This window comes from Astyanax mexicanus, chromosome 13 (assembly GCF_023375975.1).
Source record: "Astyanax mexicanus isolate ESR-SI-001 chromosome 13, AstMex3_surface, whole genome shotgun sequence".
Lineage (NCBI taxonomy): Eukaryota > Metazoa > Chordata > Actinopteri > Characiformes > Acestrorhamphidae > Astyanax > Astyanax mexicanus.
In genome coordinates, this window is record NC_064420.1 from 30,599,417 (window position 1) to 30,743,595 (window position 144,179).

At 38.0% G+C, this 144,179-nt stretch overlaps 1 protein-coding gene across 1 annotated transcript; it reads left to right on the forward strand.

Annotated features, from left to right (window-relative positions):
- The first annotated feature begins 19,982 nt into the window (after positions 1–19,982).
- Positions 19,983–91,734, forward strand: oprl1 (opiate receptor-like 1). The gene is made up of 4 exons (XM_015606206.3): positions 19,983–20,456; positions 20,905–21,116; positions 74,478–74,830; positions 88,343–91,734. Exons 2-4 carry the CDS (start codon positions 20,914–20,916, stop codon positions 88,864–88,866), a joined length of 1,080 nt encoding a protein of 359 aa, XP_015461692.2. The 5' UTR covers positions 19,983–20,456; positions 20,905–20,913; the 3' UTR covers positions 88,867–91,734.
- Positions 91,735–144,179: the final 52,445 nt, after the last annotated feature.

Below are 144,179 nucleotides of genomic sequence, written 5' to 3' on the forward strand. Positions count from 1 at the left end.
GATTTAACGGTACCACTTTAAAATAAGACTAGCTTTAAAAAGGGTTTTTAAATGGTTTACAATTAGTTTATTAATGGCTACTAATTAGGTTGAAAATGCCTTAAAATCATTAATAATCACTTATAACACATACATAGAAAGGACAACAATATAGATGGATGTGGGTTCACTATTTGACAAACAACAGGTCATTGTTGCCCTTTCTACGTATGAGTTATAACTTATTATTAATGATTTTTAAGGCATTTACAACCTAATTAGTAGCCATTAATAAACTAATTGTAAACCATTTATAAACCCTTTTTAAAGCTAGTTTTATTTTAAAGTGGTACAGATTTAACAAAACTAAGAAAACAAGAAACAGAAGAACCAGAGAGAACAGACTAGGAGCACACAAAGAATACAAAATTACCAAAGACACAAAAAAATATTTACAAATACACCAAAGACTCGACAAGAAACGCTGAAACAAAGGGGCTTATATACACAATGAGGACAAGGAACACCTGCGACCAGGTAATAAGGGGGCTGGCTGGGCGGAGACAGTATAATAGCAAACCAGGGCCACATGCTAGTGGAGCACATGGGAAGGAAAACAAGACAGGACAACAGGGGATAGGAGCAGAAAGGACCAAAAAAGCAAAAACACAAGAAAGACAAAAAACAAAGGGCTTCGGTGTTACAAATACGCCAGAAATTTACCTGAACACACCACGCCCATCGGAATATATATTTTCATAAGCACTATTGCTATTTGAAAGATGCAGGCATAGAACAATTTTGATAGACAACAGTGCTTTTCTGGCAGCATGGAAACCAAAAAAAATTGCCACTTTTTTACTTTTGTTTTTTCCTGGCATCCCTGCTGTCAGAAAACTACTGTTTCCAGCCAAGAAACATTCCTTGCACACGGGCATTTTCTTTAGCAGATGGTTCTTCGAAGAACTATTTGTGGTAAATGAGATGTAGGGATTTAGGAACCTTTTTTAAATTGCAGCCCAGGAAAATAACAGCTTATTCCAAAAAAAATTTCCTCCATGCCCTCCTTCTTCTGTCTTCCAACAACAGAGACAGAGGACCTGATTGGAACTCAGGCACTCCAGCGTCTGCCAATGTATTCCTTCTACCCTTCTTGCTTTTCTTCATAGGATGAATAAAAAAAAAAATCTCTGAAGAAGACATGGTGAGCGCTTGATCTCAGCGAGCTCAAACACCTCTCTCACACTTTTCTTTTCTTCATCTCTTCTTTTTAACCCTCTTATCTTTCCTTTGCCCTTACTGCCTCCCTGCACCTCCTTCCTATAGCGTTTCTATTTTTCAAAGCCTCGTTAGCTCTTGACCTCCGCCACTTTCCCATGAAACCAGTGCCATTTGTTCTCTCATACGCTATCCATCTACCCGGCTCTCATTGCTACAGTTTATAGACATAACTCTGTCACCTCTCCATTCTTTCTTTCTATCCTCCCTTTTCTCTCACTCTGAGTCTTTTCCCATTATGTTCTTCGCACTTGCTTACTGGCTTGATTGCTCAATAGCCAGTGGCGGCTTCTTCATTAGGGCGATTGGGCGACGCAGCATCAAAGGGTGAGAAGGAGGGAAATGTTTCCATCACATTCAACCAGTGATAAACTATATTAGCAGTGACTGTTCTGGACAGCCAGTCCTGCCTCTATGTATATAGACCATAGACCAATCAGCACTGATGTGCTTTCCCCACATCACTGCCTCTTTTTTTGGGTGATTTTAGGTGATATAAAATTCGCCTTGGATCGCTTTCATTGGTTCCCATGTTATATATATATTTTTTTGTTGTCAGATTATTTTACATTGACAGTGCGGACAGCTTTAGCTATACCTCAGCTGGAGGCATAGAGAAAATATGAGAAATAAAAAGTGAAACTGTCTTTAGTCACTTAAAAAGAAAGGAAGGTTGTCATGTCTCTGATGTCAAAGATTACTTTTGTAAAACTGTGGGGTTATCCCAAGATCACATGGTAGTAAATGTATTAGTTACCACGCTGTACCAATCTGTACCATACCTCAGCGGAGTGGAGTGGCCCATTACACAGCTTACGATTTCTTTTCTACTTAAATCAGAACCAGTTTTTGAGCTGAGTGGTGATTGCACTTACTGTATCTCCCCAACTGTTTAATTGTACATGTATTATTTATTGCGCATTAGCCCTGATGCTAACATTTTTTATGTATCTGCTGCACCTAAAGTAAAACACTGTCTGATGTAGAGGGAATTAAAGGGTTAGTGTGAAGGTTTTATTTATTTATTTTATGTTATGATTAATGGTTAAGTTAGTTTCTTCTTGTTAAGGGTTACACTGCAAAAAATCCATTGGCAAAAACGCGACAAAATATATGCAAATTAAGACAAATATAGGTATATTAAGCAAAAAAAAAAAATCTGCCAATGGGGTAATCAAAAATTCTTTAGTAAGATTTCTTACAAAAAGCAATGGCAAAATCTCAAAATGAGTGAAGTAACACCTAAATCAAGCAAAGAAGTCACTGTTTTTGGACACAAGAATCAGAATAACTTGATTGCTGCTTGATTGTGCTTATTTTGAGTTCAGATTACTTAAAATAAGGTACAAATTCTAAGTAAGAATGATTAATATAATTATCCCTAAAATAAGCATAGTAATAGTAATAATGCTTAGTAAGACAAAAGGTCTTATCAGAGAAGAAAATAAGATTTATTGCCTTAAATTTAGAAAATTTCACTTGCTAAGATTTTGTTTTTTGCAGTGTATTTGTGAGGGTAAACTGACAGATCACTTTTTTAAAGGACCACATTTGATTGTTGAGTACGCCTCATCTTAAATATATATATATATATATATATATATATATATATATATATATATATATATATATATATATATATATATATATATATCTTATATTTATAAACCTCTCTACAATGACTTTAACTGGATTATTAGTTGTGTTACAATGGCCTTATGTTATAATGGTGTTATATTTAATAAACCAACGTTCTTATTATATGGTTTAAATGATAAATTCATCGGGATCCACTTAAATCAGGACGAGGATGTGTCTCATAATAATTATGAGACAACTGCTGTTATTAGAAGTGTCCGGTATCACGGTCTTGTTCTGGTTTTAAAGCATTGCTCAGCTAAACTGGGCACCGGCCTGATCCCCGTCCCTACAGCGGCCTAAACATGCAGGCTACCAACCTATTGCAACCAAGGAAATATATTTATTTTATTTTATTATTTAACTTTAAGATATACTTATTTATTGCAATTTGTACATTCATATTATGTAATTGTTTCATTGCTTCATTGTTTTAAATTAAATGTAAATGTCTTATTATAACTGTATTATAACTTTTTAAAAAGCTTGTATTTAATGCCGAAAAAATACACTTTTTATTTTTATTTATTATTTACAGGGGTTGGACAATGAAACTGAAACACCTGGTTTCAGACCACAATGATTTATTGTCCCGAAGGACAGTTCTGGTGGAAACAGGAGAGTTGAGGTGCACATTGAATTCTGCCGTGATTTGGGCAGCCGTGGGTTTTATGTTTTTTGGATACAATCCGGGTTAGCGACCAAACATCCCTTTCAGACAGCTTCCTCTTACAGCGTCCACAGTTAATCCTGTTGGATGTGTTTCGTCCTTCTTGGTGTTTTTGCTGACATTACCCTGGATACCGTGGCTCTTGATACATCACAAAGACTTGCTGTCTTGGTCACAGATGCGCCAGCAAGACGTGCACCAACACTTTGTCCTCTTTTGAACTCTGGTATGTCACCCATAATGTTGTGTGCATTGCAATATTTTGAGCAGAACTGTGCTCTTACCCTGCTAATTGAACCTTCACACTCTGCTCTTACTACAATGTGGCAATGCCAATAATGCCAATAATAAAATACATGCATCAGAATATGTTTTGTCAGGTGACAGATAGTAGATATGCAGAAGATACAGGAGGAGAGTGTGGAAAAAGTTTACTTTTGCACACTTGTGTCTGTGAAATTTCTGTCTATGGGAACTTTGTATTTAAAAACCTATATGCTGTAGTTGATTGTTCATTCACTGTAAAATCACAATCATTTCATTCAAGGCATTTACACTGAATTACTGGATGTATTAGCCCACAAATACTGTACATTACGTACCAACAAGATAAATACTGATAGTGCTGTGTTGTGATTACTGGAGGTGATGCTACATGAGATGCACAGTGCAGTTTGACTATTGTCTAGTTATTGTCTAAGTATTCTCTTGGAAGCTCTGTTTCTCCAAGATTAGCGAGGCAAATCCCAGCCTATCCACATGCTTTTCCTCGATTTCCTTCCCAACTGCTGATGTGGAACGCCCAATGTTTACACAGCGTTCCCATTATTGCGCCCTTTCACTGAGTTTTATACGTGCAATTATTCTCCTTATAGCATTATATTCCCTGCAGTAGGTCCTGCATGAGTGCTCAACATATCTGAAATAGTCCCTGGCCTCTTAGAGGTGGCTGCTGCCTAATGGTATTTACATGATAAATGTTGGCATTAAAGTGGAATTCCAGTGATTTATTTCAACATTTCTCTATAATTCAGTCATGGAAAGGAAAACAGATTGCCTCAGGGTGAACTCATATGAAATTATGCAGATTTCTTTTATTATGCAGTGGTGGTGATTAAAAAAAAAGCATAACTTTTTTATTTATAATCCAAAACGGGACGGGACGGGTGAGACCTGTGGAACTCTTCCACCAACAACGGGTGGAATGTCGGCTGCAGTAACCCAGCTTCTCTATTCAGGTGCGTAACCTTCCCAATCCACCAGGTACTCTAGGGCACCCCTTCTCCTTCTGGAGTCTAACAGGCGCTCTACCGCGTAGACAGGTCCCCCATCCATGAGCACTGGCGGAGGAGGCAGCATCCCATGCGAGGTTTCATCCAGCGGACCAGGAATACGTCTGTGAGTTTCCTCCCACACTTCCTCACGGCGCATCCACTGATCCACAGCAGGGATGTCAGATGGTTCAGCTGACCATGGCATGAGAGGAGGTTGATAGCCTAGAAAGCACTGGAAGGGAGTTAGTTTGGTAGAAGAACTGACTAGTGAGTTTTGTGCTAATTCTGCCCAGGGGAGATATTGAGCCCAGTCATGGATGTTATTAGAACAATAAATACGTAAAAATGTTCCTAGTTCCTGATTCATTCTTTCGCACTGACCATTACTCTGGGGGTGATAACCAGAAGTCAAACTAACAGAAATGCCCAACCTATTCATAAAAGCTGACCAAACTTGTGATATGAACTGAGGACCACGATCGGAAACTATATCTTCGGGGATACCAAAAGCTCGAAAAACGTTATTAAAAAGAGTTTCTGCAGCTTCAAATGCTGTGGGTAATTTAGCAGAGGGGATGAACTTAACTCCACGTGAAAAACAATCTACAACCGTCATTATTACAGTGTTACCCAAAGATACGGGGAGATCAGTGACAAAATCGACCGGCAGATGGGACCAAGGTCGAGCTGGAACAGTTAGGGGTACTAGTTTACCAGCGGTAAAGTTTGAGCGCACACGGTGCATGATGAAACAAATTCATGAATATCAGCGCGCATAGTTTCCCACCAAAAACGACTCTCTAATAATTGATGGGTGCGAGTCTCACCAGGATGCCCAGAAGTTAAAGAAGTATGGGCCCATGTTATTAATTTACCCCTGCATTGATTAGGTACATACGTCTTGTCTGGAGGACATTCAGCAGGAGGGGGTGTGACTTCATTAATCTGACCGATCTCTTCTGAGATCTCCCACCTGATTGGGGCCAAGACTACCTCAGGTTTCAGAATTGTAGAGGGTTCAGAAGTAATAGAATTATTCTCATCATACATACGAGAAAGAGCGTCAGCTTTGGTATTTCTGGAACCTGGACGGTAGGTCACAGTAAAATTGAACCGGGAGAAAAACAGGGACCACCTAGCCTGACGGGAGTTCATGCATTTCATTGACTTCAAGAATTCTAAATTTCTATGATCAGTAATAACTACAAACGGATGCAAGGCCCCCTCCAACCAATGACGCCATTCATCTAGGGCTAATTTTATGGCCAGGAGTTCACGATCACCAATTCCGTAATTTTGTTCAGCTGGTGTGAGTTTGTGAGAGTAGTAGGCTACAGGATGCATTTTACACGGTGAGCCGAATCTTTGGGACAGAACGGCACCTACCCCAACACTAGAAGCGTCTACCTCTACTACAAAAGGTTCCTTAGGATCTGGATGTTTTAGCAGGGGAGCGGAGGTGAATTTCCCTTTAAGGGTAGCAAAAGCATCAGTAGCTTGCTCAGACCAAACCAGAGTTTTAGTTTTATGTCGCAGCAGATTGGTGAGTGGAGCTGCAACAGAACTATAATTACGAATGAAACGTCTATAAAAGTTTGCAAAACCCAAAAATCTCTGTAATTCCTTCACAGACTTTGGACGTGGCCAATCTACTACAGCCTGGACCTTGGTAGTGTCCATAGCAACCCCCTTAGAACTTATAACATAACCCAGAAAAGAGACAGTGGGGAGATGAAAAGCACATTTCTCTGCCTTGATAAAAAGCTGATTTTCGAGCAGACGGGATAGTACAGCACGTACCTGGAGAACATGTGTGGGCAAATCAGATGAGTATATGAGAATGTCATCCATGAATGCAATAACAAACTTCCCTAACATGTCACGTAAAACGTCATTGATAAAAGATTGGAACACAGAGGGGGCATTTTTAAGGCCAAACGGCATAACTAAGTACTCGTAGTGCCCCCTAGTGGTGAAAAAGGTGGTTTTCCACTCATCTCCTTCTTTGATTCTTACAAGATTATAGGCACTACAGAGATCAAGTTTGGTGAAGACAGAGGCCCCTCGTAATTGTTCTAAAGCTACGGGTACAAGAGGGAGAGGATACGGGTAGGTTTTAGTAACTGCGTTTAGTTGTCTATAGTCGATACATGGTCGGAGACCACCGTCTTTCTTTTTTACAAAAAAGAATGAAGCAGCAACCAGAGAAGTAGAGTGACGGATAAAACCCTGAGCCAGAGACTCCTGCACATACTCTTCCATGGCAAGTTCCTCAGTCTGAGTCTGAGAGGATAGATGTGAGATCTAGGAGGTATTTGATTACTGAAAACTTCACCAAGATCAGAGTATTCTTGAGGGATATGTGCAAGAGACTCAGGCTCAGGACTTTCTACTGTTGTAGATTGGACCTTCAATTTAGGAGTAGTGATACAATTTTCATGACAATAGGGAGACCAAGACATTATTTCATTATTTAACCAGGAAATCAAAGGGTTGTGTTTTCTCAACCATGGGAGACTCAAAATAACAAAATAGTCAGTGTCTGTTAGCACAAAGAACCTGATTTCCTCAGAGTGTAGGGCACTGACGTTCATCTTGACTGGAACGGTGGTGTGGGAGATGGTTCCCTGTCCAATTGGTGTCCCATCCACCGCAGACATTTTCACAGGCTTATCCAGGGGTTCTACTGGAATCTGGAGTTGTTGAACCAGCTGCTCATTAATAAAGTTGCCCTCGGCACCGGAGTCTATTAGTGCTGGAAACAGGGGTGTAGCAACAAATTCAGGGCCCGCTACACTCTCAAAGTCAGTGGGCCTCTATCCATGCCAGTACACAAGGAACGTGAGCGAAAAAATAAAAATCTGGATTTTCATGGGCCCCTCTCCCTACTCGGGCCCTGGGTAGTCAGGTCCACTTTTCCCCCCACTACCACGCCCATGGCTGGAAACACAGAAGGAGAAACTGACTGGCAGAGCAGAACAACAGAAATAAAAATAGATTTGGAAATCATGTCAGAGCAGTGACCGCTTACCCCTTTACCCCGAGTATTCAGCAGGTGGCTCGTATGGACGGTCCGGGTTGCCATGGAAACCATGGGATAGCCCACCGCTGGACAAGCCAGAAGTGTTATTGTTATTATTCAATACTCAATAATCTTACAATTTCGGAGCATATGTCCAGTTCCACCACAATATAAACATAAACCAGCCTGAATGCGTCGTTGTCGTTCCTCTCTTGACAATCGAGTAGTGTCGACTTGCATGGGTTCCTCACGGGTCGATGAAGTGGCAGCTGGGTGAAGTGAGGTGGAGAACCGAGGAGTAAATCCAGCAGAGCGAGGAGTAGCCAGGTGAGCAGCTGTAGCAGTATTCTTATGATCTTCTGACAAATTTCGTTTAAGCTGATCCAGTCTTATAGCCAGAGAAATCAAGTCATTTAGGGGAAGACCATCATCCTTGCAGGCTAACTCAGCTAAAATGTCCGACCGTAAACCCTTACGGAACATGACACGCAGAGCTGGCTCATTCCATCCGCTACCCGCCGCTAGGGTACGGAAATCCAGCGCGTAATCTGCTACAGAGCGATTCCCCTGGTGTAAACGGACCAATAACTCCCCCTGAGATTGTCCTTGATGGGGATGATCGAAAAAAACAAGCTGAAATTCGCCCGAAAACCGTTCATAGGTGCCGTTCTCCACCATAGGCCAGATAGCAGTAGCCCAGTCCAAAGCTTTACCGGTCAAACGTGAAACAAAAAACGAAATGCGAGCTCTATCAGTGGTAGATGGCATGTTGGCAAAGTATAACGACATCTGGAGCAAAAAACCTCTACACAGATCCGGAGAACCGTCATATTTATCCGGTTTACTCACAGAAAAAACAGTCGCTGCCGGAGATGTATGAGCTAAGCTAACCGGGGCCTGGCTAGCGGGAGCTAAGCTAGCTGGGGTGGCTACGCTCAGCTGGGCTAACTGAGCTGAGATACCCTGGAGACTAGCGGTTATCTGGGCTAGCTGGGAGTGTTGCTCGGTTTGCTGGGCGGTGAGAGAGCTAACAGAGTGAGTTAGACCCTCGAACAGCTGGCTATGCTGCCCGAGCATTCTCCTCTGGTTATCAACAGCCTGCTGTAAATCCTTAAATTCGGCCATCACAGCTTTCGGTGAGGTATTATGAAACACCAGACAGATAGGGGTGACGCTTGCCGAATAAAAGGTAAAGACTGGTTTACAGAGCCATAAACAGGATAACACAACCAGATAACAGATTGAACAGAACTCACAGTATAAACAGAAGACGTAGTACAGGAAACAGTCCAAGAATCGAAGCCAGAGAGACAGTCCGATAATACAAAAAATCCGATAAGGGCAAAGACAAAAGGCAAAATCCGTAATACAGGAAAAAGGGTCATAACAAAAGGGCAGTCAGAAAAGGGTTTGGAAAAACGCTCAGTACGCAACATGAGTCGGCAATACCTCGCAAGGAACCTATGCTAACAGAACCCTATATATACAAAACATAGAATTACTGTGAACCGGAACAACTTAGAACACAGGTGAGTCTGAACGAGGGAGCGTGACGCGATTGGATGAAGGTGAGCGGCTGACAGTGACGTCATCACCAGTGGGTTCATGGGAAATGGAGTTCGGGAGTGTGAAAGGAGAGACTGGAGACGTAACACATATACAGTAGAATGCTATGAAAAGCTATGAAGAAGTATCTCCCCCCTACAGATGTTGTCTTTTTGCTTTTTTATCATACTTTTTCAGATAAAAAAAAAACTATATACAGATAAAGATAACCTAGTAAATATAAAAAGTATTTTTTTAAATAACTTAATTTATTAAGGATGGAAAAAATCCATTCAATCCAACTGGGTGGCCCTTGGTAAAAACTATTTGCCCCTTAACCTAAAAACTTGGTTGTTAAAGCGTTGGCAATAACTGGCAACGATTCTTTCACGTCTTTGTGGAGGAGGTTTTATCCACTTTTCTCTACAGAATTGTTTTAATTCAGCCACATTGGAGAGTTTTTCAAGCATAAATGACCTGTTTAAGCTCATCCACAGCATCTTAAACCATTTTTGACTAAGCCAATCCTTTATTTTTTGGGCCATTCAGAGATTGACCTGCTGGTGTGCTTTGGATCATTGTCCTGTTGCAGAACCCAAGTACACCTTAGCTTAAGGTCAAAAACTGGGCAATGTGAAGTTCCCGACACTGTATATTCCTCTCTACAATGACGTTAATTTGATTATTAGTTGTGTTACAATGGCCTAATGTTATAATGATGTTTCTCACTGACAAAAAATAAAATAAAATAAACAAATAGTCTTCTAGGTCATAGTAATATTTTATATACCAATATTTTCATTGTATGTTTTAAGTTATAATTAATATTACGACAGATAAAGAGAAATAAGTGTGTCTTAAAATGTTGCAGTTATACAAACATCCAAGCCCTTTGTTCCTCAAAACTAACTAAAAAAACGATGTATACAGCACCAGTCAAAAGTTTGGACACACCTTCTATTATTTTTATTTAATTTATTTTTTTTACATTGTAAATAAATATTAAAAACATCAAAACAGTTTAAGGGACACATATGGAATTAAATATTTAACTAAAAAAAAGTGTTTGTTCTCCACAATCCCCTGACCTTGGTTGATTTGGGATGACCATATACAGCTCTGGAAAAAATAAGAGATGACTTAAAAATTATGAGTTTCTTTGATTTTATCAAATTGTAAATCTCTGGAATATAATCGGAAAAGATAGATGATCACAAGCCATCAAACCAAGCTGAGCTGCTTGAATGTTTGCACCAGGAGTGACATAAAGTTAATCAAAAGCAGTGTGTAAGACTGGTGGAGGAGAACATGCCCAGATGAATGAAAACTGTGATTAAAAAACAGGGTTATTCTGAAAGCTCTGCATCTTTTTTTTTATTTCAGCCATTTCTCATTTTCTGCAAATAAATTCTCTAAATGACAATATTTTTATTTGGAATTGAGTTTTCCGTAGTTTATAGAATAAAACAACAATGTTCATTTTACTCAAACATATACCTATAAATAGCAAAATCAAAGAAACAGATTATTTTGAAGTGGTCTTTTTATTTTTTTCCAGAGTTGTATTTTTATAGACATTTTTAAGTACATAGAAATGCAAAAGAAAATGTTGACTAAATACGGCCCAACCCTTTCTTGTGTTAAAGTAATGTGCAGATGAATTTAATCAAATTCTCAAATTCTTAGATTTTCTAACTCAAAGGTAAATGAGGTAGTTGCACAATGGTAGTAGGAATAAACACAAGTGATGTTCTGCATTTTATTTATTTTATTTATTTTTTGAGCATATTCTAATGGCTGTTATACATATATAGACTTTTTAAGAATGTAATCACCTTTATATCAGACTTAATTAAGATTCTCTAGAGAGAGAGTGATTGAGACTCATTACAGTGAGATGAGAATAATTAATCAAGCACAGCTTTCTTAATTAATTAGCTTGACGAAATCTGGCATTTCTTTAACACGATGTATTTTACATTTGAATGAAAAGATCCGGAAATCTTGTAATAGATCTCGTCAACTATTAAGTGGTGCTGACATCTTCACTGCTGCGTACAAAAAGCATTATGTCCTAAGGGCTGTCAATTAAATTAACAATTTCCCTGTGTTCAAGATTGATAACTAATGGGTAGTTCATGTCATTGTTGGATATAATATATAATTATATAATGCATTATCATTGATGTAACAGAGCATTAAATCTTTATTACTGTTATCAGATTTGGTCATATTTTATAAAAAGTGTGTATAATAACTGTGTAGTTGCACATTATTGCAGATTTATTACAGTTGTACAGGTTATGGAGTTGCTCATGTGTCTGCATCAATTTTGACCTGCTTTTATAGGGCATAGTATATGTACCGTTTCACATGTAATACTGTATTGTGTAAAATAAGTTTATATTTATATTTCTACAACAGCTTTTGTCTGATATGTAATTGGGGCTGTGAGTTTGCAGTTAAATCTATTTGTGTTTGTACTTTGCCTTTGTCTTGGTGAATTTTCTGTGATTTTTTTGTATTTTGATCCTAAAGTCTATTAATTGCAGATTTTTTATTTGTGTAAAACTTTTCTCACAAAAAATAAAATAAAAGTCTCCCTCCCAATTTTATTTGCATTTTTACTGTACATAGACAAAATACTCTTAAACACAAACAGAATGTGAGAAAATACAACATTTTATTATTTTTAAAACATTTTAAAACCTGTGGCCCCGCTAGGAGTGGGCATATCAGTTTTGATACCGATACCAAAACAATACTTTTTCAATACTTTTTTCCTAATTTCGAAAAAAAAAAAAAAAAAAAAAAATATATATATATATATATATATATATATATATATATATATATATAAATTATGTACATATACATATGTCACCATGAGAGGCTCCATCTTTTTTTAAGATCATGTGTGTGGCTCTTTATTAAGAACAAAAACAAAAGCCTTAATTAAAGTAGATAGTAAAAACATATATATATTTAGAAAAACGAGTAAATCAGGAAAAGCACTGTGTCTATGCCAACCTGTGAATTAGCATTCATGGCCTTGTCCACCTCGCGACCGCCCACAGACAGAACTAACAGTACTAGGAACAGCATGGCAGGTTTGTTCCTGTGTTATTTGTGCAAATATCACATCAGTATTATATGCTTTACCCAGTAATTCAGAGCTGAGGAACAAATGGTTAAAATGTGTCTATGGAACACCAGCAATTAAGTACAATTGAGATAGTAAGGTGTATTTTTAAAACAGTTCTGTTTACACTTGTTAAAAGTAAAAATCCACCCCAGGGTTTTTGTTCCAACTGCCTGGGTGGCTCTGCTCAACAAAACTCCAGGGTGAATTTCTTTAAGTTTCTGGACCTGGACTACCCACCACTGTGTGTAAGTAACTGTAGGTTTACAAAGGATCTCCGGTGAATTTTGCATTTTACAAAAACTCTAAGACTATGTCAGTGGCTGAACTGCACTTAGCAGGGAATTACACATGTTGTAAAGTAACATATGACATTGTAAAGATATATATATATTAGTGTAAAAATGTCTTTAGTTTAAGGCATTTCTAACTTGCTGTTGTTTGTCTCACTGCCTCACAGTGCTGTTAGCCAATCAGAGGCGAAATGTTTGCATGTATGAATATTCATGAGCAAGAGCCGAAATCCTATCGTTTTCTTTTCCCGCCCACTCCTCCACCAGACTAAAGCAGTGTTATCACCGGAGCACTATTTTTTTTTTTTTCACAAAAAACAGCTCACATGGCATTCATTCATTCACAAGACTTTTAAAAATGAATGAAAATACTATGGAATGAGACTTTTAAACTAAATTAAAAGGCACATGTCTCAAATACTACAGTGTAAAAATTTACTTACTAATGTAGCAATACAGACCCAAATCAGGTGTTTGCGGTAAAAAGTAGATGAGGCTTTAATTCTAGCGGCAAAAAAGAGTACAATACAAGAGATGGTCAAAACCAGATGTATGTTATATATATATATATATATATATATATATTTAGAGAGAAGGCAGCCTGTGGTGAATGACTACACACTGATGGCAAGTGAGAGGTAGAAGGACACACCCAATATGCAAATAGCATGTCCCACATGAGGTGAAAACCCCTGCAGAATTGCTCAGTAGACCCTGTTTTAACAAAAGGGTCACAATGAGCATGTGCAGTAGTGCAGTGTAGTTGGCTTTTGGCTTTAACTTGGGTTCAACTACAATTTGTCAATTTTTTGCCAGTACATATTACTTTTAACAAGAAGCTTTATAAAGTTAGTTAAGGCAATTAGTAGTTTGCTATAGTTTAAGGTGCAATTCAATATTTTTTGTTCAGCTGACTTAAAATTATTATTCTTAATGTGATTTTTAAGTTTTTTTTTTTTTTTTACACTGTATGCATTAAAAGAGATCTAAAGAAATAGTGACATAGTGGCCAAAAGAGGATGAAAAATAAAAAATAAATAAAAAGCTTGTTTATCTCTGAACATGAAGCATTTGTCTTTTGTGCATATTTATCCATTTAGGAGCTAAAATGTGTGGACCATTTTTTGGGAAAAAAATGGATTTGAGCCACTATACCTGCTGTGTGAACGTACAGCCTTTATACTGTATAATGTTAATGTGATTTCAGGACCATGGACAGCGGCCAGCCCAATCTCACCATTAATGGTGCAGTTAGCAATGCTAACGCTGCGGAAATGAATGAAAGGAAATAGCTGCCAAACTGCAAATTGCACACACACACACACACACACACAGTTGTACTAGTTATTCAGTGTTTCTTAGGGTTGATCCTGGAGCACACCTGCTCTGCTTGCACACACACCATACGCATAAACACACACACGTTTCAGCTTAAATCCAGTGCACTACTGTAAAATGATGCTTGCTGGGAGATGCAGATCAAGCTTCTTGAACATAAAAAAAGAAAACAATGCCAGATTTTACAGTAATTAGCTGTTATTGTAATTGGCTGCATCCCAGCATCCCTTGTGGTTTAGCTCATTTTTCTTAATTAGCTTTGACTTTTTTTTCCATGTTATTCCTACCCCAGTGATCCAGGTATTGTTCTTGCAATTATTTTGGTCATGATGGTGTTTTATGTTTTAATACCTGTTAATTTCGACATCTGCACAATCACCAAGATCAATATTTAGAATGTTTTTTTAATTCTATAAACTACAGACAACAGTTCTTCCAAATTCCATATAGAAATATTGTCATTTAGTGCGTTTGTTTGCAGAAAATAAGAAATGGCTGAAATAAAAAAAATGATGCAGATCTTTCAGACCTCAAATAATGCAAAGAAAACAAGTTCATATTCATAAAGTCTTACGAGTTCAGAAATCAATATTTGGTGGAATAACCCTGGTTTTTAATCACAGTTTTCATGCAACTTGGTGTGTTATCCTCCACCAGTCTTACACACTGCTTTTGGATAACTTTATGCCTGCACTCCTGGTGCAAAAATTCAAGCAGTTCCGCTTGGTTTGGTGGCTTGTGATCATCCATCTTCCTCTTGATTATATTCAAGGTTTTCAATTTGGTAAAATCAAAGGAACTCATCATTTTGAAGTGGTCTATATAATAAATTTATATACATATAAGTCATGGGACAGCAGTAAGTACATTGATTCGGATGTTTTACCTCAGAAACACCCATAGCTGCCTACTTTGTGAAGGTTGAACACTGGCCAATGTGCTCATGGCAAGCTAATGTAAATCAGGTCCATTGTATATATACAATGCCAGTCATAATTAGGAACACACCTCCTCATTCAATGTTTTTTTCTTTATTTTGATATTTTATATTTTGATCTTTATGTTATTTCTTAATTTTATCGATTTTCTACATTTTCTACAAGTATAAAACATATTCTGGTTTGTTTAACACTTTTTATTTACAAAATAATTCCGCATATGTTGCTGTACAGCTTTAATATAGTCTTCAATATTAAATTCAATGTAGAAAAAATCATAAAAAGAAAAAAAAAACACATTAAAATGAACTAGAAGAAGTGTGACAAAACGTATGGCATTGAGGGCCCTATAATATATTAGAATGTGTAGCCATATTATCAGCCCCTTTGAAACAAATTGCAGGTAGTTAGTTAACATAAATAATACCCATATGTTTCTTTTCTTCCTATTTATTACTCTTCTTTATTTTTTTCTTCTTTCTTTTGAGTCTTCCTGATGGATAACTCCACTTCATGATTTCTGAAGTTTCATATTTTGCCGACTGCAGGAATAATGAACCTGGTTGTCTTGCTACTGTCAGCACCAAGTGGGAGGGGCCTCTTTGAAAGGGGTTTTGATAACAGTGTTGTTGTACTTTCATGCATTGACCATCACAGAATTTAAAGCAAGCTCACAGAGTTTGTCATTGCATTCAGTTCATAGTCAGTCGATTTCTGGGAAGCACAGGTCAGCTCAGAGCCCTAGACGATTGGTTGGTTTGCTTGCCTTGTTGCAGCGGGCCTGTGCAAACAAATCTGTTGACTGGTACTGTATATGGCAGGGATCGGCAATTAGGTTTGGCTGCGGGGCAGATATTTTCTAAGCCATTATTTTTTGGAAAATTAAGTGTAATTGGATAAAGTGCTACAGACTAGTAACTCTCCAGCCCAGAGGGTTGTTGAACCCAATTGCAGAACAGTTGATCTCAAAGCAGATAAACCCAAAAATAAAATAAATAAAATAAAATAAAAACACAGCTTCTCATGTGGGATCAAACTCGTGTCATCAGGGTCGCAGTCCAATACACTACTGCTGCCCCGGTGAATTAGGACATGGCCAGGAAAAAAGCCCTTATAAGGAGATAGGGAGCCTAAGAACAGGCGGTAAAACGAGAATGGGCGGAAACTAAGGTCACGATAGACAGGGAAGGATTAAAAACAGAAGCTCACCAGAGAAGCATTTAATTTTTTTATTTTCTTCATTAGATTTCATTATAGTTCAAACAACCTCACAGGCCAGATGTTTCATGCTTGTGGCTGCCTACTGCTGACCCCTTGGTAAATGGACTACTATATGGAGCATTTGAAAACCTACTTATTCAAGTCAAGGTTGTTATACTTAGTCTTATTGGAGTAACCTAGAAGTAAAGATTTCTACAAAAAAAAAATTGAGAGCATTGCCTTCAGCTAGAAGAGCATAACTAAGGTCTGGATTTTACAAGATCACCAGCTGAAGTGACCCCACTTAATCCCAAAGTCCCATAAACTCATTGGAAAAGTATTGGCGCTCCATTATTCCAGAGAACACAGTTCCAATGCTTCACAGCAGAGGGGCTACTATACCTTGATTGTTCTTGTGGATGTCTGCTCCAAAAAGTCAAATTCTATTGACAATCCTACACTATAGCATGTTTCTGCAGGGAAGGGGGTGATGCTGCTTAACAAGGACTAGACAAGCTGTGTATATGTTTGCATTTAGCGGTTATTTTTTTTAACTAACTGAGGCTGACGGTTTTACAATTTCGGTTTACCCCTACTTTAATATGAAGGAGCTCTGGTTTCTCAGTTTGAGTAGGATTGTAAATATTGAAGGAATCACTGGAAGGTTGAATAAATCTATGAATAAAACTTTGAAGAGTGAAATAACTTTTTATATTAAAAATGGTTAAGTTTTACTTTCCACTCACTGCTTTTTCTTCCCTCAAAAAAAAAGGTTAGTTACCTCGACCTTGTTGTTTATATATACAGCTCTAAGAAAAAAACACTTAAAAAAAGATGAGTTTGTTTGATTTTACCAAATTAAAAACCTCTGGAATATAATCAAGAGGAAGATGGATGATCACAAGCCATCAAACCAAACTGAAGTGTGCAACTTGAAGTAAAAGCTGTATCCCTTCATTAGATTCAGAATTTTAGCTGTTATTTTTTGTAGATGGGCTCTTTAACCAACTAAGGCTGACTGTAAGAGTGAATACATTAATATGTATAAAGCAGGGTTACTCCAGGACCAAGACTGGGAACACTGCACTGGTCTGGTGGTGAAAAAAAAGGTGATGACCTTAGATGTAACCACGTGACTCTTGGAATCCTTCGTGTATTCCATACTAAAGAATCCCAGTGCAACACTCCAGCCCTGAGCATGAGCACCCCCTGTAGCTTACACTATTACCACTCTGAGGGAAGAAACATCTCACAACTCTTAAATAAAGGACTACAAAGTTTACAAACTGTACTAGTCAAAAACGTGGACCTTCTTTTTAAATGTTTTGCTTTATTTCTTGATTTGATGTGTTTTCTAAATTTTACATTTATATTAAAGACATCAAAACAATTAAGGGACAGGTTTAAGTAGTAAACAAATAAAAAAAAGTATTTCAAAACCATTACCTCATGAAGTGTCTGAGAAAATACCAAAAGTGTTTCCAGATCTGTCATCAAAGCTAAATGTAGCTACTTAGAAGAGTCTAAAGTATAAAACATATTCTGCTTTCTTTATTTTTTTTTATAATTCTTTTTTTTATAATCTGTTCCTGTAAAAAAATACTGTCTTCAATATTAAAACTTACAATATAAAAAATGAAACATAAAATGGAAGAAAACATATTGAGTAAGAAGACTAGAGAAAAAATGGTAACACTTTCTATGAATTCTGTGTCATCTCTATTAGACTCTATAACCACATTCACAACATATTATAATGCATTCATAAGGCATTATAAACATGGCTATAAATATGTATAAAAATGCATAACCCATTATAGCCATGTTTACTAAGCATCATAACTTGTGATCATAATACATTATAAGCTGTTTATAATATATATGTTAAAATAGTATATAGCTATCGTTAATAATATAGTCCCACAATGAAAGTCTGGCACTTTACTTAAAGCTCACAAAGACATAATAATAATACATTATAATTGGCTATAACATATATAACATATTATATTCAAGACAAGAATAATTAATATGTATATAAAAATATATTTATATGACTATTTAGGGTGTGTTTATTAGTTGAAAGCTTTTTTAGTCATAATACAATCTGTAAGCTGCGACTAAGATTCTTGGTATTGATACACAATGTGTTTTAAACACAGCTATTAATGATTTATAATCACAGTTCATGATGGATAATAAACATGGCTATGATGAGTTATGCATTTTATAAATATGTATAGCCATGTTTATAATGCTCTATGAATGCATTATAATGTATTATGAGTATGTTGTTGTAGAGTCTTATAGAGATGACATTCTTAGAAAGTGTTACCGAAAAATGTTTTGACTAATACTGTAGGTGTAACATATACAAATACACATATAACACATATAACATATAAGTGTTTCTATTTGGGAAAAATGACTGGCAGTTACATATAGCATTTTATTAATTAAGCCATTACCAACCATGTGTTTACAGTTTGGCTAGAATCTAACAAAACAAAAAAAAAACTGTAAAAAAAAAATACATTATCTGAAAGACTAAAACAGAATTTAGCATAATATTTCTTTGTAAAGTGCATTCAAGTTGAGTTTCCATATGTTTTGGAAGTTTGTAAAAACTAATATGATGAAAATATTCAATTAAAATAATGAACCGAACCCTTCTATTTGTTATATAATGACGGTAAAGCCTCAACACAGGTACAATGCAGCAAATAAATAAATAAATAAATAAATAAATAAATAAATGAATGAAAATGTTTTTACAGTTTCGGTTTACCCCGACTTTAATATGAAGGAGTAGAATCTCAGTAGGATTGTGAATATAGAAGCAATCATTGGAAGGTTGAACAAATCTTAACCCAAACCAGTATAACTATTAAGAGTGAAATAACTTCTTCTATTTTAAAAATTGTTAATTGATTTCGCCGCCCACGCAAGTTTGTATTTATGTTTTCTGTGTTTTTTTTTTTTTACTTTCCACCCACTGCTTTTTCTTCTCTCTCAAAAAAAGCTAGTTACCTCGACCTTGTTGTTTATATATACTGCTCTGGAAAAAATAAGAGACCACTTAAAAATTATGAGTTTCTCTGATTTCACCAAATTGAAAAACCTCTTGAACTGCTTGAATTTTTGCACCAGGAGTGGCATAAAGTTGTCCGAAAGCAGTGTGTAAGACTGGTGGAGGAGAACATGCCAAGATTCACGAAAACTGAATAAAAAACAGGGTTATTACACCAAATATTGATTTCTGAATTCTTAACACCTTATGAATATGAACTGGCTTTATTTGCATTTTGAGGTCTAATCGCTCTGCATCTTTTTTTGTGAGTTTCGTTTGTTTGCTGGATTTAGGCTGTGGAATAACTGTGGAACAAAGTCTTTACACAACACACACAGAGAGAAGGACACCCAGTCAGGAATTGATCAAAAGTCAGGGCTGATCAAAGGTAACAAGTGTGTTTATGCAATCGAAATGTAATATATAAAACAGAATGTAATGACCCTTTTTTCATCGCCATAAGCCCTTATGACTGTAATACGCTTAATCAGAGAGTGAGAGAGACAGAGAGAGAGAGAGAGAGAGAGAGAGAGAAAGAGAGGGTAAAGAGAGAGAGAAAGAGAGAGAGAATGTCGGCTGGAGATCTAAGCGGCGACTGACTGACTGAAGGAAGATTCGCAAGAAGAAGCGAAAGCCTCCTCGCTCGCGCGCACCTCCCCCTCCTCCCTCCCTCCCACCTCGCGCGCGCGCGCTCCTTCCTTACCTCCCTTGCGCGAGAAAGAGAGCGAGAGAGAGAGAGAGAGAGAGAGAGAGAGAGAGAGAGAGAGAGAAACAATAACAAAACAAGCTTCAAGCTTCTGCCGGGCTCGAGACGCATCGCTACAATCATTTAAGTCGCTTAATTCTGCACTATTAAAAAAAATGAAAAAATGGCAAAATAGTGCGAGCGCGATAGATGGATAGATAGACAGATAGATAGAGCATGATATCCGGCAGTTAACCCCTGTAGCTTTGGTAGTGGTGTTCTTTATTCTTCTTCTTCCATCGGCATCACTCTACTCCACACACCTTCTTCTTCATCATCATCATCCTCCTCATCCCGAGGAAGAGGAGCGAGCGTACGGACTGGGTAGGTACGCAGCATCGGTACGCGTTTTTTTCCCCTTATTAGGCTATTATTCTTTCTTGATTTTTTGTTGCACGTGCACTGCGAGGTTATTATTATTATTGTAACACGCGATACTCAAGAATGGTAAGAAGTGGTGCAGTCAGTCAAGGGGGTCGCGAGCTTGCCTTGGCATGCATGCGCGTGCGGTATGCTAATTCGTGTCTAGGTTCTTTTTATTTTTATTTGTAATGTATTTGTGTCGGGTTATTGTAATAGCCTACTGAGCGCTCGCGCGCGCTGCTCTGCGCGGGATAAAAAGAAGAAAAAAAAGTCACCGCTTTTTTAGGGACCTCCAGCTTCACTGAGAAGGTTCGCACGTTCTCAAGGGTCTCCAGCAGCAAGAGCTTGACGAGTGTGTGTATGTGTGTGTATGTGTGTGTACGTGTGTGTGTGTTTTACGGCGCTACAGGCAGCGCTCATGGAGTTCCCCAACGATTCCCTGAGCTTCGTCGACCAGCGGCGCTTCTACAACGACTCGCTCTTCGCCGACAACCAGAGCGACCCGAGCGACGCCGACGACCTGTTCCCCCGCAGCGTCCGGATCACCATCGCGGTGGTCTACATGTTCGTGTGCGTGGTGGGACTGGTGGGCAACTGCCTGGTCATGTATGTCATCATCAGGTAAGCCTATGAAGAACCTGCCACGTTGCACGTGAACATTGCCCTCAGAGGTATTAAGACTCTCTATTCCATGAAACATTGCAAGAAAATTGCAGACAATGCACGTGAGAGCTGTTAAAAGTAAAATTTGTGGTGGTGGTGGTGGTGGTGGTGGTGTTGGGTGTGAGTTTCCAACAAGTGTGTTTAAGTAAATGCTCTTGGCTGTTTGGTGGGCACCTGTAAATATTCTAAGCAACTAAGACAGGCCTTGTGTTGTTGTGAGTTTGTCCACATAGTTTACACATAGTTATGCATACAGTAAGTAGCCTGTAATATTTGATTATGGTTTATGAACTTTTTTCAGACTAAAAAAAAGCAAAAAAGGAAAATAGAAAAAGTTGGATCAGTTTTCCATTATTCCTTATTTTTCTTATTTTAGGTTTCATTATCCTTGTTTACTCACACATTGTTTTTTATCTAACAGAAAGTTTGGCTCAATTCTCCTTCAATTGAGCTTTTTAAACAGATCTTTTCCATCAACCTTTAATCTGCTCATATCTGATCACAGTATACAACTTTTCTTAGTTTGTATTCTAATAGAGAACCTCACACTTTAAACCTCACTTTTTGCCATTTTCTAATGGATCAAAACATGTGGAGTGTTTCTGTTTTCTGTTTTCCATTATTCCTTATTTTTTGTTTACATACAAAAAAAAAGTTTGGCTCAACCCACATTTAGTTGAGCTTTCTTAACAGAACTTTTCCATCCATTAACCCTCAATCTGGCCATATCTGATTACAGTATATACATTTTCTTGTTTTTTTTTTTTTCTAATATAAATCCTCTGTCATTTTGTAATCAATCAGAACATGTGGAGTGTTTCTTTTTTCAGTTTTCCTTTATTCCTTATTTTTCTAATTTGAGGTTTCTTTATCCTTGTTTACTCACAAACTTTTTTTTTATCTAACAGAAAGTTTGGCTCAATCCTCACTCAGTTGAGATTTCTTAACAGATCTTTTCCATCAACCCTCAATCTGCTCATATCTGATTACAGTTTATCGCCACTGTCCAACGAAATACAAGTATCTCCCATTTTTGGGGATTTTTGGTTTACTATGTAATTTGAACAGACAATCTGTCCTTTACACTGTGCCAGACTTTCTTGGTGAACAGACCAATAGAAACACTTAAAAAATAGAGAACCACTTTAAACATCACTTTTTGTAATTTTGTAGTGGATCAAAACATGTGGAGTGTTTCTGTTTTTTTATCTAACAGAAAGTTTGGCTAAGTCCCTATTTAGTTGAACTTTCTTAACAGAACTTTCCATTAACCCTTAATCTGCTCATATCTGATTACAGTACATAAGTTTTCTTTGTTGTTTTTTTTTTCTAATAGGGAACCTCACACTTTAAACCTTTAAACTTTTTGTAATTTTGTAGTAGATCAAAACATATTTCCATTATTTCTTATTTTCCTTATTTAAAGTTTGTTTATCATTGTTTACTCACACATTGTTTTTTTATCTAACAGAAAGTTTGTTTCAAGACTCATTCAGTTAAGCATTCTAAACAGATCTTTTCCATTAACCCATAATCTGCTCATATCTGATTAGAGTATACAAGTTTAACTTTAAACCTCACTTTTTGTCATTTTGTAAAGGATCAAAACATGTGGAGTGTTTCTTCTTTCAGTTTTTCATTACTCCTTATTTTTCTTACTCAAGGATTGTTTACTCACACATTTGTTTTTATCTAACAGAAAGTTAGATAAAACCACCTTGACCCTCACTTTGACATTGATAATAGATCAAAATATGTGGAGTGTTTCTAGTTTCTGTTTTCTAGTTTCTGTTTTCTGTTTCTGTTTCTTGCTTATTTTTCTTATTTGAGGCTCGTTTACTCTAGACAGTTTGGTTCAACACTCATTTCAGTTTTGCTAACGCTTTGTTTACTTACAAACTCGCCATTTTGGCTCAGCTTTCGTTCAGTTCATATTTCTGAACAATAAACTCTTGGCAAACAATGTGCAAAACTGGAATGTATTTTTTCAAAATGTTTCGACTGTTTCATATATTTCATTTTAGCTTTATTTACTTTTTGTTTGCTCACATAGATTGTTTGGCTCAGCTCTCATTCAGTGCATGAATTTTTTGCAAACAATTTTTTTCTTTAGTGAACCACTTTGAACTGTTTTTTGATTGAACCAATAAAAGAGCAGAACTGATGTTCTGCTCATCAACATGATGTTTCAGTTTGTACTGGTTGTTATGCTAAAAATCCTAGGATATGAGCTTTTGTAAAAATATTATGGCACCACAGATCAGTTTTGTTTTCACATTCTGATGGATGATGGCTGATAAATATTACTAAAGCTTCGCTTGTGGCCTGTTTATAGCATATCGTCACTGTCCAATGAAAAACACTTATCTCCAAAACAGCAACTTTACAGTAGGGATAAAAACCTTGTAAACGTTCAATGGAAGTCAATGTAAAAAGAGTTTATTTCAGATCATTTTAAAGAGTTTCTATTGGTCCGTTCATCAAGACATTTGGGCACAGAGTAAGGGACAGTTTGTCTGTTCAAATTATGTAGGTAACTAAAAATGGACAAAAATGGAGATAAGTGTTTTTCATTGGACGGTGATGATATGCAATAAGTGTATGCTTTGCACTATAGCCATATAGATGATTAGATAGGTGTATGGGACATGAATTGAGCTCTAGTATTGTATCCTGTCACTTTTGACTGTCCAATGGAAGCTGAAGAAAGCTGCACTCACCTGTGTAATGTAAGGCCTTCTGCTTTAGATAGATAGATAGATAGATAGATAGATAGATAGATAGATAGATAGATAGATAGATAGATAGATAGATAGATAGATAGATAGATAGATAGATAGATAGATAGACAGACATATAGATAGATAGATAGATAGATAGATAGATAGATAGATAGATAGATAGATAGATAGATAGATAGATAGATTTTTCAGAAATTTCAGAAACAGAACGTTCCATCCATCTGGCTCATACTATCATCTACTTGCCTTAGATATACTGGCCAATGTTCAACCTCACTCCTTCAGCCAAAGGTACAGGGTTCTAGTACTAAAAAAGTTTGTTGACTCAATTTTGGGCCCTTCTTTGGTGCAAAATTGAACTATGTACAGGTTGTACATCATAGACAGTCAAAGAACCATATTTCTTTAAAGTTTGGTAGTTATGAAAGCAAAACAACTCAAATGGTTCCACAATTGAGTCAAAGAACATCTTTTTTTTTAAGTACTTGAACCCATTTTGCTAAGAATACACCCAGTTTACCCTCTTACTCTTTCTCCTTCCATGTCCTTTCCTCAGTCTATCTCTCTAGCTATCCATTCCATCTTTCTCTATTAGCTTCTGTAGCATTTTGTTAGCATTTATCAGCTGCTTTTTTTTTTAGACTGGAATTGAGCAAACGGTGGTGTGTTTGCATTTGTTTAACTTGTTTAACCTTTTCTTTTAAGCCTTGTTTACTCTCTTTCTCTCGATCTATCCATCACTTTATCTCCCCCCCCCCCAACAATTATTTTGTCAGCGGTGCACAGGCAGAACTTTATGCCTCCACGCCGCTTCATTTATTCCTACCCACTCGAGTCAGTTTCAGGATCTGTTCTGCAACTCCTGCTGTCAGCGTTTCATGAAACAACTGGGCCAGTGTGGATGACAGTGTGTATGATTGTGTTTGTGTGTGTGTGTTAATGATATAACGTTCGTGTGATCTTAAATAGCTGTGCTACTCTCTGTTCACAGAGACTCCAGCTGCTGCGTTTTCTTTTTGGTTGAGAGCTCATCATTCCCAATGCAAGCGGAGAAAACTGAGTGTATCAGACTCATTGTGTTTATATCTTTTTGATGCTCTCCTTCTTCTCTTCTTCTTCAGCTCCGTTAGTTCATTTCTACACTGTTTCTCTCTTTCTCTGTGGTTTATCTTTCACGGCTGCATCCCAGTATCCAGTATCTGTTATTTCAAGGCCTGATGGTCCTTCATAATATTGCAGAAGACCATCTGGATGGCTGTGTTTATTCTGTGTCATGCTTAATTTACTTAGAGTAATTGATTAGATTCAATTACAGTAGGTTTCTACTCAAGGTCATTTTGTTGTGAGCTACAAAACGAAAACATATCGGGGCTACATATCGTCAATAGGCCTCATCCACCAAAATCTTCCCAAGAACTGGCTCAAATTCGTTCTTTCTGAAAAAAAAAAAATCTTAACAAAAAGCTTATGTCTGATGTGTGATTATGTCTGTGATGTGTTTTAAACAGAGCAATTGTTCAGCTCTGCTTTCATAGTGTTAAATCTCTTTGGCTTCTTAAACTAAACAAACCCCAAACACGAAAATACTGGTGAATGCCAGAATCTTAGTAACAAGTGCGTAAGTGGGTTTCAAGAGCAATCTCAAACAAAGTTCTGATTAAGAATGCTTGGTGAGTAAAACAAAATTGTTAACATATGAAGGGTTCTATTACTTCCAAATGTCCAAAATGAGTTTAAATAAGGTCTTGTTCCAGTAACAAACATAAAGTAATGTAGTTTCCCATACAGGGATTAAGCCAAATCTTGGACTATGCAGGAATTTAAATGGAGATTTTCCATTGAAAGGAAGATTTCGTCTAGGCCTAGGCTTGATCTCTGTCTGGGTATGTCACGGTATAAACCATGACAGGGTAACCAGCCGAACATGTATTAGACAGTATTGTTTCCTTCTTCTTCTGTGCAATTATGGTCCTGACAGCATTGAAACATTCTTAAAAATAAAGGTAATAAACAATCCCACCCAAACCATTTTCCTAAAAAACCCTATACTTTCAACTGAATTCACTAAGTACTTAACTAAGATACTACAATATTATTTGAGGAAAACAAGGAACTAAACCTTTGGATTTAATAACTGGTCTATCCTCCTTTGGCAGCAAAAACCTCAACCAAACGTTTCCTGTAGTTGTAGATCAGAGGAATTTTGGACCATTTCTCTTCACAAAACTGTTTGAGTTCAGCATTATTCTTGGGATATCTGGTGTGAATCGCTCTCTTGAGGTCATGAGGCCACAGCACCTCAATTGAATTTAGGTCAGGCCTCTTGAGAAAGCACATTTTCTTCTGTTGAAGCCATTCGGTTGTTGAATTACTTCTATGTTTTGGGTCGTTGCCCTGTTGCATCATCCATCCTCTGTTGAGCTTCAGCTGGCAGACAGACAATCTTAAGTTTTCCTGCAAAATGTCTTCATTAACTTGGGAATTCATTTTTTAGTTGAGGATGGCAATCTGTCCAGGCCATGAGGCAGCAAAGCAGCCCCAAACCATGATGCCCCCTCCACCAAGTTTCACAGTTGGGATGAGGTTTTGATGATGGTGCGCTGTGCCTTTTTTCTCCACACATATCGTTGTGTGTTCCTTTCAAACAACTCAATTTTGGTTTCATCTATCCACAGTATATTTTTCCAGTACTGCTGTGAAACATCCAGTTATTCAGTGGTTAAAATGTGATAAATTTAATGAAAACACATGAACACATTTTGCTGCATTCCTAGAAATCACTCCAATTTTTTTCTTCAGTGGACATGTATTTTTATGAACACAGAGCACTGCTAGTTCATATGAAGTGAAGCATTCATGACAAGGTCATGTAGTCTATGTCTGGCATTATTCATGTGGTCGGTACCAGTGATGATTAGCTGAGTCATTTGCAGAGTTAATAGTCAGTTATCAGTGATTAATCAGTCGACAGGCCCTGCTAACTGTTCAGTCTTAGTCCTTTGGTCTCCCTCCCACCGAGGCCCACTCTCCATCTGTCCGCCTGGTTGGGGGCTGCTGACTCTTACACACTTCTTGTTCGCCGTGTCTGTGATTGTGCTTACACAAGGATTGTCTCATCGACCGAATTATGTTTATGAGCATTCATTAATCTGGCCATTTAAAAAAGCAGCATAATCTAATAATTATTGGAAAAGTCTCTCAAATCGCCAGATAAAATAGAAAAATAATATAAAAATTTCAAGATTTTGAGAAAGCATCTCTAAATATTATAAATAATGGGAAAAAAGATCACAAATAATAAGAAACAGATCTTTAAAATTTACTAATTTATTGGGACTACATTCTACTTACAATTTCTTTTATGCTTGAAATTCATATTGAAAAAGAAAAAATCATAATTTACACCAGTTCAAAAGAGACTAATCTTTGCTGGCTTAACAGCAGCTAAAAGACTATAGTATTTAATTGATTTAATCCTAAAACAAGACTCTCAAAACAATGGCTGTTATTCTATTATACTATTGTCTCTCTTAAACAGACTACTGCAATGATAAATAAAGCTAAAGCAGCTACAGCCAATATTAGACATTAATCATTTTGTACATTTTTATTTTCTCCTTTATATCTGTATCTGCTTATGTTGTATTTTCTCTTTTTTGTGCTGAATTGTAAATTATATGCTTTTAAAAAGTTGATTACAAAAGTACTTCTTTTAAACAACAAACAGCATTGCAATCCAGTGCAGATCAGTCTGTGCAATACCACCGAATGTGCAACTGTTTTATGTTTATTAATAAATATTACTTAGATACACAGTAATATATTTAGTTGATTACAGACTATAGAGCATGGTGTGGTTTGGGTGATACTAAAAAAAATCAATTCTTCAACATTTTGATTTATAGAGGCAATTTTGCAATTTATTTGAAGCATATTGAGATACTTCTGAGTTATTTAGGTTGATTTTACACCTTTAAGTCTGGACTACAGTTTGTGTCTTTGTTACATTGTGTACATTTGATCCGTTTAGTTTCGGTTTCACTCTGGAGTTTAGTAAGCGGGCTAAAGAACTTCCTGTCTTCATCATAAGCTACGTGGGTGGAGTCTCTCTATACATCATATAGGTTCCATACACAGCATGGTGTGTTGTAAGTTATACAAAAAACATTTTTTAAATAATTTATTTTGTAGAGGCAATTTCGCCATTTATTTGAAGCATATTGAGGTGCTTATGAGTTAATTAGGGTGTTTCTTCCACTTCTGCATCTGGACCGGAGTCTGCACCAAGGTTTATATCTTTACATATCATTACATTGTGTTCATTGGTCCGTTTAGTTTCGGTTTCACACTGCAGTTATGTGGGCTGCGTCTCTCTATACATCATATTAGTTACAGGGGTTGGACAATGAAACGGAAACACTTTCATTTTAGTGTGGGAGGTTTCATGGCTAAATTGGAGCAGCCTGGTGGTCAGTCTTCATTAATTGCACATTATTGCACCAGTAAGAGCAGAGTGTGAAGGTTAAATTAGCAGGGTAAGAGCACAGTTTTGTTCAAAATATTGCAATGCACACAACATTATGGGCGACAGATTTCAAAAGAGGAGAAATTGTCGGTGCACGTCTTGCTGGCGCATCTGTGACCAAGACAGCAAGTCTTTGTGATGTATCAAGAGCTACGTTATCCAGGGTAATGTCAGCATACCACCAAGAAGGACCAACCACATCCAACAGGATTAACTGTGGACGCTGTAAGAGGAAGCTGTCTGAAAGGGATGTTCGGGTGCTAACCCGGATTGTATCCAAAAAATATAAAACCATGGCTGCTCAAATCACGGCAGAATTCAATGTGCACCTCAACTCTCCTGTTTCCACCAGAACTGTCTGTCAGGACAATCAATTATTGTGGTCTAAAACCAGGTGTTTCAGTTTCATTGTCCAACCCCTGTACATACAGTATACAGCATGGGTGCTTTTTTTAATGCAAAAACAAATACATTAACATTTTACATTTTAAGCATACTGTCTAAGCATTTGTGTCCATACTGTACCTTGGCGCCAAGGATTTCAATTGGATTTCAGCACAACATAGTATATTGTTACTGTCCGATGAAAAACAAGTATCTCCAAAACAGCCAATTTACAGGAGAGAGAAAAAAAACCTTCTCAACTTTCAATGGAAGTCAATGTAAAAAGAGTTTATTTCAGGTCATTTTGAATTCATATTCTATTGGTCTGTTCATTAATAGGGACAGTTAAGCATTCCTAAATATGATATGCTTTGAGAAATATAGCATGTAGACATCCGTCTTTGTGATTCTGTGTATTGGCAAATGTCACGGCATCAAAACAGACCTAACCTATTTTTGCCTTGAGGCTTGAGGGGAGTGGCCTATATGTTTCATATGCCCCAGTTTTTCCGTGGGCTCATCTGTTTAGTCTACAGTTCAACTCAAACTCCCTTAGCATTAGCATTAGCATCCGCAGACAGCAGATAACAGGGCTCAGGCTCAGGTCTAGACACAGGTAGGGCTGTGTTTAAGCTGTGTTCTTTCAGTGTGGGTAACAGGTGCAATAGCATTTCTGGTGATTGCGTGATTGTGAGGGTTGAAGGATCAAAGCGCTGTATTCACTAACGGCCTATTGCAGCTTCCCTGCAGCTTCTATTCCTGCCTCCATTTCCTCACACAAGCAATCCTCCTTCCAGCAAGCAGAGCCAGCAAGTTGTAAGTGGTAAGAGGGAATTGTGGGTAGTGGTTGGGAGCAGGCTGCTGTACCGATCCGCTCAGCCGAGGCCCGTCAGATCAATACGAAAGTCTGTAACAAATTCATCTTCTCCCGCTATCTCTGCAGCGATTCCACCGCGTTACGCAGAGCGCTGGAATATCAGGCAGCTTGTCAGTGTTAGTTCCGCTCCGCCGACGTGAGTGTGACTGCTGTTTTCCCCGACGCGAGAATGTGTAACTTTTGTAGGAGCAACCTGTTTGCGTCAGCTTGTGTTTTTTTATTTGTCTCGTTTGAAACTGAGGCAATATTTCCACTATTTCAAATAGGAAACATACAGTACTGAACAAACCTTTTTCAAAATCTTTTACTCTTTTCCTCCCAGACCTTTTTTTTGTAATTGTGTAAAATTTCATGGCAACATTTGCTCTCACTGTTAAAACACATTATGTGTGCGAAGGTTAACAGTCTTTAACTCTTTCATTTTAACCCTATCGCCACAAATATTAATTGGAGGTGCAGTTCCTGCTAACGACTTACAAAAAAACCCCCAAAAAAACATAAATAAATAATTTTTAAAGATATAAATTGTTCTATTTTTTACTTATTTTTAACTTTATAAAAAAACAATGTGGTACATATATATTTTTAAAGGTTTGTGTGTTCCAGTTATTAACATTAACAACAAAAATAAATATTCCTTGTCAGAGTCATGTTTTAAAAAATATTTTGTTTTTTAGTTTTTTTATATATATTTTTTTAAACCAAGAATCAAATATGTAAATATATATAAAAAACTTTATGTTTACTTTTTAAACAATATTTTTTACTAATTAAAGAAAAAAAAAAACAACTATCCAAAACAAAACCTTATAACTTGGATTTAACACCCCTGGTGGCAACAACTACAATCAAGCTTTTACCAATAACTGGCAACAAGTCTTTCACATCTCTACATAGGAATTTTGGCCCACTTTAATTCAGCCACATTGAAAGGTTTTCCAGCATGAACCACCTGTTTAAGATCATCCACAGCATCTCAATCGTTGACTTTGACTAGGCCACTCCAGAACCTTCATTTTGTTTTGTTTTTAACCAATCAGAGGTGGACTTTTTGGCTGTTTGTGTGCTTTGGATCATTGTCCAGCTGCAGAACCCAAAGTACTCCTGAGCTTGAGGTCAAGAACAGATGGACGGATATTCTCCTTTAGGATTGTCTGGTAAATAGGAGAATTGTTGCAAGTTGTCCAGACCCTGAAGCAGCAAAGCAGCCCCAGATCATCAAACTACCACCACCATGTTTTACATTCAGTATAATGTGCTTTTTCTGGAATGACGTGTTAATTGTATGCCACACTCTTGGAAAAATTCAACAGTTTTCCATGTATTCTCCATTTGTGAATAATAGCTCCCAAAGCTTTAGAAATGACTTTGTAACATTTTCCAGGCTGAGAGATGATCAGTGACTTTTATCGTTTTCTAATCTGTTTTTTAATTTCTTAATAATGTGTTGCTTTTTGGGATCTTTTAGCTGCTTCATGTTGTCAGTCAGGTACTATTTGAGTGATTTTTTTTTATTCTACAGGTCTAGCAGTAATCAGGCCTGCTTGTGGTTAGTAGTGAAATTGAGCTCATTTGATATTAAAGTTAGTTTGATAATCTGAAAAATGTAAAGTATGACAAAATGCCAAAACAAAACAAATCTGGAGCAAATAATAATAATAAAAAAAATCACACCACTGTAACTAGAATTTCTAGAAAATCTGATACATATCCGATTTGTGGCAACTCTGCGATTCTGAATATCCAGATAGGAATGAATGTAAATTTTACGTAAATGTCTATATTTCAATTATATTAGCACTTGTGTCTGTGTTCCTAATGAATTGGCTGAGCATTGCTCCACATAAAAAAAAAAAATAACACATGTTTGATGGCTGTTGTTCCAATCAATAACTGGAACACACAAACCTTTAAAAACATAACGCATATCTATAATATAGAATGTTATATCACCGTTTTTAACACGTTAAAATAAGCTGTAAGAAATAAATAGCTTTTTTAAAATGATTTATTCATGTTTGTTTACACAGCAAGCTTTGCCATCTTGCTGCTAGCATAAACACAATGTGACATTTGATAGGACTTTGCATGAATATGTATACATTTATCATAATGGGAGCGCACAATTACATAAGCTGGCACCTAATTAGGAGTGCTGGAGATTTCAGTAGATGACAGCGGATACTTGCAGACGCATTAATGCCTGAAACAGGGATGAGAGGCGATCTGTAGGAGCACTGCTAATGATCAGAAGTTATTGCGAGTTCATGTGGCTGTGGTGAAAATGATTCCATAGGGAGTGTGAATAACAGAACGCGTGTCTTCACACTCGGAGGAGCTGGAAGAAAACGGCTCCAGTGGAGGTGATAAATCAGGAACTCCTCTGGAAGATGCTGAAATCACTTCTCACCTCTTATCTACCAGGTCTACTGCTTCAGTTACCGTGTGGAGTGTGTGTGTGTGTGTGTGTGTGTGTGCATGCTCGGTTCGTTCGAGAGCAATATGAAATTTCTGATTAAAATTTTCCTTTGTTGAGTTGAGCAAGGTGTGGATTTCAATAGAGATCCACGGAATATTTGGCAACCAAAAATACTTGTTTGGAAAAAATAGCTTGTTATTTTAAGCCATATTGTTTTTTTTAAAGCAAAATCAAAAGACTTACCATTTTTGATAATACCTCAAAACATATACAGATGTGGGCATTCACAACCATTCTATTAGGTAACACTTATATAATAAATAATTTACCCACCCTCGTCCTTCCTCATGTCTTTGGCTATTATACAGCTCTGGAAAAAAATGAAGAGACCCCTTTAGTTTCTGGATCAGTTTCTCTGATTTTGCTATTTATAGGTATATGTTGGAGTAAGATGAACATTGCTGTTTTATTCTATAAACTACAGACTGGCAGTTTTTTGCAAATTTTTTGGGGCATGTTTTTTCCAGTTTTTTTTTTTATTTTTCGGGGTGTTTTTCTGATTTTCTATTTGTTTTGGGGTGTGTTTTTTATTTTCTATTTGTTTCGGGGTGTGTTTTTCTGTTTTTAATTTTTTGGGGTGTTTTTTTATTTTCTAGGTTTGTTGGGTGTGTTTTTTTCTGTTTTTTTATTTTTGGGGGTGTTTTTTCAGTTTTTCTTTTCATTTTTGGGTTGTTTTTCCAATTTTGTAGTTTTTTTTGTGTGTGTTTTTGAGTTTTTTGAGGTTTTTGAGTGATTTTCTAGTTTTTTGGGGGAGGGGGGTGTTCTTTTTTAGGTTTGTTGGGTGTGTTTTTCTGTTTTTTTTTATTGTTTTTGGGGGTGTTTTTTCTATTTTTTCATTTTTGGGATGTTTTTCTGATTTAGTAGTTTTTTTGGGGTGTTTTTTCTGATTTTCTATTTTTTGGGGGGTAGGGGGTGGTTTTTTCTGTTTTTTATTTTTATGGGTTGTTTTTTTTTGTAGAGGTTTTTTTTCTGATTTTCTAGTTTTTTGGGGGTTGTTTTTTCGTTTGTTTTATTTTTGGGGTGCGTTTTTTTTCTGTTTTTACATTTTTTGGGGGGGTGTTTTTTCCTGTCTATTCTTCTAAATTCCAAATAAAAATATTGTCATTAAGATCATTTATTTGCAGAAAATGAGAAATGTCTGAAATAACAAAAAAAGATGCAGAGCTTTCAGACCTCGAATAATGCAAAGAAAACAAGTTCATATTCAGAACATTTTAAGAGTTCAGAAATCAGTATTTAGTGGAAATATATTGTATTCTTTATACTTGTTTATCACAATTATTAACAATTATTATTAATGTGAATGTTTTTACATTAAACAATATCATATTATCATGCAGCCAACATGTACCAGCTTGCACCTTCATTTAGAGCTTGGAATTAAAATCAGATTGTAAATGTTAACGGAAGCACAGCTGTATAAAGCCATCTGGTGCTACATGACGTTCGCTTGCACTCAATTTACTTTCCCAATACCTGTTCATATCTGTTCATGCTGTGACATTTCACACTTACGTGCATGCTATTCCAGTCAGACCCTGCTCTTTACATCCATAAGCAAGGACACGTGTAGCTCGGGTTTCCACACGTGGGAAATTCTTGAAGGGTGAAGGACAGTTTTGGTTATTAAAGAGGATCTTCTTCGTTCTGTGAACAGTTTGTGAACAATTATTGATTCATTCATGGATTGAATAGGCAGTTCTGAGGAATGACAATAAAGCATGTACACTACAAATTACACTTTGTCGTATTGTGCTGTACAATATTCCGCTCTTTACACAGCGTGCTCTCTACTAGCGGCCTCGCAAACGGCTCTGCATGAACAGCAGTCAATACAGACGATTATTTTAACTGGAGGTCCGGAGCGTGCCGTTTCTAAAGTACCGTCAGACTCTGATCAATCAATACAGCTTTCAGTGCTTTCATGAATTACTTTGTTCTTGACATGTTGTGCAAAACGACATTCGGCAATAAACCTTTGGCGCACATGATTGTTCACAGGGTGAATGTGCAGAGTCAGTACTGGAGAAGATGAAAAAAGGAAGATTAAGCGATAAATGGAATAGCTATTTTGAAATTACAGGGTGTGCTGTGTACCTTGTATTTTGATATGAGATCTCATTGTGGTAGATGTGCAGTACAGGTCAAAAATCCAGTGTTTTTTCCATTATTTTAACATTTTCTGAATTGTAGATTAATACTAAGATCATCCTAGCTATGAAGAAAAGCATTTAACATAGAATTATTTAGCAAATAAATCAGAATATGTTTTATATTGAATTGTAGATTCTTCAAAATAAGCATTTCCTGCCTAGATGACAGATTTTCTAAGTCAGCTTTATGCCCTCTTACTGTTAATGTTTGAGAGCGTCAGTTGTAAAGTTGTGAAGAGGTAGAGTTGGTATAGTACAGCGAATAGCACTATTTGAGTAATGTTCTAATGCTCAACTAAGTAAAGATATATATATATATATATATATATATATATATATATATATATATATATATATATATATATATATATATATATAATAAATACTTTAAACAATGAATTTAATAACTTTGAAAGTATCCTTAAGTGCATTTGCAAGGACAATAATAAACATTATGATGAAACTGGCACTCAACAGGACTGCCCCATGAATGGAAGACCAAGAGTTACCACAGTTGCACAGGATAAGTACACCAGATATAGTCCACCTAAATGAGTTAGAGTAACATGTAGTAAGTTTACTACATGATTTCTGTATGTGCTTCTTCATAGTCTGGATGACTTCAGTATTCATTTATAATGTAGGGTAACAAAAGTTAGACTTCTGAATCAGTTTCTCTGATTTTGCTATTTGTAGGTACATGTTTGAGTAAAATGAACATTGTTATTTTATTCTATAAACAACAGACACCATTTCTCCCAAATTCCAAATAAAAATATTGTCATTTAGAGCATTTATTAGCAAAAAATGAGAAATGTCTAAAATAACATAAAAGATGCAGAGCTTTCAGACCTCAAATAATGCAAAGAAAACAAGTTCATATTCATAAAGTTTTAAGAGTTCAGAAATCAATATTTGGTGGAATAACTCTGTTTTTCACAGTTTTTTCATGCATCTTGGCATGTTCTCCTCCACCAGTCTTAGACACTGCTTTTGGATAACTTTATGCCTTTTACTCCTGGTGCAAAAAATTCAAGCAGTTCAGCTTGGTTTGATGGCTTGTGATCATCCATCTTCCTCTTGATTATATTCCGGAGGTTTTTAATTTGGTAAAATCAGGGAAAAACATCATCATTAAGTGGTCTCCTATTTTGTTCCAGAGCTGTATGTATGATGAAAGCAAAAGTTAAAGCAGTAAATATGTATGCTTATTGGCCATTCTTCTTAATTTGGTCTGAAAGCTCAAAAAAGCTCAAAAAAGGATTTATTAGTCATGTGGTTTTCACAGATTTTGTTGTTTTTGTAGTTAATTGCTATTGGGATGTAAATAGTACTTTACAAAACATCCATCCATCCATCCATGCATCTACATAGGCACCCACTATTAGGCCTCGTTGAACTCATTCATGTAATAATACACATTGCCTTGCCATGAGCACACTTTCCAGTGTTCAGCCTCACTCACCGGCACCAGATAATACCTCACAGCTTATACAGGCGTAGGCATTTTCCATCCATTCTCTCTGAGGTAACACTTTGTGATGATTAATTTACTTCCTGCTTTGCCACACTGTCCATTTGGCAGTATATGTCAGTGTAAATACAAATTGTCTAGTTTTTTATTATTTCTGTAGTTTTGGAGAAAAGGCTATATGACCCTTCCTGACAAGCCTTCTGCAGCAATTAGTGAAATCAAATTAAAAGTGCACCCGTTTCTGACATGTTTAATAGTGCACACAAGGCTTGGTATTTAATAGTGCACATACAGCTTGTGTAATCGCTATAAAAGGCATTGGCAATAAAATAGGACGCTCTGGATGAGCCACACATGAGTCTAATGTCACGATGGCCAAGGCCAAATGTCAACTAGTGGGGTACAAAGCCCCCCAAGCGCTGAACTGCAGAGCTGCGGAACTGCATAGTCTGGACTGAGGAGCTCCATTCTATATCTTTTAGGATGAGTGGGATACTGTAGATGTTTAGACCTCATTAATCAACTTGTGGTTGAATGAAATCAGGTCTTTACAGTAACGCTAGTAATGCTATGATAAGATTTTTTTGTGGACGATATATATTGTCCCAGAAATTGCAATACACAATATTTTTGTCATTTTAAATGCCACCGCCATAATAAGCAACATAAAAGCAGAGAAAAGGTATTATACACTTTTTAAAGACAACACAATTTGAATGAATCATTTAATATAATTAGTTTGTTAACTATATACTTATTTCTTATATATATACTTTAGTCCACGCTGTGTGTATGGAGTCACAGTTATTGAAGCATGACTGGCTAAAATACTGTTCACTCTTATATACAGGGGTTGGACAATGAAACTAAAACACCTGGTTTCAGACCACAATAATTTATTGTCCCAACAGACAGTTCTGGCGGAAACAGGAGAGTTGAGGGGCACATTGAATTCTGCCGTGATTTGGGCAGCCGTGATTTTATGTTTTTTAGATACAATCCGGGTTAACACCCGAACATCCCTTACAGATGCTTCCTCTTACATCCGCAGTTAATCCTGTTGGATGTGGTTGGTCCTTCTTGGTGGTATGCTGACATTACCCTGGATACCGTGGCTCTTGATGCATCACAAAGACTCGCTGTCTTGGTCACAGATGCACCAGCAAGACGTGCACCAACAATTTGTCCTCTTTTGAACTCTGGTATGTCGCCCATAATGTTGAGTGCAATGCAATATTTTGAGCAAAACTGTGCTCTTACCCTGCTAATTGAACCTTCACTCTCTTACTGCTCTTACTGGTGAAATGTGCAATTAATGGAGATTGGACACCAGGCTGATTCAATTTAGCCATGAAACCTCCCACACTAAAATGTTTCAGTTTCATTGTCCAACCCCTGTAGATGTATAATATGTCCCCCTTAAGCTGTCCACCCTGACATGGTGAAATAGAACAAGGTCACCGCGAACACTCTGAAATGTTCAAACCTTTAGATTAGTTCAGAAATCAATATTTGGTGGAATAACCCTGGTTTTTAATCACAGTTTTCATGCATCTTGGCATGTTCTTCTCCACCAGTCTTACACACTGATTTTGAATAACTTTAAGCCACTCCTGGTGCAAACAAATTCAAGCAGTTCAGTTTGGTTTGATGGCTTGTGATCATCCATCTTCCTCTTGATTATATTCCAGACGTTTTAAATTTGGTAAAATCAAAGAAAATGATTTTGTGCAAAGAACTTCATGTATATATTTTGAATATATAGCCCATAGACTTATTCCAACTTATGTAAAAATGTATAAAAGATGTATAATATGTCCCTCTTAGGCTATCCACCCTGACATGGTGAAATATCTACAAAATGTAGAAAATGTTCAAACCTTTAGATTAACCACATTTCAGTGCCAGTTGTCATTAAATATGATTTCTGTGTAGTTTGAAGTCGTATAGATATGATGAATAGTCAAAAGAGTTTTTGACAAGTTTTGAAGGCCATAAAGCCCAGTATTTAAATAATGACACTTTAAAATAGTTATAAATCCACCTAGTCTGACAGATCAGTTTTCATCCATTCAGATTTGATGCCTGAAGTCTTTTGTACCTCATAGCTCATTAATCCTGGCCGCAGTCTTATTTGTCATGCTGCTGGTCTGGAATTGGCTCTGGTTAGATCAGAGAGCCTCTACCCAATACCCAATAATGTTGTTTTTTTTTTGTTTTTTTGGTACTTGTGACTAAGCGGCAGTGAGCAGCCCCCTTCCCCGGCTATTGATACCAGATAAAAAGAAATCATTTCTGATGTAGTGTGGGCGGTTCTGCAGCCACTTGTTATGCTGCATGGCTTTGATTATAGCCCTGGCCCCTGTATAGGTCGCTGATCTGCTATTCTCCTCGTCCGTTTGTTCCCTCCTTTGTCCGAGCATCTGCTGTCTGGCTGCCAGTGACGTGGTGTGGTGGAAGAGGACCAATGAAGGACAAATGCGTGGGCTCTGTAGGAGAAGACCACTCTGTTCAGGACACTGGTTACTCTTTACTACAACGTAAAACCTAATGAGATTGCCTTAAGCCATTTACGTTTCAATAACTTGAATCGTTTGAGCTTAAATAACATACTGGACTGAGTACAAACGATGCACCTGTTAAGTTAGTTGAGTTAAGTAGTACCTGACTGTTCCCAGGAACAACTAAATCTTTAAGTAGGCCTGTCACAATAACTACATTATTGACTTACTGTCCAGTAAACCAGTAGTTGCGAAAGTACAGAGAGACACAGACACAGGGAGTGAAAGAACTCGAAATGTACCTTTATTAGAAAAAATGCCCTCCACCTACACCAAAACAAACTTAAAGAAATACAGTAATTGCCCAGTGTGGCTCTAGTCGCTTAACTTTAATGTTTCTTAGGTTCGTGTTGCCTCAGCCTTCCTCTCACTGTCAGAATATCTCTTAAGTAAAGGCTGAGGCAGGGTCTTTATGCTGGTCCAACGCGGGCCAGCTGGGGCAGACCGGGGCTGCATATGTCATGGTGTGGGGCAGACCCACCCTTCCCATGCCTCCACACTTTTCAATATGTATAGTCTTTAAAAGGGTGTAATTCCTTTGTAATGACGTTGTGTTATCATTACATTAGTGCCATTTAATCCGTTTCTCTGAATTTTCAGACCTCAAACAAGTTTTTATTCATAAAGTTTTAAGTGTTCAGAAATCAATATTTGGTGAAATAATCCCGTTTTTTAATCACAGTTTTCATGCATCTTGGCGTGTTCTCCTCCACCAGTCTTACACACTGCTTTTGGATAACTTTACGCCACTCCTGGTGCAAAAATTCAAGCAGTTCAGTTTGGTTTGATGGCTTGTGATCATCCATCTTCCTCTTGATTATATTCCAGAGGATTTCAATTTCGTGAAATCAAAGAAACTCATCATTTTTGAGTTGTCTTTTATTTTTTTTCTCCAGAGCTGTACATGCAGTACAATGAACCGGGTAAGGTGGCCTGGGGGTGACTACACACTGAGGTGAGCAGGGTGGGCAGCTCTGTGACATACCGTATGCAGAACTTTCAGAAAAAAAAAACTAAAAACAAGCCAAAAAAAGTTGATTATACAAAAAAAAGTGTCTCCTTATCTCAAATATTAATTTTTTGAAGGTAGGTTGACTTAATTCGATAAAATGCTCTCGGATTTCTGTAGTATTTAAGTTATTTTAAACTTAATAAAAAAATATATATGTTTGTGGGAGTGCACTTTGATTATCTTGTGCAACAGAAGTAACTCTTGATCTTCCTTTCCTGGAACGGTCCTGATGAGAGCCAGTTTCATCATAGCGTTTTTGATAGGTAGATTTCTGGTTCTAGCCTCTATAGCTTTTTCCAAGAAAGAGAAATCCTTTCAGCTTTTGCTTTGGGCATTTGGCAGAGCATCCAGATGCACCCAATTCTAACTGCTAACTCAGCAGAGCTGTCAGCATGTGCATGGATCCAGTAGCTGGGGGGTGGATGGGGGTTAGGAGGTGCCAGTCATAAAGCATAAATATTGGATGGTGGCCTTTAGGAAATGGCTTTGCAATGGGAACAATCGCTAATGCTTCAGAATACCTTCCGTCCGCCACTCCATCGGTAGCCTCTATTAGATCTGGTTCACAGTGCTGTTTTTTTTTTTTTTTTTTTTAATAGCAGTGCTAGTATGTGATACTGTAGTCAGCAATCACTGAGCTCGTTCTGTTCTTCCACAGGAAATCTTCATCTCTTTATTATAAACACAAACTTTTCCAAAGCCACAGAAAATGGGAAGCCATACTTATTATATATACTTGTTAATCCATAGCATAATCATCATAAAAAAAAAATAGTTGCACCAAGGAAAATGTGACGGATTGCTATTCGAGAGATAGATAAAGGTCACTGGGAATAGTAAATGGTTCATAAATGAAAGATCAGACTGAAACAATCAATGTTTCTAAAGCTATGCATACAGAAGTAGGGTGTAACAGGTTTCGCAAGTTGTAGAGGTTCCTAATGCCGTTCTGTGCAATTTTACCCCATGCAGTTCATATATGTAAGGCTCTATTTTAGCGATCTATAGTGCACTGGTCAGTGCGCACGGTGGTCCTGTGTGGCTAACGGTACGTGTCCACTGGAACTTTTCTTTAGTGTATGTCGCCATGCCGGATCTCTCGGCTCGCTGTAATCTATAGCTCTATAAATCCAAATTTCGCCATTTTTTTAACTTTTCTTCTGTGGTTAAAAGGAGTCTGTTCTGTGTGTGTAGGCTCTTGTGTCTGTGAAGTCGCAGTCTGCTCTTCCATGATTGGGTGGACGCAGCACGGCCGGCGGATTTATTTGAATAAAGTTGAGTATGGGGCTGCATTCAGCGCAATGCAACCCAGCATGCACCGTGGCACAAGTCGGATTGGGCGGCTGACTATTGACTGTTGTCAGGGTTTTAATCAGTCAGTGACGCACCTGTATTTGCCCCGACAAGAAAGAAACACGCCAGATATTTACCTAAACACACCTCACTTCCAGGCCACCATGGCCAATGGTGAAGATATATTTGTAAACTCCAATGTTATTTTAATGACGCGGACGCAAGACATAAAAAAAAGAATGTTGAAAGGGTGTAAGCAAATACAAAATAGAAGAGTGCTTTACATAAAAGGAACAAAATACATAAAAGACATAAAAAACAAAATTGAAAGGTACAAACCCATAAAAACAGTAAAATTAAGAAAAAAAAACAAGAAAATTTACCATTAAACATATTTTAAAGTTTTGTTGACAGTGGTATCTAACATAATTCGAGAAAATGCATATTACAAATGAATGTGTCCAACACTGGTTGACCAGAATCATGGTTCCACGATTGCCTGGTACCAAATTCTAATAGAATACTATACTGTATGTCATGGAGTATACGAAAATGCTGACTTCATGAAGACTAAACATGGCCATCACTTACCCTGTAATACACAGGACTTTGTTCAGAATAGACACTCGAGAGATAAAGGAAAATAAGCGACTCAAATAAAATATAAAAGAGCCTACCTGAATCTCAGAGTGCTTTCCTTCTACTTCCACTTCAAAACAACAAAATTTCTGGAGCCCTTCATGTCTTCATGTGTCATCGCTGTGCTAATTGCCGTTTGTCCCCAAGGTTCCGGAGAATGCAATTAGCCAAATTTTCACTGAGAGCACGTCTGGTTTCATATCCCCCTGCCATGATTGCACACAACAAGTAACTGGCTGGTGGGATATGTGCCAAGAGAAGGAAGGAGAAGAAGAGAGAAGGAGGAGTGAGAGTGAGGGATGGCCACCATTTCTTATTCACTAGCTGAAAGGATTCACCAGTGACAGTGGTGGTGGGACCATCTTCAGAAAAACACTAAGCTAAAGACAGATAACTACTTAGTTCATACTGGTTTTTAGTCTATTTAGTCATATTTAGCTTATGGTTCCATTGTTTTGAAGCGACGCAGATTCAAAAACAGTGGCAATGTGTTTATATAGGGTATTGTATTTTTTAACAGCAGTATTGAGCACTACATCATCATCACTGTCCTGAAAAAAAAAAAAAAGATTCTTAATTTGAGAAACCATCCTTTATTCTTTTAATTAGGGTTCAAGCACCGAAGGTGCGTAGAACCCTATTGTTTTTGCTAAGATTTTTCTTCTTCTTCTTCTTCTTATTATTATTATTATTATTATTATTATTTTTCTCCTGAAAAAACAGTTGTGCAGCCTAAACCGTAAGTCATAGAGAAATGAAACTTGGTAGGTAGATGTAGGATCAGTGCATCTCGGTGGACAACAAAAATGGCACCGATTTGTCACGTGGTGGCGCTATAAACAAGGAAATTCATTTTTCACAATTTTCTCAATAACTCAAAAACCATAAGACCTACATTAAAATTTTTTTTGATGGATTCCTTGGGTCAATACCAACAACTTTCCAATTTGGACCATGCACTTCCGTCTATATAGATTTTGTGCTAATTTGCATAATATGCAAAACCTACTTTTGCAAACTAGTCCTAGGAATTTTCACCAATCCTGGCATGTTTGGTATCAAAACACTCGTGAGAGCATGCGCTTCAATATTCATTAAGAAAAAGTTGAAACATGTAAACAATATGGCCGCCATATGCAAATTAGTCCTTCCGGATATATGCCCCATTCACTTCAAGAGGTAAATTTGGAGCACTGTTTCTCAGCAACCGTGCAACCTAGCAAGTTGAAACTTTGCATGCAGAATCTATCATACAGCCTCTAAAGGATGTTCAAAGGGCAACTTAATCAATCAACATGGCTGAACACCATCAGCCAATCAGCATTCAGCAGACATTTTGGCAGGCTGAATGTTGCCCAATCTGGATGATATTTGGCAGTTATGTTCAGGTGGAGACACTGTAGTGACCTGCAAAGTGCTGAAACAATCCGCCCACTGGGGGGCGCTGTTCCAAAAAAACGAGTATATGTCAATCATGCTGTACTATTTTGACATCTAATTGTTTTTGCCATATTTAGTACAGTGGCTCTGACAAATTTCTCAATACAACTATGTTTAAAAAGTGCTTTGTTCATTCATAATTGCTAATTGTTTGAAAATAGCTATATTGAAACTACTCTCTGGATATTTGGCCTATCACCTCCATTTCAGTCTTGCTGCACACTGTAGAGTCTCTAGGTAAATGTTCATTAAAAACATTTGTGAAAATTTCACATACAATACTCTCCAGGCATCAAGCAATCTGTGCGTCCTTGGAATTTCTAACCTAAATTGCTGTAACTCTGCAGTATTTGCTGTAATCTCACAATGTTAAAGACCTCTGTACAATATCACTCTGATGAAGCGCCATTTAATACAGAACTAGATTAAGAATAACTTGACATTACATGTCATATCAGAACATTCACTCCTTTGTGCCTCTTCTCAACATTAATAACAGGTGAAAGACTTTTGATCATTTTAAATGTGACAGAATGTCTCCAATTGTGTTAGACCTTCTTACACATCACCATCCTATGCTCTAGTAGGCACCATTGTGCTAGTTGGTGCTTGATGAAGCGCCATTTAATTCAGAACTAGATTTATAATAACTTCGTAATTACATGTCATATCAGAACATTCACTCCTTTGTGTTAATTTAAACTTGTTTGGTCAAACATTTCAGCTTGTTCTGCAAAGGTTCAAAGGTCAATCTGAATACCACTTTGTGAACATTCTGGTTGAAGCCACCTGATCAATACCAATAACATGTAGACACCTTTTGACTAGTTCTAACTCACTTAATGAATATCCTACAAAGTTCACTAGATTTACATGTGAATTTAAGCACTGATCAGGTTGAAAGGCCTCTGCTCAACATTAATAACAGGTGAAAAACTTGATAATTTCTAAATGTGACAGGGCATCTCCAATCATATTAGACCTTCTTACACATCACCATTCAATGCTCCAGTAGGCACCATTGTGCAAGTTGGTGCTTGAACCCGATGATTGCCGCTTGCGGCTATATTTTCTTTTATTGTTGGTGATTATGGCTTAGAGCTAATACAAAAAAAACTAAAACAAAAATCATTGTCTCAGAAAGTTAGAATATTATATAATATAAGACCAATTGGTACTTTTTTTTTTTTTTTTTTGCAGTGTGGGCAGTGTGCCAAGTCCTGCTGGACAATGAAATCCGCATCTCTATAAAAGTTGTCAGCAGAGGGAAGGAAGCATAAAGTGATTTTTTTGGGAAAACACTGCACTGACTTTAGACTTTAGACTAAAAGAAAGGATTGACTGAAGTTCAGTTCACTTATTTACTCTACGTAACATTTAAGTCTTAAAACCGAGTAGAAGTTAGTTTTTTAAGTTAAATTTATCTGAAATTAAATGTACTTAAAAAAAATGCAAATGCGGAAAGTTGCGAAACTTTTTTTTAAAGCTCACCTTCCGTCGTTTTTTCTTTCATTTTAAAATGTCTAGTTGTGGTCTCTAGTATGAATGAATGACATGTGAGCCGTTTTTGTAAAAAAAAAGTGCTCAGGTGTCTCTGTATAGCTCTTTTTTAATGGACTGTTTTAGGCGTGTGTCCAAAATGACCGGATTCCAGCTTTGCTCATGAATATTCATACATGCAAACAGCATGCAAAAATCTCTCCTCTGATTGGCTAGGAGCACTGCGACGCCCCTCCGCCGCTCACTGCCTCCCACCTCCTAACTGATGAGCGGTGATGTTGCGTCGCTTCAGCTCCGCCTCTGGGAGTTTCTCGAGCCAAGGTGGGCTGGTCTGTGAGTTTCTGCCTACGTAGGCAGAAAGATAATTCAAAATTCACCCGTTTTTCGGAGGGGGGGAGGGGGGATTTCTTTGCTTAGCTCCTGCAGACAATGGGGGCTGCAAAACAGTTTAATGTGCAGGTGTACACATTCAACTCGGAGAGACCTACTGTATTCCACAAAAAACAAGAAAAATCGGATTTTTGCGGAAGGTGAGCTTTAAGTAAATTTTACTCATCATTTTTTTCAGTGTATTTGGGCCAATAGCCTGTTAGGGTTATTTTTTAATGTATAGGGTTTGATTATGACAGTTAAAGGATATAATTTGTGAACTTTTAGCTAAATATGAGCGTGGTGCTCATCTGTTTCAGCTGTAAACGACATCCACTCTGAGAGTTCACAATTCTGCTGCTGCTGCTGCTGCTCTCTCCAGCACATCTCCAGCCATTTGCACTAATGAAGCCTCAGATGGCAGTTTATAGGGATTGCAGATTTATTTCTGCAAGGGTAATTTCCCCGTGCCATTTGCACACACAGTCCTGCGCTGCCTAATTCTTGCTCTGACAAACGTGTGGTCATGCATGTGTTCCTGGGTCTGTACACCTTGTCTGCCAACGGACCTCGTTGGCCAAAATGTGGAGGCAACCTGATGCAGCGGCTTTAATTCTCTCGGGAGACGGTGAGTCACGCAGCCTTCCTGCCAACAGATAAAGGCGGAGAGTAACAAGAGAAGTGTAGAATTATGCAAACATCCTCTCGCTCCGTTCGTTTTTGTAAATCAGCCGTTCATCGCGGCCGGGCTGAGGCTAATTCAATTTCCTGCTTTTTTTCGCTGTTGTTGTGCATTCATATGATTCATATGTTAGAAGTGTATTGTTGTTTTTTTGGCGACGCCCTGCTGATGTACGCTCTGCCGCTCTGTAAGTGCTGCAGGTGGGCTGTATTTGTGTGCAGGCAGATGCTGCCTCGGCTCCTGCGGACCGGCTTAACTGTCATTTTGTTCTCCAAAACCTGAAACAAAGCTCTGCATAGCTGAAGCCAAAAATACATTCACTCTAGGAAAAAAAAATAAAAAATCTGTACCAAACAGTACCAGTCAGATATATAACTCTAGAACCTTACCATTAAAGTTAGTTACACCATCATTTACCCTACTATTATGTTCATTTGTCAGGAACAGCAATGGTGTTCTGGGGTTAATTTGACCCGGTGCATGTTTAATCATCCAAAGGATGTTTGAAACCCAATGTCACGTCTGGTGCTGAAAGTGCTTCTGTTCCTCCCACACTCAGCTCTAACCAGTGCCAGATTAACACTTTTTGAGGCCCGGGGCTAATTACCAGGATGAGGCCCTTCATATCATGTTCTGATGCATGACCTCACACAAACACACGGACACATCAGCGACAGCGTACACAGTACCAATCTATGACCGACTACCGTTTAAAGTGAACTGGTAACATGATTTCAATTCAATTTAGGGTTGGGCGATGTCTCTTTAATTGGCAGATGATGATGTTTACAGGGAAACATCGCGATGGACGATGATATCGTGGGGGGTGGGGGTTGGTTAGAAATAACTAAAAACTGACTTACAATATTTTACTTATATTTACTATACATTTACTATAGACGAATAAAATATATACGCAAAAAAGAAAAAATAGGACACTTTAAAAAGATCATTGAAATGGATACATAAAAAATAAAGAATGTATATCTTCTGAAGAAAAAAATAATTTAATCAATAAAATAATAAAAATAGTTCAGATGAATAAAACAATAATTAATATGAAATAAAAAACTCATTTAAAACACAATCAAATGCTTTCTGATAGTGTGCAGAATATTAAAAGTTTCAGTTTCAGTTAGTTTCAGTTTCAAGTCATTGAAACAGCTCATCAAAACCTCAACCTTTCCTTTATATTTGACAATATTCGATTAACTTTACAGGTCCTCACTCATCTTCATTTATTTATTTAACTAAACTGAGTTTTATATTATTGTATTATATTATTTATATTATTATTATTGTAGCCTCGCACTGAATTTAGCTCCGCGCTGCGGAAGAGCGCGAGAGCGAGAGAGAGAGACAGAGAGACAGAGAGAGCGCAGCGCATCTTTGCTGGTGGTAGCTGCTACAGCAGGCTGACTACTCCACGCTGGTTAATTTGGGTGTTTTCTGTAATAATTCTGTCGCTCTTTCCTTTTTTATTGCTTGTAATTTTCGTTTTTTTAATTAATTTTCGTCATTTGACATTCAGCGACCGGAGGCCCCCCTAGTGGCGAGGCCCGGGGCTGCAGCCCTTTCAGCCCATTCTTTTAATCCGGCCCTGCCTCTAACTGAGGTTCTCAGCCTAACAATTACACTACCCAGAACGCACTACCCGCTGACATCACACACACACACACACCCGATCACGTGACACGTCACCTGCTTTCTCCAGGAAGTCCCGAATACTGATTACCTGCAGTATAAAAGAGCACACCACGCACACGCCTGTACCGAGTATTGTTTGGTTTATCCTCATTACAAAGCGTTCTATCTCTAGTCTCTGTTATTTCATGTATGACCTTGCTTTCTGTTTTTTCGACGCCGATTTCTGCCTGTTCCTCTGATATTGGATTTACCGTGTTTGACCTGGACTGTTTAGCTTTTCTGCCTATTGGATTATTTCTGCTGCTGGATTCCCTGTATATGATTCTCTGGACTGTCCCTGTTTATGGTATGCTTATGTTTGCGTGGTTCCTGTTTGCTGTGATTACACTGTTTCCGATTTTATTTTATTTTTACATCCCCTGTACCATTGTTTATTTTAATAAACACTAAAATCTGCATCTGCACTTGTCTGAGTCCTGTCCCGAATATGACACCCAAAAAAATCCTTATAAGCAGTGTAAATATTTCATAAATAATAATAATACCTGGTGTATAATAGTGATACAGTTGTAATACTCATGACTTCTGAAGGCAATTGACTGCACTGGATTTTATTAAGGGGGTTTTATTTAGTGAATACTTTTGCACATCACACTTGTTTTTTAGATTTTAATTTGATAAAAAATGGAAAACAATGTATAATTGTCATTTCACTTCACAATTATGTGCTACTTTTGTGTTGGTTTATCACTTAAAATCTCTATAAAATACATTTAAGTTAATGGTTGTAAGGAGACAAAATGTGAAAAAGTGTATTTATCACTGTATTTACACAGTTTACAGGGCAGCTAAAGGAGTAATGCTGAAAATATGAATATGAAATATGTACGGTAGCAATATCTGAAAGCCCCAGTAGTGTAAACAGTAACAGCGTTGTATATTGATGCCCCTAAAGGTTTATTACGCATTATCAGAAACATAACACTGATTTTTGCAATTTTCAAAGCTATGATCTCGAATCAGAACCACGTCTCTCAGATACCAACCACACAACCACCTACATACCCCCACACACCACCCACCCATTCAGAGGCCAGAGCCGTGTTATTATCCTCTCAGGCAATGGATTACATCTGGTAGATCCAATATCCCTATTAGTCTCCCAGACCTTGCTTTCCCAGCGCAAGGGCAAAGCATTCTTTAATTCTACAGCGTCAGAAGCGCGGCCGCTCACGTCCCCGCGGCCCACGGTCTCAGGGCTGCGTCCGCAGAGGCATCTGTGGTATGAATATTTATGCAGATGCAATAGAGATGGTCTTTTGTGATGCGTCTGACACTGCATGCCTTTAACAGAATTGTTGTTCAGGCTCTGTCTGGCTCCTTTGTAATACACAGGAAGTAATCTTCTCAAGACCTGTGCGGGTTGAATTGGACCTCTGCCTGGACTCGCGCCATTGTGTTTGTCTGTTTGTTTGTTTGTTTGTGTGTGTGTGTGTGTGTGTGTGTGTGTGTGAGGGATTTTCTGTGTGTGTGTGTGTGTGGGAGTGTGTGCACACGCAAGTAATTCGAAGCAAAACAGCAACACATTAATACAGAGTGAATAGACATTAATAGATGTATGGATAGATTGATGTAGGGAAGGGTGGGTGGATGTATAGATGGAAGGGTGGGGGCAGATGGATTGATAGATGGAAGGATTGGTGGATGCATGGGTGGAAGGGTGGGGGTGGATAGATGGAAGAGTGGGTAGATGGGTGTATAAACAGATGGATGGATGAACTGAAGGATTGGTGGATGCATTAATGGAAGGTTGGGTAAATAGGGGGATGGATGGGAGGATTGATGGATGCATAGATGAAAGGTTGGGTGGGTGGGCTTATAAACAGATAGATAGATGGATGGATGGATAAAAGGATAGGTGGATATGTAGATGAAAGTTTGGTAGGTTGGGAGATAGATGGTAGGTAGGGAGAGAGGTAGGGAGGTTTGGGTAGGTAGGTGTAATAACAGATGGATTGATGGATGGAAGAATTGGTGGATGCACGGATGGAAGGTTGGGTAAGTAGGTGGATGGATGGAAGGGTGGGTGTATGAATAAATGAGTGAAAGTGTTGGTCTATTCATGGATGGAGGGGTGGGGGGTGGGTGAATGGAAGGGTGGGTAGGTGGGTGTATAAATAAATGGATAGATGAATGGAAGGTTTGGTGGATGCATTAATGGTAGGTGGAGGGATGAATGGTAGGATTGGTGAATGCATTAATGGATTGTTGATAAATAGGTGAATGGATGGAAGGGTTGGTGGATGCATAGACGCATGGTTGACTGTTGGCATTTAAATGGATAGATAGATGGATGAAAAGGTTGGGTGGGTGGGTGCATGAATGAATGGATGAAAGGATTGGTGGACGGATGGATGGATGTAAGATTGGGTGGGTAGGCAGGTGCATGAATGAATGTATGGAATGGTGGGGACAGATGGATGGATGGAAGAGTGGGGCAGATGGAAGAGTGGGTAGGTGGGTATATAAATGTATGGAAGGATTGGTGGATGCATGGATGGAAGTTTGGGTGGGTAGGCAGGTCAATTAATTAATTGATTGGATGGAAAGGTTGGTGGACCAATGTATGAAAGGGTGGGTGTGTGGATAGATGCAATATTGAGTGGATAGTGGTGGAAGGTGACGTGGTGGGTGGGTGGATGTATCAATGGATGGAAGAATTAATAGAAGTGTGGATAGATGAATGAATGGATGGATGATTGGGTGGAATTAGGCTTCAGTTTGATACAGTGAAAAATACTCAAGTGTATCCATATTTTTTCACTGTGTATATGAGTATGAGTGTATGGTTATGAGTGCATAGAACAGAAGTGTGAAATAATGGTTTAATTTGAAGGCAACTGACCTCCATTCAATATATTCTCAAGCTAAGTGCAAGTATTAAACTTGAGTTTCCTTAAATTATCAGGTAATGGCTTTTTATTGTAATGTCTTTTGTTCTCTGATTGCATTTCTCACTCTTTCCTATTGTTTCTCTACCCTGTGAGCTCCATTCTTAGAAGAAATAGAACAAAATCTCTTTAAAATCTTAATAAAAAGCATATCCTGCAAAGTTTATCCACATATTAACTCAACCATTCCCTCTTTCAATAAGGAATGGATTGAGATGATGAAGTGGGGCCCTTAGGGAACACCCCTCATATCGCCTTGAGCTACAGCTAACGCACTTGATCACAATTTTATTATCGTTGAGATTACTTTGCATGATCCTGTCTAATTATACCAGGATGATGGTTGGAACTGATCAATGGTCTGTGCAATGAGTTTGATTCTTCAGAGAGCTGCTGCAGTCTGAGTAAAACTGATAATTGGGACATAAAACTAGACTAGACTAAAACAGGAGTGCTTTCTTTTATTTTGAAGGGAATCTTGTGTTATAAACCTAAAACAGCACAGACATTTAATACAGTACTGGAAAATTATTTGTCTTTTTAAAAATAATTGTTCAAATTCCATTTAGACATTTAAAAAATTTCCTCTGGTCAGCTTGGTGGTACCACTTTAAAATAAGACTACCTTTATAAAGGGTTTATAAATGGTTTACAATTAGTTTATTAATGGTTACTAATTAGGTTGTAAATGCCTTAAAATCATTAATAATCAGTTATAACACATACGTAGAAAGGGCAACAATGATCTGTTGTTTGCCAAATAGTGAACCCACAGCCATCTATACTTTTGCCCTTTCTATGTATGTGTTATAACTGATTATTACCTAATTAGTAACCATTAATAAACTAATTGTAAACCAAACCATCTATAAAGTCGTTATAAAGGTAGTCTTATTTTAAAGTGATACCAATGTTTCATTATTGTTTTTTTTTTTCATATTGTTTGACAAACGAAAATGTCCAGAGAAACCAGTATCTAAAAAAAAAAAAGGAATTTTACCGGAGAGATATAATAACCTTCTAAATTTTAAATGGAAGTCAATGTAAAAAGAGTTAATTTTAGGTAATTTTAAAGTACTTCTGTTTGTCTGTTCATCAAGAAATTTTGGCACAGTGTAAGTGACAGTTTGTCTGTTCAAAACATGTAGTAAACTAAAAATCGACAGAAAAAGGTGATACTTGTTTTTCATTGGACAGCAATGATATACAGTACCAGTCATCCAGACTATGAAGGAACACATAAGAAATCATGTAGTAAAATTAAAATGGTTAAACAAACCAAATTATTTTGTGAAGCATTTAGCTGGCTCTTATCTGGGCTGCTGTTTGTTAACTTGTGCTTTCTGAGGCTGGTACCTCTGATGAACTTATCCTGTACAACAACTCTTGCTCTTCCTTCTCTTGGGCGGCCCTGATGAGAGCCAGTTTCATCTTAACAGTTTTGATGGTCTTTGCAACTGAACTTTTAGATACTTTCAAAGTTCTTGAAATTTTTTAAAGTCAAGTTAAGTAGACCTTGTAAAATGTCTATTCACCTTTCTCCCGAAACTGGGATGTCTTTAGGGTTGCAGAGGTGACATTAAACGCCTGTGTTGATAATGCACTGAGGCTAGAGCAGTATTAGAATTAGCTGCTAACCACGACAAGCGCTAGCACTTTCACCACTCGGAGGTGAGTATATTGCACTGTAGTCTTCATGTTTACTGTGTTTAAAACAAGCTACGTGGGAAGAATCGCTAGCTAATAGCACCCTGGATTACCAGAACAGGAGTCCTCAGTGTAGCTCTGTTGGGCAGTGTTTTTACTAGCACGGCTGCTAACTGCAGCTAGCGCTGGTGCTAACAGCACTGTTGAAAATACTGGAAATCTATGTTTACTGTCTTAATAAACAAGAGGCACTTTACTCACCCAAATAAGCAGTTTTCAGGAGAGAAATGTGTGTAGATTAACATCCAGCACTCATTTAACTTTGAATTTTCTTTTTTTTTTTTTTTTTAAGAATTACAGTTTTGTTTACTTAGGCGCTTCCACCAGCATAACCCCAGAAAGAAAACATGGCAATGCCCTTGTTCCTTACTATGGTCACATAAAATGTGCCTCATAATCTGTTGCACATTATAATCTGTAAATTAAGGTACTTTAAATTTTACAGGGGTTGGACAATGAAACTGAAACACCTGTCATTTTAGTGTGGGAGGTTTCATGGCTAAATTGGAGCAGCCTGGTGGTTAATCTTCATTAATTGCACATTATTGCACCAGTAAGAGCAGAGTGTGAAGGATCAATTAGCAGGGTAAGAGCACAGTTTTTCTCAAAATATTGCAATGCACACAACATTATGGGTGACATACCAGAGTTCAAAAGAGGACAAATTGTTGGTGCACGTCTTGCTGGCACATCTGTGACCAAGACAGCAAGTCTATGTGATGCATCAAGAGCCACGGTATCCAGGGTAATGTCAGCATACCACTAAGAAGGACCAACCACATTCAACAGGATTAACTGTGGATGCAAGAGGAAGCTGTCTGAAAGGGATGTTTCCAAAAAACATAAAACCACAGCTGATCAAATCACGCCAGAATTCAATGTGCACCTCAACTCTCCTGTTTCCACCAGAACTGTTGTGACGATAAATTTGTTTCAGTTTCATTGTCCAAACCCGGTACAAATAAACATGCTGTTCTAGTATCTCTTCTATTACTGCCGTTTTAACCCAAAGGTATTACATTTGAGATGCAGGCACACACACACCGTTTTTAAAGCCCATTGCATGCTCTACAGCACAGCAGTTTGGCAAACATAACTAAAGTAGAATCAAACACCGCAGGAGGAAATTGCTCTTTCTGGCCAAAAGATAATAGCATATTTATTTATTCATTTGCTCAGACATACAAGTGGATTGGGAATTTGCGGTTGCCAGAAATTGTTAGCACCAACAAAACAGAATGACTGACTGACTTGGGTTTAGCAATAAACATCCTTATTCACAACATGCTTAGACATTTCATGCACTCCTCAGTAATACTATTTAGCTATGTCGAGATTCACCCACCGCTAAAACCAAATGTTCATTTAGTCTGCACACTGATTTATAATCTCCATAAAAATGCGATGAGTCCAGGGTCACCATTCCCCATACCGAGCATCAGCTCGAGGGTCTTAAAACCCTCAGACGTGTAGAACAGAGCATTGCTGAAGACCTTTGGGATGAGTTGGCGTGAATGAGTTTGTGAAGCAGACCTAATCTTTCATTGTTAGTTTCTTATCTCACCTTTTCTCTGGTGACTGAATTTAATCAGATCAAATCAAACCAGGTTTGTTTGTGTACCGCTTTTTTACAGCTGACTTTGTCACAAAGCAGCTTTACAGGATTCCAGTAATAGGACGAGAGGGATGCATAAACGTAAAGCAAAGTGATAAAGCCGAAGCAACAGTGGCAAGAAAAAAAAAAAAAAACTCCCTCCAAACTGCAGGAAGAAACTTTGAGAGAGAAAATAGATCACCAGTGGGGACCCATCCTCCTTTGGTCAGACTATTTAAGAATTGTTGATTAAAAAAGTTGCTGTTCCACCATATTTCCAAGTCTGTTGTACACTCAGGTGTAGCAGTATAATCACAGTAGTGATGGTAAAAGTAGGGTTGTCATGATACCAACATTTTCATTTTAATACCAATACCAATTGTAGTATCCTGATTCTCTTCAGTGCCTTGAAAAATATATTCATACCCGATTTTTCACGCACAGTAGAATGGTTAAACCAAAGACCCAGGACCTAAATCCCATTGAGAATCTGTAAAAAAAAAAAAAAAAAAAAAAACATGAACATTGCTGTTTACCGATGCTCTCAAATTTGACTGAGCTTCAAATTTGACTATTCTGCAAAGAGAAATGAAGCAATTTTCAGCCTCTAGATGTACAAAGTCTTGTTATCATCTTTTTAGTCAGTTTTTACTCTGATTAGGAATTATGTTTGATTTGTCACATGCTGTAAACTAGAGGACCAAGGTACAAAAGGTTTTTAGCGCTAAGAAGATTCTTAAATGGTCGAGCGAGCTTTACTCTTAACACTCTCTCTCCATCTTTATCTTTAGATGTTCTTAATGCTAAGATGCTTTTGGGAAACTGGACCCAGAACAGTACTCAAGTAGCTGTTTTTTTTCCAAAAACTCAACAACTTCTTTCCTGTATGATCTCACATGAGTCCCTTTAGACCTTAGAACAATTGTCTAGAATCCCCCAGTAAGGGTTCTGTATTCAACTGGCTGAGGGTTCTATACAGACCCGGCAACCAATGACAGAATCTCAAACATATGTGCATAACAAGCGGGGGTATACCTGTGTTGGGCATTCACCTTTGTTGACAGTTCACTGCCAAGATAGCAATGAACGTCTCACTGTTGCTCTCTGTCCAGGTTGTTTTCAGTCAGTGGCGCACCTGTGCACCATCACACCAATCTAACTGGCTACAGCTGCCATCCAAAGTATGATTGATTAGATTCACGTATTTGGTTGTATATAAAGTAGATCTGAAAGCATTGAATTGCATTGCAAACTTGAATTAAAGTGTTTATAATGTTGTAGTATTGAAAAAAAAAAAAAACATTGAGCCTTCAAGGCTTTGTGCAACTCTAGGTAAGATTAATCATGCTGGTAATAAGAGGTGGTAATAATTCAAATAGTAGCAAAAAGTCCATCTGACCTTCAATAAAGTCAATAGTGAACAAATCCAAGGCGTATAGCAGTAGCAAGAGGGTGGGCAGCTGGTCTGACGTGGATTGTAGGAGTATAAGGAACCCGGCAGTCAATCTGGTTGGAGTGGGGGGTGGGGGGTGGATGGTGAGGGGTGGCATCTGTCCTGACGTGGATAGAATTCCATCAGTGTAAGACTGGAAATGTAGACTATCATATACTATGTAAAGGGTAAAAAGTAAAGAGACGATGGAATTGGAATTGGAATTCTGATTGATTCAATAGAGAATTGAGAGAATGTGAACATTATCAGAGTGTCAATACCTAAAAGAAAAGGGCCAGAAGGTAACATAGACACGGCAGCACCAGGAAACACTACTGGTAACCTTGTAGTGTAGCAACCCTTGAATTAATCTAGAGATAAACATACATTTTCTAAATGCTATAGTCAACAATCAATATTATAAATTCAGATATAAAGACTAATTAGAGAGCTAGAGGTACTTGGGCACGTTTTCCAGCTATTAAACCTTTTTTTCTAAAGAACCTTCATTCAGAATGCCCTCTAGTCCAGAACAAGGCTTAATCACTGTCTGTTAAACTGCCCTTAATGTATGTGGTTCGCGCTTATTGACCCTACCCTGATAAAAAGAACCATTTGAATGAAGGTTAATGAAGTAGAATGCAAAGCAGGTGTGTAACAGCTGCTTCTTTGAGAGGGGAACTGAATAATGAGCACGCCATTTGATTCAGGTGAAAGGCAAAATGAGTTAAGTACTGGTACTGTAATTTGATGGAAATATAAATCATGTCAGAAATAATTACACTTATTACACATAATTTAAAGCAGATTTTTTGAAAGATAATTATTTATTGAACCTGGGCAAAGGTTCAAGAAAGTGCGGAAAGAAACCTACAGAAAGTGCAATTCATGCTTTGATATGCATGTAAAGGACACGCTTTACACATGCATTTTACAAGCTGACAAATACAAAACTGTCACTGAATTTAGTGAAGTTGCATAGTACATAGTTCAGGAACAAACAACAAAAATATAAACCTATCTGTATGTAGTCTTGGTGATGGGAACCCCAGTTCTGGTGGCCTGCCATACTATAAGCCCCAAGTAGAGCTGAGCGATTAATCGATTTTATCGATTAATTCGAATTTACAGTTAAGGACGATGTGTTTTTAGGAAAATCGATTTTCTCTGAGTTTTAATTTTCACCACGATGCTCCCCTGTGGGCTCCTGTACTTCAGAGACCCGAGCGCACCCCCGTTGTACCATTGCTTGTTTCTGGTTGCACTTTAACCAAAAAGGGGACATTTAAGTGAAAACTAAATAAATAAAAAATAGTTTTTAACCATTTCTTTATCATCTTTAATTACATTTTTGAAGGGGGGGAAAAAATTGATTTAAATCGAAAATCAGATTTTTTTTTTAAAAAATCGAAGATTTTTTTTTGGGCCATATCGCCCAGCTCCTAGTCTACAAATCTTGTCTTTTGCAAGCTTCGTAAATCTGTGTTTAATCAAGGATCTCATTTTATATAGATTTTTACTTAACACACAACACAATGTTCATCTAAACCAACTAAATCAATAAAATTGAAATCATTAAATGAATTTAAATTTAGGGCTTAGTCATGATTTTACATTCTACCTTAAGTGTTACTCATATCTGCGTTTCACATGTCCTTGTTCCTCTCTCGCCCACCGTTTGTGTGTAGTCCTTACCCCAGATAACCTTCCCTTCTATGGTTTCTTTTCCATTTAAAATACAATTATTGTACCACCATTTCATAATGCACCAAATATACAAATATACAGCTCTGGAAAAAAATTAAAAGACCACTTCAGTTTCTGAATCAGTTTCTCTGATGTTGCTATTTATAGGTTTATGTTTGAGTAAAATGAACAATGTTTTTTTATTCTATAAACTACAGACAACATTTCTCCCAAATTCCAAAAAAAAAAATATTGTCATTTAGAGCATTTATTTGCAGAAAATGAGAAATGGCTGAAACAACATAAAGTTCATAAGGTTTTAGGAGTTCAGAAATCAATATTCGGTGGAATAACCCTGGTTTTTAATCACAGTTTTTATGCATCTTGGCATGTTCTCCTCCACCAGTCTTACACACTGCTTTTGGATAACTTTATGCCTTTACTCCTGGTGCAAAAATAATTCAAGCAGTTCAGCTTGGTTTGATGGCTTGTGATCATCCATCTTCCTCTTGATTATATTCCAGAGGTTTTTAATTTGGTAAAATCAAAGAAACTCTTCATTTTTATTTGGTTTCTTATTTTTTTCCCGGGCTGCATGTCTAGAAATCCAAAATATGGTGGTAGTAGAAATGATAGTATTATCATTATCGTTGAGATGTTTCTTTCTTGTACTTGCACTCTTCTTCTTGTGGTTTTACATTCACTGTCCACCAGTTATATACATTTGAGCAGCAAGAACTGCTTTCGAGAACGCGAGATATATATGTATATATATAAATCTCAAGATAAATTACTCGGGATCTTAAAATGGGTATGTATACTTGATCACACATGGCACGTCATGCAATATGCATGCTGCAGCCCGAGCCATTTATTATTCCTCTTGCTGTTCAACACATTTCCATCTTCTAATACATATGGTGAAGTGAGTTTTTAATGAGGAGAAAACTAAAGTTACTGTATCTATCAGAAAACATTACCAGATCTGCCCACCCTTCTAAAGATATACCGTCTGTATAGAATGCACTCTCAATTCCCAACAGGCAGTACTAGCCTCTTTAGAAGTACAGGACTTGCACGCTTCCTGTTTCAAAGCAAGGTCATTCGTATTTCTTCACAGCGCTGGTGGTAAGAAAAAACAGGAGTCACAGGGTCTATGGCATAAACTGGCCATTTTATTTATTATTCAAAACAAATATTGATTTTAACAATGTGTTTTACACTTAAAAGCTACTCCCAAAGGTTATAAAACAAAGGCTATGTTCAAACAGCAGGAAAAAGTGGTCAGAAATTGGATTTTTTATGACAAAATCTGTTGTTTAGTTTGTGCTTTAGAAGTGGCACGCATGCGCAACAGAGCAATGCTTCTCGTTTAGTTTCACTTTAATCCCAGCCAGAATCCCAGCTGTGATTGAGCTGTGAATGAGTTCAGACTACAGTCCAGCTCACTGAAAAGGAGATTATTAAGTCATGGTCAGGTTTGATTTTTTTTTTACTTGTTTTTAGATGCTGTGATCTGTAGCCAATTTTGTTTAGCCAATTCATTAGGAACACTGCATGGCTGCAACTGCTGAGTCTTCTAATATTATTGAAAGAAACACATCACTCCAAATATTTATGAGGTCTGTTATCTTCATAAGTGTCACACTTGCACAACAGAGCAATGCTTCATGTTTAGTTTCACTTTATTCCCAGACAGAATCTGTCAGAGCTGTAGATGAGTTCAAACCACAGCAGAGCCTATTAACAATAATTCAGTCCAGCTCACTGAAAAGGAGACGTTATTAAGCCACGGTCAGGTTTCAATTTTTAACTTTTTGTTCTTAGATGCAGCAGCTGTGATCTGTAGCCATGTTTAGCCAATTTATTAAGAATACTGCATGGCTGCAACTGCTGAGTCTTCTAATATTATTGAAAAATAATATTTATGATGTCTGTTATCTTGTTTTTCCAACACTTAAGCCCTCAAATAAGTGCTGCCTTCCATTTTTGTCTACTTATTTTCACCTTGTTTTCCTTTCCATCTTTTTTTTCAGTTCTGTTTGACGTAAAAGTCACATAATTTCCGATTTTAGTACACATAATAAAGTGACCCAAAGCGAAGATTTTTGCGTGTTTACTCAGCCACAGAAACAATACATCTCTTTTGGTTTAAATTGGCTTAAACCAAAAAGTGTAGCCAGTTACTGGCAAACATACCTTTTTTAACCCAAGAGTTGCCATGTTAAAGCATTTAAGCCATGTTTTAAAATGGCAGTTCATATTATTCTGTTTTCTAAACTGAAAGCAGAAGCATTTCTGAGTGAAGAAGGGATGAAATATTGCATTTAACAGTACCAATTTGCTGGATTATAATTAATAATATATTAATTCTAAGAACTGGGGTGTTGGGTCACTTTTCGCGGGAGTTCTTCTGGCCACGTCACGCGTCTTTACATACTTACATCACATGTACAGCCTTTTTAAGAGGATCAGGCTCAGTTTTACTGAACGCGAGCGACTGGTGGAGAAATGGAGACGTCAGAAGGGGAAACTCAGAGCTCAGTAGCTCATTCACTCATAGTAAAAACAAAGTAACAAAGGAGCGCGCTCTCTCTCTCTCTCTCTGACTGAACATAACCTGGAATCGGATTCATCCGCTCTGAAAGGAGACCGCATCACACCCGCCCAGTTTAAAATGATTCTTCCGCATGCTCGGTGCAGTTACCCATTTTATCCAGAGAGAGCCATCAATCCTTATTTAAAACTTACGGACATCGGCTTTAGCAACATGTGATGATAATTCAATTCAATTTTATTATACTCATACTTGAGCAAGAATACATTATCAATACAGTTCACAAGTTAACAAAATTATATACTATTAAGGTACTAAGTTAAGTTTTTTTTTTTTTTTACAGTCAATAAAACTGTAACACAAGTAAATCATTATTCTGAGTTCCCACTGACTCCACACTCCTCCAGAAAAGAGCAGCTGGTGTTTTTTTTCAGACAGTACACAAATCTAAAAGGATATATTTGAATGCAGCAGTGATGTTATTTTGGCACAAAGCTGGAGGTAAAAAATTTGGAGTGTGACCTCTTTTCCCAATCGGCTCCCCGTGCTTTTGTTGTTTGTTTTGGTGATAAGGTTTCTCTGGGTAAGGCTTAATTGGCTCATTATCATCCTCCCAGTAGCTCATTCACATCTCATATCCTCCTTCATCTGCACCCCCCACACTCTCCTCGCAAACCCCCCCCCCCCCTCAACTCCCTCTTTAGCAGCGGCTAATGACCTGAGACCAGCCCACACAGACAGACCACATCTGTGGATACGCAAGAAGCATGGAGAGGATAAATGGGTCCTAGAGAGAGGTGGAGGAGTGTGTGTGTGTTTGTTTGTTGGTGTGTGTGTGTGTGTGTGTATATGCAGCATTTCAACTGATTATTCTAAAGCCTTTTTTTATAACAAATCTTGTTGTATGAGCGAAGACTGTCACAATTACTTGATTAAATTTAACTTAATTTAAAAAAGCTCTTGAATTACAATGATATTCTTGAGGAATCGCCAGTGATTAGTCATCAGTTTGAATGATAGTAATGAATACTTTCAGTTCTCCGAAATCCTTTACCCATGACCCTCTTGGGTCATCTTGCTTTGTAATGTTCATAATCATATTATATATAAAGAAACAAATCTTTGATTAATCATTCATTATTTTCAACCTCTATTGGCCTATTGTAGTGGTTGGTGTGTACCTGCTAGCGTGCTACCATATCATGTGGGAGATTGGGGTACATCAATTACATTACATTACATTACATTTCATTTGGCAGACGCTTTTGTCCAAAGCGACTTACAATAATGAAGTACAAAAGTAATAGGAATTTAGATAACCCATTTTAGATAGGGCTTAAAGGAGGTCGAAGGGAAATAAAGGGATAGAGAAGTGAAGGAGGGGAAGAAGGAAATGGGGTTAGAAGTAGTTAGTGTGTTAGAGGTGTTAGGAGAGTAAGTGCTCTTTGAAGAGCTCTGTCTTCAGGAGTTTATTAAAGATAGCGAGAGATTCTCCTGATCTGGTAGTGGAAGGTAGTTTGTTCCACCATTGGGGAACTCTGTATGAGAACAGTCTGGATTGCTTTGTGTGAGTGTTTGGCAAAGCGAGGCGACGTTCATTGGAGGAGCGCAGCGGCCGGGAGGTAGCGTAAGCCTTCAGGAGTGAGTGCAGGTAGGAAGGAGCCTGTTCTGTCATCACCTTGTAGGCGATTGTAAGAGTTTTGAATTTTATGCGAGCATCAACTGGTAGCCAATGGAGCTCAATGAGCAGCGGGGTGACATGTGCCCGTTTTGGCTGGTTGAAGACCAGACGTGCTGCTGCATTCTGGATCATTTGGAGTGGTTTTACTACGCAGGCCGGGAGGCCAGTTAGCAGGGCATTGCAGTAGTCGAGGCGTGAGATGACGACTGCTTGTACCAGGAGTTGGGTGGCCTGTTGCGTCAGAAACTGTCTAATTTTCCTGATGTTATAAAGCGCGAAGCGGCAGGATCGAGCAACTGAGGCCACATGGTGCGTGAAGGAGAGCTGGTCATCAACCAGAACACCCAGGTTCCTAGCAACCTTTGTCGGTGAGAGAGAGAGAGAGTCGATGCTTATAGAGAGGTTGTGTTGAAAAGATGGTTTTGCCGGTATGACCAGAAGTTCAGTCTTTGAGAGATTTAATTGAAGGTGATGCTCCCTCATCCATGAGGATATGTCAGAGAGACACTGCGAAATCCGTGCAGAAATTGAGTTATCTTCAGGTGAGAATGACAGGTATAGCTGGGTGTCATCAGCAAAGCAATGGTAGGAAAAGCCATGTGAGTGGATAACCTGACCAAGAGAGGCAGTGTATATTGAGAAGAGAAGGGGACCCAGTACCGAACCCTGGGGAACCCCAGTGGATAGGGAGTGGGCTGAGGACAGCTGTCCTTGCCACGACACCTTGAACGAGTGAGTGCCCAGTGAGGTATGATCTAAACCATGACAGCACATTGTCTGAGATCCCCATGTTTGAAAGTATAGTTAGGAGGAAGTCGTGGTTGACCGTGTCGACTTCCTCCTAACTATACTTTCAAACTTTCAATTAGAATCCTTGGGCAAGAATCCTTGTAAGTTGCTCTGGATAAAAGCATCAGCTAAATGCCATAAATGTAAATAAATGTAATGTACATTTAAAAAGTAAGTGTATGCACCGTATTTTGGATTATAAGGTGGACTATCAATGAACATCTATTTTCTGGTTACTTTTTATACATAAGGTGCAGTGAAATATATGGTGCATTATGCGACACTAGTAAGGAATAGGGCTATAAAAAAAACGAGAGCTGGATGTTAATCTACACAGATTTCTCTCCTGAAAACTGTTTATTTGAGTGAATAAAGTGCTTCTGTTTATTTACAGTAAGCTTAAATTTGCAGATTTCCACTAAAGCTTGTTTTAAAATGGTAAACGTGCAGGCTACAGGCCGATAATACTTATCTCTGAGCAGCGAAAAAGCTAATTGTTAGCTGGTAATGCTAATTCTGCTCCAGCAGTGTTAGCCAGGGTTAGCAGCAGGCTACAGGCCGATAATACTCACCTCTAATCGGTAAAAAAAGCTAGCACTTGGCGCATTTAGTGACTAATGCTAATACTGATCTATCTAATTGTCTTGTGCACTTTGGCTGGCAACATTAAGAAATGAAGTCTCCAGTCAATCTGGAAAATGTCAAAAAAAATTGAAAGTATCCTCAATTTCAGTCACAAAGAGCATCAAAAATATTATGATGAAACTGGCTCTCATCAGGACCACTCAAAAACCAAAGATCAAGAGTTTCTTTGCAGAGTATTTTTGTTTGTTTCACACTCTTTTGTTACTACATGATTCCTTACGTGTTCCTTCATAGTCTGGATGATTTCAGTATTAATTTATAATGTAGGGGAAAATGGGAAAAAAATAAAAATAAAATAAGACCAAAAAAAAAACCAAAATGCTGCTTTATACAAAGAAAAATTCACCCTATTTTTATTTTTGCTCGACATCATTTACCAGATTAATGAATACTGTAAATGTACCCAACAAAATTGATTTTATTGAATTGAAATTATTGATTTGCAGATTGTATTATCAGTATCTGGACATGTTTGATTATTGTTTAAAAACATTCTAATATCGCAATATATTGTATCACAAAACACAAACAAAAAATATCGCATTGTAATTTTTTTTTTTCAATATTGTGCAACCCTACCCTGTATTATGATACAAATCACCAGGTTCTTGTCAATACATTCAGAAAGCAGTTCATACAAAAATACATTCCACTGCCTGATGGTCTGGCATGAATAGGTGAATGCACTAGTTTGGGCACTTTAGGTTTTGATGATATTCACAACACGTTCAGAAAAGCTCACCTTGAACTCAAATTGCCCACTCCTGCTGTTAAGCTCTGCAACCTCTAATGCAATATTTCCACCAAACCCCCCCCCCCCCCCCCCCCACTGCCCCATTTCCTTCAGCCCACTTTCAGACCTCATATATGCACTCCCCATGACTCGGTCTCTCTCTACACCACGCCTCGCTTACCCTCTCTCCACCTCTGAAAACATGTGGCGAGTCCAGCTACGTGTCGCTCTTAAGTGCCTGATACCCAAAGAGCTCAAAAAGCTCACAGAGAGGCAGGAAAAGAAATTTAACCCATTCGATTCAAGGCAGAAACCTACATTTCTGCTGTTTTTCATCCTTTTTCCAAGAACATCTCGATTAATATATATATATTTTTAGGTACCACTTTAAAAAAAGACTACCTTTATAAAGGTTTTTTAATGTTTTATAAAAGAGATTAGTAATGGTTATTAATTAGGCTGCGAATACTTTAAATCTCATTAATAAGCAGTTAATAAATAAATAACAGTTGGCAAAATATTAATTCCACCCTCATTTCTACTGTCAAACCTCAGATCTTTCTAGATACTGATCTTACTTTGTGTTTTCCATCAATCAGCATTAAACCTGGCATATGAATATATTTGTAACTATTTACTATCAATTAAATTGCTGAATTTGAAGTTGAATTAACTGACTAAGCCAACAACAGACCACTGTTGCCTTTTCAATTGATGTGTTGTAACTGCTTATCAATGTTTTTAAGCCATTTACAACCTGATCAATAATACTTAATAATCTAATTTATAAACCCTTTATAAGGGTAGCCTTATTTTAAAGCGGTACCATTTTTTAGATCTGCGGCTTAATGGTTACAACTTACAACACATTTAATATCATATTATTATGATTCTTAGTATTTCTAAGCAGGATTTTTCATGTCTATAGTTAATTTAAAGCTGTATGCACTTCTTGAGGGTAGGCAGCATATATTTCCAATGTGTATGTTCCACTTTACTTCAAGTCTTGCAAATGTAATTCAAGAAAAAAAGTGCATTTTAAATTTTCCCCAAAATCATCAGTGCACCTTATATTCCAGTGTGTTTTATGTATGAATTTTACCAGTCAGGTTGTAAGGAGCAGGAAAGCCTCTCTGCTGAAGCACTGGGGCTGGAGTAGCATTAGCATTAGCCGCTAACCGCACTCGTTATTTCCGCTAAAGCTAATGCTTCAGCATAGTGCTGGAGAAAATCGGGAATCTAAGCTTACTGTAAATAAATAAATGGAAGTAACTGCTTTACTCGCCAAAATAAACAGTTTTTAGGAGAGAAATATGTGTAGATTTACATCCAGGAAAGCCACTCTGCTGAAGCATTAGCATTAGCCGCTAACCGCACCCGTTATTTCCCTGCTGCTCCTTACCCCGGCTTATACTGCTGGAGTAGCATTAGCATTACCCGCTAACCACGCTAGCTATTTCCCCGTTCAGAGGTATTTTCAGACTGTAACCTGCTGCTAACCCCAGCTAATGCTAATGCTCCAGCCTAGTGCTGGAGAAATTCGTGAATCTAAGCTTACTGTAAACAAACGGAAGTAACTGCTTTACTCACCCAAATAAACAGTTTTCAGGAGAGAAAAAAAAAGTTTTTTTTATTACAGTTTTGTTTTCAAGAATAGTACAAATGTCTTATTTAAATTATGCTAAGTGTACTTAACTCTACTAAAATTGAAATATTTTAAATATACTTTAAGTAACATTTAAACACACTACTTAATGTATGTAACCCCATCTTTTAAATATGCTTACAATAAAAATATAATACATTTAATAATGAGTATTACAACTGTATTACTACTAATTATACACAATGTATATTAGGAATATAATAAGAATTGATCTTAAATATGAGTACAAATATGCTTCTTGTAGCACACTTTGTACACTAGTATACTTCGTTTGGTATATAAATATATTTTAACATACCGTACTACAATTTATAGCATGTTACAAATTTACTTTACATTTTTTATTCAACATTTAAATGTGTTATTTAACACTATATCCTATAATTTACTTATAATTTACTAATTTATATTTTCCTAATTATAATTACAGAGCATTGAAATACATTTTAACTGTTATATATATCAGTGTAATACCTAAATATATTTTAAAAACATTTTATAAATGTAGTAATTTAATTTACTTCCTAAAAAGTTACATGATGCATTGCTACTACTGTAACAGTTGTTTTTAAGACACTTTGCTTAACATGTGCAAAACTATATTTGGAAATAAGTATTTTAGAAGTATATTGAATTATGTTAAAATAAAAGTGTACTTCATATTAGTTTATTTATTTTTAAAAATATACACTATATTGTACTTAAAAAAAGTACTATCAAAATTTACTTTCAAACATTTGATGAAAAGCATAATATTAATGTACTTTAAATATATTTCAGGTAAGAACATCTACTTATCTATTAGTATATTAACAGCATAGTTACACACACACACACACACATATATATATATATATATATATATATATATATATATATATATATATATATATATATATATATATATCCTTTTTTTTTTCACCAGGGTATGCCTGGTACCCACTTCCTTAGAAGTACAACTATGCACTGAGTTGATGCAGATCGCAGCAACAGTGATTGGTCAGCTGAGGATTGTATTCCCGCCCATTTCCTTCTGCTTTCAGGCCATTTGCTCAGGTTTTTTGACTATAAACTCTCACAGTTATTTGGCACAGAAGTATAAACTGTCCTTTAGTGGCTGCTTTTGCGCACCTGTGTTTTCCGTTGCCAAGATAGCAATACGCCATACATTTACCTGAACACACCTCACTTCCAGACTCACCACGCCCATCAACTGAGATGTATTCACACACACACACACACACACTTCATAAACACATCTTAAAATAGACTTCTGCATTCTGCAGAATGTAAGCTAGGACCCATTGTCTCATGACTGTACTGTACCCACACGCTCACAACACTCTCCCTTCTTTTTTTTTTTTCTTTTACTTTACTCCTTCCTACTGTTCTTTTTCTATTACGTAACGATCGCAGAGTGGGGGAGGATGATTATCTATTACTAATGTTCTCTGAGAAGCCTCCACACGCTCCAATCCAAAAGGAGAAAACAAGAAAAAGACAGCATGTTGATGTCAGGAAAGAAAAAAAAGGCTCTCATTATGCTAAATATATTCCTCTTCTTTCATCTGTAATAGAACAGAACTCTCCCAAAACACACACAACTCGCCGGGGCAGATGCCGACTCGAGTCGAGCCAGGAAACGAGATTGGAAATCAGGCCAGTCCATCCCAGCAACTGCACCATCAAGTAGAGTTAGCTTGTTAAACGTCAATTAATTGTGACGAAAAAATGCCTTATCGGCGCAATCTTTTCCAATTACTTGATCACGGAATGCGATGAGTAATTATCATTACTTTTCAATCAGAATGATTAAATTAAGAAATTAGGTGAATTAATGCTGTGTATTAGCAAGTATCAACAGTGCATTATCCAAGCTCTGCGGGTTTTGTATTCAGAAGAGAACCGAAGAGAAAAAAAAGAAGAAGAAAAAACTTTAGTTCACTGACTGAGTTAAAGCTTTTGACAGCTCTTGAACCTGCTGCTCTTTTGTGTGTGTGTGTGTGTGTGTGTGTGTGTGCGCATATGAGAAACTGTATCACCATTTCTTCTACAAAACACAAAGCGAAGGAGCGCATATCATGGAAAAATGAGCTCGGAAATAAATGCATAAGAACCACGATAAGCAGGGAAGCTGGAGGGCCATAAAACATTTATTATTTGATTTGCAATGATCTGAAATGTGGCTAGAACAGTGTGACAGTAATGATCTCTTTATATTCCATTTTTCAAGCCTAATAGGACAAAAAAGCAGCAGGTAACTTCTCAAAACGACACGAAAACGAGTCTCAGAGTAGTAAATACATAACAAAGTCAAATATTTCAAGCCAGAAAGTTGGTCAGCTCATCTTACCTTCCAGAGAACTTCTTAAAAAAAAATCCACCAGCCCTTCATTCTGAAGATTGATGTGCATTCAGAAATGGAGTTTTTGCTTTATGTAAGGTTTTAAGAATCTATCCAGTACATGTTTCCTATGCTACAGAACCACTAGTTTAAAAGACTATGCTTTTGCTAGTTTTTCTTTTTAGTTTTTCTACAGTGTTTGTGCTGTACTCTTGAGTTTACCTGGCATATTACCATGGCTATGTTCAGACTGCCAGCCCATATAGGATTTTTGGCATACTGTACATCATCGCTGTCCAATGAAAATTAAGTATCTCAAAAACAGCAACTTTACAGAAAAGAGAAAACTAAAAAACCTACTTAACTTTCAATGGAAGTCAATGTAACAAGAGTTTATTTCAGGTTATTTTGACATATTTCTATTAGTCTATTGTTTATCAAGACATTTTGACACAGTGTAAGGGACAATTAATGGGTTCAAATTATGTAGTAAACTAAAAATCTGCAAAAATGGAGAAAAGTGTTTTTCTTTGGACAGTGATGATATTCAGTACCTTAAATTCAGTGTTTTTTTTTTCTTTTCATTTTTTCTAAATTTCTTGTCTGCATTGTAGATTAATAATAAAGTCATCCAAACTGTGAAGAGAAATCCATCTTGGCTGGATTTTCTCAGCTTAATGAGGTAGATTCACCTAGAATGGCTTTCAGTTAACAGCTGTGCTGAACTTGTCAAGATTTAATGACTTGAATTTCTAGGCCTATATGAGTAATGTTCTAATTTATATGAAGGCAAGAACTTCTTAACTAAGTAAAAAAATGACTTTAAGAATCAGTCAGCTCAAAAACATTTCAAGAACCTCAAAGACCATCAAAAATGGGCCCTATTTTAGTGATCTATAGGGGAGTCGTCAACCTTGCAATACGCAGCTTGATTGAAAAAAAATCAGTGTGTCACTTGCCTCACATTACCTTTAAGAGCCAAGTGCACTCTGACTTTGGCGGATTGATATTTTAAGGGTGCAGCACTTCTGCGCTTCTCATCAGAGGAAACTGACCTGTGTGTTCACTTTTACAGGAACAGCAAAGTTATTTATTTTTTTTTTATTCTCTTTTTTGTTGATGAGAAAGTTAGTTTAGTGCACTCCTGCATATCTTCCATTGTGTAACGAGCAAAAGCACACCTGCGTTGCCAGGCAAAAAAAAATTAACGTCTTGGGACCCCCACACCCATCGGCGAAGATACTGTATATTCACAGGCGTGTTTGCTATTTAAACAATGATGCTTGATTGTTGTCAGGGTTTTAATCAGCCAGTGGCGCACCTGTGCTTTCCCTTGCCAAGATAGCAAAATGCCAAAAATGTACCTGAACACACCTGACTTCCAGACCACTGCGCCCATTGTCGTAAATATATTATATATTAGTGTCTTTGCTATTTAAAAAAACAAAGGCACAAGACTTGAAAATTGACTATTCAAAGGATTTAAGATAGCAATGAGCATTCTGACACGCCTTGTGTAGGTTGTAAGATGGTGCCACTAGAATTAACAGCATCCCAGATAATTGCACCTAAATGTTTTACAGAGTATGGTTTGGTTTGTTTAACACTTTTAAGTGAAAAAAAAAAAAAAAAAAAAACCATTGAAAGAGCCTGAATTGTTGACTGCTACTGTATAATGTATCCAGATTGATTTTTAAAGGTCTGGACAGCCAGAATGACGTTCAAATTATGCCATAATTGACATAATCGCCAGACATAATCATCATTGGCGAGTGGTGTGGATATGTGTGTATGAAGTGCGACGTAGAAAACATCACGATCTGCAGGGGGTCTGTGGACAGCAGTGATAAGTGTGTGGGAAGCAGTTCATTTCAGTCATTTCAAGGAAATGTTTTGAAAATATGACAAAGTGGTATGACATAGCTGTCAAGCAAAAGAAGAGGACCAAGAAAAAAAAACTGATAAAAACTCATCCAGCAATCAGCAGTTTAGCCCACTCATGTCACAAGTATTTATGATAAGTGTTTTAGCCTGGATGCTTTACGAATTAGAGGCCATCCACCATTTACATGCAAATGTTTCTGCACCTTTCATCAAAATTTCTGTAAATATGAGTGAGTTCTGAAGAGGATCTGAGCTCAGAAATCATTTAATTCAAATAATTTTACCCTGTTTTCTCCACAATTATGAAGGTCAATTACCCCACCCATTCATTATGACTCCTAATGACCCCTATCACTAGCAAAACCCCCAACTCTAGGAGGGTAAAGACTAGCTAAAACAATACATGTGAAGTCAGACTCGACCTCTTTCACAGCTGCCACTGGTGTAGCATTACTGGTTAGCTAGCACACTCAGAGGAAAGCGCAGTTACTCATCTCCAATACAGCAGCCAACAGATGCCTAAGCTGACCAACATCACACTCAGAGTGATAAAGGGGCAAGAGCACCATAGACCCACCCAGAGCAAGCAAGGTCAACTGTGCTCTCTCAGACTCCGGCTGCTGATGTCAAGCAGCCTCCCCGCTAACAGAGAATGTTATACATTAACTTTTAGCAACATTTTAAAGAGCTTTCCCTGAAGGTTAGCCTGTAATGTTTCAGAAGAAAAAAATCCAGGAATGTCAACATTTATTAACATGTTACACAAATAGTAATGGTATGAAGACATTGAAAGTAACATTCCCAAAATTAAAGATTAATTAAAATACTGACATAAGCCGTAATTCAACGGTGTCCAACCGTGCAACCTTGCCATTCTCTGTTATCTTAGTTAATGTAATGCTATGTCATATCCTGAGTTTTAGTTTTGTTTTCTGATTTAGTCGTGATATAAAAGCATTGAAAAAAATAAAGTAAAAAAAATATATATATTATTTTTATATATATATTTTATTATATATATAAAAAATAATATATATAATATATATTATTCACCCCTTAACGCCTGAATTAATGTAGCTGTATATGAAAAAATGTTTCATGTGTGTTTTACCTTTAAGTAGATAGTAAATATTGTTGAGATTATTAATTTCACTTTTGCACAAAAATAAATAGAAAGTTTGGTATGTTGCTAATTTGCAACAACAGGCAATATGGTCTATTTGGGGTAAATTTGGTATGTTGCAAATTTGCTACAGCAGACATAATGGTCCATACTAAGATAACAATAACAGAGTAATATAACAGTGAAAAATCAATGTTTTATTTATGCACCCAACAGCAGGCATTCAATAATAAATAACACCAATTACTGTCACCAACACAATATACACAAATATTACAGGAAACATTTCATTAATTTGAATTCTAGATTCATTTGAATTGTAAATTGTCAAAGGTTCCTAGGTCCGTGGCGAATATGCACTAACAGGCATTGGGGGAATGCAGGCGCTATCTTGGCAGGTTGATTGAATCAAACGGTTAGTCGCATATTTGCAACAACAGGCGTTAAGGGGTTAACACAAGTGATATTGCATTGAAGTTACTAAGACGTTTAAAAACGTTAAATAAAAGCATTCTATGAACATCCGTAAAACGTGACAAATTGAACATTCTCAGAAAGATAACTGTAAAGTTTATCAAACTTTCGCTCTGGCTTTAGTGATAATAAAACGTTTTTTCAATTATAACTGCTATTAATGCAGCACATAAAAAGTAAAAAAGTTGATCTTATCAAATATGTAGTAAAGTAAAAGTGGTAAAAATGTAAGTAGGAGGGGGAAAAAAGTATCTTAGTACTGAAGTACAGTAGTGAAGTAGTTCTACTTCATTACTATGTATCTCTGCAAATACAGTGTATGGCTCTATCATACACCCTGTGCAAGGTGCGTTGTGATGCTTGTTGCTATCTTACACCACGTCAACAGTCTATTTTCACGCCTTGCGCCCATGCCATTAAGTTTAGGAGTAAATCTACACTGATGGGGGTGGTGGTCTAGAAGTGAGGTGTGTTTAGGTACGTTTTTTTTTTCTGGCGTGTTGTTATTTTGGTAGCCGAAAAAACACAGGTGCACCACTGACTGAAATGAACCTAGACAACACTCAACAGTCAGACATCCATTATTAAAGGTACACCCCCACTAGTTAAACACAAACAGATGCACTGCAGAGCAAAAACCTGACTTTTAACTTAACAATAAACAGAATAAAGAATAAAATAACATTGCTGTTCCCTTAAATGAGCTGCTGACGTACCTTCACAGCTTGAATGCGTAGGTCAGACACGCAAAAGTGCCGAAGCGTTAAGAAACAAGCGTGCCAAAGTCAGAGCTCACCTGGTTCTTAAAGAGAATGACCGGTGTGCTATAGCACGCTAAAATAGTGCATTATATGTGCGTTTGTGTTCTTGCTCACAGTACTTCAGAGTACTTTGTGAGGTCAATTTCAACAAACTTTTTCTGCAGCACCCCCTTGAATCATCTGTTTGTGCGGGAAGATGAGTCTTCATTCGCATAAGCGAGCATTCATATTCACAGCAGGCTTATCAACATTTGTTTTGTTTCCCATAAAAAGCAGCACAAAATAACCAACGGAAATATTGAAAAAGGAAATTGCCCTGACTGCGAGCGCTGTTTTTAATGCAGTAGTTAAAGAGATGCGTGAAAACAGCTGCTCGCCCGCATGCTTAATCAGATGAGAGCCGTGTTTTCTGAAAAGGCCTGTACTTTGCGTTATTACGGGGCAACATTATAATATCCGTCCGTGGCGAGAAGTTGCTCTCGGTGCATATTTATAGCAAGGTTGTTTTTAAACATGGAAATTCACTTCGCCTGCTCGTTTAATATGCACACGTAAGCTTCCGCGTGTGCACGCTTCCTGGCCATTTTATAAGAAACGCCTTCCTTATTTGTACACTCAATGCCAAAAAATAGCTGCACCCAGAAGGAATCAACAGATAGAAAGGAAGTAATTACAAGCAGTTTAAAGTGCTGCCACTGTGATCTGGAGTTTGCTGGTTTGAATCCCAGTCATGCAGCTTGCCATCAGCTGCCGGAGTCCTGAGAGAGCACAATTTTTGGCCTTGCTCTCTCTGGGTGGGTAGATGGCGCTCTTTCCCCTCATCACTTCTAGGGTGATGTCGATCAGCACAAGGCGTCTGTGAGCTGATGTATCAGAACTGAGTCGCTGCACTTTCCTCCAAGTAAATATAACAAAGTGGTAAAGAAATCCTTTCCTTATTTGTACACTCAGTGTCAAAAAATAGCTGCACCCAGAAGGAATCAACAGACAGAAAGGAAGTAATTACAAGCAGTCTAAAGCGCTGCCACTATGATCTGGAGATTGCTAGTTCGAATCCTAGTCATGCAGCTTGCCATCATCTGCAGGAGCCCTGAGAGAGCACAATAGGTCTTGCTCTCTTTGGGTAGGTAGATGATGCTTTTTCCAATCATCACTACAAAGGGTGATGTCGATCAGCACAGGGTGTCTGTGAGCTGTGAGTTCTGAAAGAGGTGATATCGGAGGAGGCTAAGTGCTACTCTTCACCCTCCTTGTGTTGTGGTGTCACAAGTTATGGGGGATATACAGATGAGTAGCATTTAAATGGGTGGGACAATTGGCCTAGCTAAATTGGGAGAAATGGGGAAGAAAAAAACAATTTAGAAAAAAAATCTGATTTAAACAACTTGCAATGTGAACATAGCCTTTTTCAACAGGACAATGCTCGTCCACATACTGTTGCTTTCTGAAGAGCTTGCATTGAAGAGACAGATGCTTTGTGGGATGCTATTGGATGCAGTGCACCCCTACCACTACCAAATCTGCAGGAACTGAATTAATATTGAAGCTGAATAGGGAAGGATTATCGAAGGACACTATATGGCAACATAGGTACCCAGAACCTCTTTAACTTCATTCAGAAACATCTAGCATGTTGCATTAAATGAGCCTTGTGTGTGTAGCTTTTTTATAATTTTTTGTTCCTGGTAACATTAATCTTTCTTTTCTGAATAGCACTAAAATCCTTAAAACACTTTCTTCAAAAGTGAAACTCTTTTTACAGCTGTTTCTTCTAAAAGCAGTAGCTTACGTGGTTTCTGACCACAGGACCACAGCTGGATGTTTGTGGTTGCCAGACGATTCTCAACCCAGCTGTGAGACTACCATGTCAGTGACTCTGCTGTGAAGGAAATGGTCCTGTACCCTAGTAATATCTGGTCAGCGGTGGTCCTGATGGTCATGATGTCCTGCAAGAGTTGTAGCTTAGGCTGTTGAAAATGGAGTTTTTATTTTTTAAATGTGTTTGTGAACGCTCTGTAAACTGGTGACAGCAGTAACAGATTGAGGAGAGCCGAGAATCGGAAGTAATGGCTTGACTTCAAATGATAAATGATGCAAGACATAAAACCAAAAGCCTTTTCTATGAAACCATTTCATAAATCACATTTTGTCGCACCATTGGGCAAAGGAACCTTTGTATTTATGCGCATATATATGCAAATCATATCGGATTGCAGTTTTTTACATTTATATAACGTGTCAGGAAATCAGAGATGATGAAGTGAAATTAATTCCCCTCTCCGCACCAGAAACAAAGGATCTTCCCCCAGAGCAAACAACAGCAGAACACAGGAAGATACTTCTGTGAAACTTTTTATTAGGTATTAATATTTTTTTGAAACATTGGAGCTGACAGCCTCCATAGCCGTGAATCCCAGAAGCAGCACTGCAGGGGTTCTGCAACTGGGGAACGTCCAGTAAATACAAAAAATGATTAAAAATATCCAAAAATATTCAGAAAGAAATAATGAAGGAAGTACAGAAAAGACCACTTCAGTTTCTGAATCAGTTTCTCTAAATTTGGTATTAATAGGTACAGTATATATTTGATTAAAATGAATATTGTTGTTTTATTCTATAAACTACAGACATTTCTCCAAAATTCCAAATAAAAATATTGTCATTTACAGCATTTATTTTTCAGACCTCAAACAATGCAAAGAAAACTAGTTAATATTCATAAAGTTTTAAGAGTTCAGAAATCAATATTTGTTGCAATAACCCTGATTTTTAATCACAGTTTTCATGCATCTTGGCATGTTCTCCTCCACCAGTCTTACACGCTGCTTCTGGATAACTTTATGTCACTCCTGGTGCAAACATTCATGTAGTTCAGCTTGGTTTGATGGCTTGTGATCATCCATGTTCCTCTTGATTATATTCCAGAGGTTTTCAATTTGGTAAAATCAAATACATTTTTAAGTGGTCTCTAATTTTTTCCAGAGCTGTTTATACTGTATATGTAGTATTAACTTTTTGTCTTACTGATATTTTTTTCTGATAATCAAACAAACTTATTAAATATGCCTTTTTTATTTAATGTATTTATTCATAATGTGAATATTTGCATTTTTCGTACGTCCATATTGGATTCAATTCGGACATGTTATACATCATTTAAACCGTCTGGCTCTTAGGATTACGAAACTGCAAAGCATTTTACTGAAGGATGTATGTTCCTAAATTAGACCCAAAGTAGTGCTTTAGACTGGTTCATACAGTTTACATACAATTCGGGTATGTAATTTTAGGTGGAAATTGGTCAAATTAGGCATGGTGTTTATACTGTAATAAAATAAAAAAATTAACAGATGGTATTTATCCAGATACATGCCTTTTTGATGTGTGTAAAAGGGTTATTTCACATAGTTTTATTGATCAGGTATTTCAGGACCTAATTTTTGGAAACATCCACCTCTGTTATGTCCTATGTTTGACTGTGTTTTCTTTGTTTCTCTCTCTCGTTTTGTTTCTCAGGTACACCAAAATGAAGACCGCCACCAACATCTACATCTTTAACCTGGCTCTGGCCGATGCTTTGGTGCTGGCCACTCTTCCCTTTCAGGGCACGGACGTGTTCCTGGGATTCTGGCCTTTCGGGAACGCGCTGTGCAAGGCTGTCGTCTCCATCGACTACTACAACATGTTCACCAGCGTCTTCACTCTGACCGTCATGAGCATGGACCGCTACGTCGCTGTCTGCCACCCGGTCAAAGCGCTGGATATGAGGACGCCCCACAAGGCCAAGGTGGTCAACATATGCGTGTGGGTGCTGGCCTCGGCTATAGGCGTTCCGGCTATGGTGCTTGGAGATGTTGAGGATGACCATGGTGAGTGTGTGCATGAGTAATTTAACAATAATTTAAGTCTGTTTGGCATAAAATTGGATATTGTAGTATTTTGAGTTGGACAATGAAACTGAAACACCTGTTATTTTAGTGTGGGAGGTTTCATGGCTAAATTGGAGCAGCCTGGTGGCCAATCTTCATTAATTGCACATTATTGCACCAGTAAGAGCAGAGTGTGAAGGTTCAGTTATCAGGGTAAGAGCACAGTTTTGCTCAAAATATTGCAATGCACACAACATTATGGGTGACACACCAGAGTTTAAAAGAGGAACAATTGTTGGTGCACGTCTTGCTGACGCATCTGTGACCAAGACAGCAAGTCTATGTGATGCATCAAGAGCCACGGTATCCAGGGTAATGTCAGCATACCAGCAAGAAGGACTAACGACATCCAACAGGATTAACTGTGGAAGCAAGAGGAAGCTGTCTGAAAGGGATGTTCGGGTGCTAACCCGGATTGGATCCAAAAAACATAAAACCACGGCCGCCCAAATCACGGCAGAATTCAATGTGCCCCTCGACTCTCCTGTTTGTGCAATTAATAATGATAATAATAATGTGCAATTAATGAAGATTGGCCATCTTATGAAAAAAAAAGACAATCTTATGAAAAAAAATCTAAACATAGCCTACACAATATATATATATATATATATATATATATATATATATATATATATATATATATATATATATATATATATTTTTTTTTTTTTTTTTTTTTTTTATGTGTTAGGTTATTAACCTTAGGTTGTTAATGATGTATTACGATAAACTTCTTGTCCTTAATGTTGTAGGCTGTAAGTGCAAGCATCATTTTCTGAGCTGCGGGCTCTGAGTTGGCTGTATGCTCTATACTGTTCACTATATAGCATTTTCTTTCTCCATCAAATGTTCCTGGTAGTATTTCACATATTGTTTTACTTAAATCAAAAAGGAGAGTAAATGCAACTCTACTGAAGGTTTTAAGTGTAATTAACTCAAGTCTACATTAAATAAAATAAAAAAAATTGAGGCAACAACTTACCTCAGATTGCTTAAGTAAATATAACTTATTCAGGCTCACACTGCAAGTGTGTAGAGCTGTTAAAATGTAAAAGAGCATCACTTTCAGAAACAGTGAGGTGAACAGCAGCAGCTGACGGAGGAGACCTGAGCAGTTCTAATTAATGCACTGCTGATGCTAAATAGGAGCAGTCAGCTTTTTTAAAGCTTCAGAACAACAAAGAGCAAACACCTGGTGCTTACAGCAGGACAATGGAGGACAATATGGCTATTGACATGCTAGTGCATGTGTGTGTGTGTGTGTGTGTGTGTGTGTGTGTGTGTGTGTGTTTATATTCTGTTCACTGATTTGCTGATTAAAGGGAACTGTAAACAATTTATCAAACTGTATATGTAATTGAACCACAGTAAAAATAATTTAGTGTAGAGCTGCCTGATACTGGACAAACACATTGGTATATATATATATATATATACAGCTCTGAAAAAAAAATAAGAGACCACTTCAGTTTCTGAATCAGATTGTGCTATTTATAGGTATACGTTTGAGGAAAATGAACATTGCTGTTTTATTCTATAAACTACGGACAACATTTCTCCCAAATTCTAATTAAACTTTTTTTTTTTTTTTCAAATTTAGAGCATTTATTTGCAAAAAAAATAAGAAATGGCTAAAATAACAAAAACAAAAAAAAATGCAGAACTTTCAGACCTTAAACAAGTTCATTTTCATAAAGTTTTAAGAGTTCAGAAATCAATATTGGGTGGAATAACCCTGGTTTAAATCACAGATTTCGTGCATATTGGCATGATCTCCTCCACCAGTCTTACACACTGCTTTTGGATAACTTTATGCCTCATGGTGCAAAATTAATTCAAGCAGTTCAGCTTGGTTTGATTTACAAAACGTAAATCTGAAACTGAGGGTAGACATTCAGCATTATTTGTCGTTTAAATAATTAATGTTACAGGACATACCTGAGCAAGAGGACCCACTTGACAGTCACATGTTCCATTACTGATGCTCGCAAGAAAAATGGGTGATTTTGGACAAATGGTGGTATCTTTTGAACAGATAAACAGGTGTAAATATCTGGAAATAAAAGCTTCACTGTTCCAATAGTTCTGGAAGTAAGTGAATATATATATATATATATATATATATATATATATATATATATATATATATATATATATATATATATATATATATATATATTATATAAATGTTATAGAACGTAAAGAAACATAATATTTAGTAACTGCAGTGTATAAAATGTGTTAAATTGTGTATTATACAACAGTTAGATCCGACCTCACAATCTGATTGGTTGAGAAGTGTTCTAGCCGTGCTGATATTTGTGATTACATCACGGCCTTCTCACACTAAACTTGTATCACTCCGCCGACGCGTTGCCATGTAACGGCATATTTATATACACAGTACAGTTTTGAACCATCACCTCCACCGGAACCAGCAGCAGCGTTAGCTTAGCACAGGCTAGCGCTCAACCACGGCACGCCTCCCCACAGCCCACAGCGCTGCCGTCTGACAGCCAGAACAATAATTTAAAGTTAATGCTGAGCTAAAGCAAGCTACGCTAACCTAACCACAGTCCATCCAGCTAGCTAAAACCAACACCCCCCAGCAAAACACACAGAAATGCTCAAAAAATGTGCAGCTTTCACCTGAAGATGACTCCACAAAGGAGGAGAGGAGAGTATTAGTGTTATTTCACGCTCCTAACGTTACCATGTTTACTTATTCCCAATTTAGCTTTCAAGCTAATTCTTATGGTGTTAGTCTGTATAAACCAAACACTGTTTTGTAGTTAAGTTTCAGTTCTGTTACAGTTGTTGTGGAACTACTTTTTGGCGGAAGGCACAAACCATATTAAAGCATATTCATTCTGAATTTTTGTTCTTTGATTTATTTTCTTTATTCATTTTGTAAAAAAAAAAATATATATATATATATTTAAGCAATAGAACACGAGAAGAAGTGTGTTATCACGAATAACATCACGGCTGTGATTTGGTCGTAGGTGTGAGCCTAAGGCGATAACACACGACCTCGAGTGTTCTATTGCTTTTATACAACAGTTTTTTTTACAAAATGAATAAAGAAAATAAATCAAAGAACTTAAAAAAAATTAGAATGAATATGCTTTAATATGGACTGTGCCTTCCGCCAAAAACTAGTTCCACAAAAACTGTAACAGAACTGAAACTTAACTAACGTTAACGGTGTATGGTTCAGGCAGACTAACACCACGAAAGTCAGCTTGAAAGCTAAAGTGAATATGAAGCGAATATGGTAACATTAGGAACGTGAAATAACGCTAATACTCTAGTATTATACTCTATACTCTAGTATTTCTGCCTGTTTTGCTGGGTGATGTTGGTTAGCATGCCGGCTGGACTGTGGTTAGGTTAGCGTAGCTTGCTTTAGCTCAGCGTTAACTTAGCTTAGCCTAGCCTGGCTGGTTAAGTTACCGTTCTGGCTGTCAGACGGCATTAGCCGAGCGATTTTCTTCCCTTTTTTCCACAAAAGACGAGCCAGAGCTGCGGGCGAGCGTGCCTTAGTTGAGCGCTAGCCTGTGCTAAGCTAACGCTGCTGCCTGTGGAGGTGATGATTCAAAACTGTACTGTGTATATAAATACGCCGTTACTCGGCAATGCGTCGGCAGAGTGATACAAGTTTAGTGTGAGAAGGCCGTGATGTTACCACAAATATCAGCACGGCTAGAACACTTCTCAACCAATCAGATTGTGAGGTCGGAGCCAACTGTTGTACAAAAAAGCATGTGTGCATAAAAAAATAGGAGCACACTTTCATAAAACACTAGTGAGCTATTGAGTGAGCTGCAGGGGTCCATAGCTGTGTGCGGGTATAGCCTGCATAGAAAAAAAGCCTTCATGAAATATATGCAGTAGTGTTTGTATATAGAGAAGGAGAGGAGAGCACCAGTCTCCTCCATTCAGACTGTACTACTCAACACACTCATTCATTATTCACCCAAATCTATTAAGCTCATGAATGCTCATGAATCACGCTGGCGGACAAGGTGTCGGAAACAGAGCCACAGAGTCCAGAGAGGAGATTTAGTGCTCAGCCAGATTGTGCACAATACACACGCATGCAAACACTAATGCAAATCACACACACACACTCACGCACACACACGCGCACTCGAACATTTTTTAACACCAAAAATAAAGGCAGATGGTTGGAGCCCAGCATGGCGCAGTGTATACAAGCCCATCTTAAGTCAATTATGCCTGGAAATAAATCACAATGTGCCTTTTTACAAAAAAAAGCAAAAAGCAGCTTCAGTTTAATTAGAACTGCTCTAATTGAGAGTGAATCGCTGGAAAGAGCAGAAAGCCCCTTCAGAGCTCCGCACTCCCCAGCACTCTGCAATTACGTGCACCTGATCTGATGACTGCATCATTATTAAAGTACCATGAACAGCCTAGAAAAGGGCTTTTAAAAATGCACCGTATGCACAAATATACAGTACAATATACAGCTCTGGATAGTAAAAAAAAAAAAATAAGAGACCACTTAAAAATGATGAGTTTCTTTGATTCTACCAAATTGAAGATGGATGATCACAAGCCATCAAACCAAGCTGAAGTGTTGAAATTTGGCACCAGGAGTAAAGGCATAAAGTTATCCAAAAGCAGTGTGTAAGACTGGTGGAGGAGAACATGCCAAGATGCATGATTAAAACTGTGATTAAAAACTAGGGTGGAAAGCTGTTCCACCAAATATGATTTCTGAACTCCTAAAATTTACTTTATGACTATGATCTTGTTTCCTTTCCATTATGGGAGATCTAACAGATCTGCGTCTTTTTTGGTATTTCAGCTATTTCTCAATCTTTTCTGCGAATAAATTCTCTAAATGACAAAAATGATTTCTAAACTCTTACAACTTTATTTTCTTTGCATTATTTAAGGTCTGAAAGCTCTGTGTCTTTTTAGTAATTTCAGTCATTTCTCATTTTCTGCTAATAAATGCTCTAAATGACAATATTTCTATTTGGAATTTTGGATAAATGTTGTCTGTAGTTTATAGAATGTTAATTTTACTCAAATATATACCTATAAATAGCTAAATCAGAGAAACTGATTCAGAAACTAAAGTGATTTCTAATTTTTTTTTCCAGAGCTGTATATGTGTGCACTTTGAAGCTTCTTTAACACTGAATGCAGTGAATTTGCAGCTGCACTTTCAATCACACTGATTTTAATGGGATGTGCAGTGCATTTTTCCTCATAGCAAGCAGAGTTATGAGGCCACAAGCAGTGAATGTTGCACATACTGCGTTCAGTGTGTAAACAGCTTAGCATGGAGCAGCAGCAGAGACAGCATTTGTTCATAGCTACACTGTAAGCCTGGATAAGTTAAATTTACTTAAAAAAAATGGAGGAAACCGGTTGCCTTAAAAAGTTAAGTGATGGGGAATGAAAACTTAAGTCAGCATAACTTAGAACATCAAATAATCACAACTAAAGGGGAAGGTTATTTTACCTTTTTTTTTTTTTTGTTATACTGTAAGACCGGATAAGTTGAGTTTACTTGACTTTTTTGAGGCAGCCAGTTTGCTCAGTTTTTTTTTTTTCAGATAATGGGGAATGACCACTTGAGTTAGCATAAATGAAAACATCAAGTTATTGCAACTAAAGGGGAAGTTGATTTATTTCTAAGGTAGCCCAGAGGGAATCATTACACACTGATAGTGAGTGTCTGTCAGAAACTGTTGGACACACAGACTAAACTCTGTAATCATAAGTTGGTTAAAATCAAAGATCTCAGTTTGAATGTTTATATGTGCTCACAAATGTTCAACTAACTCAAAATAGTTGAGTATTATTTAGAAATATCTAATTTTATGTAAAACAGACTTAAATAATTTGAGTTCAAACAACGTATGGGTTTACAGTGTATGGTATAGTAATTATTGGGTTGACATATCAGGTTAAACTGCACCTGAACAGCCATTTAGCTCAAAAAAGAGAAGTATATTTGGTATTTGTACTGCTTGAGAATCCGTTTGGTCTTAATCCGTGTGCAATTACTGTTTTCATACATGCCCGAGCCAAGGGTACAAGAATTTAGCCAGCGTTTAACAAGAGCCTTGAATGCTTTTGGGTGCAATAAGTAGCATCACATATTCCAGCCCTACAGTGTATGTTGTGTAGGTATTTGATTATGTTTGTGGTCATGTTTTTGAGCTCTGGAGTACATACAGTTCATAGCTCTGTGTGGTCTCTCTCTCTCTCTCTCTCTCTCTCTCTTTCTCTCTCTCTATCTCTATGCCACATACTGTATCAGCCCTCCAGGACCCTGAGGTTTCTTGCAGAAATCCCCAGCCACTGTGTCCAACACTTCGCGTTGTGATTAAGTTGTTATGTGATGGAGCCCCCTAGGACATAAATAGCTCAGCGAGGTCTCTCTCTCTCTCTCTCTCTCTCTTTCTCTCTCTTTCTGCCTCTCTCTACAAGCCCTCCAGGATACCGAGCTCTCCTGCAGAACTCCCATAAGCACAGATTTCTTTATTCGTCATTTCACGCGTGTTCTGCTCCACTGCCATTGACACAACAGCGAGTGAGAGAAAGAAAGAGAGAGAGAGAGAGAAAGAGAGAGAGTGAGAGAGTAGAGAAGAGTAGTTTATAAATAGACACATTCAGTGGGTGTGAAACAGATGTTTAACCTCTTTTAGGGAAGCCTATCCATCTTTTCAAATGTATGCCAACAAAACAACAGTGAGTTAATTGGCCATGCTGCTCAGACTGACAACAGCTCATTATGTTGCTGATATTGATCTGTTGCTACTAGATCTGGAAAATAAACACTTTGCGCACAGTCAACTGCAAGGGATGTTTGTTGCCTTAGTTCAGTGAGTTTCAAACATTTTAGATCACGTGTCACCCCACAATAAAATAAAGATGCAATGTGTAATAACACTCTTGGAAATCAGGTAGGGCTGCACGATATTGGAAAATAATTTACATTGTAAATCTTATTTTTTTGACGATATGTATCGCCATATTAAACAATGCAGGGCCCATGACGTCACCAGCCCCTCCTCCCACCCCAGCACTGTCTCATGTTTGGAGCAATCAAGAGCTGAGTCAGTGCTGAGCACTCAACCCCCGAGGAAAACAGGAACAACAGTAATCAGCCATAAGTTTAATCAGCCATTTAAATGGCCTTTTAAAAGGTAAATAAAATAGTTTCTCTGGGATTAAAAACGTGAATTCAGCTGTAACTGGAAATATCTGCGCCGCAAAACTGTGCTGGACTGAGGTGCACAGCTTTCCACACATGCGTTTACAAGCATGTGCCCAACCATGTGTATGGAGGCCATGCGGTTACCTCGTGTTTACTCCTGCTGCCCCCCCGTCCCCTCACACTTCTTAGGCAGCAGCAGCCTGTCACTCACACAGACACAGAGACAGCGCTGTGTATCTACTTCTTGTGTCATGAATCAAAACACTACAGCATGACATGTTTAATTTAATTGGCCTTGCTGTCTCTCTGGGTGGGTAGATGCCGCTCTTTCCCTTCATCACTCCTATGGTGATGTCGATCAGCACAAGGCGTCTGTGAGCTGATGTATCAGAACCGAGTCGCTGCACTTTCCTCCAAGCTTGCTACGCGGCTACTCCGCAGTGCTGCATCAGCAGCAGTTCCAAAAAAGAGGAGGTGGCTGACTTCACATGTATCGGAGGAGGTGTGTGCTGGTCTTCACCCTCTTGTTGTTGTGGCATCACTAGTGATGGGGGACATACAGCTGAGTAGCATGGCAAATGAGTGGGACAATTGGCCTAGCTAAATTGGGAGAAACAATCGAGAAAATTAGAAACAAGAATGTCTATAGCAGGCCTATATCTTACCTTTAATAAATAAAAAAATACAATTTCTGCTTATTTTTAATGCCTACGCCTAATATCTTTCGGATAGAAGCCAGACAGCATTAAATCAGCATTTTTGTCTCAACAAATGTGCACATTTAAAGTTATAGCGCAGCTGAAACTACAGTCGGAGTAGGACCCGCGCAGCCAGCTAGGTGATTTAAAGTAACCTGGTGGATTTACACGAAAATGTAATTATTGAATAAAACCAAAAACAGCTTTTCTCAGTCAATAAACAGAAACAAAGATTTCAAATTCTCATATTTTTAGACGTTTTTACATGACTTTTCCAGTTTTTTTATGACCATGTGAACCCTGGATACCCTGGTGTCAATGTGAAACCTAATAAATGAACCATATGGAAACATGCACTCTAAACTCCAGTAGAAATTCTGCAAAATCATTTTCATGGACATTTCATGACGTCTGGGGAAAATTATGTATGTTATTTTCTCCTATAAAACCTGTCAAACTCTTAAGACCCAGTGATGTGGACATCCCCTGGTGCCCACATGCATTTCCTTGTATAATATTTTGTTTTTGATACATTAAACACGGATATTTGAGGGTGTACCACCTTGGTGTGCTTTATGTAGCACAAGTGGTACATGTACCACAGTGAGAATCACTGCCTTAGTTAATTTAGTGAGATGCAAGATGATCTACACTATTATAAAATACTCATATATTGGAGATTTGCTAATTTGTTGCTCAACATTTGCTAAAAGAAGCAGCTTCTAGCTTCACAAATGGATTTTCTAGGGTGGTTTCTCTTAAGGCATTCTTGTCTGTTTTGTTCCTCATGATAGCACAGTTGTAATATTAAAAACACACATTTTAGAACAGAAACATTTGCTATTAGCTGCCAAGTTAATTAACACAGTCTTTTGCATTGACCTTGCATGGCATTCACTGTAACAATGTCGCATCTATATGAATTCCTGTGCATAAATATGTGTAAAAATGCTTCCACAGCACCCTCCCCCTCACTACGTATACAGTCTCTAGTTTTAAACAGACCCAAGTTCACAAAATTACCTTTATATGTACTGCTAACCCTTTATCAGACATTGGAATTGTAGCTGTTTGACCTTATTCCCCTCATTGAAACAAGTGTGTAATGCTGATTATATCCAATGAATGGCACTAGTGTGACAAAGAGACAAAATCAGAAATGTATTTTTTTTTGTGGCTCCGAATTGTCCAGCTGTCTAATGTGCTGCCACTATGATCAGGAGATCGCTGGTTCGAATCCCGTTCATGTGGCTTGCCATCAGCTGCCAGAGCCCAGAAAGAGCATAATTAGTCTTGCTCTCTCTGGGTGGGTAGATGGAGCTCTCTCCTCACGTCACTCCAAAGGGTGATGTCGATCAGCACAAGGCATCTGTGAGCTGATGTATCGGAACCGAGCCGCTGCGCTTTCCTCCGAGCCACGCTGTGATGCTACTCGGCAATGCTGCATCAGCAGCAGTTGGAAAAGAGGAGGAGGCATGTGCTAGTCTTCACCCTCCTGGTGTTGTGGCACCACTAGTGATAGGGGTAGAGTGATAGAGTCCTAATGAGTGAGTTGGATAGTTGGTCTTGTTAAATTCGGGAGAAAATGTGGTAAAAAAATATTTTTTCAAGATGCAACTCTTCAAACATTTACAGTACCAGTCAAAAGTTTCGACACACCTTTAATTCACTGTTTTTTTTTTTTATTTTTTCATTATTAAAAAAAAAAAAACACTACATGATTCCTTATTTCTTCACAGTCTGGATGACTTCAGTGTTCATTCTCAGATTAATAGCACAAGGCAGGAATTTTCTCTGGGCATGTGCAAAAAGTGAAAATACAGTGTGTAGAATTCTGTCCTACGCTGATAAATGAGCTTTCGATTAATTAGCTTCTGTGATTAATTAGCTTGCATGGTTAAATATCCACTTGAAATCATTCCACATTAATAAAAGCAGTGAGTGCATGGCCAGTAACCACACCACAGTAAAGGACAACGATTTAAAAACAAATCACATATCATTTAATGTAAAGAAAAGATGTTTAAAGTTCAGAACTGTAAAAATAATAATTCTTAACAGAGAGGTCTCTAAATACCCCAAAAATACAAATTTGGGGATTAAGAGACCTCTCTGTTAAGAATGTGTAATTGCACAGATCATGAGGAGTGCAGTTGTACAAGTACTGCAGCTGGTTTTACCATAAACCCAACAACTTGTGAGTCCCCTCAGACCTTAGAGCTATTGTCAGAATCCCCCCAGGGAGGGTTCAACTCCCCTTTATATTTAAAGCAACAGCCTGTACTTGTTATATCTGTTTTCCATGCAAAATGATCAAACATTTGTTTTGGTGACCTGTGAAGTCTCGTGAGATGCATTTAACAACTGATCAGAAATATTGTGCCCTTTAAATCTCGCGTGATCTTAGTTTACCTAATTTATCCCTAAGTGTGTAGATCGCCTCTATTCCCAACCTCTACCAACATGACTCGCTTGGAAGAGGGAAGAAACAAGACACAGAAGGAGCTGTTCTTTCTTTTTTTTCTTCTTCAATAAGGCATTTCCTAAAGAACGAGGGATCATAGAGATTTGCTTTTGTTTGTGCAGGAAGCGAGAAGGTCAGGCGAGAGCAAACACACCCCATTCAATCCCCTCAGCTCACTGTGGAATCTTCTTTTTTTGTTTTTTTTTTCTTAAAGCATTCCCAGACATAAACAGACCTTAACATGAACTGTGAGCGAGTGTCTAGCACTTGTCTAGCGTGAAGATCAAATAAATGCATACCATTTGTTGTTATTATGTATATTTCGCACAGTTTTCTCCTTCAGTATGGAACGTTTCTATTCTGCAGTCGGTTCTAATTGAAGCGGTTCCAAAAGTACGTTCTTCTGAGCTAGCTAACAGATCGCTGCGTCTAATTAAATCAGCCCGAGCACAGAGCCTTCACCAAACACATTCATTAGTTTCCAGGTGCATTGGTGTGTGTACCCTGCTGCCAACTAATTCAGCTCATTTGAAGGTGAAATCATGACTAATCAACTGTTGGGAGCAGTCTCTTCTTGGTCTGGATGGAGGTTTAATTTGCTGTTTTGGCAACAAATCCAGCAGCTCATGAACAGCACGTCCCCACATCAACTGAGGCAAAAATTCTGAGAAAATTGCTAAAGATGCACAGACATGAGACGTTTTTGGTTAAAACTGAAAAGCAACACAATCAAACATTGTGTTGAAGGATGAAAACCTAATAACGAACAGGTTTTCACTTTTTATTTACAATTGAATAAATAAAATGAACAAGCAATGAACGACCCTTGTTGTCAGGGTTTAAATCAGTCAATGGCGCACCTGTGAAATTAGACATCTCTGGCCAAAATTGAAAAGGAACACAATCAAACATTGTGTTGAAGGATGAAAACCTAATAACAAAGCAGGTTTTCACTTATTTTGCCACTTTTTTCACCTCTGAATAAATAAAATAAACAAGCAATGAAGTTCTAGCGGTTAAATTGTTGTCAGATTTTAAATTAGTCAATGGTGCACCTGTGAAATTAGACATTTCTGGCCAAAACCGAAAAGGAACACAATCAAACATTGGGTTGAAGGATGAATACCTAATAACGAACCAGGTTTTCATTTATTTTGCCACTTTTTTCACCTCTGAATAAATAAAACAAACAAGTAATGAATGACTAGCGGTTACATTGTTGTCGGGGTTTAATTCAGTCAATGGCGCACCTGTAAAATTAGACATTTCTGGCCAAAACCAAAAAAAGGAACACAATCAAACATTTGGTTGAAGGGTGAAAACCTAATAACGAACCAGGTTTTCATTTATTTTGCCACTTTTTTCACCACTAAATAAATAAAATATACAAATACAATCATTTGATTATTAGCAACAGAAACAAAATCTGCAAAAAATAAATGTATCCCATTCAACACTCAGACAAACATGTCTAATTTCACTGCCTCTTTAATGGAAGACACAGGTGCACCACTGACTGATTTGAACCCTGACTGATTTGAACAGTCAACTCTCAGACGTTTATTGTTTTCTGCGCAAAAGCACTGCACCATTAAAATAGCAATCCGCCAAAGTCAGTGTGCACCTGGCTCTTAAAGGGAATGGCAAAGATGGTATGATGATTGATTGATGTATTTTAAATTAAACATACATTCTCTTTCTGCTGATAATAATCAAAGTATAGTATTCATTTATTTTATTTATTCAATCTTGAAAAAAAGTGGCAAAATAAATTTAAAAAAGCCTGTTTGATATCAGGTAATCGGCCTGTTAATCAAATGTTTCATTGAATTATTTTTTTTTGTTTTGGACAAAAATGTCTAATTTTACTGCAATAAACATTTGGTTGAAAGATGAATACCTAATACTATTTTTTTTTTTACCATGGAATAAATAAAATAAACAGATACAATTATTTGATTATTAGCATCAGAAACAAAATCTGCAACAAAAAAAACCTATATCCCCACAACACTTTTGCGCCGCTTGATTTAGAGCATGTCATTGTGTCTTTGCTATCATAACAACAGGAAAAGTACACCTTGCACAGCTCAAAAACGTGCAAAAATTAGCAATGAACTTCTAGCGTTTAAATGTTGTCAGGGTTCAAATCAGTAAATAGCGCACCTTTATATATATATATATATATATATATATATATATATATATATATATATGTAGTCTGAAGTCTGATGTCTTTTGCAACCAGGACAAAATAGGTGTTTTTCACTGAATCCTATCATGAGTACAAATGACCTTGCAGTGAACTCAGGCATTTGCAGATGTGAATGGAGATGGATATTTATGTCGGTTGTAATGTGAAGTGTTTACTCTCTCCCTGCACTTGTTTAGCCACGCTGGCATCAATCCCTACTCAAGATTAAGTATCTGTTTACTTGATAGCAGTATTGAATTTGAATGTTACAGTTTTCAAGCCTAACTGCTGACTTGTTGTTTAATTTACTTGCATCTAGAGATGGTGAGGTATCATCTGTAAATATGATATTAAATATTCATATTTTACACAAAAACAAGATGATGATAAAGACAACCACAATCACCATTATGGACATAGATGAGTTTGACTTCCACCGTAATCTCATCTAGTTTCATCATAATGTTTTTGATAGTCTTTGCGAATGCACTTTTTTTTTTTTTATTGACCGACCTTCATTTCTTAATTTTTTTTTTCTTTACTTTACTTAGTTAAGTAGTTCTTGCCATAATATGTATTAGAACGTTACTCAAATAGGGATATTCACTGTATACCAACTCCACATCTTCACAACATGACAACTGATGCTCTCAAACACAATAAGAGACAAGAAACTCAAGTAATTAACTCTTGACAGGTTTAGCACAGCTGTCTCCAGGTGACTCTACCTCATAACGCTGACTGAGAAAATCCAGCCAAGATTATTAAGATAATAAACCCCAAACATTAAATTTGAACCCGACTTGATGCCAACAATGATTAGTAAAATTGTATCTAAGCAAAACCCAGCATCCTTAATTCATCCGTTTTTTTTTCCTCCTCTTCACAGGCATCGAGTGTATCCTGGTCCTGCCAGCCCCCCGTAGCTACTGGGACCCCGTCTTTGGCACGTGCGTGTTCCTGCTGTCCTTCCTGATCCCAGTGGCCATCATCAGCATGTGCTACAGCCTGATGGTGAAGCGCCTGCGCAGCGTACGCATCCTCTCCGGCTCCAAAGAGAAGGACCGCAACCTGCGGCGCATCACCCGCATGGTCCTGGTGGTGGTGGCGGTCTTCGTGGTGTGCTGGACCCCCATCCAGATCATGGCTCTGGCCCAGTCGCTGGGCTTCAACCTGGGCAGCGTGCACACGGTGGTGCTCATGCACTTCTGCATCGCCCTGGGCTACGTCAACAGCAGCCTGAACCCGGTGCTGTACGCCTTCCTGGACGAGAACTTCAAGCGCTGCTTCCGGGAGTTCTGCCAGCCCTCGCCCTTCCGCCTGGACGCGCAGCAGTCCGGCCGCATGCGCAGCATCGCCCGCGACGTGGCCTACAACTGCAAGACCACTGACGGCAACAGTAACCCCGCATGACTAGGCGTGGAGCTGCCCCTGGTCAGCCCCGAGCCGCAGCCTAACCCAGGGACCGGCAGCTCAAACTCCGAGCTCACTCAGATCACCACGCTCTAGCACCACGGCCGCCTCCGCCGAGCGGGCGGAGGGACGGGAGGGGCTAGGAGAGAGGGCGGGGTCAACGATGATGCCACGCCCTCTTAGGGACAAAGGGGCTCACTTTTTAGTGTCTTATCTGGATTTGGATGTCGACGTTCGTGTCCTTTTACTGTTCGTTTAATGGCTTTTATGGAAACACTGTTCGTTCTTTGGTTCTAGCGTTGCGTAATTGCCGCTGTCCTATCAATGAAACCTTGTAGCTCTTAGATTTAATTTTTCAATGTATATTTATGTTTTTTTTTTTTTTTTTTAAGAAAATGCCAGCTCTCTCTAGGTCTCTATGTTGAGAGAGAAAAAAAAAATAAATAAAATAAATAAAAATCACAGTGAATGGACCAATGGAAATGGAACAATTGGTGTCCTTGTTCTAAAGTTGCTTTGGAACACAATCTCGTTACATTAACGTACATTAGTTCGATTTTTTATTTTTTTTGTTTTTTGTAAAATCCTAATTTTAACATTAGCAGCTATTAGTGAGCTACTTACTATAATTTGCAGCAAGCTAGCTAATTTACTAACTTAAGCTAGCTTAAACGAGCTAGCTAACGTTACCAGGGAGTGAACTAAGGTCAGCGGAGAGGTAGCTAACGTAAGCGGCGTGTTAGCTAACATACTATAGTTAGCAGCAAACTAGCTAACATACTAACTTTAGCTTGCTTAAACGAGCTAACGTTACCAGGGAGAGAACGAAGGTTAGCGGCGAGCTAGCTTACATTAGCAGTGAGTTAGCTTAAATACTTACATTTGCAGCAAGCTAGCTAGCATACTAACTTTAGCTCGCTTAAACGAGCTAGCTAACGTTACCAGGGAGAGAACTAAGGTTAGCGTCGAGCTAGCTAACATTAGCAGCGTGTTAGCTTACATACTAACAATTGCAGCAAGCTAACTAACATACTAATTTTCGCTCACTTAAATGAGCTAGCTAACATTACCAGGGATTAAACTATGGTTAGCGGCGAGCTAGCTCACATTAGCAGTGAGTTAGATAACATACTTACATTTGCAGCAAGCTAGCTAACATAGTAACTTTAGCTCGCTTAAATGAGCTAGCTAACGTTACCAGGGAGAGAACTAACATAAGCGACGAGTTATCTAACATACTAATGTTAGCAGCAAGCTAGCTAACATACTAACTTTAGCTTGCTTAAACGAGCTAGCGAATGTTTCCAGGAATAGAACTATAGTTAGCGGCGAGCTAGCTAACACACTTAGCTTCAAATGTAAGTATGTTAGCTAACTCGTCGCTTATGTTAGCTAGCTTGCTGCACACCATAGTTCTATCCCTGGTAATGTTAGTTAGCTAGTTTAAACGAGCTAACGTTACCAGGGATAGAACTATGGTGTGCAGCAAGCTAGCTAACATAAGCAGTGAGTTAGCTAACATACTTATATTTGAAGCAAGCTAGCTAACATACTAATTTTATTGTTATTTGGTTCTAGCATTGCGTAAATGGCACAATCCTTTGAAAACCTTGTAGCTTGCATCTTTACTAGTCTTTTTTTTTATGTATATTTATGTTTTTTTTTTAAGAAAGTTGCTCTGGAACACAATCTCGTTACATTAACGTACATTAGATCGATCTTTTATTTTTTTGTTTGTTTTCTGTAAAGTTCTTTTTTTGCATAAATTTTGCATAGAGATGCGAGGTTTTGTTGCAACAATGACGATAAAAAAGCTTTTGTAACGTCAGTGGGTTCTTTTTTCGACCTCATAGATGGGACTACACTGCCTTAAACATTTAAAAGTTACGCCCACGGACTAAGGAGGAAGTCCATAGTCCTGAAGGAAGTTTGACTCTCATTCGTTTTGTATGACTACCTTCTATTGAATTCTATTGATCCAATATATGTGTGTATAAATATACATATACATAGCGCATACATACTGTATATGTACATATAAACAACAAAAAAAAGAAACAGAGACTTAGCTGTTAAAATGCCAATTGTTATTTCATTATTTAAAAAAAGGCTATTTTTGTTGGTTGTTCTGTATAAAAAAAAGCTAAAATATTTTATATTACATTGTTTTATAGCGGTTTTAAGCTCCGAACAAGATTTGCAAAGATGACGACGTGTGTTCTAAGTGTTCTATTTAAAGTACAAAATGCATTCTACGAAGTTAACGAAGCACGAGTTACAGAATTGTTCCAGTCATTAGTCGACATTACCTGCAATATTCTTGAATGTTTTCGATGTATGCAGTATCTCGCTTCACGACCATGTATTGATGTGTTCTTTGGTGGGCCTGAAATGAGGACTACACTACTTTCATATCAGCTCACATCACAGACCTCTGAATGTCAAATGACTTTTTTAAAGAAGCCAAATAATAAATAAATAATATAAAAAAAAGACAAAAATACTTGGAGGATTCTGTTCGGAATCTGCTGTTTAAGACAGACACTGTACATTCAGAAGCTTCTTGTATGTCGTATTTGATGTTGTAATGATGATGATGATGATGATTTCTTCACTCGCTGCAATGGATTGGATATTTGTCTATTTATAGATCTATTTATTTATGTATTTATTTACTGATGAAGAGAGTCGATGTGTAGGCTTAAAAAAACGCTGAAACTATCCAGTCAGTTATCGTTATGGAGTCTAGGCGGTTGTTGATATTAACGGTATATGCTGAGGCTATATTGGAAATCTTCTATTTTTTTTCTCTGCATATGAATTAAATGGCAGTAATTAAATGGCACTGTGAAGGCTTGCTCTAAATTCCATGTGTGTTTTTATTTATTTATTTTTAATATATTTAATATTTAATATATTTAAGCACTTTAAGTACTTTTTTAACAAGATGGAAGGAAGTGTGAACAAAGAGGTGCAGGTTGGTTTGAAGAAAAGAAGGCTATGCATGGATGCTGTTTGAATTGTTGGCCATAAAAGATTGCAATCAATCAACACAATCTTTGATATAAAAGAAGACATCATTTGATAATTTCATGCTTAATTGAGAATTTAAAAACTTTTGCTCATTTTTTGTTGGCACATTTTTAACCCTTGTGTGGTGTTCGGGTCTGTGGGACCCGTTTTCATTTTTCATCAAATGATACAAAAAAAAAATATTTTTTCTAACTCAAACTTATTGGCATTGGCTCATTTTTTGTGAAAAACATATATCAAAACACATCCCCCCCCCACACACACACATTTATATTACATACAGTATGTTTGGCCAAGGGCTAATAAACATTGCTTCATTTGTAAATTTGAAACTAAACAAATTTTCTAATCACATCTTGAGTTTAATTCATTTTCTTTACATTTTATTAAAAAACTAATAAAAAAAAAAGAGTAGCACTTTTTAAAAGAAAAGGTAAAGGGCAAATATTAACCATGTAAGCTGTTTATATTGCTTGCAATTTAGGTGAAGCAAGCATGTGTAAAGCATTTTAATGTAAAATTGCTTAATTTTGCTGAATTAAATACAAGTAACAAAGTAAACGAGTAACAAAAATATGAACACCACGCAAGGGTTAATGGAATGTAAGCCATTCCACCTTAAATGGCCTTAAAGGAGAAATCCAATGTGAAATGAACTTATGGTGTAGTAAAACATGATGGTGAGTACATACTTTTATAAAATAGTCCACCTCCATTCTGCCCCAGCATTCCCAAATACATTGTTTTTTTAGCCGATGCTCCAAACAGCCTTACAATTCGAGTGATGAGGGCATAAAGTTTCCCATGCAAAGAAATCACTTTTTTACACCATTAACAAGCTCAAAGTAGCTACATGCTTCATTTGTAAAATTCTGAGGGCCCTGATATTTAAAACAAGGCATTGAGAACTTTAAAAAAAAGCACAAATAGTTGATTAAAAACACTATTTCTACACACCTTCAGGTACTTTGAACGCATGAATATAATTAAGATATTTTCAGCAACACCTGGAATTAATGCATTCATTTCCACAGAATGTATTTTGCAGTCTGTTCCCCTATACCATTTTACTTAATTATAGCATAGTGGCACCTGTAGCAGTATCTCAATGTACTGTGTTTATAAACCGTGATTTTAATAAAGTGTGCACTTTTATGGTTCTCAGCATCTCGTTTTAAATGTCAGGACCCTCAGAACTCCAACAATGAAGTGTGGCGTAATGGTGTAAAAATTGTGATTTCTTTGCATGGGCAACTCTATGCCCCTAGGAGCATAGGAGATCCCTGATTTATCTCCAAAGTGATTTTAATTATTTTATTTTTTATTTTTTGTTGAAGATCAACGATAAACTGGGCTAAAATGGTGTAGTTTGAACCTGCCATTGGGAAAAAAACAGTCCCTCTTCTCCTATACTTATGAAGAATCAGGAAGGAGAGATAAAAGAGATAACAGAAGAGATAAAAGAGAGTTAAAAGGAGGAGATTTGGTGGAGGGTTGCGAGAACTCTTCACGGCACGTAAAAAAAGAAGTCCTGGGTATTTATAGGATGTTAGATTGGAAGAGGAAGGTGCTTCAGGCAACAGGCTCCTCCAAAAATGTACTTATTTCATAACAACAGTCACAAACACTTTCAAAGTGTTCAATTGAACTCTTTTAGTGTTCAATTCGTAAGTTGAAATTTGTAGGCTTGATCCCTGGAAATGCAATATACCAGTTCTCAGCATGGTGTTGTAGAGGTTCTTAATTGTGTACTATGACGATCCATCCCATGCAGCTTGAAAATTCTTATGCAATTCCTGCTGATTTTTCCATAGGTGTTAATAGTATTCCACGCATTTTTTTTAAATTTAGTGATTGTGATTAGTGATTAATCGCTCTTCGGGAAACTGCCCCTAAGAGTTTTGTTCATTTTTTTTTGTTTACTAGGACTGAAGGGTTATTTGTTCATCGTGGAAATAATCATTGCATAACTTCACAAGTCCTGTCATAGTAGTTATATTCAAGGATCTCAAAAACTGCACATATTCTCACAGCATATCATCTATTCATTATTCACGGTCATCTGCATCCACCCCCACGCTCCCTCCCTCCCTCCCTCGCAGCGGAGTGCTTTTTGATATATGTGCATGTATCAGCATCATCAGCTTCATCATCATCATCTTTTTTAATGTTTTGTTTCTTTATTCCACTGGGTCACGTCTGAAGCTTTTTTTTTTTTTCTGTTACATCGTAGTCTACGCTAAGAATAGGACGCATTATAACTGCATCGTTTTGCTTCTTTACATACATATTACAAAGAGTAGCGTGTCGTTTAGATTCCCCATTGGAAGTTAACGCAATTGTCTTCTTCGTTCCGCATTCCTCAAAAACACTCCTTTCAAGTGCATCTCAAACGAGTGAAACGCTAGACGTATCTGCCGACGTATAAAGTGTGCCATGAAAGGATGACATTAACAAAAAAAGAGAGAAACATATGCAGCGCGCTTGGAAGCATCTGCTCCTGTTGCATTTCAGCCATCAATATTTGATGTTTTCATCTTTGTTGCCATAGTAACCCCTTCCCCTAGACCTTTCCTGTCTATTTTTTTTATTATTTTTTTATATATTTTTTGTGCAGACCTTGCAAAAATCATGAAAAAAATCTGTTACTGTAGGATATGAAAGACTATATGGCTGGTATCCTGGGAGGGATCTCACTGGGAAACGATTAGTGATTTTCAGCATATTTTAATTTTATTTATTTATTTATTTATTTATTTGTAACATCAAATGATAGTCGGTTGCGGTGTAAAAATGTTAAGCAGCTTCCACTAGCAATTACACTACAAAAGATTTTAACGATTATACATTCATCATCAAAGAAACGCACCCAGGAGGAATTGTTGGATTGCAATGCTATTCGGAAGCAAAGGAAGCTAAAAGGTTACCAGGAACTATGAATTATTAAACATTTAGACTGATATGAGCAACTCTTGGTCATATTCATTGATTTGAGCCACACATACAGAAGTAGTGTGTAATACATGTGTAATACATGTGTAATAAAATGTATCAGACATCAACAGACTCGCCATGGTGTCGTAGAGGTTCCTAATTGTGTCCTATGTTAATCCATCCAATGCAACATAAGGATGCAAAAAAATATGCCATGCGCAGTTTGAAACAAACAAAAGGCATGTTCTAATTCTCTTAATTAATCATGGTTATGTTTTGGGCGTAACAGAAAATAAACCAATCAGTGTGTCACTTGCCATGCCCTTTAAGAGCCAGCTGTGTTCTGATATTGGCGAGTTGATATCTTAACAGCACAGGGCTTTTGAGTGTCTCAGCAGAGAAAACTGTTCTCACGCTGTAAAGATGCGCCAGCATCTCTTTTACGCAAACAGCAATGTTATTCTATTCTTTATTTTGTTTATTGTTGACGTAAAGGCTGGATTTGTGCACTGTAGCACATTTATTTGTGTGTAATGAGTGGGGATATATGTGCACTGAGCATGTGCATGATGCACCGGCGAAGCTAAGATATATATAAGGTATAGACAGGTGACTATTGACTGTTGTCAGGGTTTAAATAAGTCAGTGGCGCACCTGTATTTCCCACCGGCAAGGTAGAAACATGCCAGATATTTACCTGAGCACACCTCACTTCCAGACCACCGCACCCAACAGTGTAGATATATTCCTAAACTCCGTCATTATTTTAAAGGCATGAGCGCAAAAAGTGAAAATTGACTGTTGATGAGGTAAGACAAAAGACAAAAGGCATCATGATGCACCTTGCGCAAGAGAGATACAATTAGGACCATAAATATTGCGACACTGATGCAATTTTTAAGATTTGGTCTCTGCATGCGACCACAATGGATTTTAAATTAAATAACTTATATGTAACTGAAGTGCAGACTTTCAGGTTTAAATCAAGGGATTGAGGATAGATATCCTAAGAAGCGTTTAGAAATTGCAACCATTTATCTACAAAGTATCCTCATCTCAGGGGCTCAAAAGTAATTTTGACAATTGGCTCAAACTTTTTTTGGGCTCTATGGGCTATTCCCTCCTTAATCATCAGTTAAGCAAGTAAAATAACTGAAGAAAAAAACTGTAGGTCTGGCTTTTGCATTTGGAAGCTGTTGCTGTAAACCAACAACATGCGGTTAGAAAAGTGTCAATCTTAGTGACCCTAATTAGCCTGAAAAAAGAGTAAATCTATCAGAGAGATAGCAGGAATGTTGGGAGAGTCCAAATCAACAGTTTGGTACATTCTGGGAAATAAAAACACAGAAGACAACAATGATAGATTGTCACAGAATACTTTCCATAGTAAGGAAAAAAATAACCCTTTACAAGTTTCACTCAGGTAAAGAACACTCCTCAGGAATTAGGTGCATCTGGGTTAAGAACAAAAGAACACATGGAGTATTTAACACAGGGACAGACAAGGGACACATAAAGAAGGAAATGAGGAGGCGGGGTTAAAAACAAGACATAAGGTGACAACAAAAGAACACATGGAGTATTTAACAAAGGGACAGACAAGGGACACATGAGGAAGGAAATGTTAATTAAAAAACAAGACATTAGGTGAAAACTTTAAGGTCTAGGGTGGGGTTAGGGCGGAGACAAGACCAAAAACAAAGGAGCACATGGCAAGGAACACAGCAACAAACAAAAGAGCAGGACAGGAACAGAATAAAAAAAAACACAAAACATGCAAGGGCTAAAGTGTGACACAGTGCTTCATAAAGGAGGAAACCCAGCGATTGGTGATGTCCGTGGGTTCCAGACTTCGGGCAGTCATCCCCTGCAAATGATTCTCAACAAAATATTTTAAAAAATGAACATTTTATTTATGATAAAGTTCTTGTGTCCAATTACTTGTGAGCCCCTGAAATGAGGAAGCTTTGTAGATAAATGCTTGTAATTCCTAAACGCTTCATAGGATATTTTTGTTCAACCTCTTAAAATAAACCTAAAACGTCTACCTTTCAATTGCATATCAGTTGTTTCAGTCATTTAAATCCAATGGTAAGGCATGCAGAGCCCAAAGAATCCCAATACAACCAAATGATTCTTTCTTTGACTTCTTACTTTGAGATACTGACCTTTTATCTGGACCAGATCTTTATTTAAATATTTTTTTAAACAAGCTCTGGTCTATCCAGCCAATCCAAGGGTATTCTGCAAACATATCCCACCCATACCTTTTAGGCCAGCTGTAAATCCACAGGAGGTGAGGGTTCAACAGGTCTACATCTTGAAGAACTCATTTCAATGAGTTTTATAAAAAGGCAATCTGCAATCAACCTATAGCCTTTATACTGTACACTATAACAGACCCTTAACCTTTTGAACCCCAGGCTGTTTTTTTTTTGTTTTTTTTTCCTTCATTTTTATCAGCTCCTCTTTCAGGTCTTATAACACAGTAATTATATCAGAGAGCCACATACCATGATCTCTTTTACTCCAGAAGACATACGGCTGCTCAAAAATATAATCATTTAAAATGTAAAAGGAAGCAGAATTGTTATATTTTCCTGGAACTGATCATGTTTTGGTCAACATCTTACCAAGCACCTGTTTTTTTTTTTTTTTTTTAGCTTATTTTTGAATGTAAAGACTTTAAATATATTCACACCCAAGATATCTTTTTAAAAATGTTTCGACTAGAGTGTTTATATGAAATGAAAGCATAAGAATATTGATGCTAGTTCATTACATGACTTATTACTTTGATAAAATACATGGAGAGCATCATTTTTCTTGATAATCACACCTCTAGGATACATGTAGATTATTAAAAATCACCTCTCACTCAGAGCAGCCTATGCCTTTCAGTATTTTAATCAGGACACACAAAGAAAACTAGATACAAAAATGTTAACTTTTTACTCTAAATAAATAAAAATGTTTAGTGCAAAATAATTGCTTAGTAAAAATGTGCGAGTAAAATAAAAACTATATAAATAGTGGGGAACATATCTAGCTTTAGTTTGAGTAAAGCAGGTAGTCTCACACTTTTGAGTCATTTACTGATATTATTTGGTTTAAAAAAATCTTATGAAGATGTTTGAAGCACTAAAGGTAAATAATATTGGTTAGGGAAGGAGATCTCACTTTTTTAGGTGTTTTTCTCAATGGGTTTCTTGTAGATGCTTTACTGCACTGGGATGTTATTTTTAGAAAGAGTAAGTTCTGCCCTTTCTAATCATATATGGATTATGTTGATGTGTGAAGGGATTCCTGAGTAATTGAGCTGAGAACACAATGTGCGATTTTGGACGGAGAATCCATCCGTAGGGTTCTAAGGTTTAAAGAACCATTAATGCCTGTTATAAAAGGAAAGAAGACTGAAATTAGGATTCATGATTAACAGAACAGTATTTTTTTCTCTTCATGGATGTATGGTCACCTTTTATTTACAGGCCAAAGAGGATTAACCAACAAGCTGCACTAATGTCTCAATTAGGGGCTTAGTTTGGCCACCTGCAGCCCACTAAAGTAAGTAATTATAGCCCAATTATGTATATGTGTGTGTGTGTGTGTGTTTATGTGCGCCTCTATGCATTTCTCTCTCTCTCTCTCCCGCTCCTCTTTTTTCTTGCTCTCTCACTTGATGTAAGATGTTCAGGACGTTCCCTCTTGGTTTCATATGAACGCCCACGGATTCCAGCATCCGCTTGTGCCGCAGCATCACAATACACTCGACTGTAATCCCACATCACATAAGATGCAAGAACACTCCTGCAAATGGCTTTTCCACAAGACTTACATTTTTCTTTTTTTTTCATTTTCGCTGCTTGATATAAAGGACCAAAGACATATCCTTCATTTCGAAAAAGGCATGTAAACATCATTAAAGTTTCATCGGCTGCCCGTTCTATATGCAAACGAATAGCCTGTATGGAATGTCATAGGACACTGTGTACCGTGTAACTCAGCAGCTAGCAATTAGCATGGTCATATTTTCATCATAGTAATTGATGGGTATATTTGTCTTCATTCAATATTAGAAACATTAGCATTATTGACTTATTGAGCCATTTTGATAATTTATAGCACACCAGAGGCAAACTTGTCATTTACAGTCCCCTCTATGGCGTCACATCAATGTCGAAAAATACAAGTCAGGGGCGCAAAAATACCAGGTGAGAAAATTAACTAGCGTATTTTAACATTTTGTGTGTGTAAATGAACTTCTCGTGAGCACAAATGTGAAACTAGCGAGCAAAATAAAGGCAATGGTGTGCGCGCTAAAGAAAATGTTCAAGCTTTATTTTTCTCCTCTCGCGTGTTTTTTTTATCGCGCGCTGTGTGAATTACCTGCAGCAGCAGTTTGTGCACGACTGAGTTTTTTGCGCTCGAGTTTTGAAAGGGGTGGTTTTGGCAGTTTGAGGGCGGGGTCGGGGTCAACTCCCTCAGCAAACGTTATTGGCTGATATCTCCAGGGTTTGTGACAGACCGCCTACCTCCTTGAGCCGGAAGAGGGCGGGTAACTGGCAATGCTAACATCCAAACAACCCGCTCTCCGGCGCTGTTCACAATACCTGTCAAGTTTTGGACTTAAAAATAAGGTATTTTTTCAGCCGCCCCAACAGCCCAACCGAGGGCTTGTGCTTTTTTATATATATATATATATATATATATATATATATATATATATATATATATATATATATATATATATATATATATAAAAAAGCACAAGCCCTCGGTTGGGCTGTTGGGGCGGCTGAAAAAATATATATATATGAAATTGAAGGGTGCACAAATTTACAAGAAGGACATGGATCAGATATATTCCATAAGTAAATAATAGTCCTAAGGGGCCTACACAATTACTAATCTTTCATTAATACTTCTTTCTATTGTTCAGTCCACTCCTGATCAGTTCAGTTAATTTCAGCCCTCTTCACATTTTCTCTCTCTCCAGCTCAACCATCTCTTCTACCCCTTCTAAATAATACATTACACCACAATACTTGAGATTTAAACAAATTCTAACAAACCCTAAAACTAGCCCTGAACAAATAGAGTTTGGAAATTATAGTTATTGGCTGATCAGGCACATAAGGGCAGGGCATTATATATATATATATATATATATATATATATATATATATATATATATATATATATATATATATATATATATATATATATATATATATATATGTGTATATATATATATATATGTGTGTGTAGATTTTTCTCAAACCCTGAATATCTATCTAGCTAATTCTAAAGTTAAGCTAAATGAGTCACAAGCTGGATTTTATTAAACACACAATGGGTTTAATTTATGTTTTGATTCAGAGAAGAGTCTTTTTAACCAGCTATCAGAAACAATCTCATCACAGTTTACATGGTTAGTTACCTTTCTTTTAGAAAAATCTCCGTATATCCAGATTAGCTTTAACGACAGCTGCTCCGACTAGCTCACAGCGAGGGGAGGGGCGGGGCTTCCCCCACACTAAACAGCTCTCCGCAAAACCAGCAAGCTGATTGGCTGTTTCTCCTGAAAGGCGGGACTTTCTCCTTGAACCGGCACCACGATTGGTTAAGAGACACACAGCGGTCAGTGAATTGTCGCCTGTGGCCTATATATTTTTTTATTTAGTATAATACGGGAAATTTACGGGAAAATACTAATACGGGAGGACGGCGGGAAAGAGGAGTAAAATACGGTAGTTTCCCGGCCAAAACGGGAGACTTGACAGGTATGCTGTTCACCCGGGTATAGTGTCTGGAACAACCGGCTCTCGCCAGGAGTGACCGGCTCTCGTCTGGAGAGATCGGCTCTCGCCTGGAGCGATCGGCTCAGGCCTGAAGCGACCGGCTCTCGCCTGGAGCGATCGGCTCTCGCCTGGAGAGATCGGCTCTTGCCTGGAGAGACCGGCTCTCGCATGGAGCAATCGACTCTCGTCTGGAGCGACCGGTTCTCACCTGGAGCGATCGGCTCTCGTCTGGAGCGATCAGCTCTCGTCTGGAGCGACCGATTCTCACCTGGATTGACCGGTTCTCGTCTGGAGTGGTCGGCTCTCGTCTGGAGCGATCGGCTCTCGCTTGTAGCGATTGGCTCTCGTCTGGAGGGACCGGATCTTGCCTGGAGCGATCGGCTCTCGTCTGGAGCGACCTGCTCTCGTCTGGAGCGGCCGGCTCTCGTCTGGAGCGGCCAGCTCTCGTCTGGAGCGATCTGCTTGCCAGCTCTGTCTGCCCGGCTCCAGTGCTTATAGCGACCGGTGCTGTTTTCCCAGAGAGCTGGTTGCTTCAGGCGCTAATGTAGGCAGACAGAGCGGATCACTCCAGGCACTAAACCCGGGCTAACAGCACCGGAAACCGGACTGTTTGGATGTTTGCATAGCCAGTTAGCTAACTCACCTTCTGTCCTTCTTTGTCCGCCCTCTGGCTCGTAGAGGTAGGTGGTCTGTCACAAACCCTGGAGATATCAGCCAATAGCGTTCGCTGAGGCAAGTGACCCTGACTCCGCCCCCAAGCTGTCAAAATCACCCCTTTCAAAACTCCAGCGCAAAACACTCAGTCGAGCACAAACTGCTACTGGTAATTCACACAGTGTGCGAGGAAAAAAAGCACCCAAGAGGAGAAAAATTAAGCTCGAGAGCAACATTTTCTTAACAAATCCCTTTTTTTTGCTTGCTAGTTTCACATTTGTGCTCACGAGAAGTTCATTTACACACACAAAATGTTAAAACACGCTGGTTAAATTTTCCACCTGCTATTTTTGCGCCCTCGACTTTTGACATTGACGTTACGCCATACCCCTCCAAAAGTATTAGAACAGTGAAGTCAATTCCATTTAAGGATTTGAATTCAACATTAAAATATAAAAGATCAACATTTCAGCTTTTATTTCCAAGTATTTACATCTGGATCTGATACACACTTCATATGATTTTATGTGCAAAGACTGAGCATAGTATATAGTGGAGTAACCAACATGAAAACTGAGGTCAATTCCTCTGTCTATGAGTGAAAAACAAACAACTGTGAAGCTGAGAGCAGATGGAAAATCAATCAGAGCCATTAGAGCACAAATATTATTCAAAGCCTTAACATTCCTGTTTGGAATGTCCTAAAGAAGAAAGTCGTCACTGGTGTACTAAGTAACAGGCGATGAGCAGGTGAAGATCATAACCCACTGTTTACAAAACTATAGAGGCTTCACCAGAAGATGAAAACCACTATTCAGAAAGATGAATAGGAAGATCAGGCTGGGATATTCCAAGAAGTACAGAGAAGAAAAGCTTGTGGACTGATTATGAACTAAGTAATGAGACAAAGATGAACCTTCCCAAACTGATGGAAAGGCTAATGTTGAGGAAAGGAAGGATCTGCTCATGATTTTAAACATACCAGCTCATCTGTGAAACATGGTGGAGGTACCGTTGGGTTGGACAATGAAACTGAAATACCTGTCGTAATTAAATACGCAGGAGTTCTTACATACAGGTGAGGGGAATCAGTACTGAGGTGACACAGAACATGAGAAGAGTTCCTGACTGAATGACGGTATATGACAGTAGCAGAGTCTACAATCTACGGGATTTGTAGTGAGTGGAATCAGGGGAACCAGGATGAAGAGCCGAAAGTGTGTCGTGTTGTATGTTTGTAATAAACGCTTACTTCCCAGATCAAAAGCTAGCCGTGTGCTGTGTTATTCCAGTCTTTGTCAGTGTGTTCCATGTTACACGGCTATTTGTCCCACTGCTCTGAGGGCTTTGATGTTGTGTGTGGAGCTGATTGCACACTGACCTCCTGCTCTTGTTTTTTTTTTTTCCTTCTTTCTTTCTTACTTCTTACTGCTACTTGCTTGGTTAATATTCTTTGAGGGTTCATGCACACACACACACACACACACAATGAGAGAGAGAGAGAATGAGAGAGAGAGAGAGAGAGAGAGAGAGAGACTGTCAACTACAATACTGTGTTTGTGATGCTCATTACCTAGCTCTGCCCTTTGGGGCATACAGCCGACATGGTCATTACTCTTTCCACGTTCTCTCTCTCTTGCTCTCTCTCTCTCTCGCTCGTGTGCAGTAAGGCCCTTCTATCCCTTCAGAAAAGGGGTGACAATAGGTGCATGTAAATCATTACATACTATTTAATCAGGAAATATATATATTGTTACTGTTAATTGTACAGGGGTTGGACAATGAAACTGAATGGTTTTAGACCACAATAATTTATTGTCTTGACGGACAGTTCTGGTGGAACAGGAGAGTTGAGGTGCACATTGAATTCTGCTGTGATTTGAGCAGCCGTGGTTTTATGTTTTTTGGATACAATCCGGGTTAGCACCCGAACATCCATTTCAGACAGCTTCCTCAGCGTCCACAGTTAATCCTGTTGGATGTGGTTCGTCCTTCTTGGTGGTATGCTGACATTACCCTGGATACCGTGGCTCTTGATACATCACAAAGACAATTTGTCCTCTTTTGAACTCTCAGAAAGAGTGATAGAAGTCAGAAAGAGTGATAGAAGTCAGTCTCCAAACACAAGCAGCTACAAAAAAAAAAAAAAACACCAGAAATAGAAGTTCGATTTGTCACTAGTCGTTGCCGCTAAGAGGATTAGAAAAGTCTCCGGTTTAACTCAGAACAGAATAAAAAATGAAATGCTCCCAGCACGAATGTTTACACCAAAAGATCGCTGATTCGCTCATTTCTCTGTCAATCAAAAAAGGATTCAGGCTCAGACATGCCGAGGCCAGCCCACTGCCCCATAGACCCCCAGAGACGCTGAGCGTCCGATGGGCGGGACAAAGCCCAGCATTTATCCAATGACTCGTCTCATTTCGCTGCACTCTTTGCTTCGCTATTGAAGTCTGTGCACTGTTTAAAGCAGCGCTGTGAAGCTGCGGGAACGAGTGAGAGGAAAGCTGCGGCGTTACCAGTGATAAAAAGCTGATTCTGTACAGAAGTTGAGCATGTTTAGTCAATGACATGTACATTGATTCAACTTAAAGATCTCAGTTTGAATGTGTAATATGTGCCCACAAATGTTCAACTAACTCAAAATAGTTGAGTATTGTTTAGAAATCTCCAATTTTTTTGTAAAACAGACTTAAATCATTTGAGTTTAAACAACGTATGGGTTTACAGTGTAGCTTCAAAAACACAACGTCAAATCGGAAGGAACGTTTGGAGTCGCAGCGGCACACGTGCAGAACAAGTCCCAATGGTGGAGAGAAGCTTCCAGTAAACTGGTTGTCATTTTTACATTGAGACAGCAGGGGTTTGTGTGTGTGTGTGTGTGTGTGTGTGTGTGTGTGTGTTTGTGTGTGTCAGGCCGGAGCTGAATGTAACTAATAAAGTAACTCGTAAACTAACTAAGCTACTTTCATAATCAAGTAATGCATAAAGTAACTAAGTTACATTTTAAAAGGTGCAACCACTTTTTTTTTTTTCTTAATAAACTATGCCATTACTGCTTATCACTACTTTTACACATATAAAGTTTGTTTACCAGCTAAATTACCCAAAACACATGTTCATTTACTGCAAAAGTCATGGCTCGCTGAGGAGCGCACCTTTTCATTAATAATAATTGAGCTCCTTTCCTTCAGCAATCAGATCTAATCAATACTGCAGCGCTGCCCTGAGGCACACAACTCTGTGAAGTCTGTAATTTTCTGTTAAATTTAGCCGAGACCTTTAACTGTCACTTTTCGGTAGCAGCTGCTGAAAAGGTTACAGGGAGTAGGCGTAAAAGCCATCACCAAGGAAAATGTCCACTAGTATATTTTTTGTTGTTGTTGCTGCTCTTTTTTCCCTCTTTTTTTGCTCTTCTTCTTTGCGATTTTTTTTTTTCTGGAGAATGTACATTTGAGAACGTCCATATGTCTAATATTCTCAAATATCTGACAATACAGTAATCCTGCATCAGCCTTTTCTTAACTCTTTTTCCCCTATTTCTCATTACCTCAGGTAACAGTACAGTCTTAAAGTGTAAAATCTAAGAAAATAACAGGCATTTTCTAGTGCAGCAGCACCAGCAGCACCTTTTCGTATTTTTGTTTAAAAAGCTGACATTTTGGAAAGAGAGAAAAAAGCACAAATAGCTACCAGAAATGCGTAGTATTTCTGAGTAGGATGAAAGTAGGAAAGTAGTATTTCTGAGTAGGATGCTGCAACCTAAAACCTAATGGATGGTACACAAAAATATCATGGTAGATCTGTAAAAACAAGACCCCATTTACTCGAGTTTACTTCATATTCACTGGCTCAATTTTGGCACAAAACAGCATGTTTATGTCCCCGTTCATACCATATTCACATAACCTGCCAGTAAAGCAAAGTATATATGTGAATAAAATATGCAGCCTGGCCCAAAAAAAAAAAAAAACTCTCCACCTGGATTTAAGTAAGTAAATGATGTGGGGTTGATGCTGCAGTTGGTCTGCAGGTCTAGGTTCAGCAACAGTATGTGCTGAAAGAATGAGGTCAGCTGACTACCTGAATATACTGAATATAGACCATATATACTGGTTATTCCTTCAATGGATTTTATCTTTCCTGATGACAAGGGCATATTTAAAAAATGACAATGTCAGGATTAATGGTGCTGGAATTGTGAAAGAGTGATTCAGGGAGCATGAGATCATCATTTTCACACATGGATTAAGAGTTCACCACAGAGTCCAGACCTTAACCCCACTGAGATTCTTTGGGATGTGCTGGATGGAGAAGGCTTTGTGCAGTGGTCAGACTCAATGCCACAGCGTATGTGTGCTGCAATCAAATCTAAAGACACTTTTGAAGGTGGTCAGAGCGCCAAAGCTTCTTGATGTGTCCTGTCAGCAAAGCACCGCCCACACATTAAGCCTATTACTGCCCCTGTTAGGACATACTGTACACAATACCTGCATACTGTACACAGTACCTGTATCAATCATACCACCTACACAGGTTAAAGGCTTTACACACTGCAATAAAAAAAAGCTACTGGATTAAGGAAATAATTGTACCTGGAGTTCCAATAAAACCTTATGTCTCTTCTCAATTTGGGCTGATGATGATCCTGCAGCCAATAATTCTAGGCTTAGTTGGGGAGTTGGGATAGGGTAGGGTGATAGTCATTTTTTAGTCAGTTTTTAGCAAGTAGCAAGTGACCAATTACTTTTAGAACCTTTTTATTTTCAAGACATCCTGCAGAGATGTTCAGAGAAAGTGGAATTCTGGTACAAAAAGAAATGGAAGGAAAAGTATGTCCAGAGAAACATCAAGCCCTTATGATAACCCTTCTTCTTCTTCAACTCTACACAAGAATGCCTCCCTACTCTTTTCAGATCACTTCAGGAATTTTATAAGCATGTACGTAGATGCCACCGCAATGGCTCCCCATTTCTTTCTCCCAACCAAAGACCTGATGGAAGTCTTTCAACACACTGAGGAAAAATGACCTTTGGACCCTTTTCCACCCCACAGTAAACACACAATTGAGTTACTGTGTGTCTGAAATGTTACGAATCCTTTCTCAGAACAATTCTGAAAATAAACAAGAAAAACACATGCAGAGGAGATCCTTATAGATCCCTTATATGGCAGGGAAAGCATGCCTTTCAGCCAAAATGCTGGAAAACTGAGCCCAAGATGTTCCCAAACTCTGCCACCAAGTATGGCACTGATAATGAGGAACAATCCCTTCAATTAATCACAAAATAAAAGTTTTTCGGTCAGTTTTTTAAGCAAAGACTTCTTGTGTTGTGTTCCGATCAGCCATGTTTAGCAGACAACCCAGATGGGATCATTGATGGTTCACAGTTCTTAGATGTAAAATGCCCATTCAAATCATCAGCGTTGTTTGCAGATTTTAAACCAGTGGGTCCACATGGGAATTGTCTTTAGTGCCAACTGTCCATCTTCTGATTAGTAGTCTTCAAATATGCAAACCACAACCCCAAATCAGAAAAAGTTGGACAGTAAGGACATTGCAAAAACAAACAATCAAACATAACAAAAAAAAAAAAACTTTTATCATTTCCTTTAAGAGTCAGGTGAGCTCTTTGGTATCTTTGGACTTTTGGTATCTTAACAGCACAGCGCTTTGTGTGTCTCAGCAAAGGATACTGACCTGTGTGTTCATGCTGTGAATATATTATTACTTATTTAAGCTAACAGCAATGTTGTTTTATTTTTATTATTTTCAGTTTATTGTTGAGCTAAAAGTTGGGTTGGTGCGCTGCAGCATGGTGCTGACTGTTGACTGTTGTCAGGGTTTTAATCAGTCAGTGGCGCCCTTGTGTTTTTCACTACCAAGATAGAAATACGCCAGATATTTGCCTGAACTCATCTCACTTCCAGACCACCACGTCCATCAGTGTGGATATATTCCTAATCTCCGATGGTATTTTAACGGTGAGAGCAAGGTGTGAAAATAGACTGTTGATGGGGTGTTAGATAGCAACCAGCATCGCAGCATGCCTTGTGCAGGGTGTTTCTTACATGTACTTTGACTTTTATTTAATAGCAGTTTTGTCTGGTCAACTTAGAATTTCATTTGTATATAATAAATGCTGTATGTTCTATCCTATATATTAGGCCTCAAACAAAAGTTGGAATATTATAATGTTGCTGTATCTTCTATTTCATGACTTATCTTGTCCCGCTATTCCCGCATACACATCTTAACCCTTTCAAACCTGAATTATCTCCCGTGATTAACATTTTTTTTCAGGATGCTGTTTTCTGTCTGTAATGCACAAAAAAGAAGATTCTAATATTCTACCATAAAATCTATATACCAAATAAATCCAATTGACTAAAATATTTGATAGTTTATTTATTATTTTCATTGCATTGGAAGCCTGTGTGTGATATTTTATATTTCATATTGACCTTTTTATTACATAAACCTCCCTAAACCATAAAAAAAATATATTAAAAGTATTCTAAATCATATTTATCCAGCAAAAAAATAGCAGTTACTTTACCTCACTGGCTCTAGTACTACTGTTTTTCCAGTGTTTTTGCAGCAAATGGAACCAAACTATTGGTTGTTTCATGGTCTATTCTGATAAACAACAGCTCTCAAATAGAGTTATGTGCAAAAAAAAAAAAATGTAAAAAAAGGAAAAACATGTTTTTCATTTTAATGGACGCAGGGTCTGAAAGGGTTAATGTGAGCAACAAAAGACTTTTTTTTTATTAGGGACATTATTGTTGTGTTTTCTACTTCAAAATTCTGTAATGTATGTAGCATGTGATGTTGCACTGTCTTGTTGAAAAATGCATGGAGGTCCCTGTAAAAGATGTCATCTTAAAGACAGCATATGTGGACTTCAGTCAACACAGAAGTGATTACAGGATTGTACTGACACAATTACACTTAAACACTTACTTTTTTGGCTTTGAACTTGTTGCTGATAACAGTCTGGATGGTCCATTTTTTTATCTTTACTCTAGACCAGATGGCGACCACTTGTTTTTTTTTTTTTTTTTTTGGATTTGCAATTCTATTTTTGCACTGGGACACTCCATCCCAGTTGCTTTTAAACCATGAGAAGTCGATTCTACTTCTGGACATGGTTAACAAACGGCTTCTGTTTATCACAGTAAAGCTTTTACTGACATTTCTTAAGGCAACTCTGTTTTTTAGAGCTTTATTGCCAAAGGTTTCCCAAAGCTATCGTTTTATTTTTTGCACGTTTTGATCACATGTGCTGAGTCAACGCACCTGCCTGCAACAATGAACAGGATCAGTCCACAAGGAGCAATTGCCACAAGAGATTTACAGTAACTGTGTTTCTTGAATAGTAATGATTGCCCCGAAAACATTTGCAAGCCCTTGGCTTTTCCTGAAGCACACTTTCAGAACGGCCATTGACACATGTGGTCCTGGGAAACCTCTGCCTAAATGCAGACAGCATGATGAAAGAGATGGTTTCTGGTGGCAACCAGGGCACTTTTGCAGTGATTGGCCATCAGCGCAAATACCCACCCATTTTCATTAATCTACGACTAGCCCGTGCTGCACTCTAAAAAAAACATAAAAAAAACACCATGTTTGATTTGGAACAGCAGCTGAAGGGCTGAGGTACTCAACTGAATAAAATAACTTGACAAATATAATAATGCAGATTATTTACATGAATACTTCTGTGAAAATGCTATCAAAAAAATCCATGCTACTCGTTTCTATTATTGCTACTGTTTCGCATTCTTGTAGACCAGCTGCAATATCAAACTCTACCAAAAAAAAACATTAATCAATCAATCAATAAATCCACCTTTATTTTGACTATTTTAGTTTTTTAAGTACATTGAGGGCAACCCTCATTTTCAATGTAGCCGAGCGTTTACAAAAACAGGGACTGACATGACAAAGAAAATAATAACTACATTTAATCGTTTTAAAATTACTGTAAAAAGTAAAAGATAAAAATAGATAAAAGTAAATAAAAATAGAATTGGAATAAAAAAGTAATAATAAAAAAATGGTTTAATTGATAAGAAATTAAGATCAAAAGAAGATACGATTAATACAACAAAAACAAAATCAGTTAGAATTAAGCTAAAACTAACTTTACATAATACAATAAAACATACAGATAAATAAATTGACTAAATAATAAACATAAAAATATAAGTAATAATAATAGAAAATCAAAATAAGTGAATAAGTGAGAATGAAACTGAAACACCTGTTATTTTAGTGTGGGATTTTTCATGGCTAAACTGGACCAGCCTAGTGGCCAATCTTCATTAATTAAGAGTAAGAGCAGAGTGTGAAGGTTCAATTAGCAGGGTAAGAGCACAGTTTTGCTCAAAATATTGCAATGCACACAACATTATGGGTGACATAACAGAGTTCAAAAGAGGACAGATTGTTGGTGCACGTCTTGCTGGCGCATCTGTGACCAAGACAGCAAGTCTTTATGATGCATCCACCAAGAAGGACCAACCACAGAACCACATCCAACAGGATTAACTGTGGACGCTGTAAGAGGAAGCTGTCTGAAAGGGATGTTCGGGTGCTAACCCGGATTGTATCCAAAAAACATAAAACCACGGCTGCCCAAATCAGGGCATATTCTGGAAAATGACCGGAGAGTGTCAACCAGTGTGTTTCTGTTCGTATCGTTATAGAAAGTCAACCAACTTTTGCGTAGAGTTCACAGTGATGATTTCTATACGGATCTCCAGTAATGAACCTCAGGGCAGAGTGATACACTGGGTCCGGTAATTTGAGAGGCTGGATGGAGCATATTTAGTCTATAGATAACGTCGCCATAGTCCAGCACTGATGGTAAAGTTGCTTCAACTAATCTTTTTCTGGCGCCTATAAAAATAACCTGGCTTCTGACTAGTTTGTTTATATGTGGTTTAAAACGGACATGCCCTATGCTGGTCAAACGCTAAGCTGGCCTGGCTGATTTTAGTCCCCACCATGGTCATGTTCTTTTTGCAAGGTCCTTTTTTAAAACTTCCTGCAGAGATGTTTAGAGAAAGTGCAAAAATTCTGGCACAAAAAGGAATGAAAAAAAAAAAAAACCAGAGAAATATCAAGCCCTTATGATAACCCTTCTTTTTTTTCAACATTTAAAAAAAACAAAAGAATGCCTCCTCACTCTTTTCAGAACACGTCAGGAATTTTACAAGCATGTAGATGCCACTGCAATGGCTCTATCTATTTGCTGCTTCCAACCGAAGACCTCCTGCAGCTTTTAAAAGCAATCTCCACACGGAGAAAGAATTACCCTTGGACCCTTTTCCACCCCACAGTAAACACACAACGGAGTTACTGTGCGTCTGAAATGTTCAGCACTTTTACCAAGCTTTAAACAGTAAAATCCACACTGTTAAAATCACATATTAAAACTAGTTTTTCTAACAACCCTCAGTGATAAACAATCCACAGATTTGGTGTTATTTTTCAGAGTTTAAAAAATCAACTCTAAGAGGCTCCGCCTCTTGATTCTGCTGTGTGTGTGGTTTAGATTAGTTGTGGTGGGTCCCCTGATGGAGTGTTATTATTCACCCTCTTGGTGTTGTTGGGTTGGATGGTGGATAAGGGTCTCCATCCAAGAGTTATTGTGTAATGGGAAAACCACTGCTTTTTTTTTTGGCAGTTTTTGATGGTATCTCTTGTTCTAAATAAAGCTTAGATAGTATAAAAAGGTAATTTATTCTGTGGTATAGCTCACATTTTATAATGTTTTATAGATACTCTGGTATATAGTTCTTTTGAGTAAAAGTCAGAAAATACACAAAAATAAATAAATTAAAACCAACTTAAAAAAAAAATGTAAACAACAATTGTTGTTTTACCCTGTTTTACAACCCTACAGTGTTGAATTAACTCTTAAATATTAACACTGATTAGGGTTACATAGGGTTAATATATGATTCCATGCGCTGTTGAATTAACATTATCTAGGACAGTGTTAAATTAAACTCTTACAGAGTTAGTTTGACACTGTCAATGTTGCTGCGTAACTTACAGATAATACATATTTTAACCCTTTCAGACCCTGCATTCATCACAATGGACATCATGTGTTTTCTATTTTGTTAATGTCTTGTTGCACATAACACTATTTGTGAGCTGCTGTCCATCAGAAAAGACCATGAACCAGCCTTGGAAATAAAAATTAAATGAAATAAAATATTTTAGTTAATTAAATGTATTTGCTACACAGATTTTATATTAGAATATTCAAAAATAATCATGATTGCCATGATAAACAGAAGAATATAATCGCTCCAATACGATTTGGATTATTCTTTTGGATTAATTTGACTTCTGGTGAAAATTCTTTCTTTTTTATTATTTTTTTATTTTTTTCCTTATATATTTCTTCCAATATGTTTTATGATACAGTGGTATTGTGTGACAGCAATGATACAGCCTAATACAGTATATTCATTCTAAAAACTGGGGTGTCCGGTCACTTTTCGCGGGAGTTCTTCTGGCCATGCCACGCGTCTTTATGTACTCGCGTCACACGTACAGCTTCTGAAAGAGGATCCGGCTCAGTTTTACTGTACGTGAGCAGCTGGTGGAGCAATGGAGACTTCAGAAGAGGACACTCAGAGCTCAGTAGCTCATTTACTCATAGTAAAAACAAAGAAACGAAGGAGTGAAGTTTCTGACCGAGCACACTCTTTCTCTCTCTCTCTCTGACTGAACATAACCTGGAATCGGATTCATCTACTCGGAAAGGAGACCGCATCACACCCGCCCAGTTTAAAATGATTCTTCTGTATACTCGGTGCATTTACCCATTCTCACCAGAGAGGGCCCTTATTTAAAAAAGAGGTTCTACTCAATAAATCCTCCAATGTGGCAGAATTACAACAATTCTGCATATATGAGTGGTCCAAAATTCTTAGGTTTGAAAACATTAAGGAGTGACAAACATGCAAATACATTCACATTATGTCCAAAAGTGAAAAATAAATACAAAAAATAGATAAACAAAGTTCTCAAAACATTTAACACTCTGTATATAGGAGAACTTTGTAGGTCTAGTAGAATTACAGATTGTACAGATTAAATCAATTAAATTACAGATTTAAGAACAGGGTGAAAGGAGGATAATTGAAGGGACTACAGTCTGTGATTATACCACAAATCCTTTCATCAGGTGTTCATATGGGTAGGCTTTATATAAATATTTAAGATTTGTCCAATGCCTATATCACATATCTAATCCAGGAACAACCAAGTATTTAGCTTCAATCTTTATTACTTTCTGCACATGATTAGGTTGCACAGTCAGGTTGCAGCAAGGGAGACACGGAAGTGGATGCAAATGCAAATGTACATATATTTAATGAAACAGAAATAAACCAAAGAAACAAACACAAAAACGGGATGAATAAACAAACAGGACTAACTGACAAAAACAAGAAATAAACTTGCTTTTGACATGGAACAAGCAATCTAACCAAAATGAAAACGTACAAGAACTGACAAGGAAACACAGAAACAAAGGGGCTATAATACGGAAGTAAACAAGACACAGGAAACACCTGTGGACAAGTAACGAGGGGGCGGGGTTACAAATGAACACAGGTGGGAGCACTGAAGACGAGGGCGGAGACAAGAAGAACACAGAGCCACGTGCAAGAAAGCACATGGATAAGAAAACAGACCATTCTCGGGTCTCCACCTGTTTCGGGGTTTTTGTTTTCCACCCGTTTTGGGGTTTTTAGTTTTCCACCCGTTTTCGAGTTTTTATTGTTTTCCACCCGTTTTTAGTTTTCTACTCGTTTTCAAGGGGGTTTTTTGTTTTCTGCCCGTTTTCAGGTTTTTGTTTCCCGCCCGTTTTTTTTTTTTTTTTAGACAAGCAGAGCATAGAACCACGTGCAAGAAAGCACATGGATAAGAAAACGGACCCTTCTCGGGTCTCCACCTGTGTTTGGGTTTTTGTTTTCCACCCGTTTTTGGGTTTTTAGTTTTCCACCCGTTTTCAAGGTTTTTTTATTTGTTTTCCGCCCGTTTTCAGGTTTTTATTTCCTGCCCGTTTTGTGTTTTTTGAGACAAGGAGAGCATGGAGCCACATGCAGGCACATGGCTAAGAAAACAGACCCTTCTCTGGTCTCCACCTGTTTTCAGGTTTTTGTTTTCCACCCGTTTTCAAGTTTTTTTTGTTTTCTGCCTGTTTTCAAGTTTTTTGTTTTTTTTTTCGCCTGTTTTCGGTTTTTTTTTTTGAGACAAGTAGAGCATAGAGCCACGTGCAAGAAAGCACATGGCTAAAAAAACAGACAAACACAGGAAAAGATAGAAACACAGAGACAGACCAGTGAAGACATGAAACAGGAAAAGAACGTGACATGCATCGAATCCACCTCCTCTGCCTCTGTTAGCTCAGTTTCTGCCTCTACTTCTTTGCCCATCCCCAAACTTTGGGCCATACCTTGCAGGGTGGCGGAGAAGAGCGTGAAATTGGAAACGGAGAGTTCATCCAGACGTCAGCGCACTGATTAGGCCGAATCCTGCTTCCGCTTCGTTTCCCCAGAGAGGTCTTAAAAGAGCTCAGGCTGGAGATTGCCCATGCCACGGACCACCAGAGATTCCATTTTCCTCCCCTGCCTGCATAATGCTTTGCTTGTCTTTGTAGTTGGGTGGCTTGAAGAACCCTGGCCTTGGCTCATTACCTCCTGATTTTCCTCTGCTGTCACTCTCTCCACCAACAAGTGCAGAGAGCCATTTTACTGTGTTTTCTTGAAGAAAAAAACACATGTAGCTTAGAAAAGTGAGCTCCATTAGAAACACTAGAGCTGTTTGTAGTCTGTGTTTACAACATACTGAGGAAATTCAACCAATTTACTCATATTATTTTGCAAAATCCAGCTTTCATCTTTCAGCGTCAGTTTTGCAGATGGTTTAGATGTGTCTTCTTTAAAGGTTCTTTAAAGTTGGTTAAAATCGCATCTTGTGTTGTCAGCTTAATTACTCAGGAATCCCTTTACACATAATCATACTCCATTCATGGTTAGAAAGGGCGGAACTTACTCTCTCTAAAATAGCAATGAAATCCCAGTGCGGTAAAGCTAAATCTACAAGAAACCCCTTGAGAAAACCACCTAAAAAAGTGAGATCTCCTTCCCCAAACAATATTATTAACCTTTAGTGCTTTAAACATATTTATATGATGTTTCAAACCAAATAATATCAGTAAATGACTCAAAAGTGTCCACAGAAAAAGTGTGAAACTACCTGCTTTACTCAAACTAAAGCTAGGTATGGTGTGCACACTACTTTATATAGTTTACATTTATTTAGACTAAAGTTTACATCTTTGTATATAGTTTTCTTTGTGTGTCCTGATCAAAATACTGAAAGGCGTAGGCTGCTCTGAGTGTCAGGTGGTTTTTAGTATCTACATGTATCCTAGAGGTGTGATTATCAAAAAACAACAACAAAAAAAAACTTCGCCTGATGCTCTTCATGTATTTTATCAAAGTAATAATTTATAAGCCATGTACCAGCTATCATAAATATTCTTATGCTTTTAACTCATATACACTCTAGTCTAACCATTTATGAAAATATATCTTAGGTGTGAATATATTTAAAGTCTATACTTTCAAACATAAGTAAAAAAAAATTTTAAAAAACAGGCGCTTGGTAAAATTTGGACAAACACATGACCAGTTCCAGGAAAATATAACAATTCTGCTTCCTTTTACATTTTAAGAGTCCACCACTGCTGATGCATTTTGTCTGTGTGTGCCACGCCTGATATGGACACTGTAGTCCCTAACTCTGCATTTCCCCCCTTCCCATCAATGGACATACGCCTCTTTAGAACTACAATCCCCATCACGCACCTGACAACATCACATGTTCGGACTCAGCCAATCGCTTTACATTTTCTCATGCTCGTCATCTCCATCATCTGTTAGTAATTTCTACATGTATATAAACCATGTTTGTTTGTATTATTTTTCGTAAGTATTACGACTGTTTATCCAGCAACATATCGAGTGTTCTCTTCGAGATTTTCTTTTCATCTATTGATCTTTTTTTTTTCATGTTTGACTTCGACTTCGGAAAACAAACGGGTGGAAAACAAAAACCAGAAAACAGGCGGAAAACAAAAACCCGAAATTGGACGTGAAACAAAAGGCCGAAAACGGGTGGAAAACAAAAATCCGAAAACAGGCCGAAAACAAAAAGCAGAAAAGTGTTTAATGACCTCCTAAATTGTAAGTAGACTCAATTGTCCGCATACCTGGAGTTTTGCTAGTTTGGATAAAAACCATGCAAACCTTTTTGATGTTGCTCCATACAAGAAATATAAGTGCATACGAGCCATGCCGTGCCGAAAAGAGCTTTCAGAGGATCAACGATCACTGTTTTTAAAATTATATAAACTTGTGATTTCAAAGACTTTAGAGATTCACCAGTCAAACAACCTACGAATAGAGATCAGATTGTAAGGTGACCAAATCTGAAGAAGTTCAAGGGATATGAATACTTCTGCAAGCCACTGCAGATTGGGTTGAAAAGCGCTAACTGAATCAAACCACTGCATGAAGATACACTCATTAAAAAATAGCAGGATGACTCCAGTGCTTATCTTAATTTATGTGGTAGGATGTTATGGGATGAATTGCTCAGTGGAATATACATTACATATATTATATCTTATTCTGTCAAGATTATTAATGCATGGCTTTTTCCTGATTTGCAGTGGTTACATCATCTACTCCTCTGGATACTAGATGATGCTGTTTTTTGATGATTTGCCTTAAGCCTCAAGAGCCTTTCTGAGGTCAGGCATTCATGTTGGATAATTAGATCTGGGTGAAAACCTAAATTCTTCCCAAAAGTACATGACTCCAGGGAATGCTGTCCCACTGCTGCACAGCCCAGTGTTGCAGGGATTTTTTTTTTTTACCCCTCTCTGGGCATAAAAAAAAAACTCAAACACTAGCTGCACACAATTTTTTTTGGCACTATTTCTCTGTCAGTGGTGGACAGCCAAATTCACTAATTAGAAGACGCGTATGGGTACTTTGGACGTACTGTACAAGCTACTACACTGCTGATGAAATGCCAAGTCAAGTCAATTTGTGGAGTTGACAAAGGCCACATTATAATGACTGTAGATAACAGGATCACAGTATCTCCAAAACCAAAGGTCATGTGGGGTGTTTCCAGTATGCAATCAAAAGAGCTCCAAGAAAGATACTAAGCTGATCTTGAAAATAAGGAGGTTTTTACACCTGTAGGTAATTTATTTGGTCTGAATCAGTTGATGAATTTTGGTAAATGGGAAAATGGGTGGAAAACAAAAACCCAAAAACGGGCGAAAAATAAAAACCCGTAAACGGGCGGAAAACAAAAACACAAAAACAAGTGGAAAACAAAAACCCAGAAAACAGGTGGAAAACAAGAACCCTGAAAACAGGTGGAAAACAAAAACTCTGTAAACGGGCGCAAAACAATAACACAAAAACGCCTGGAAAACAAACAGCAAAAAACAGGTGGAAAACAAAACCCCAAAAACGGGCAAAAACAAAAACACGAAAATAAGTGGAAAACAAAAACCTCGTAAACCGTCGCAAAACAATAACACAAAATGCATCGAACATCCCTTTCAGACAGCTTCCTCGAGTCCACAGTTAATCCTGTTGGATGTGGTTGGCCCTCCTTGGTGGTATGCTGACATTACCCTGGATACCGTGGCTCTTGATGCATCACAAAGACTTGCTGTCTTGGTCACAGATGCGCCAGCAAGACGTGCACCGACAGTTTGTCCTCTTTTAGTTTTGAACTCTGGTATGTCACCCGTAATGTTGTGGGCATTGCAATATTTTGAGCAAAACTGTGCTCTTACCCTGCTAACTGAACCTTCACACTCTGCTCTTACTGGTGCAATAATGTGCAATTATTATTATTATTATGTGCAATTATAGATTGGACACCAGCCTGCTCCAATGCGTGTGTAGAGTGTGTCCTTTAGGAGTGGCTTAAAGCATGACTTACACTTCGCACTTTGCAAGGGTGCAGGTTGTGAAATCACTGATGTCAAAGCTTACTTTCTTAAACCACAGGGAATTCTTAGACATGTTTAAATAGCTTGATTTTTTTTTTTTTTTATGAAAATAGTAAAATTCATATTAAATTGCTCTTATTGATCTTAATTTAGATGCTTAGGTTGTAGAACTCCCAGAACCTTAAATAATATTAAAAAAGACCTGCCTGGGTTTCTTGACGTTTTGTAATGTGCAGTGAACTCGCACTGATCCTTTAATTAAACATGCAGGCCGCTGTCGGCGGTGCACTGTTTACTCGCCGGCATTTGCCAGTTTCTTTTGCTCATTGGTATTTGCACTCCAGTAAACATATGCTTGGGTGTGTGAACTCCTGTCGCCCTGTGCGCTGTCACTCCCATAAGCATTTGAGCCAATATCCCCCATTCCTCAGATAAGAACCTTTACTAACACAAACACACAAACTGCCTCCGCTCGGCTCCCTCCACAGAAAAGCCAACAATGGCGGGCGACTTCCTGCACCGAAATATACCAGAGAAAGCAGAGAGGGGGGAGTCAAACGCTCATGAATAAAAGAGGAGGCATGCAGATCAATAAGACGGACGTGCTCCCTAAATCTCATAAAACCCATGACCACACGGCCAAAGCAGCCACATGAATAATACATCGGGGACGGAGCAGAAAAATGGGAAATGACTGCAGACAGAATGCAAATGACCACAGAAGAAGGAGACCTCACCTGTACGGATGCAATTTTTAACCTTCAGTTAGCACAGCGGTTAGCATCCCGGTTGCGCAGTTGTAAAGTTAACCAAGAAGTGAGATGTTTCCTCACTCCTTTTTTTTTTATCAGGATATAATAATTGTATACAGTTGATACTAAAGGTTTTTGATATTTTTTAAAATAAAAAGTTGATACATATGTGGAAAAAATGTGTGTGAAAGCATTTGGCTTACAGTTCACACATAACCCCAAAAAGGTACAGTACCATTCAAAAGTTTTATTAGTAATGTTACGGCCTGGAAAGCCAGACCATATGCTAGGACGACACCCGCTCACGCATTTTTAGCCCAGACCAAAGATGATACCAACCACAAAAATACAAGCCAAAATGATTTATTTATAATAATCAGTAGCATTTACGTCAGGGATAAGAAATGCCTAAAATAACAAACAAACAAAACTAACTTAGAAATTTAGAGCTCACTTACCTAACAAAAAAGAAAGGAAATAAAAATACATAAATCTTCCCTCCCTCCCTAACTAACAAAACACAGGAGAAAAGAAACCCCCTCCCAAAGAAACAGGCCTTATCCCCTACAGTGCTACCTTGGCTTTTAGTATTATTTGAAGTGTATTTACAGAAGTAGTATAACAAAGTTAAGTAACATATTTTAGTTATCTAAACAGCTCCGTTTTGACTCACGACAGCACAAACAATCAGAATAGTACGACAGGTGGTTTGGTCTGGGCGGCGTGGTGGTTGAATGGGTCGGGTGTCGCGCTGCACTCCACATCGGCCAGCGCTTTATTGTGACGCAGGACCAGGATCAATTAATCAGCTCCTCCCTCTCACAGGTAACCTGCAGAACTGATAGAAAGAATAAAGGAGAGCGCAAGAGTGAGGTAGCTTAGAAAAGGGAAGGCAACAAAGAAAAATATAAACATCTCCCTCCGTAACAGTAAACTAAAAAGGCTTTCAGTTAGCAGCTGTGCTGAACTTGTTAAGAGTTAATTCCTAATGTGTTTGAGAGTATCAGTACAGTTGGTATGAAATAGTGAATATCTTTATTTGAGTAATGTTCTAATTCATATCATGGCAAGAACTAATCAACTAAACTCAACTCAAGTAAAGAAAAAAATCTTTAAGAAATCAAGGTCACAAGGACCATCAAAAATGTCATGATGAAACTGGCACTCATCCGATAAGAGGCACCTAAATGCTTCACTTTTAAGTTACTACATGATTCCTAATGTGTTCCTTCGCAGTCTGGATGACTTCAGTATTCATTTATAATGTAGAAAACTAATAAAAATAAAAACATTGATTTTGAAGGTGTGTCAAAACTTTTGAATGGTACTGTATATATCCAAAACAGTCATCACACAAGAAGAAGATTTTTTTAAATATTAAAAAAAAAAATTCTTTATCAACCATACTGTACCTTGGTGCCATTAGCATCATTGTTTTTGAAAATCAATAGTACTGCAATGTCTTTTTCTATTTTATCTACCAAATGTTCTCACACAAACAGAATTACATGCCAGATATTGCCAGGAAAAGACGCTTATCTGTTGTTTTAAACAAATATTAGGTTAAGTTTAGGGTTTGTGTGGTTATTTTTGGGCTTATGGCTAGTGTGGTTAGGTTTAGACATTTTTAATAAATAAAAAAAAAATTAGTTTACTGCTTAAAAATGATGAGTTTCTTTGATTTTACCAAATTGAAAACCTGTGGAATATAATCCAGAGGAAGATGGATGATCTTGTGTTTATGTGCACCATGGTCCCTGGAGGAACGTTGTTTCGTTTCACTGTGTACTCTGTATATAGCTGAAATGACAATAAAAACCACTTTGACTTTGACTTTGACTTTGATCACAAACCTTCAAACCAAGCTGAACTGCCTGAATTTTTGCTCCAGGAATGGCATAAATTTATCCAAAAGCAGTGTGTAAGACTGGTGGAGAAGAACATGCCAAGATGCATAAAAAAACAGAGTTATTCCACCAAATATTGATTTCTGAACTCTTGAAACTTTATGAATCTGAACTGGTTTTCTTTTCTTTTCTTCAAAGAAAATGGGAGAAATGTTGTTCGTAGTTATAGAATAAAATAATTATATATATATACGTATATATATATATATATATATTTCTTTGTAACAGTAAAACAAACTTATGTGTGTGTGTATGTGTGTGTGTGTGTGTGTGTGTGTGTGTTAGTAAGAACTGTGCCATATTTCTTGATACAATTCCATCTGTCTAGTGAACAACTATGCCTGTTTCCATTCAAGCACAAAACACCCCCGCTATCTCTCTGTCTCTCTCTCTCCCTCCCTCTCTCACTTCCTTTTTCTCCCTCTCTCTCTTCCTTTATCTCCCTCTCTCTCTTTCTTCCTTTTTCTCCCTCTCTCTCTCTTCCTTTTTCTCCCTCTTACTCTCTCTTCCTTTGTCTCCCTCTCTCTCTCTTTCTTTTTCTCCCTCTCTCTCTTCCTTTTTCTCCCTCTCTCTCTCCCTTTTTTCCATCTCTCTCTCTTCCTTTTTCTCCCTCTCTCTCTCCCTTTTTTCCATCTCTCTCTTCCTTTTTCTCCCTCTCTCTCTCTCTTCCTTTTTCTCCCTCTCTTTCTCTCTCTCTTCCTTTTCTCCCTCTCTCTCTTCCTTTTTCTCCCTCTCTCTCTCTTCCTTTTTCTCCCTCTCTTTCTTTTTCTCCCTCTCTCTCTTCCGTTTTCTCCCCCTCTCTCCCTTCCTTTTTCTCCCTCTATCTCTCTCTTCCTTTTCTCCCTCTCTCTATCTTCCTTTTTCTCCCTCTCTCTCTCTCTCTCTTCCTTTTTCTCCCTCTATCTCTCTCTTCCTTTTCCTCCATCTCTCTCTCTTCCTTATTTCTCTCTCTCTCTCTCTCTCTTTCTCTCTCAAGCATGCACTGACACTTAAGACACATTTAAAACCACAGGTCCCCCCCTCCTAAGTTCAATGAAGTCATTGTGCCTGAATATGAACCAGACGCGGTGGAGAAAAAGGAAGTGGTATAAACAATACGTCCCTCGTGAAAAGAGTGCCCGTGGGGATCCGAGTGTGTTTACACTCCCTCTATTAACACCTCACCTATGTAACCGTCCGTGCCACAACCTCGCTGCTCTGAGCACCAGAACGTCAACGTTTCTCCCCATCAGGATCTGAAGAAGAGCGCTAAAAGCTCCGGGATGGCTTCTTAAGTGTATCTACAGCGAGAGATGCTGGGATAGATATGATGTGATGTGACTGAAACTCCATTTCCCCCAGAGTTAATGTAAGATTTCACCTCTATTACAGAGGTCACTGATGGCCTTGCTGGAAAAAAAATAATAAAAAAAGATCTGTGAATGATCCATTAAGAAATGAATAGTGAATCCAGAACATTTGCTTTCTTGTCATAGATGGGACAACTAAGCATTTCATGATGGACTGCGAGTTACGTATTGGACTGACCTATCGATACAACCTTCAGCACTCCTTTTCTGTGCAGCCTTCAGTACTTTAAACACACTTTACCGCCATTACACAGCAGGACAGCGCAACTCAACCTCTGCTTTTAACCCACTAACACACACTCACACACTTACACTAGAGATAAGGGCAGCGACTTATTATTGCATTATAATATATTATAGGATAATATAAGGTTGCGTCAGTGGACTTTAATGCATTAACGCCACCTTTAAAATCTTTAAGACATCTTTTCACTTACTTCCATGCATTTATCAACGAGACAATGCAAAACCACATGCTGCACACATTGCAAAAATATAAACATTATATACATTGTTATAAAGGCTGTGAAAGTGGAAGGCATGTCTACTGAACAAACATTGTGAACAATGCCTGGAAGGGTGTGTTTTTGCGCCTGATTTTGGGCTCCCTATCTCATTATAAGGCTGTTTACTACCGGCCGTGTCCCAATTCACTAGCCAGGGCAGCGGTAGTGTATTAGAATGTGTCCCTGCAGAAGTGGTGTGTTTATTTACCTCTTGTTTTTCCTTTTTTCCTTGGGTTTACCTGCTTTGAGATCAACTGTTCTGCAATTGGGTTCGACAACCCTCTGGGTTGGAGAGCTGCTAGTCTGTATATCTGAATAAAAATGCATATATATATGAGCATTTAAGAATATTATTTTTTGTTTTATTTATAAGACCTTGGGCTATTTTTCTTACAATGCCTTTTCACAATGCTGCCAAGTTAAGCTAACCTGCATCCATGAATACATCAATGTAAAAATAAAGTTAAGGGTTGTGTTACTTCATCTGTGAGGTCTTATGTAAGGTGTAAGAGCTGGCTCCTATATTGTCAGCCATTATTTGTAGCCATGGCTACAGCAGCATCCTCGTTCCACTGGACAGTAACAAGGACATCCTGATGTTTACATATATATATATATATATATATATATATATATATATATACATGACCTCTTTTCATTAGTGTGCTCCAATTATGCAATTATTTTTTTTTTTTATCTAGTGACTGGAGGAGGAGCTGGTTAAGGAAAAACTGACTCAGTAATGCAGAAGAGGGAGGACATCCTTCCCACTCAGAGAAAGTGAGGCTAATTATGTTCTCTGGGACGGCAACATTTACTCACAGCACCCTAAGAAATTGCATAATCCTCGGATCTTCTCGCTTTGAGCAAATGACTGTCTTATACTGAAAGACAAAAGAAGGACTCGTCACTGAAGATGTCATGGTGTAGGGTGTATTGTTGTATGGGGCTGTAACCTGTGGTTTGTACACATACGGCTACCATCTTAAAGGAGTACTCTGGTGTAAAAAGGACTTTTGCTGTAGTAAAACATGATAAAAAGTACTTACCTTTGATGAATAGCACATCTCCATTCTCCCAGAGAGTTCCAAGATCCAGAAATTTTAACAGTTTGTTCAAACACCCTTCAAACTGGGAGACAAGGGGCATCATTTTGCCCGATATTTTCACAAACACTGTTAGCGTATTAGGGACAGGCATTTTAGTTCATTAAAACATTTTTAGACAGGGTTTCAGAGGGTCCTCTCAAAAAAATAATAATGAAGAAGAATTAGATGCCATTTCCTGCATTCTGATGGTTTTAACCACACTTTAAGCACACACGCAGCAACACATCATATTTTAGCCCTACTGAGTTAGCTAGCAAGGTTGCTAAAGTTTTATTACATTGATACATAGCTCTGGGAAAAAAGTATTAAAATATTGGCATTAAAAGCGTGTATTTTCAGAAAATGAGAAATGGCTGAAATAATAAAAAGATGTAGAGTGTTTAGACCTTATATAATGCAAAAAAAAAAAAAACCTGCAATAACGCTGTTTTTTAATCACAGTTTTCACGCATTCTGGCATGTTCTCCTCCACCGGTCTTACACACTGCTTTTGGATAACTTCATGCCTTTAAATTCAAGCAGTTCAGCTTGGTTTGATGGCTTGTGATCATCTATCTTCCTCTTGATTATATTCCAGAGGTTTGCAATTTGGTAAAATAAAAAAATATATATTATTTTTAAGTGGTCTCTTATTTTATAAAATTAACGTCATGAAATATATCACCCAGTTGGTTTAACTGTCCATTTTGCCACATTTTGCACATGTTTTGAGCACGAATTTAGATGCTTCTCTCTCTCTCTCTCTCTGTAACTTGCCTTAAAAGGTATTTTTTCAATTTTACGTGCGAGCAATTCTGAAGGACCCCAAGAGTTGTGTGGAACAGGAGACGTGATCCAAATTCACAAGTGCACTGTGATTTATTTTAACGAAGACACACACGCAAACATATAAACAAAAATTGATCCAAACAAGTGGAAACGCTAAGTGTTTACAGATTAATACAAGAGGGTCACCACAAGGCCAATCCTACACACTGCTTTGCTCTCTTTCTACCGTACATGCTCTGCTACAAGTGGCTAGCAGATAGTATTGCCTAAACAACTAGCAGTGTTTCAGTTCCCCTGAGATAGTTATCCCCTGACTGAGTTCCTCATCTGGGCATGTACACATTAAGCCCCGCCCTGACTAAACCAATAGTGTCCTCAAGAGGTGGCGAGCCATTAAACATAAAACAGACAAAAACTAGACAACTACCCAAAGAGCGCTATTTAACACATACACATGTAATGACATAACAGGTAAGAGATCACTAGTTGTCTTTCTTTTTGTAGGTTACCCAAAACCCCAGGGTTTTACCCAAAAATGGGACCCACTCCCTCGCTGAAGGTGAATCTGTCCAACAAGGAGAAGCTGCCCGGGTTCCCATTGCCTCTGTGATCCTCAGTGCAACAGGATTAAAAGGTAAGTCCATCTTGGTGATGGGTTATCATGCCACATCACCAGTGGTGGATTAGGTTGATATCTGATAGGGTGATAAGGTACACTTTAAATGGGCCCCCCATTCCGAACACTTCTTACACATATACACACACATACACAAAACAATATTGTGTGATTAACCATAATTAAAATCATGATTGATCTTTTAGGCATATCTCAGGGTAGTTTTAATGATTTTTAAATTTTAATATTTTAAAGTGCTGAGATTAACTGATAGCTTTGATAGAGGAATTATATACATTATATACTGTATATTATACAGTCAACAACCTGGAAACGTGTGTGTGTGTGTGTGTGTGTGTGTGAGAGAGAGAGAGAGAGAGATAGAGAGCGCGCATCTGGGAGTCTTCAGCACAGTGACATACAGGGGTTGGACAATGAAACTGAAACATCTGGTTTTAGACCACAATAATTTATTGTCCCTACGGACAGTTCTGGTGGAAACAGGAGAGTTGAGGTGCACATTGAATTCTGCCGTGATTTGGGCAGCCGTGGTTTTATGTTTTTTGGATACAATCCGGGCTAGCAGCCGAACATCCCTTTCAGACAGCTTCCTCTTGCGTCCACAGTTAATCCTGTTGGATGTGGTTCGTCCTTCTTGGTGGTATGCTGACATTACCCTGGATACCGTGGCTCTTGATACATCACAAAGACTTGCTTTCTTGGTCACAGATGCGGCAGCGAGACGTGCACCAACAATTTGTCCTCTTTTGAACTCTGGTGTGTCACCCATAATGATGTGTGCATTGCAATATTTAGAGCAAAACTGTGCTCTCACCCTGCTAATTGAACCTACACACTCTGCTCTTACTGGTGCAATAATGTGCAATTAATGAAGATTGGGCACCAGGCTGCTCCAATTTAGCCACAGAACCTCCCAAACTAAAATGACAGGTGTTTCAGTTTTTTTTGTCCAACCCCTGTATATATATATATAGGTAGCTTGCTAGCTAGCATTGTTGTTACACGATAAACAGCGTGCGAAAGCGTGAGCAGCCATGAGCAAACTCACACAGACAAACTAATCATTCTCATAATTAATAAAGTCTTTGACTGAAGCGCAAAGCTATGTGAGGTGAAACAAGGCGGGGCAGAGCTGTCGGGTGAAAATGATAAAAAGCCTGTGCATTAAATTGCCCCTGCATATCACAGTCTTTCTCTCTCTCTCTCTTTCTCTCTCTCTTTCTCTCACAATACAGGCTTTAGAGCTGCCCACTACTACAGGCTTTTGACTGACAGGCAACTGAACCAATCACCTTGCACTACCTTGCTCCTAAAAGATATCTTAAAAGAAATTAGTAAATTAAAGTGTGTGAGCACAAATAAACTATTGTTCAAATAGACTTCAAAAAGACTTTTTTCTCTAAAACTTCTATAAAAATAAAAAACTACATAATACTTAATGTTATTTCGTGTTAAACATGTGAAGGGAAGACATCCCTCTCCGATTTAATGGCGGTGAATGTTTTAAATCCCGTACGACTAGCAACAAGTGTCTCAAGTGTTAACAATGCACGTGCGACCTGATCTCATTAGTGCCTCAAAAAGCAAGGACACGTATCTGCCGTGGTCAGAGTTACTTTGTGTGTGTTTTAATCTTCAGCGATGAAGAGCGTCAAGAAGAAGAAGAAGAAGAAAAAGCTGCAAGGGTTTATTAGTTTGACGCGGGCCGAAGCATCAAAGTCCTTCTTGACACTGATTGAAGCCGGCAGCCTTTTGAGACAGCGCATCTGCCTCCGCCCCGCACACACTGCTTTCCAATTAGCGAGAAGGAATCAATTTGCAATTTTTATTTGCGTGACCCGTGCTGGCCGGTGACGGATATGCCATGCACGAATAAATTGCTTTCTCCGCTGCCTCAGATCCCGCATATCTTCCCCAAACTGAACGAGATCCGTCCACCGATGGGAGTAAATTAATTTTCATTAGCAGGAGGTGTGCTGCATCTCAAATCAGCTCACCTGGGCGAGTTGGAGAATGAGCTATAATGAAATAGATAGACTTCTGTGTGAGTAGAGGAGGCTGTTCTGTCTGCTGATGCTGCAGAGATTTACTGTGTGTTCAGACTTGTTTGGTTAGTTCTTGCCTCAGCAGGGGATTATTCCTGCACTTTACAAACTGCAGAAAAAAAGAAAGCAAATGTTTTGAGATTGGAGATGGATTTGCTGTTCTGTATGCAGGGTTGTGTACAGGATATAAAGCTTGTGTCTTATTGAAACCTCTTTTTATATATATATTGTTTTTGTTGCAAATTTTTTTTAAGCAAATTTTCCAAAGACTCTTTCCAAAGACATTGCTAACACGCTGCCCACTCACTTTGTCCTAGCTATCGCAGTGTTAACCTTGACCAGCATCACTACCATATTTTTGACACTATAAGGCTTTATAAGGATTTATAAGGCGCACTAGCAAGAACGCCCATTTTCTGGTCTGTTTTCATACATAAGGCGCACCGGATTCTAAGGCGCATTATGCGACACTAGTAAGGAAAAGTGGTGGCACCATGTTTTCCTTCTAATTCAGCAGGTCTCACTTCTGGGTGGTAGTGGTGGTGGATTGAGCACTAACATTAAAATTCGTAACACCATCACTAGAGTTGGGTATACACTGTATGACAAGTTTTGGAACCTTTTTTTTTTTTTACAACATACAACATCACATAAAATTTAAAAAAAGGTACCATGGATGTCCCTCTTAAAAGGCAGAAAAAATACTGGAAAATCAGGTAATCCAAAAAAATCACACGAATGCATGCCTCTTGAAAAAAATGTAGATTGGAGGAGGCAATCAACCATAACATTAATGACATCAATTAGCGTCCTAAAGCTCCCCAAAGTCCCATGCAACTCAGACAGCAGCAAGACAATGAAAATATACATGAAAAAATTGTGTGGGTGAAAATCACCCAGCGTTACCATTATAGGGTGAAGTAAAGCTAATCTAAGTTAACTGTTTATTTGGCTGAGTAAAGCATTTTTGTTTATTTACAGTAAGCTTAGATTCTAGATTTCCACAAATGCTTCAGCATTAGCATCAACGGTTAACAGACAGTGCTATGCCTCCTGACAGCGATTCACTAAGGAACCCTGAGTGTTCCAGTAAGTCAGGGTGGTAGTAGCTAGCGGTTTGTCCCACATAGCTTGTTTTAACACGGTAAGTGCGCAGGCTACACTCTGATATAATCATCTCCGAACAGCGAAAGAGCTAGCGCTTAGCGTGGTTAGTGGCTAATGCTAATGCTGCTCAAGCAGTGCCAGGGCTAGCACTCTCTGAACAGTGAAAGAGCTAGTGCTTAGCGTGGTTAGTGGCTAATGCTAATGCTGCTCAAGCAGTGCAAGCCAGGGCTAGCACTAGCCTAAAGTCTGATATAATCACCCTAACCAGCGAAAGAGCTAGTGCTTAGCGTGAATAATGCTAATGCTGCTCCAGGAGGAGGGCTAGCCTGGGTTAGCGGCAGGCTACAGTCTGATAATACTCATCTCTGAACAGTGAAAGAGCTAGCGCTTAGCCCAACAGACCTAATCCAGCATTTGGGTTGAAAAAACACAATAAAATTTCAGCACTTTTATTATTTATTTAAGTCCACCTCTGACATTTCGTTTAAAGAAAAGGCTTATTTTTGTTGTACTCTTGTATTTTGTATTTTTCATTTGATATTTGTCAGCTTCCAATCCTTTTATTCCAGTTGTTTTTATTTTGTTACTTCCCTATTTATCCTAGACCAAAACAACATTTCAATGGGAACATTTCAACTTGCACAACTTCAACTGTACACAGTAAATGTCATCCACGTGTCTGAGAAATTGCCATACATTGCTTCACTTAGGCTTGTTATCAGAAACACACAGCATACATGGGTGGGGGGGTGAAGGGGACTGACAATTACATCCCCTCAAGGAGCAAGGTGACTCATTGTTGTCATGGTGATGAGTTTCATTAGTGTGAGCTGACACTCAAACCAGCGCTCCTTCCTCCTCGTGTATCCGTGCTTGTGCGTTCACGCGTGTGTGTGTGTGTGTGTGTGTGTGTGTGTGTGCATGCGATGACTTCGGCAGATCTCCTGTGGGAAGTGAAACAATCCTGAGTTATGTTAATTCCTGAAAAGACAAAGGCTTTTAGATAATTCCTCACTCTCCCGCATTACGAATAAAACTAATTAGCATCAAATAAATGTATGGTAATATTTTAATATTAAAGAAATCCTAGAATGAATTAATCTAATCTCTATGTGATATGCCATTTAATACATTATGGATGTGCAAGTTTGAATGGTTTGTATAATTACAAAACTAATGCGATTAATACAATAATTTAATCTCACACAACATTAATAATATTGAAATTTTAAATAAGCTTTGGCCCAGACAACACAGCAATACATCTGTAGACAATCATACTTGTTTTTAATGCTGTGTCACCTGAGGGCCTGAAGATCACCAGCATTCAATATTGACCCTCAGTCTTGTTCTACACACAGGGATTTCTCCAGAATTATCTGAAATTTTAATCATGTTATGTACTGTAGATGGTGTGGTATCCAAAGTCTTTGCACATTTTATGTTAAATATGTTACTTTTTTTTTAATCTGTCATGGCTGGGCAGGACTCAAACACACGCAGATGCAGTTTAAGAACTTTATTAACTAAAGTTTGGACACAGAAATTGGTCAAAAAAGAAGGGTCAACACCGGTAAACAACAGCAACAAGGAGTACCATAAACATACCATAAACGGGAAACAATCCAAGGGTCATACACAGGCTGAGAGCAGGAAAAAAAAATTAGGGTCGAAAAATACAAAAACAAGGTCGGAAAAAAGAAAACTAACACAGGCAAGGAAAACGATTGTTTGTATGAGGAATAATCCGTCAGTATTCGGCGTGGTGTATATATGTAGAGGTGAAGGTGTATATACAGTATAGTGGGAGGAACAGGTGAAATCAATATTCTGGTGATTGACTTCCTGGTGGTGCCTTGTGCAGTGTCATGTGATCATGTGAGAAAGAGATGTCGGTGTGAGGGGCATTCTGGGTATCCTAGTCCGGAGGCTGGAGATTGCAGATAGAGCTGAGCGTAGGATAGAACCTCTAATTAGTGTCCATCTTCTAAAAGAGACTCTACCTCTGTAAAATGCTCTTTTTATACCCGATCATGTGAGTTAGTTTTTCCTTTTTCAGCTATTTTTGTTAGTTCCCATAATCGTCCCTTTCCTGAATTTTTGAGATGTTTTACTGCCATCAAGTTTTAAATGACTTAATGCTTTTTTTATGAAATAAAATTTGAAATGTTTTACTTTCAAAATCAGATATTTGTTCTATGTTTGATTACAAATAAAACATGTTTTTTTTAGATTTGCATTTTATTTTTATTTGCATTTATTTACATTTTACAAAGAGTCCTACTGGTACTTAAGGCTAATAGGTATAAGAAGGTAAAAAAAAAAACATGCTGCTTTTAGTAAAATGTCACAGTGACAAAATGACCGCTGCTTGACACTTCTAGTAATTAAAATAAATAAAATGTAAATGTTAATAAAATTTAAACCAACTACAAGCTAAATTATTAAGATCAGATCAAGAAAGATTTTGTTTGCAAAGATTATGAAAAGCATAATGAGAAACAAACAATCTTTTTTTTCTGGTTTGAACACTAAGCCAACAGTCTTTAACCCCGTTTTTAAGGTCCACAAATTTGCCTATTTGTCAAATGTTCTGTTTCTGTTCTGTCTCTATATATATATATATATATATATATATATGTTCTATTATTACACAGATATTAATATAGGATGAAGGCGTTTTTTTTATTATTTATTTATTGTTAATCCATAAGAATTACTTCTGCTTGGTGAGCCAGGTGGTCTGCTAGCTCATGAGGATGACATGGGCAGGGTTCCTCTGTGTAGTTTCCACCTTCATTGCTGCTAGTTTTATCTGCAAGCTGCTAAAATAGTCCTCTTGCCAAGGCAGTGACTTCCCACATTTGGCTTCATCTCTATGAGATTTATTTTATCATCAGCGAGTGTGATGATCTGAGCAGCCTGTTGGCATAAGTGGAAGACCCATAGCAGATAGAGCTTGTTACTCCGACTCCTTTGCCTGGCCTGGATCTCTGTGTATGACCTCAGTGTTGCTTCCTCTGGCAGAGATACTGGCTTTGTGCTCCTGCCAGTGATATAATCCACGAGAAAGCCTGTGTTCAGCCTGGGACCCCGACCTTCAGTATTTGCAGGCAGCAGATCCACTCCATTCATCTAGAACAGAAATAGAAATCTGTGTCCTTATGGTGTTGGTGTTAAAGAGGATCCTGGAGATCATGTACCAAAAGTTTATTTATTATATATAAACGCACAGGATGCCAGATGTCTTTGTTTGGTGTTGTAGAGGTTCCTAATGGTGTCCAGCGATAATCCTTCCTATGCAGCTTCTGTTGATTTTGCGGTTAGGGGGTGAATCTATAATCAGGAAGATTTCTGGCGATGCAAATGGCCACGTCATGGTATCTCATAGTATCTTCAAGGCAATCTCTTATGTGGAGAATTCTCTATTGTTGGATGCGCTGGATTTTTTTTTGTCCAAGCTTGTGCACATAACATTTCAAAGTGTAGTTCAGAGTGAATTTTGAGGCAAAAGGTTTACGTGAATTTTTTTTTTAATCCACAATCAAAATGTTAAGAATCAAAAGCAAAAAGTGTATGTTGCAAATTTAAAAGAGGGAAAGAAATACAGCAATTATATATTTATAAAATATATATATATACCTGGTTACTTTATTAGCATAGCATACTTTAAGCATAAATGTGGGCTATTTAATGGAGTTAAACACTTACTTAGAGAAGAAATAAAACATTACATTACATTACATTTGGCAGACGCTTTTGTCCAAAGCGACTTACAATAATGAAGTACAAAAGTAATAGGAATTTAGATAACCCATTTTTAGATAGGGCTTAAAGGAGGTCGAAGGGAAATAAAGGGATAGAGAAGTGAAGGAGGGGAAGAAGGAAATGGGTTTAGAAGTAGTTAGTGTGTTAGAGGTGTTAAGAGAGTAAGTGCTCTTTGAAGAGCTCTGTCTTCAGGAGTTTCTTAAAGATAGTGAGAGATTCTCCTGATCTGGTAGTAGAAGGTAGTTAGTTAGAGGTGTTAGGAGAGTAAGTGCTCTTTGAAGAGCTCTGTCTTCAGGAGTCTCTTAAAGATAGTGAGAGATTCTCCTGATCTGGTAGTGGAAGGTAGTTTGTTCCACCATTGGGGAACTCTGTATGAGAACAGTCTGTATGAGAATTAAACATAATATTTATATGTTATTTAATTAAAAAAATATCTGCTGCTGCTGTGCACTGGAAACCATACACTCCACTATGTTTCAAAGAATGCTTAAAATGTGGCGGGGTGGGCATGGCTTGGCAGGTCTCAGGGTTCAGGGTACCCATCAGTTCAAAATCAGGTGACCAATAGAGATTCAGGTGTGAAAGCACCCTATGATGTTGGTGGTGGCAAGTGCTATCCTTTATGCTGGGGCAGCAGGCTGAGGGTGGAAGACGCCAACAGAATCAATAAACTGATCCGTAAAGCCAGTGATGTTGTGGGTGTAGACCTGGACTCGCTGGTGGCAGTGTCTGAGAGAAGGATACTGTCTAAGCTGCAGGCCATCATGGACAATGGCTCCCATCCACTTTATGACACTGTGATGAGACATAGGAGCATATTCAGTTCAAGACTTATTCAACTTAAATGCACTACACAACGCCACAGGAGGTCATTTCTACCAGTGGCCATCAAACTCTATAACTCCTCTCTCACTGTTATCACCAAGCGATAGTAATTAACAAGACACAATACTATAATTATGTCTGGAATAAATTGGTTGTGCTATAATTAAAAATGTTTAACTGCTAAATTACAGTATGTTTTGTACTCATTATTATAGCCAATGTTTATATTTGTACATATAGCAATTTTCTCTTTTGTGGTAAATTATTATTGAGTGATTATTATTGATTTAACATAAATGGTTCTTACTGTAATAACTGCAATTTCCCTCTGGGATCAATAAAGTATTTCTAATCTAATCAAATCTAATCTATGAAGCATTTATTGCAGATTTCATTTATTGTTTAATTAGAGAAACAGCAGCAGGTGTACATAGGTATATATATATATATATATATATATATATATATATATATATATATATATATATATATATATATACAAAGTATAAAAAGTACAGTCTGTAGTGTGTAATAGAGGTAGTGAAAATGAACACTAGTTGATGTGCATATTGTGAGGGTAACTAACTGATGTGCAAATACACAGCCATATAATAATAGAAAAATAATTTAATTTGCAGTGCATGCTTGTGCAAAAACTACTAGTGCAAAAATAGGTAAGACTATAAAAATAATGTGACATTTATCCTATTTTTTCCTTTTTCAAAAATGGGTGAATCTGAATAAACAAACCACCCTTGACTTTATGATTTCCCTATACAGTTTTCTAATAATAATAATAATAATAATAATAATAATAATAATAATACATTTTATTTGTGGACGCCTTTCTTGACACTCAAGGTCACCTTATATAATTCAACATAAAACAGACAGAATATAAAAACATATATAGAGCCAGTGTCTACACTACCCAGAACGCACCACCCGCTGACATCACACACACACACCCGATCACATGACACATCTCCTGCCTTTTCCAGGAAGTCCCGAATACTGATTACCTGCAGTATAAAAGAGCACACCACGCACACGCCTGTACCGAGTATTGTTTGGTTTATCCTCATTACAAAGCGTTCTATCTCTAGTCTCTGTTATTTCATGTATGACCTTGCTTTCTGTTTTTTCGACGCCGATTTGTGCCGCTGATATTGGATTTACCGTGTTTGACCTGGACTGTTTAGCTTTTCTGCCTATTGGATTGTCTCTGCTGCTGGCCTTCCTGTGTATGATTCTCTGGACTGTCCCTGTTTATGGTATGCTTTTGTCTACGTGGCTCCTGTTTGCTGGTATTACACTGTTTCCTTTTGACTACCCCTGTACCAGTGTTTATTTTAATAAACACCAATATCTGCATCTGCATGTGTCTAAATCCTGTCCCGAATATGACAGGCAGAATATAAAATACACAGTAAAAGATATGTACAGAATAGGATTAATAATCACAAATCAATCTACATACTGAATTCATTAAATACAACAGCACTGTAAAATACAACTATTAACATAGACTTGGAAATTAAATAGAAGAAATTGCAACATTTTTACATCAGCTTTAAAAAGTTAATGTAGAAAAGACCTGAACTGCACTGAGCCATGGCCCCGCAGGACCTGAGCTTTAGACATTTCATGCAGTAGCTGGATGCAAGAGAATGTTCCTGCGCAGCAGCACCTGTCCTAGAAGAGTCCTGAGCCCTGAGGTGACGAGAAGCTGCATAGATATCTCCTCTGGCATCTGCAAGAAGTAGCCATTTTCATTATCGCAATTACACAACCAGCGCTGACGCTAACCAGAATGAACCACTGTCCGGTTCACATTAGCACATGAAGAAGGAGTGAGGGGGAGGTTGGGTGGGTAGGATGTGGGCGGGATTTGTGGGCGGGGTGATGCCGTCAGATTGGTTACTGGGCTGTTGTGGTATTGAGATTAATACCCCTTTGCTTTCTTCCAGCTTGGAGAGCAACTCTTAAGCATGACAAATGAGACTGGGCTGTCTACAAGCTCCCACAGCTTCCAATAAATACACACCAGCAGCAGAGGGACAGCTGAGGAGTTTAGACCAGCGCAGTGAGTCCATTTCTCTGATTTTGCTATTTATAGCTATAAGTTTGAATAAAATAAACATTGGTGTTTTATTCTATAAACTACAGACAACATTTCTCCCAAATTCCAAATAAAAATATTGTCATTTAGAGCATTTATATGCAGCATATGAGAAATGACTAAAATAACAAAAAAGAAGAAAGTTTTTAGACCTCAAATAATGCAAAGAAAATAAGTTCATAATCTTAAAGTTTTAAGAGTTCAGAAATCAATATTTGGTGGAATAACCCTAATGGTTGTTTAATCACAGTTTTCACGCAGCTTGGCATGTTCTCCTCCACCAGTCTTACACACTGCTTTTGGATAACTTTATGCCTGCACTCCTGGTGCACAAATTCAAGCAGTTCAGTTTGGTTTGATGGCTTGTGATCATCAATCTTCCTCTTGATTATATTCCAGAGGTTTTCAATTTGGTAAAATCAAAGAAACTCATCGTTTTTAAGTGGTATCTTATTTGTCTCTGTTTTTTTTTTTTTTCAGATTTTGAGGCAGAATTCCAAGGTGGACTTTGCGCCTGGGCGTGGTTGGTCTCCAAATCACAATTCTGAGGCATGATCCAATTCAGACTCCGACTAGAACTCTGATTTAGCAGAAATTCTAATTAGGTTTAAACCTACACTTGATACCAATGTTAATTAGGCAGAATTCCAAGGCAAAAAGCATGTCGAAATTTCAAGATGGACACTTATATGGAATTCCAATTCAGACTGTGAAGGGGAGTTTTACGGAGCATTTTGTGGGGGACTCCAAATTTGACTTGGACTTCAAATTAGACAATGGGACCTATGGTACACCCTACATCTGTGCTATTCACATAGTTACACTGTTAAGGTATCAACCTGCCAAGGTCAGAGCACACCTGACTCTTAAAGGGAATGACAACTGGCACACGGAAGCTTTTCTGAACTAGTTCAAGTTCAGTTCATACATGCTCAAAGTGAACAGTTAAACAGTTGAACGTTCTAAGTTCACAATTTTAATTTTAGTTCAGTTCATTTTACTTTTTTCGTGAGATATTCAAATAAATACTTTTTTTTCACACTACAAGCTAGAAATCACTATACGTTCTTTGAAACTGCTTATTGTAGACATTTGCTCATGATACTGCAATTGTGGGTTTCTTACCAGGTGATGAAAATGTTCATAAGGAGAATTGGTGTCTGTCTCCGTGCCATCACTTCCACTAGCCATTTTTTTTAAATTGCAGCGCTTTCTCTCACTCTCGTCATTGATCTCTCTCTCTCTCTCTCTCTCTCTCTCTCTCTCTCTCTCTCTCTTTGTATCTCTCGGTATCTCTCTCTCTCTGTATCTCTCTGTATCTCTCTCTCTCTCTCTCTCGCGCTCCATGCTCTCGCCGTCGGTCTCTCTCTCTCTCTGTATCTATCTGTATCTCTCTCTTGCCCTTGCGCTCCATGCTCTCGTCGCCGGTCTCTCTCTCTCTCTCTCGCCCTCATGCTCCAAGCTCTCGTCGCCGGTCTCTCTCTCTCTCTCTCTCTCTCTCTCGCCCTCGCGCTCCGCGCTCTCGTCATTGGTCTCTCATTGTCTCTCTCGCCCTCGCCTCACACTCCGCACTCTCTAGCCAACGTTCATTTACAGTGATGTCTGCCGTTCATGACACATAATGTGAACTAATTCACGTTCAAGTTCTTTATTAAAAAATGTGTTGCGTTCAGTTCAACGTTCACGAAAAAATGAGTGTGTGCATTCAACGCACAACACTGTGTGCAAGGCATACTTGAAAACAACGAAACCAACGACACATCGACACACCCTAAATCAAGCTGTGCGATGCGCATTAGACCATGTGCTATAGATCAAAATAAAATAAAAATAAAATAGGGCCCATAGACTCAGGTCCCCGGAATGACTTTGACTTTGTGGTGGACTACAATTTGAGACTTCAGACTTTGGGGCAGTCTAGGAAAGACTCTAGGAAAGACTCTCTGTTTGCCCTGCATCTTTCCCTTGATCACATGGCAAGTTTATGCTCCCCTTCTACAGACACTGGCACAAGATAAGCTGTGGTCATTAGGCCTAGTTTGTGTAACTACATATATTCCCATAACAGGCAGAGTCGTCACAATTGTGCTGGGTCTATTTACAGTTTGAAAGCGTAAAGAGTGTCAAATAGAGTCACGATTCTTATGCAGAACTAATTTATGCACAATTCCTATTTAGGTTTGAGCCTAGACTTGATTACAGAGTCTATGAGGCAGAATTCTAAGGTGGAATTACAAGTCAAAAATCTTGAGATGAACTCTTTGTCAGACCCAGACTCTGAGGCAGAGTTTTTAGGTGCATGTTGGGGTGGAGTATGATTTGAAAGTTGGGACTTTGTGGTGGACTTTGACTCAGACTTTGTGATGGACTACGATTTGGACTCCAACTCGCAATTTGACTCAGACTCAAGGAAGGGCTTTCACTGAAGCTTAGAGAGGTTCTTTGTTTGCCACTGCATCTTTCACTTCATCAAAAACTGCGGTCACTAGGCCTGGTTCCTATAACTAGCAGACACATTACTAGCGGGTCATTACTACTAGGTCTGTTTAAACTTTGAGTTTGTGAGGTGGACTCCAAGGCAGAATTCAAAGTTGGAATTTTGAGGTGGACACCAAGTTGAAATTCCAAAGTGGACTCTGAGGCTGTTTTTCAAGTCACAATTCAAAAGTGGCAGCTGGGCTCCAAAGCAGACTTGAACTCGGATTTATGCAAAATTTCTATTTATGCTTAAGCCTAGACCCTTAGTCAGAAATATGAGCCAGGCTCCAACTAGGACTATGTAGGACTCAAGTAGGACTATGACTCAAACTACAGGAAGGACTACAAGTAAAAAAAAAATGCAGTGGACTATGATTTGATGACTCAGACCAGAAATAACTTTTATTGTAGCTTAAAGTGGCTCTTTGTTTGGCACAGCATTTTTTACTTGATCCCATGCTGAGTAAATGCTCTCCTACTGCAAACACTGGCACAAGAAAATCCATGGTCATTAGGCCTAGTTTATGTAACTACTCATATACCTGTATATTTGAAGATTGTAGTTGAGTGAAGATTGTTAGGAAAAAAAGGAATGTTGGGATTGGCCTTTTTGAAGGTCCTGTTTGGTTGCTTCTGTGTGCCGAACTTTCGTTATTCAGCTATGCGAAGAAAATTAAAACTGTCCTTTTTAGGAATCCTTTAAAAAAAAACATAGCCTCACAAACGCAGATGCTCCCTGGTCTTGAGGATGAAGATATGATATAACATGGCAGCTGTGGAATAAGTTGGAAAGACTTGGCCTTGGTAAATAATGGAATGGGGTTACGTAATCATTTAAGATGAAGCTGGAGAAAAGGCTGCACCTGAAACCATCTCCCCCACCTCTCAAGCCTCTCTCAGACTAATTCATAGTCTTATAAACATATCTGACTCCATCTGTCGCTGTGTGGACTACCCACGCAAGAACAACCTGCCTCCTCGCCATCTCGCTTTCTTCACTTCCTTACAGGGCAGAAGGGACTTTAATTATCAGGCCAGTGGCAGATGACACACGCAGTACTCGGTAAAACAGCTTAATTACTCATTTCGAGACGGATAATCACATTCACAGCTAACCTTTACGAACTGCAGGTTCTGCCTGATTCAGAACGCAGCTTCGCTTTTTATTCACTAAGCCACTCAGGACCGCGCTAAATGATCAACTGCATTATGGCTGTAAACAAATTACGCAGAACAAAAACAAAAGTAATCATCTCGCAGGAGTGGAAAAAGGAGATTAGACGAAGCTCTATTCAGTGTATTGTAATATAACAGATTTCCCTCGTCTCAGACGTCTATGTTTATGTGAACAGACATAATAAAAAAAAAAATCACTTTGATTCACAATGAGCTTTAAAGCGGCATTTTGCAGGAATTTCTATGTCTTGCTCCTGGGTTCCACCTACAGTCAGAAACATGATTTGTATTAGAAAGGATGTGCTGTACACGTGCATTTCTGGACAAGCTGAAAGATACAGAAGCAGCATCTGAAATTAAATTATTAAATAAACATGGCCCTGCTCCCTCTGGGTGGGTAGATGGCGCTCTCTCCCCACATCACTCCTAGGGTAATGTCTGCAGCACAGGGCGTCTGTGAGCTGATGTACCGGAGCCAAGCCGCTGTGCTTTCCTCCGAGCGCACTGGCTGCTCGGCAATGCTGCATCAGCAGCAGCTCAAAAAGAAGCGGTGTCTGGCTTCACATGTATCGGAGGAAGCATGTGTTAGTCTTCGCCCTCCTGGTGTGTTGTGGCATTGCTAGTGATAGAGGGAGTCCTAATGAGTGGGTTGGGTAATTGGCTGTGTAAATTGGGGAGAAAAATGGGAAAAATTAGAAATAAAATTATAAAAAAAAAAAATTAATAAAAAAAAAAACATATGGACTGCATGTGAACTGATGTGGAAGGGTTATTAAATATTTCAGTATTTTCAGGATTTCAGGAGTCAGGTGACTCGTGTTTTCACTAGTGTTGTCCCGTGTGGGTCACCAAAGATAAATTGCGCAGTTAACAGCAAGCAAAGCTTGAAATAGCAATGATAGAGATGCTGTTCATGGGCAGTGGTGGCTCAGAGATTTAACTGAGACACCAGGTTTTTGATGAGAGGGTAGAGTTTAGATTATCTTCCCCGAACCCGACCCGACCCAACATTTTTAATGCAATTTTTATCTTATATAAAACTATGACATGATATTCACTACATAGCAAAGTAATAAATCAAACTCTTTCATAAAAAAAGTTGCATGGGTATGCAGTTCACACTCAGCGCAGCTCTGTCCAGTGCAGTGCATAGCCTTATTATCGTTTGTTTTGTGTTTTTTCCACATAGACTATAAGCTCAATATAAAAATTTGTTTGTTTAGAAATGATGTTTTATTCTTAAACTATGGTAAATTATATTACATTAGAGGAAAGTCATTGTTCGCATTGTTTGTGTTTTAATCTGATCTGTTCTTGATAAACATTTTTCTTAAATAACAGGTCCGTGCTTCTTCAGTGCTACAATGTTTTTTTTAAATGCTCAGTTTTAATGCTCTACTTCCTAGTGACAAAAATTGTCGGTTTAAATTGGGCTCGGGCTCAAAATGACAGTGTATACTCTATGACTGGGTTCGACTGCAGATTCGATATCTGGGTTTAACAAGCTGCCACTGTGATAGAGGACGAGCATTCCAGTGCTGTGAAATTACTGTATTTACCCTAAGGGTGTGCACTATAAAGGCTTGAGATAAAGTTGATGCTTAATATTATGCTTATACTAATTTCAAGTCTCCTGTAATAATGTCTTGTCATAATGTTTTCTCTTTTTGGAAGCAGGCTACTACACACCGTAGTATTTTACTATATGTTGCTAATACTGGGAATATATTGAGGATAATAAGGTAACTAAGATTACTACAACTACTACAAATGGTTTCACTTGCTTCATTCAATATGCCTTTAATATCATCACTGATCAAATAATTATTTGAGTCCATTGATTTAGATCTATAGTTCCCACACTCTAAAAAACAGAGGTATGATATAAGTACTTTTTTTGTACTCAAAGGTACATTCTTCATAACTGTACCCTCAATGGTACAATATTGGTCTTTACAGGGTCAGATTTGTTCCCTCTGAAGTACAAAGTAATTTCTAACAGCAATAAGTACAGATTTGTACCATTTAACCAGACAAAAGGTACATTCAGTATTCTGCATCACTGCACTAATAAACAATATATATTTTAATTGCCCATTTTTCATTTGAAAGCCAGACAATTTTAGATCATCAAGTTCTTGACACATATTTAGTTGGTGATAATGTTTATAATGTTTATAATCTTTACTGGCACAAAAATATGGGTACAAAAAAGGACTTTCACTGAAAGGTACTTTTTTTTGTACCTCAATATAAGGTACAGCCCCAGCGACAAGCTTTGTACTCCTTTAGGTACAAATCTGTACTTACTTTTCTTAGTGTGCAGGTGGCATGTAAGGGTTTTAGCTGAGCAGTTAATGTTGATTTAAGCAGTAATTAATGAATAGTTACTATTAAGGAGACATAATTTATAATAAGTAGTTATCCAGTAGATATGTAAGTCTCATTAATTAATGTGGAGTTAATAGTGAACTACTATTATCATTAGTTCACTCAGTACTTACTCAATACTCCCTGGTAGTTAATAGGAGGGGTTTGGGAGTTAATGCAGCACTATTAATTAGTTACTGCCTAGTTACCTATTAACTAGAGGTGGGCGGATCGATCCAAATATCGATAATATCGATACCAACGCTGGTATTGGTATTGAGCAATACTCGTGTAAAAATATCGATATTCAAGCTTTTTTCTCTGCCGCACGCACTGACTGCTGTGCACGAGGATTCACCACAGTCTACTCTCTGGTCTCTTGTTGTTGCACATGCGTCACATGGCTCAGCAAAGCCAGCCAAACCCAAGCAGGTAGGCTCAGCCTGGCCCCGCCCACTCAGCGCTCTCCTCGAGTCGACACGCCTCTACCTCAGGAGATTAGTGTTGAGTGATATTTTTTACACTCTGTTTATTTAAGAAAAACTTGCATTTGAATTGCACTGAAAGGAAGACAATTCCTTATTTTTTATTGTTTTTCCAAATGACAATTCTATTAAAAAAAAGAAACAAAGAACTAGAAAAGATGTCTAGTGAGGGGAGAATTTTTATTTTATTTTTTCATATTTTTTTACTTTATATTTAAACTTTGTTTTGTTACTTTTCCATTGTTTCTAAACAAAAAATGTTGATTGTGATACTAAAGTATTTTGTTATCACTTACAATGTTTGGTGAAATTATATCCTAGGTTTTTGGATCATTTGGATCTATAAAGCTTAAATATTAAAAAGTATCGGTATCAGTATCGATATCGGCAATACTGGCCCTGCGTTTACTTGGTATCGTATCGATACCAAAATTCCCGGTATCGCCCACCTCTACTATTAACTATGAATAAGTATTATATAAAGTGTTACACTATTATTGTTATTTTAAAAGCCCAGATTAAACCAAATGCTTCAGCATCAAAACCTTAAACCATACCGTGCAGCAGAAACAAGGTCCAGTGGAGTATTTTCAGGGAAAATAAGGGAAATGTTCAATCTAACTCGACCTTGCTTCATTAGAGGAATGTTAGAGCATCATGGGAGATGGCCAGCAGCTTCAGGCAGTTATTGATTGGAAATAAACTGCCACCAATAAATTACCAAGCATGACATTTTATTTAATTGCTAGTAAATTTGTCTGGTTTTCCTGAAAGGTGAAGAAAAGAAGGTGTAGGCAAAGGAATATACAGTGAGTCCTATACACACACTATATGGCCAAACGTACGTGGATAGCCCTCCCAATCATTGAATACTGGTAAAGGTCACTTCTGAAGCAGAGCAGCACTGGTAATTTGCTGCTTCTCTTACTAAACAGTTCCAAAATGCCTCTGTAAGCAGCATCAGCACTAGGACTGTGCAAAGGGAGCTGCCACTGGACTTTAGATCAATATTGTCTTTAGTGATTAAATATGTTTAATGATCTGGCAGTCTGATAAAAGAATCCGGGTAAGGCAGATGCCAAGAAAATGTTGTTTTTTGGAGTAAATAGTGCCAAAAAGAAAGTTTGGTGGAGGGGGGATAATGGTAAGAGGCTGTTTTAACAGGTTTTACAGGAATGACTTCACGTGGCACCTCATAAGAGTGGTGAGAATTGACTCACCAGACCAAACTATACTGAAACCAAGCAAAAACTAAACTTGATCTTAACCGAAGAGTAGCCTACACCTCAATCTTTACCAAAATATATATTTTTTAGGTTTATTATTTATCAATTTTGCAGAATCTACCATTACTTTTATGGTAACTGTTTGGTTCCACATACAGCTCTGGGAAAAAAAAAATAAGAGACCACTTAAAAATGGTGAGTTTACCAAATTGAAAACCTCTGGAACATAATCAAGAGGAAGATGGATGATCACAAGCCATCAAACCAAGCTGAACTGCTTGAATTTTTGCAGCAGGAGTGCAGGCATAAAGTTATCCAAAAGCAGTGTGTAAGACTGGTGGAGGAGAACATGCCAAGATGCATAAAAACCAGGGTTATTGCACCAAATATTGATTTCTGAACCCTTAAAACTTTATGAACGCTGTTTATTTTTTTTATTTCAGCTATTTCTTATTTTATGCAAAAAAGGCTCTAAATGACAATCTTTTTACTTAGAATTTGGGAGAAATATAGTCCCAGTGGTTTCTACTTTGACACCTTTACAACTAATGTAGTTTATCATGGTCTTAAACACAGAGTCTTAAAACACAGAGTCTTAGGGATAAACCATGGTAAAATGAAATTCTGACCATATTCTAACCAAACCTAACAATTGCTGTCTATTCATTCCTTGTTTTAAGCTCCAAAATATCATGAACAGCAGGGTTTCCTCCAACTAGCAGCCTTTTAAAGCATTGGCTGCATCTGCTTAGGTAGACTGCATTTCTCAGATGTTGTATTATGGAAGTCTGATTCAATGATTCAAAGGCATCCTTAGATGATGGAGGAATCTGGGTTAGACAGATGCCATAAGAATACTACCTGCTGTTGTGTTGAGGCATTCTTGTCTTGAGTTATTAAGCTGAAAAGATGACAAGACTGGTCTACCAGACAAGATAGTGGCAACAAAAAAGTTTGGTTGAGGAGGAAGCATTAGTAGTGGGTGTTCCTTAGTATTTTTTAGCATTTTAAAAGCATTTTTAGACAATAATATGCTTACAATTTGTGAAAACACTTAAGAGAAAGCCCGTTTAAATCCAGCATTACTGTGTCACCTGAGATCCACAGAACTTATGTGGACTGGTGTGGAAGATCTCCAGTGGCCTGCACAGATCCCTGATCTGAACCCCACTTAACACCTCAGAGATGAATCAGTATGTGGACTGCAAGCCTGTGCCTGTGAGCCTGACCTCGCAAATGTTCTTTTGAGTAAATCGGCAGAAAATCCCACTGACACACCATAGAATCTTGTGGAAAGGCTCCCCTGAGGAGTGGAGGCTGTTAAAGCTGCAAAAGGAGGGGTCAACTTTATGTGAGGGAGCTGCACAAGGGTGGAAATAGCAGTAGCAACACTGTGGTTATGAAGACGAATTTTTCTTCCAGTAAAAAAAAATGGAAATGGGAACGGACTATTCCCATTAGTATTCACATTGGAACAGTAATGAAATGTCTGTTAGCTCTGCTGTAATGGTAATGAAAAGATGACTTTTTGATCGTCAGTCTAGAGAACACAGTTTTACTGCTCCACAGCTTTATACCCCTCTTTTTTTTCTCATTTTCTCCCCAATTTACACGGCCAATTGCCCAACCCACCCATTAGGACCCCCCTATGACTAGTGATGCCCCAACACCAGGAGGGTGAAGACTAACACATGCTTCCTCCAACACATGTAAAGTCAGCCAACACCTCTTTTTGAACATTGCAGAATAGCATCACAGCGCACTTGGAGGAACTCGGTTCCGATACATCAGCTCACAGACGCCTTGTGCTGATCGACATCACCCTTTGGAGTGATGAGAGGAAAGAGCATCTAGCATCTACCCACCCAAAGAGAGTAAGGTCAATTGTGCTCTCTCAGGGCTCCGGTAGCCGATGGCAAGCTACATGAACAGGATTCGAACCGGCAATCTCCTGATCATAGTGACGCTATAGCGCTTAGCCCACTCGGAGATGTCTCTAGCCCACATCTGTGACCAATTCTACTGGTAGTACTTCTCTACAGGGTATATCTCTGTCAGCAAAGGATGGTACTTATACTACTTATACTACATGGATATATGCTTAAAAAGGGGTGCGTATAAACATTCGAAACTAGGATTTTAGCCCTATAACTTTAAGTTGGGGCTTTATCTAGTGTTT

Excerpts from the sequence above, each read along its gene's own strand:
- oprl1 (XM_015606206.3), top strand. The coding sequence starts at position 20,914 with ATGGAGTTCCCCAACGATTCCCTGAGCTTCGTCGACCAGCGGCGCTTC. Across the intron at positions 21,117-74,477 it reads GTCATGTATGTCATCATCAG|GTACACCAAAATGAAGACCG; the intron begins GTAAGCCTATGA and ends TTTGTTTCTCAG. Across the intron at positions 74,831-88,342 it reads AGATGTTGAGGATGACCATG|GCATCGAGTGTATCCTGGTC; the intron begins GTGAGTGTGTGC and ends TCCTCTTCACAG.